The following is a 144,179-nucleotide window of genomic DNA, read 5'->3' as shown; positions in this document are numbered from 1 at the left end:
TAATGTCCACCAAAAATAGCTTTTCTGTACCAAAGGTATTTTATCCCTCCACATCTACATTCAAGGACATTGCTTGCAGTTTAATTGATTCCTCTTTCCGGGGAGAGGGATCTTACTGCTGAGCGTCCTTGACAGCTGTGTCACCTAATCAAAACAATGTCCCCACTAAGCTCCACTATTTTTGCCCTAGGTTGATTATGGCCTGATGTTTATTCAGAAAATCTAACCCTAAGATAACATCATAATCGTCACTTACCTTTGATACGACTTCCACAAATCATGGAATCTTACACTGCCAATGTGAAAGGCCAGTGACGAACAGCCTTCTGAATGTATGTCACCTGCGCCTATACCCCTTAATTAATATCTTGGAGGGTCGTTTCTCCTTACCTCAGTGCACTGTTTACTTATGACACACCTGAGCCACAGTGTCGATTAATAGTCTACGTGTTTTACCATTAATAATGCCTCCCCCTTCACATGCACTCTAATAGCATAGAATTTTAATGGGAACGCCTAGCAGCAGTTCCAGGCTTCCCATTCCTGTTTAACGGACCCCTGCTTCCAAATTTCTCTTACTGTCACTCACAATACATGTGTTCCAGCCTTTGACAATTTGTACACTGTGGTTGGCGACAATGTTTCGCGATGTGTCCCTGCTGTTCGCATCTGAAACAATGAACCGCTGTGGAAAATACATTTTTTCTTTCCGTGTACCCTGTCGCGACGTGTGTTCTCTGTAATTCTGTAGCAATGTTGACTGCATCAGTTAAATTCTTTTGAAATGCTGTTCTAACACAGTGCGATGCTTTGGGAGGCAACCCTCACAATAAAGTATCTAAGGCCCAATTCTCTGCTTCTTGTACAGTATACTTATTGGCTTCATCACTGGCTGACAGTTGGTAAGTGTTACTACTAACTTTTCGTAATGTATCCACAAAGCTTTCTATTGCTTCATTGTGTCTTTGGAACATGGTGTTCAACTGCTCCCTATGAAAACAGCAACTGTTCTGCTTTTTAAACCTTCTGAGCAACCCTTGTTTAAATTCTTCAAAAATTAATGAATTTTTTAACTCCTTGTGATATAGTACGTGCACCCTAGCTTCCCCAATTAACCGTAACATCGTCATTTGCAACATCTGTTCATCTGAGCAGGAAACAAGTTTAGCAGCTGCTAACAAATCAACAAAAATGCTTCTATATCCTCTCTTGACTTGCCAGACAAGTGAGCCACAAAGGTGGCTGTTGAAGAATCTAGTATGAGATGGGTTGCACTAAATGTAGACCTATCCTCGGACAATCGATTCAACAATTCATTAATGTCAGACCTCAATTGGTCTTTCTGATTAAGTAGGCTCTAAATAGCCTCGTGAGTGGACACTCCTTGTGTCTTACTGCCTGTCATTGTAATGCTTTCCTGTTTAACAAATGGTTATTCCCAGAAATATACTTCCTATGATCGCAAGAACATAGAGTCAGCTATAGAACAAGTAACATTGGAAATTTGATAACAATTCCAATCAAAATAACAAGAACATCTCATGCGATCCAAAAAGAAATTTTCTAGTGTCAGATTTCTTTGAAAGAATGAGACCTTTAGATAGTTTGTTTTTTACACCGTGAAAGCTTTACTTGAAAAGGAAAAACATTTGGTACCAATCTGAACTCGCCAATGTAGTGAAATACTGTCCGTTGACTGCAGGTTATTGTCTGCTGTCTGGAGTTGTTCACAGCCCTTCACTTGCGATGGCGTCATGCATTTTTGTACCACAAATTCCCTACCATGTACACCTCAAAATACAGCCAAGGACATTTGACACCAAATGTAGCGAGTCGGAGTTTTGTGATACTAGATACTGACTGTCAGTGGCAGAGGGGAGCAAAGGTCATTATTTTGTCAGGGATGGCGCAAGGGAAAGCGACATTTTTTTGGGCAGTGGAATGGGTTCTTTCCTTGGATCAGTGGGTGATTCGTGAGTGAAACATTGGTAGTTCCACTATCAGTCATTTATTGATACACAATACCCTTTAAATAACAGAGTAATACATTGTGTTTTAAATCGCTCAATTCCTCGTGGCAGCGGTGCAGAGTCGTTGCATGCAGATCACAGTGACTGCTGATGCGGCAACGGCTCGTGTTGCAGCAGAGCGGTCTTCTCCCTGTGAACTCGCTCATTGTGTTATTAACAAGCACCTACAGCGTGCTATGTCCCGGAATCGAACCAGTGATCCTCAGGTTTGACGTCTTCTAGCGGAGGCCATCAACCCCTAGGTTCACAGGTGACCCAGTTGGTGAGGTTGCAGTCCCTTCGTCCTCACCAGCCACCTGGGTAAATACCACATGAACTTCTTTCTGGTAACATCTAGAATGGCAACTTCTGAGTTGACCTATTGGCGTGGTACCGACACCTTCTGTCGAGCAGTGTAGCGGCTAAGTCGTTGCAGCGAAGTATGACATCCTCTGACTATCCATCTAGGCAACGTTTCTTCGTCTCTTCTGGCTCCTCTCAAACGACCCTGTGATGCCTGTTTGTCGGAGACATCTTTTCGGTGTTTTCACCAATGTCGTGAAGTTTCTAGGTCGACGATTGACTCTTCGGTTGTTGATCTACACTTCTCATGTTGAGCAGGGTCATGACCAATGTCGACACACATGCCAGCTTTGTTTGATTTACTTCTATGCTGGTGTGGTCGAGCATTGCCCTGTCGTCCTTCTCATCGCCAGATACGTCACGCACTTGAGTTCAATAAGATGACATTTCCTGGAGCATTGATCGCTGATCTGCGAACTTCTCTGGTCGTTGTTCTCCTTGGAAGGATTACCCATCTGCTCAGTCGTGTTGAAGTGCAGAGTGCTGCTGTGCGAAGTCCGCTGGTCATCGGCCTCTCCCTTGGGCATGGGTGTGCCGCTTCCAAATATTGTGGGTTAATGTGTCAAAGTCTCTAAATTCTTCACTTGATCTATAATAAGTTTTTACGTATTTTTTGCTGGATCCCCGCTTTGAACAACCATAAATAACACATAATTATTATACACCCTACACCACTGACAACTCTACAAAAAAAAATGGTTCAAAAGGCTCTGAGCATTATGGGGCTTAACATCTGAGATCATCAGTCCCCTAGAACTTAGAACTAATTACACATAACTGACATCACACACAGCCATACCCGAGGCAGGATTCGAACCTGCGACCGTAGCGGTCGCGTGGTTCCAGACTGAAGCGCCTAGAACCGCTCGGCCACTTCACCCGGCTGACAACTCTACAAAAAGCTGCTGCATTGCGTTTTCTGTAGTGAGAGGTAATGCCTGAAATTTGGTATTCTCAACACACTCTTGACACTGTGGATCTCGTAATATTGAATTCCCAAATGATTCCCAAAATGGAATGGCCCAGAATCTAGCTCCAACTACCATTCCGCATTCAGAGTCTGTTGATTCCCATCCTGCAGCCATAATGACGTCAGAAACCTTGCCACATGAATCACCTGAGGACAAATGACAGCTCCGCCACTGCATGGCCCTTTTCCTTCTCAGTGTATGTGATGCTGCCACCATCTGTATACACTATGTGATCAAAAGTATCCGGACACCTGGCTGAAAATGACTTACAAGTTCGTGGCGCCCTCCATCGGTAATGCTGGAATTCAATGTGGTGTTAGCCCAACCTTAACCTTGATGACAGCTTCCACTCTCGCAGGCATACGTTCAATCTGGTGCTAGAAGTTTTCTTCGAGAATGGCAACCCATTCTTCATGGAGCGCTGCACTGAGGAGAGGTAGTGATGTCGGTCGGTGAAGTCTGGCACGAATTCGGCATTCCAAAGATCCCAAAGGTGTTCTATAGTATTCAGGTCAGGACTGTGCAAACCAGTCCATTACAGGGATATATTGTCATGTAACAACCCCGCCACAGGCCGTGCATTATGAAAAGATGCTTGATCGTATTGAAAGATGCAATCGCCATCCCCAAATTGCTCTTCAACAGTGGGAAGCAAGATGGTGCTTAAAACATCAATGCAGGCCTGTTCTGTGATAGTGCCACGCAAAACAACAAGGGGAGTAAGCCCCCTTCATGAAAAACACGACCACACCATAACACCACTGCCTCCGAATTTTACTGTTGGCGCTACACCCGCTGGCAGATGACGTTCACTGGGCATCCGCCATACCCACACCCTGCCATTGGATCGCCACATTGTGTACCGTGATTCGTCACTCCACACAACATTTTTCCACTGTTCAGTCGTCCAATGTTTACGCTCCTTACACCAACTGAGGTGTTGTTTGTCATTTACCAGCATGATGTGTGGCTTATGAGCAGCCACTCGACCATGAAATCCAAGTTTCTCACCTCCCGCCTGTCATAGTATTTGCAGTGGCTCCTGATGCAGTTTGGAATTCCTATGTGATGGTCTGGATAGATGTCTGCCTATTACACATTATGAGTCCCTTCAACTGATGGCGGTCTCCGTCAGTCAACAGATGAGGTCGGTCTGTATGCTTTTGTGTCCCTTCACGTTTCCACTTCACTATCACATCAGAAACAGTGGACCTAGGGAAGTTTAGGAGTGTGGAAATCTCACATACAGACGTATGACACAAGTGACACACAATAACCTGACCACATTCGAAGTCCATGAGTTCCACAGAGTGCCCCATTCTGCTCTCTCAAAATGTCTAATGACTACTGAGTTATGTCTAATGACTACTGAGCCGCTGATATGGAGCACTTGGCAGTAGGTGGCAGCACAATGCACCTGATACGAAAAAGGTATGTTTTTGGAGGTGTGCAGATACTTTTGATCACATAGTGTATGTGCATATTGCTATCCCATGACTTTTGCCACTTCCATATATACAAAAATAAGATCAACTACTTCGAATATCCTCTTTCAAATCTTGATGAGAATATAGCCCCTTTATTTTATTACAGTAGAGTCCCATTAATCCGAACAAAATGGGGCCGGACCCTGTTCGGATTACCGATTTGTTCGGATTAGCCGGAATTACGGTGACGAGTTTCTAGAATGAAGCACACCAAGCAGATAATTAGGTACACCATGGTAACAAATGGGAACAAGTGCGGGAACAATGGTTCACTCTCACTTCCTGCCCCTGTTGTGAATTGTTGAAACCTTTGTAGAGTCTGAAGTCGGTGCACTGCCAGTTGGCTCGCAAAGCGCTTGGTTATGTTAGTTATCGATCGCTGGCACGCGTAAGAGTAGTATTGTATTAGTTCAGGTGTAGTGGTGTACGTATTTTCGTCATGAGTAAACGGAGACATACAATGTTAACTCTCAAAGAAAAACTGAATGCTTTGAAGCGGATAGACAATGGTGAGAATGTATCTAAACTGGCAACGGAACTGGCTGTTGGTAAAGCAACCATTTGTGACTGGAAGAAGAACCGAGTGAAGTTTGAACAGTCCTGTGCAATGTCTTCAGGAAAAACACTCGAAATTCGGCAGACTTTGAAACACCCCCAGTGCGATAAAGTGGATGAAGCTCTTTTGCTTTGGTTTATGCAAGAAAGAGAAAGGGAAACTCCTTTGAGTGGAGCACTGGTTCAGGAGAAGGCTGTTTACCTGAACAAATTAATGAATGGTGATGAGTCTTTTACTGCGAGTACAGGTTGGTTGGACAGATTAAAAAAAAATCGTCGTGGAATCCGTCAGCTAACAATTACTGGAGAGAAGCTTTTTTCTGACCATGATGCAGCGAAGGAATACTTGGGTAACTTTGAAAAAAATTATAAGAGAGGGAAAATATTCTCCCCAACAAATTTATAACGCTACGAGACTGGCCTTAATTTTAGAGCACTGCCAACAAAAAGCTTGGCATCAAAAGCAGAAGACCATGCTCCTAGTTTTAAAATGTGCGAAGATCGTGTGACTTTATTAGCGTACAGCAACGCTGCTGGTAATCACAAGCTGCCTTTAATGCTGAGCGGCAAATCTAATAGGCCCAGAGCTTTTAAAAACTGCAACATGAAATCCCAGCCCGTATATTATCGTAACCAGAAAAAAGCATGGATGGATAGTAAGCTGTTCAAAGAATGGTTTCACGGCCAGTTTGTTTCTCTGTTCGACGGTTTTCTAAGGAAAATCATTTGTCTCCCCGTGCAATCCTTTTGATTGATAACGTGCCATCTCACCCCAGCACTGAGGAATTATGTGATGGAGAAATTGTGGCGAAGTTTTTGCTGCCGAATGTTACACCACTTCTACAGCCGGGTGAACTGCAAACATTAAAGCTGATTTATAGAAAACAGTTTTTAAGAATGCTGATCCGAGATGATAGCATTCCTTAAGTGGACAAAATAACGAAGACCAATTTGAAGGATGTTGTTTATTGGGCCACTGAGGCATGGCAGAATATTTCAGAAAATACTCTGTGAAATCGTGGTTAAAACTGTGGGCATGTCTTGAATTTCAGAACAACCTAGTTGAAAATGAAGAGGAAAATTTACTACAAATGATACAGACAATCCGTGAATGTGAAGAAGCTAGTGAAGGAGAAGTAGATGAGAGGATGACAGCGGATGGGGCTGCTGCTTTGCACTTGAATTCCTCTTCTTGAGGATGTTAAGGGGGAGTTTGTTGTCGTTGGACATTTACTCCACTTAGATGGGTTGAAGTTACTGGGACGTTTGGGAATAACTGGGACGGTTGTGCACGTTTAGGTACATATGATTGCCGGTCAGACACAGGCGATAGATCACGTGAATTGACAAGTATGCATCGGCTAGGGGCCTTTACTTGACTGGCCCTGTCGACGCCTGGGACTGTCAGTCAGCGACTGACAGAGCGGATATTAGATGATGATGGTGATGGATGTCGGGCGCAGTGAGGAGGAGAGTCTTCTAAGTCCTCCTGGCGTCTGGGTACCTCTTCTTGTCCTTCTTCTTTTTCTTGTTGTGGTATGTGTCTGCAAATGACACTTTAGGATGTGTCACATCCTCCCAGTTGGCAGCTTCAGCCTCTTCGGCGGTCCTCGCCTCTTGTTGTTGGCTTGCGTTCTCTTCTTCTTCTTCTTGTTTTTCTATTGAGACGAAGAGAGCTTCCCACTGAACAGGCGTGAGAGGAGGGCGGGCGTTGTAGGACCTAAGAGTATCCAAGTGAATGGACACTACCTTCTGCAACTGCGTCTTGGAGAGGGGGCAAGGAGCCTCCTCGATGATGACTTGGGTTGCCATGTTCTTCGCCGCGATGATTGTCTGTGCGGCTGCGTCTTGTGTTCCCACCCTCGTGGCTTCCTGTATTACTACAGGTTCCACGGGGGCGGCAGTCTGCGTGTCAGCATCCTTCTTCTGTGCTGTGTGGGGCTGGCTGGCCAATGCATTACGGAGACTGTGCACCAGCAGCCGAGCCTCGGCTAGTTCGGCTTGGAGTGTTGCCCTCTCTTCCGCCATTGCGGCTTTGAGGGCAGCAATTTCTTCATCGGCGGCGGCGCGGACCCTGGCGCACGCCTCGCTGACTGCGTCTGGTGGTACAGCCACGTCATCGGCCACCATGGATCCGCCAGAGGCGGGGGGTGGCGAGGACGCAACGGTCTCGGCTGTATCCAAGTTCTTGGTGGTCTTGTGTCTCCGTCTAGCTTTGTCGCCGCGACTCCAGTTCTTGATATAGCTGCACCCGCGGTAATTCGCCGCGTGAGGGCCGCCACAATTGGCGCAGCAGCGTGTGGCGTCTTTCTTGGCGCGAATCGTTTGCTTGGGCACAGCGAAGGCACGCCACTGCATTACAGCAGTACTTGGCAACATGGCCAAGTTTTTGGCAGCGATAGCACTGCTCCTTCCGCTCCGCCGTCTTCTTGCGTTCCCCGTCTTCTGATGCGCCGAGCACGAGGCTCAGCAATTGCAGCAGCTTTGCCTCCCTTTCCGCGTCGTCCATACATGCTGGGGAGCTAGCGCTAACATGCAGCGATCAGCTCGCCTCCGCAGCCTGAGCGGGAATGAGGGAGCGGATGGGGCATGTGTGGAGAACCTACTTGCGTCTAGGGGACGCCAAAGAATTGGCTTTGCTGATTGGCCACGTCGTGCCATGACGTCGTCTCCCACACCAGCCAATCCAGATCGTTGCTACTTTCTGAAACGCGCTGTTCTTTAAACGAGGCCATTCGTCTGTCGATACATTGTGTGGCTAACTCATAGTACATCACTGTTGTGTGTCCTAGGCCTATGTTTATAATGGCAGATTCCAACACGTGTTTTGTGTGCGGTAAAGCATTTCAGCTTCAAATAACTTTATACCCGCACATCAGGAAAATGTATGATGTAGAGCCAAATACAGAAGGTAAGAATAAGTGCCCACAAGACGACTGCAGCTATTCCTTCAATACATTAGCTAGTTTGAGAGCACATGTGGAGGAAAAAGCACATGGTTCGAACTGCGGATGAAAAGATTGTATTCCAGTCAATGGACCGTAAGAAACACTGCATAATAACAAGTTTTTACTATTCAATAGTAGGATCGTTTCTGTTAAAACTATAGAATTTCGTTCTTTGTGCATTCAGTAATCTGGTGCAATGTTGTACTGCAAAGTTTCTTTCAGCTCACATGAAAGGATTATTTGTATTAACGGACTAGTCTTAGAAGACATTTAAGTCACAATCATTGTAATCCTCAATGGGTAATTAACAAACCTTATTTTTACTGTCCATAAATTTTGAAGAAACTTTGTTTTTTTTTTCGTATCACTCAATGCATGGAACCCAGATTGGAATGCAGTTTCATGTGTAACAGATTTTTTTTAGCAAAAGGAGCAATTTAGACATACCAGGAGATAGTGAGCAAATTCTGAAGCTGTGGGAAGAAATTGCTGTCACTTGTTAACTCTCGCTCCAAGAAAGAAGGTCAACACTGTGCCAGCAATTAGAAGATGCCAGTTCAACGAACATCTAACAAACAGAACTTCAGTCAAAAAAGTGTCTTTGGTAAACCAACCCTGGCTGAAATGCCAAATGTTGCTAGTGCTTTGGTGCAACCTGACAGTGAAGTGTTGAGTGTACATGTTGGCATTGATCACACATACTCTAAGAATTAAATTTATCTCTACTACAGTTGTGTGTGCATGTTTGGGTATCATGGTTTATAGGCCTACTGGGGAAACTCGCCATGTAAAAAAATGAGTAACGCATCATACTCGGTACCTCAGGGTGATGTGGAAATCCGAGTGTACTTAATAAAGAAAATGTCACTGTTTGTGTGTTTCTTTCGACTCATTTATCCTATTGCATATAGTTAACAAAATGTAACTGAAATATCTACTAAACTGTAACATTAATTGGACTATGTACGTAGTCATTTCAAATGGTTTTGCTATTTTTCACAGGTAAAGTATGAGTATTCACCAGAATCCTACAGTATGAATGTTTTCCAGTTGACAACTGAATGAAGTCAAAAAGCAAAATTTGCTTGGACAAGTTGAAAATTGTTTATTCAGTTCCAGTTATTATTTTTTTATATTAACAGTTCCCGAGAATCTATTTTGCTGACTTTCTTGATCTAATTTTCTGTATTTAACATGTCGGTTATGACATGCTTGGTGATGGATGTTTTGTCACCAGGCATATGGCATCAGGTGTGTGGCTTTTAGTGACAATACTGCAGTCGATGTGTTAACAACTTTTCGGGACCTTGAGCATGAAGTATATGCATCTAGAAGTCTTGCTTAAAAAGTGCAGCCAAAATTCTAATGTCTGTCTGAGGAATTTTCCTTTAATGGAATGTTTTTGCCCAATAATTCAGTTAATGGCTAGTAATTACTTAACGTGGTAAGTGCTATGAGGCCAACACCAGCCACAGCAGAGCTGTCTGCCATGGCTGCTGGCAACTTTGTGACATTGAAGGGATAATATACAAAAGTAGGCTGTGCAAGAAGTTCAAACTAGTTTTCTTTGGTTAAAGCAATTAAAATCAAACTTGTGAAGCATGTTGAAAATCACATACTCCTCACCATAATTTAAATGTTTACATTGATATGGTTCTGACATGTGCATAATATATGGAAATGTTATATTTTCTTGAAACCTTAAGAATCAAACCCGTTGGTTGAATCAACATATGAGTAAACCCATCACAATAGCACTATGTTATGCATCAATTAGCTGTAGTTACAGGATAAGTAAACATGTACAGTAAACTTTTCATACAAATTTTATTATAAAGCTTGCAAAGGTTATAGAAAAGATGGACAACAAGATAAACTTGTGTAGGTATCATTGTAAATACACTTTTACTTCAAGAAAGCTGAATCGGATAATAATAATCTCAAGATGCCTTAAATTGCATGACACATATCACCAATCAGGCATTTCCTGTTGGAGAAATAGTCTGGTTTTTCAGAATTTTTTCATTTGTTCTTGTGAAAAACCTAGTATCAAACAGCTGTTTTTCTACAATCAATCCATTATTACATGCATGTAGTTTTGGTGACCCAATGGCAGCCATCTTAATGCTCTGTATTGTGCAGGTCCCAGCAGTTTTTTATTAGATTCTGTGAATGTCTCCTTCAGTTCCATGTGGATGCCTGTGACATAAAAGTATTTTGATAATGCTGTATGCAAACCACCAGATAAACATGTCTACATAGTTGCTCTGCATTGTGCAGGTCCCAGCAGTTTTTTGTTAGATTCTGTGAATGTCTCCTTCAGTTCCATGTGGATGCCTGTGACATAAAAGTATTTTGATAATTTTATTAAATGCTTTCTTGCTGTGTTGACCTATATCAATGGTGACACAAGAATATTTTTACTGGATCAGGATTTGAACCCGTCACTCCTGCTGTCAAGGCAGTTGCACTGACTACTTCACTACCCAGACACAGTGCCCATCACGACTATGTGGATTACCTCAGCAAGTCTCCCATCTGACCCAAAATTCCATATGTCACTACTACTGCAGTAGTACCCTCACTACAGCAGTCCATCTCACTCGCTGTCTCCATGAGATATTCCTGCAAATGGCTCTGAGTGTGTGAGTGCATCTGAACTGAAGAAAGTTCCCCACTGCCAAGCTAGGCTATGTATAGATAAAATTATATGCATGGTGACTGTTCTTTCGGCTGTCTGAAAGAATGGATACCATGCATATAATTGCAGAAATATAACTAGTTGTCTTATGACTGAGGTGTCCACGTCAGTCTGAAGAAGTCTGTGGAATCTAGTAAAAAACCTGGTGGCACCTGCATAATGCAGACCAACTATGTGATATATTTATCTGGTAGTTTATGTATAGCCTTAAGATTAATGGGATGCCGAAACTAGTTGCATATAGTAAAGAATTTATAAAAAGTAAAACAGCTGTTTGGTACAAGGTTTTTCACAAGAATTTGAAGCCAGCTGCAGTCCTATATCCTACCTCTGATGGATTCACAAAAAGAAGAAAAAATCATTCATTGCCCTAATAATCTCTCCAAAAATATTACCCATTACATGGAATGACCAGATGCTGCATTCAGAACAAGAATTTTGGAGATCTATGCAGGACCAATGCCTGGTAAGTGCTAGATCAAAATATGACCTCTCCCAACACCTCTTCATTTTCTACATCGTTTCCATTTTCTTCTTCTTCACCTAACTCTGAATTACTGTCATGGCTGCTATATAATCCGGATAAAGGCCCTACTCAGCGTTGTAGCTGGTTACTTTTTGTAGAAGAGGGCAAAAGGAAGACAGAAGTCCTTAATGTTGCATTTAAGAACTTGTTCTCACAGGGTGATCATACAGACACACTTGATTTTGCCCATCACACAGACTGGCATGTGATTGAACTTGAACGTGGCATCAGAGCTCACTCCCCAGAATTTACAAGAATTAGGGGACTTGTGGGCACAGATGTGGTGCCAACTCCCTCCAGCGACCTATCAAGGCTTCGCTGATTCTGTGCAAAAACGCATTGTCACTGTTATCCGTGCCGAAGATAGACATACCGGCTATTAGGTAGATGGTCAAAAGGTTCTGGTTAATCAGTGTGTGTAGCTGTACTTAGTCAAGGATAGACTGTAGCCATTCATCGAGTTGATCACTTATTTTCATTTCTTTATGAGAATATAACATCGTTTGAATCTATAAGAACAGGAAACAGTTTGCTAGAGAAATCCCACAAGCAGTATGGTGGGGTCAGTCTGGTCCCAAACTTACCTGCTCTGAACACAACCCCTTGGTTTTACAGTTCAGAGTGCAAAGTATGCACACCTAAAGCACTACAATTTTACAAGCGTTCAATCTAAACATAAACAAAATTCCCTGGCATCCGTATTAACCCACCACACTGGTTATCGGTTAGACAGGCTATGCCAGATGACTTGGCAGACATTTGTAAAAGAAAGAAATGAAGGTAGTTAACTGAGGTGATGGAAAAAAAGAGGCAAGTGAAAGTAAAGAGTAAGTATCATTGAAGTAAAGATGCACTTGAAAATGTCAAAGGAATTAAATTTTGTGAATTAATTGGAAAATATTTCAAAATCTTGCAGCGTACAGAAACAACTAACTTTCAGTTTATTTAAATATTACTATTTGCCTGAATAAACACTTGCATAATATTGTACATACATTTTCAATAAAAAAAGTTTTGGTTGCCAGCAGCTTTTCAAGAAGTATGTATCTTATACAAATTCATCCCACCAAATACAGAAATAAATTGTAAAGTGAAAGAGTTTTGATAGTTTTCTGTAAAGTGATCGGAACAATGGTGTTAACCCATTCTACAGAAATTTTGGAAGTGCTTCTTAGTATTTCAGCAGGTTATATGGTTTAATGTTTTATGTACTTTTAAATTATTCATAATTTAAGTGAACACACTGAAAACAGAAAAAATTCTAATAATTCAATTAAAAATAAATACAAGCTGAAACACTAGCAGGACCATGAAACAAAAAATAAAGATTGAATTTCCATGTACAATGTACCATTATATCTGTATAGGAAGTTACTTTTATTTTTAAAATAAATGCAAAAGGAAATAGTGTGCAAGGATTAAATAATTATGGGTAAATCACCAGAAAATGTTAAGCAAACAACAGTATATGTTTTAGCTACTTTTGATGACTAATTAGTAATGCATTTCAGACATTGCCCATCATCAGATGTCCAGAAACATCACATTAAGCGTGCTTAGATTCATAGGCAAATAAGTTAACATACCAGAGAAAAAAACTTTACTTCAGAGTATCGTGCCAAGTGTTATCTATCATAACTTCGAAGCTCTCAACTCACAGCATTCTGCCACCACATAAGTAGCTGTTATAACATACCACTAACTGACTTGGTTGTAGAAATGCTGAGTTCATTTGTCATATTTTGACAGTTAATTAACAAAAATCAACTGAAAAACCATAAAAACAGTACATCATGCTAAATGATTTTTTATTCCTTTAGAAAAACTAATAATCACAATTGAGAGTGCAAAGATCACATTGGAACAAAAGTACAGTATTAATGCAGGTGGTATGGGCAAGAGACAGAGGGAAGGGAGGCTTCCAAATTAATCTCAGCTTATGTAAATGTGAACCAGCAATCTCTGTTATTAATAAACTTAAAATAGGGAATAGAGGCTTACTGTAAGTCTATTAGGTATTGCGCATACACATAATAAGTTGAAGGTGAAATTTTCTTTATAGTGCATAAACAGGTTATTAAATTATTCCAGCACTTAGATAAGAACACACAATATATTCAATATAATGTTATTCGAGTGGAGAGAAGCCATCTGCCCCTGTCAAACAGTAGTAAGTCACATATTTAGCTTTTTTTTGTTTGTTTTCATAGTTTAAATCTTAGGTTAGAAATGGTAGGATGGATAGGGTGTGTGTTGGACACAATAGGAGCTGGCTGCAGTTCATGATTGGCTGAAGGTGCTTTTAACTATGGTCAGCTGTCTTCAGGCCGCTGCATCCAGCTGTAATGGTGGCGGAGAAACTGGTGCATTGCTTGGAACAGCTCAGTATGTTATACTATGTTATACTAATTAGTAATGCATAACTTCGAAGCTCTCAACTCACAGCATTCTGCCAGGTATCATTTGTTTCACCATAGGCTCTGCTGTTGAGGCACCTTCAAGTGTATCTGATGTGGTGGGTCTGCCCTGACCATAGGGTGAGTGGCAGTCGGTAATACATTTGCATCACTTGAGGCAAAGGGTCAACATTGAGACAGGTCATTGGGACGGGGGAGTGGACTGCACATGGTAAAGTGAGCATTCACGATCAAGGAAAGATGTACGCAGAACACAGATTAAAGGGTCAGTGGAAGGAGGGTTTTGGCATGGAGGTGTACAAAATAAGAGCAGAAGAGAGGAATATCGTTTGATTGTGGAACTTCACTCCAAAAAATACCCTCTATGTTTTGATGGCTATCAATGTCAACACTAATAGCCATCTGCACTGACCACACAGCTATGGAAGCAAAAGATAACTTCCAGGATGTGGCACTTTTACAGTCCTATAAGGACCAGTATATAAGTGCTGCCACTAAGAATTTTTTTGTGCAGAAGTGTTGGCTTCAGGCAGGGACGATTCTAGAAGTCGATCGGGAGGGGGGGGGGGGGGGGGAATGGGGGGCGGGAGGGGGGGTTGGGGGAACGGAATATGGCTTAACAAAAGGAGAGTTGGTGTCCTCTTCCGACAAACTGGTAAAATTTGGTGTTGCTTAAAGTAGTTTTTGATAACTGTTTTGGAGTTCAGGGTAAAAAATGTGTATTATAAATAATAAGACGCATATTTTAGGTTAAGTGATATTTATTGGTTTAGGTAGTAAGCTACTTACCACTCTTATTCATTTGTTAAAATGTGTTTGGAATACATTGCAACCTATATTGCTACATAATTATTTATAAAATGAATCTGTTGGAGTAATATATTCGCTGATTTCTGAAGTCATTTATCCAGTGCAATATGATACTCCATGGGGAGGGGGGAGGGGCTATAACCCCCCCCCCCCCCCCCCCCTTGGCACAACCCCTGGCTTCAGGTGAGTTCTTACTTGGTATTTTTGAACTTGTCTCAGCTTCACATCATAGTGCAGTCAACGAAAGTAAGCCTGTTGTATGAGTTTAACTAACGCTTTCCTTACCTTTTCCTCCCAGGATCACACTTCTCTGCATATCCTCAGCAGTGGGCTGTGCCATTTAGCCTTCTCTTTGGAGTTACTTATCAGATAACCTAGATTGAATTGTGTGTTATTCAAACGAATATTGTTTACCACCTGTTCAAAAGATTCCAAGTACTCAACCCATTTGGGTTGATGACCTTGCGCACATGTCCCAATGAATCTATTGAACTCTCCAAAGATGCGCTCACACGGACCCCCTTCTGAATGAAAAAAATGAGATCATTATCTGTTTACTGTCACATTCACACAAAAATGCATTCCAAGTTCAACAAGTCAAGTCAGATACGCTATTGGATAGCAGCACAGAAAGCCTGCCAACTGCTGGAATGCAATACACCAAATGACAGGAAAGACACTACGTTAATAGTAGCCGTAATGAGTGGGATGCTCTACTATTACATGCAGTAGCAACATACAACTCGAATATCCACAAAAAGACAAGCTTATTGCGAGTTTTCGAATTATGCAAAGCTACTCCAGATCTACCCTCCACTCGAAATTTTGCTAAAATGTTAAAAAGTATCGACTTAACGATTAATACAAAGGTTCTTGAATGACTTGGAGGCACCCATGGCAGAGGCAAAATTCCCTAGTACCATGTCGGGCAATGGGTAGAGTTATCTAATCCTTCCGTGCCAAAAAGCAAATCTTAGAAGTTCATTTCACATTAGCAGGTAGTCAAGACGATGTCTCTGGTTTAAATGTCAAATTACAGATTCTGGTCCAAAACACAGTGGAAGATTTCGTCCATTTCAGGGTGAACAGAAACCTCTGCCTCAATTGCTGCCAGCTCCTTTCAGAGGGAGAAGGGAATTGGTTGGAGGAAAAACGAGGAAGAAAAGTAAAACTAGTTAAGTGAAGCAGAATGTACCTGCAGTTATTCGAACCAATCCCTATTCTCTTGGGATTTGAAAAGGACAGACAAACTAACAGGGAAATTTCTCTTCCCATAGGTCTTGGACCAGACACAACAAGAGATCAGTTCATGTACAACAGGAGATAGCAGTTCCAGCTCCAGTCGTCGAATGCAAGGCAAAGGGGACTGTCAAAACAAGTGGTCTCAACATTGCAGTGTTCCTGACCCTGCTGGGCAGGTACAAATTGGCAGAAGTACTCGAGGAATGTCCTCTGAGTGGTAGGAAGCTATTCACACACCAAATGGACGATGTGATGTCAGAACATCAGTAGACATTACATGTGAACTATACTCTATAGGCAGTAGAAAATGAAATTCAGCGACTTGAAGATACTTTTAAGAAATAGGATTTCATGATGCAAGGCAAGAATGGGATGAACAACACTCAAGGAGAATATCAGCCTTCATATACTTGTAGGGGCAGCTGTGCCAAACCATGGAATTAGTCCCATAGGTTTGACAAAAGAGGGGATGGCTAGAGACAAATGGAAGAATCCTAGACAGTATTTGGCACCACCAATGAGGAATACTTAGAATGGATAAAAATGGAGTTTCAACAAGTACAAGTAGACAGGAAAGGAAACCAGGGGATGATTGAATTGCACACCACACAGCCTCCAAGTCTTGAAAAGGACACAGTGAATTAGACCTGGTTATTACATACCGTGGGTGCCACTCTCATGAGCCATATACAGGAATTGACAGACACAGTAAATCACAACTTCAGCATTATCAAGGACCATCTAGATAAAGTTGACACCCAGCTGACCACGATGACACCCTTGTGCACTCTCACCGAAAATATCACTGACATGACAGTGGAACCACAGAACTACAGCAAACACTTCCCCACCACTCCCATGGCCATCCGATCATGATACTCTTATCACTGGGACCATTTTGGATGGGCTATGTAAAGTTTGAACCAAGTTACCGCCATCATTAGAATTGTTAGCAACAATAGAGGAACAGTCCTTACAAACGTACAACCATATGGTCAGCGTCGCCAAAATGCAAGAAGAGACTGGGTTCGGTTTTCGGGTGCAGATATTTCTAATGTGTAAGGATTTCAGTTAGAGTGTTTCACCACTCACACTTACCCACTAGCATGGGAAACACTGCAGAAATTTGTGCACTTACAGGTAAACGAAACGCTATTGATATCGCCTAATAGAAAGTCACACAACCTACTCACCACCACACAATTACTGCAGTCCCAAATTGGGCAAGTCACAATCTACCATACAAAATAGACACACACACATCCCTGAGTCATTTGAGCACACTCTGTTTCACTCTGAGCAGCTGGTGACCATATGCCCCAGAGAGGTCATTACAAGTGAAACTGAATTCTTGCAAAAGATGGATCACACTGGCTATTGTCAGTACTAGAATGAGTAGTTGTCATTTGCATCTGCTATGAACAAACTGTAGATTAAAACTGAAGAAACTGCAAAAAGGTGGGAATTTAAGGAGATGGGACCAGGATAAACTGAAAGAACCAGAGGTTGTACAGAGTTTCAGGGAGAACATAAGGGAACAATTGACAGGAATGGGGGAAAGAAATACAGTAGAAGAAGAATGGGTAGCTTTGAGGGATGAAGTAGTGAAGGCAGCAGACGATCAAGTAGGTAAAAAGACGAGGGCTAGTAGAAATCCTTGGGTAACAGAAGAAATATTGAATTTAATTGATGAAAGGAGAAAATATAAAAATGCAGTAAATGAAGCAGGCAAAAAGGAATACAAACGTCTCAAAAATGAGATCGACAGGAAGTGCAAAATGGCTAAGCAGGGATGGCTAGAGGACAAATGTAAGGATGTAGAGGCTTATCTCACTAGGGGTAAGATAGATACTGCCTACAGGAAAATTAAAGAGACCTTTGGAGATAAGAGAACCACTTGTATGAACATCAAGAGCTCAGATGGAAACCCAGTTCTAAGCAAAGAAGGGAAAGCAGAAAGGTGGAAGGAGTATATAGAGGGTCTATACAAGGGCGATGCACTTGAGGACAATATTATGGAAATGGAAGAGGATGTAGATGAAGATGAAATCGGAGATACGATACTGCGTGAAGAGTTTGACAGAGCACTGAAAGACCTGAGTCGAAACAAGGCCCCCGGAGTAGACAACATTCCATTGGAACTACTGACGGCCTTGGGAGAGCCAGCCCTGACAAAACTCTACCATCTGGTGAGCAAGATGTATGAAACAGGCGAAATACCCTCAGACTTCAAGAAGAATATAATAATTCCAATCCCAAAGAAAGCAGGTGTTGACAGATGTGAAAATTACCGAACTATCAGTTTAATAAGCCACAGCTGCAAAGTACTAACACGAATTCTTTACAGACGAATGGAAAAACTAGTAGAAGCCGACCTCGGGGAAGATCAGTTTGGATTCCGTAGAAATACTGGAACACGTGAGGCAATACTAACCCTATGACTTATCTTAGAAAATAGATTAAGGAAAGGCAAACCTACGTTTCTAGCATTTGTAGACTTAGAGAAATCTTTTGACAATGTTGACTGGAATACTCTCTTTCAAATTCTAAAGGTGGTGGGGGTAAAATACAGGGAGCGAATGGCTATTTATAATTTGTACAGAAACCAGATGGCAGTTATAAGAGTCGAGGGACATGAAAGGGAAGCAGTGGTTGGGAAGGGAGTAAGACAGGGTTGTAGCCTCTCCCCGATGTTATTCAATCTGTATATTGAGCAAGCAGTAAAGGAAACAAAAGAAAAATTTGGAGTAGGTATTAAAATCCATGGAGAAGAAATAAAAACTTTGAGGTTCGCCGATGACATTGTAATTCTGTCAGAGACAGCAAAGGACTTGGAAGAGCAGTTGAACGGAATGGATGGTGTCTTGAAGGGAGGATATAAGATGAACATCAACAAAAGCAAAATGCGGATAATGGAATGTAGTCAAATTAAGTCGGGTGATGCTGAGGGTATTAGATTAGGAAACGAGACACTTAAAGTAGTAAAGGAGTTTTGCTATTTGGGGAGCAAAATAACTGATGATGGTCGAAGTAGAGAGGATATAAAATGTAGACTGGCAATGGCAAGGAAAGCGTTTCTGAAGAAGAGAAATTTGTTAACATCGAGTATAGATGTAAGTGTCAGGAAGTCATTTCTGAAAGTATTTGTATGGAGTGTAGCCATGTATGGAAGTGAAACATGGACGGTAAATAGTTTGGACAAGAAGAGAATAGAAGCTTTTGAAATGTGGTGCTACAGAAGAATGCTGAAGATTAGATGGGTAGATCACATAACTAATGAGGAAGTATTGAATAGGATTGGGGAGAAGAGAAGTTTGTGGCACAACTTGACCAGAAGAAGGGATCGGTTGGTAGGACATGTTCTGAGGCATCAAGGGATCACCAATTTAGTATTGGAGGGCAGCGTGGAGGGTAAAAATCATAGGGGGAGACCAAGAGATGAATACACTAAGCAGATTCAGAAGGATGTAGGTTGCAGTAGGTACTGGGAGATGAAGAAGCTTGCACAGGATAGAGTAGCATGGAGAGCTGCATCAAACCAGTCTCAGGACTGAAGACCACAACAACAACAACAATGACCAAACTAGTTATTGACAGTACTACAATCGGTAGTTGTCATACGCATCTGCTACAAACAAAATCATTTCGGTGGCACAAGCAAATAGAATTGCAGGGCCAAGGGTTGTTGGTAAATGGTGCACAATGGTGCATTTCAGTACCTTCTTTCCTGGTACCCACCACCTGGTGGCCTAAAGACCAGCTACTCTTTAACCTACCTGGCAGAGCTGCCATTCCAGATCGTGCCCAGTACAGTTGTGTCATGCAATGGCAACCAACCTGTTGCAGTTGATGCCATATTCATGATGCAGCCGACACAGGCATCATCATGATGCAAACAATTGACTGTTGCCTGACTGTTCACAGTCCTGTCAGCCAGAAGCCACTCTCCACCCAACGGTTCCAAGTTCATCGTCCTGGCAATCCTAGTACACAAGCCTGCCTTGCCCAGCTATCGGTCAATGCATCACTGCTCTGCTTTTTATGATTTATGTACATGTCAAGTTCCATAGGATCAAATTGAGGAGCAAATCTCCAAGGTCATAGTATGTGTCAGTACATGAAATTACTACGTAAAAATAATAACAGATAAAAATAAAATGTTTATGAACCCAAAAAAAAGTCAAGCCATAAGTTTAAGTAAACACAAACAATACAACATAAGTATCAGCTTAATTTTTCAAGGAACTCCTTGACAGAATAGGAGTGACCCATGAGGAAACTCTTCAGTTTTGATTTTAAAGTGTGTGGATTACTGCTATGATTTTTGAATTCTTGTGGTAGCTTACTGAAAATGGATGCAGCAGTATACTGCACACCTTTCTGCACAAGAGTTAAGGAAGTGCGATCCAAATGCAGGTTGTATTTCTGCCAAGTATTAACTGAGTGAAAGCTATGTATTCTTGGGAATAAGCTGATATTTTTAATAAGAAATGACAGTAAAGAAAATATATATTGAGAGGCCAATGTCAAAATAAGCAGACTAGTGAACAGCGGTCGACAAGAGGTTCGTGAACTTACATTCAGGTTCAGATTCTTTATTGGTCATTCAGCATTATTACATGCAATAGACTTTGTCAATTCACTTAACCTATTAATTTTACAAAATAAATTTATATATATTTAAGTTGATATTGGGCATTTCTAAAAATTCTTCTAATGAATAGAATGGATTAGCTAACAAGAAGTTATGAACATTGTCTTTAATTTTTCAGGCTTGATTGACCCATTTTTAGACAATTTGTTATATATTTTAATTGCCATATACTCATGACTATTGTTAGTTTTAGCTAATCTATTTTGTGGTAACAGCAGAGAAGTACATATTCTTGTATAGTAGTCATGAATTTCATTTGTTACACTTAAATTAGGTAGTTCAGCAAGTATGTAGTTAACACTGTCAAGGATATATAAATTAATAACTGTTAAAATTCTATATTTAATGAACAATGGTTTACAATGTGTTCTATTATCTACCTTAGCCATTACTCTGATTGCTTTCTTCTGGATCACCATAATTTCATTTATTTTTCTGCTGTTTCCCCAGAGTATTAACCCATACCTTAAAACAGATTGAAAAAAGGCAAAGTACGCTGTCCTTACATACTCAAATGTCACAAAACACATCAGTCTCTTCAACAAATATATAAGTCTTGACAACCTAACCACTATGTGATCAACATGAGAGTTCCATGTTAGACTTTGTCAAGTACAATACCTAAAAACTTTGCCTTTTGTTTTTCTATTTTTGTAGTCTTTGATAGACTGAACCACATATTCTGGCTCTTTCCCTCATTTAATAGCAGACCATTGGCATTAAACCATGATGTTGCATTTTCTTTTGCCAATTTCATATCAATTACAAGGTTATCAAGTACATGGTTTACAGATAGAAAAGTTGTGTCATCTGCACACATATATGTCTTTACATCTATATTTCCTGGTAAGTCATTTGTGTGTACAAGGAAAAGAAGTGGTCCAAATTTAGATCCCTGTGGCACTCCGTGTTGAACCTCGAGTATGTTTGACAGATGACTTCCTGAACTCACCACCTGTTTCCTTTTATTGAGGTATGATTTGATGAGTTTTAAACTTTTATCCCATATTCCATAGTACTCAAGTTTAGAGAGCATAAGTGAGTGGTCAACACAGTCAAAAGATTTGCTCAGATCACATAAGGTTACTTGTGTGTGCACATTGTCCTCAAATGCTGCTAGAATGTCTCTGACTATGGCATGTATAGCTGACTTTCCTTTTCTGTAACCAAACTGCGATGTACTTAACATACCATTTAGTTCTAGGTACTCATACATCTGCTTATATATTATGCCTTCAAAGACATCACTTATTGCCCAAACCGCCCAACAATATCCTTTTAGAATGGGAAGAGTTACCCAAAAATATAATACCATACGACATAAGCCAATGAATATAAGAAAAGTAGACTAATTTTCGTGGCAAATGATCACTTACTTCTTGTACCATTCTAACAGTAAAAAATGGCAGCATTAAGTATTGAACATGATCCCGAACGTGGGCTTTCCACTACAGTTTACTATCTATCTGAACACCAAGAAATTTGAACTGTTCGGTTTCGCTAATCATAAGCCCATTCCGTGAAATTAAAACATCGAGTTTCATTGAATTGTGTATTAGAAACTGTAAAAATTGAGTCTTACTGTGATTTAGCATTAGTTTATTTTCTACAAGCCATGAACTTATGCCATGAACTGCACTATTTGAAACCAAACTAATGTCGCACACAACATCCTTGACTACCAAGCTAGTGTCATCAGCAAACATAAATATTTTAGAGTCATCCGTAAAACTAGAGGGCATATCATTTATATAAATATTTAAGGAACAGGAGTGGCCCCAACACTGATCCTTGGGGCACACCCTACTTGACCGTACCCCACTCAGACCACACAACACAGCCATTCTCAACAGTGTGAATAATAACGTTTGGCTGTTTGTTGCTGAAGCAAGAGGTGAACCAATTGTGAGCTACTCCCCATCTTCCGTAATGGGCCAGGTTCTGGAGCAATATTTTGTGATCAACGCAATCAAACGCCTTAGCTAAATCAAAAAATACGCATAGCATTCGACACCTTTTATTTAACCAAATCAGTACCTCACAGAGAAAAGAGAATATAACACTCTCATTCTTAAATTACTTCTAAAGCCGAACTGTACATTTGTTAGCAAATTGTGTGATATAAAATGATCAATTATCCTTACATACACAGCCTTTTCAATAACTTTAGCAAACACTGATTGCATAGAAATAGGTTCAAAATTGTCCACATTATCCCTTTCTCCCTTTTTATTAAGCGGCTTTACTATTGAGTACTTCAACATTCGGAAAACTGACCATTCATAAAGGAAAAATTACAAATATGGCTAAATACAGGGTTAACATGTACGGCACATTACTTAAATATTCTGCTAAGCACTCAATCATACCCATGAGAGTCCTTAGTCTTCAGTGCTTTAATTATTGACTCAATCTCCCCCTTGTCTATATCACATAGGACTATTTCAGACATCAATCTCGGATAGGCATTTGCCAAGAGAGTTATGATTCCCCGTAGAAAATAATTTTTTATTTAATTCACCAGAAATGCTCAGAAAATGATTGTTAAATACTGTACATATATTTATCAGTAACAAAAATATTTTTACTACAAACTAACTTTATATCGTCAAAGCCGTGCTGCTGACCAGACACTTCCTTCAAACTGACCATATGGTTTTAATTTTATCCTGTGAATTATCTATTCTATTTGCGTACCACATACTCTTTGCCTACCTAATAAATTTTTTAAGCACCTTACAGTACTGTTCGTAGTGGACTACTGTAGCTTGATTGTGAATACTTCTAACATTTTGCAGTTTCACGTTCATCATCCAGACAGTCCTACTAGACAAGCCTACCTTGCCGAGCTATCAGTCAATGCGTCACTGCTTTGCTTTTTATTATTTATTTACACATCCAGTTCTGTAGGACCAAATTGTGGAGCAAATCTCCAAGGTCATGGAACGTGCCTGTACCTGAAATTACAATGTAAAAGTAATAACAGATAAAAATAAAAATTTTATGAACCCAAAAAAATTCTAACTCAGCCAGCAGCTGCAATGTGGAGGTAGCAAAAACTGTATACCATCAACCATGACGAATGCCTGCATTGTCTTATTCATACCAGCATGCTTGGTCCTAGGAACATCACCCAGCACCTGCTAATGACACATTGATTTGTTTGTTTATGATTGTTAATGAAGGGTTTTAGCAACAAACTGGTTGCCCACATCATCTACACATTCACTCACTTCCAGTGGAGAGCTGCGTACCAAAAACCTTCTTATTGGCACCTATTACATTTTGTTTCTTGCTTAATAATGTTCCAGATTTTGTTTGCCTTGCTTTTGGAGTGAGTTATTTATTAATTTTTTTGTTCATAGTGCATTAGTTTGGTTTTTTAACAATAGACTGGAAGATTTTACGATATTTCTGGTAGTGGAATTTCAAAGCATAATTGGGCTTATCTGAATTAGAGATCTCTCTTCCTTGTATAAAATACTTACATCCCAGGAGTTATACATTGTTTAAGAAAGTGTGAAATTTTCCATCTACACTTCATCCCCAGCCTTCTTCAGATAATTTCTCTCTCAAATCTGTGACCAAGTCATTGTTTTTAACACTGAAATACAACACTTCTATGGCCTGGCCATTAATGTTCAGTATATTTAATTGCTAACATTGAACCTTCACAGTCATAGACTACAGGTTTTGCATATAATCACTGCAGGTTTTGAGGACTAAAAACAAACTGTCATTTGCTGTTGTTACATGCTTCAGACCTTGTAGTAAATTTTCTGTAGTAAATCATTCAAAGCTGGACATCAAAAATTATAGGTGTACTCAGTCCACACTGTCTAACATCAAATAAACATCAAAGCACACATAGACAATTAATCTATGATTAATTATGCATAATTTTATTAAAACTATCACCAGCTGCTTGATGGATTTTAACCAACTTTCTGATGGTTGCCTGTAAACAGCACTACAAGCTTGTGTATTTCCTAATCTGCCCAGCATTCAAACAACTGTTAAATGCAATATTCATTAATTTGTAGGTCCTGGGACTTAACACAATTTTTGGTATAAGTAGTCACTGTCAATTTTTCCTTATTGGTTCTACGGTAGTGCAACATTAGATTGTATCCATCAAGATGGATGAGCATAAAAAAATATTTTCTTGTCATATTGGTAATTTTTTAAAATGAAGTCATCTTGCTTTCAGCTGTTAGTGTTTTATTTTACAATTCCAATTTCAGCATTATGTCATTTTCAAGCATCTACAAAACATAATAAAACATAATGAGAAGAATGCAAAGTGGGAATGACAGTACATACAATCAATTTTGTAGTTGCTAACTATTGTATACTTATAAGAGTTTGACATTTAGGTTTAACTTAGGCAGAGATAAAAATGTAATATGCAAATCAAACACATTTAACTCAAATATAAGAGCACACCTTTAGTGTCAACCTACTGTGATGTATACAATTCGCTGCAGTACATGAAATGAAATATTGACTTGTATCACTGACTAGTTGTTCTGTGATGCACATAATATATTGTTATCTCCGCCTAACTTAAACCTATATGTTGAAATCTTGTAAGTATACAATGTCAACAAACTATAAAATTGCTCACATAAGCTGCTGTCATTCACGCTTTACGATGTTCTCATTACAATGTATTATGCCTGAAAATGGTATATTGTCAAAATTGCAACCAAAAAATAAAATGCTAACAGATGAAAGCAAGATGATTCCATTCAAAAAATAAATAATGCTGAGTGTATATCAGGTCATAATTATGAGGGCTCTCAACAGCATGATTATTTACTCTTTGTTCCAACAAACCTCTACAATGTATAAAATGATATTCACACTCACCAGTGGCAACAAATCTCATTCACAGAGGAACATTATAACTCTTATTAATTATGAGCAGCTGAAAGGTCACTGTTTCATAAGGGGAAAAGATGTCCCTCCATCTTTTGCTTCACACTTTTATTTCAACAACTATATTACAACTATTCTAACACTCTCATTTGATTGAAACACACAGATATTTTCAATTAATCGTTGGTTTACAGAAGACAACTACAAATCTCACAGTTGAATAGTGAAATGTTTTGTACATAGTGAATACATTAAGATCTTTTTTTTAATTGATATTCTTGTAAAACAGCAATTTTCATAAAACTGGTTTGGGATAAAACACCACACTATCCATTTATAAAACATAGTTATTTTTATTTTACAGATAAAAACCTAGTTTCATTTTGTATTCAGTAAGACTTTCTTGACTGAAAAACTCAAAATAAACATAGCAATGCTTTTTGCAAATATCTAACTATGGTACTTTTGGTGAGGAAGCTAAAGCTTTCATTCGTATGACATATTACGTAATGACAGATAAAGTCATTTTATAGTGCAATATTTCTTGTCTCGGTAGAACAATAATTTTTGTGTTCCAGGAAAATTATTGATTTCCTGCCTTCATTTGTGCCTTTACTGTATGTTATAGCAAACTGACCATGTTCTGTTTGCAAATCTGGCAGTTCTTGTACAGCCATAAAATACCTATTCTAAGACAACATATTTTTGATTTTATTTATTCTGCATTAATATGCTTCCACAAAATTACCCATTTAATAAAGCACATATGTCAACTATTTAATCATATTTTATACGGATTTTACTCTGGCTGTTTACTGTGACTATACTCTATAATACTCTCTCTGTCTTATAAGAAAATCAGTAAATCTTTTATAAACACGCTTCACTGAAGAAGACTGTGCCCTAATCAGTACAGACTGGTATAAGAATTGTAAGCAATTGTTTACTTCAAACATGAAGTCATAACCAATCAGCATGATACACAGATAAGGATTTGATGGCTTTAACTTGTTACAGAAATCTTTTTCCAAGCTTCTTGAAGAAATGTGACAAAAAAAAGTTGGAGTTTCCAACTAAAGCTACTTCAGCTTCCACTCAGTGTATGCTAATTCTTGCTCATGACTTCAAATTGAACATGAGAAAGACTAATTTTCTACAATCTATTTTCACTGTTTCTTTCATATTCTCAGTCACCATTAAAGTAATATAATTCAGCAAGATACTTATCTGAAATAAACACTTTTTTTTAAATTTGTCAGATGTCATTACATCTTACAGAGAGCAGTTTGCAATTTATATCTCTGCTCTATCACCCTAATTTAAATCTTCATCGTGGTCTTCATCAGCAAACCAAATATTACTGTCCTGAAAAAGTACTTAGAGGTTATTATATAAACTGAGTAACAGGAATTACTAGCAAATAAATTTAACTCTTTCTTTCTGGAATTTAAAAATACAGCCTCAAACAAAACCTGTGACAGTAAAACAAACTAAATACCATCTGGCACTCTTCAGCCAACTCAACCACCAAAGAAAATAATAAAACCTCTTGGATCACCAAAAAGTTATTGTATGATTTTTCAATTAAGTACTGAGATCAAATATGTTATTAGCTGAATATAAGAGTACCCTCTTGATATGATATGGAATAAATCAGTTTTAAAATTATAGTGCACATTCTTAGTGCAAATTATGGCAACAGTTTGATCATTTACATTTTTTTTAAATCAGTGCAATGTATTTTGTACTATTTGCAGTCAATGTTAGTAGGTGTTGTACATGCATGTAAAAAAAATGTAAAGGAAATAGTACTGTATTTGTCTATGACATATATTGTGGCAGACTGCATCATCTGGGATGGAGTAGCAGAGTTTCTGACAGATGACTTCTAGGTCCCAGCTCTTGCCAGTATTTGTAATTTAATATTAAATACTTCCAGAAGTTTCTGGAAGCTTCATGTTAACATGTCAATTGTTGGGTTAATACATTATAAACTCTACTGCCCTCTGTTCAGGAGGTAGTTTAGTTCTGCAAGTCATGTGTGTTGTGTCCATAGAATAACAGTGTTTACTATATTAAGATAACCCTGTTCTTGAATGTGGCACACAACTGTGGTAGCTACATGACACTGAGTGCTACAAAATACTGACACTGGTGTAGCTTCAATCAGGTTACTAAGAAGCTGTTTCACACTCAGCCAAGAGTTCAGTTACAGTCCCTATGTTCCTAAGGTCCATCTGATCATGAGACTATGGATAAAAGATTGCCACAGAGTTCACCACCTTTTAGGCATCCATCAATATTTTTCAGACACATTGAATTCAGTTACAGTCCCTATGTTCCTAAGGTCCATCTGATCATGAGACTATGGATAAAAGATTGCCACAGAGTTCACCACCTTTTAGGCATCCATCAATATTTTTGAGACACATTGAATTCAGTTACAGTCCCTATGTTCCTATGTCCATCTGATCATGAGACAGTGGATAAAAGAATACCATGAAGTTCACTGCCTTTTAGGCATCCATCGATATTTTTGAGAGACATCAACAGTTGAAGAAATTTGAGTCACAAAACAGATCCACAATATTTCTTACAAATATCTACTTTTACTTAGATAACACACACCAGCAGTTTTCAAAGAACCAATTTGTAAAAGGAATGTTAGGTTGGATTAAGACCCTGCCAAAAATTTGTGTCAAATACCTCTCCCAGAGGATATCACCACAAATGAGAGTTCCATTAAGTGAAGCCAGCAGTCAAGGAAACATACAAGAACAGAATAAGTTGGAAGAAGTACAAACAGTCACTGGACAAGATAGCTAAGGTAGTTATGGAAAACCTTTAAGACCTCACATCCATTGCACAACAACTACAAAAAGGAAAAATGTTGTAAATTTTACCTGTGCAGCGAGTATTGACACATGGAGATGGGTGGGCGGTTGAATTAAGATACACACATCATCACTATTGATAAATGTATTACAGAAACACAAGAACACAATATGCAGACAGCATGGCACTACTGTCACACTACATTCTTCTCTTGCAGAGATGTTCTTTGCACTCCACTGGAATAGCACCAAGGAAGCACATACAGAGAAGAAAAGCATATGCTACAAATTTTTGCTTCCGAGAGCTCTGGAAATGGCACTGAGTTTGAATGATGGTCACCGCATTATGTAAACCTAATTACAACACTTCCCCTTGGTAGAAAACTTATCAGTTTATCATTGCAAAAATACATTATTAAACATAAGAACACAAATGAGACAAAATTTGACAGTCAGGTAGTCCAACGTGAAATAATACTTATTTTAATCCTAACATGTCTCTGAACCTCTTTTTTAATATCGCTAAGAACTTCAGTTAAAATGTCTGCAGCATTATCATCAGTTGAATTAAGAAAACCATTCAAGACACTGTGCCTGACCTTACGATAGTGAACTCTAATTGTTTGGTTTTTTCTGATACTTCCTTTTTCTCAATAATCTCAATGGCACCTGTGTTGTCAGCATTGACCTGCAGGGGTAGTCTAACAAATTCAGAACACTTGATCTCATTTAGAGAAATGTACAAACCATTCCACCTTCTTCATGTCTCGAACACTGCAATGTATTCAGCTTCTATTGTGGAGGTGACTACAACGGACTGCCTTTTACTCTTCCAGCTGATTGCTGCTCCAGCTAACAAAATTGTGTACCCTGTTACAGATTTACTGTAAGCTCGGTCATTTGCCCAGTCAGCATCACTGAATGCATTACGATCAGAACAATGGCATTGAAACATAAGCTCAAACCTTTAGTTGGCTGCAAGTAACAATACACCCTTTCTTCCCTGGCCCAATGAAAAACACTTGATTTAGAGCTGAACTGACTCAATTTTCCTGCAATAAAGGCAATATTAGGTCGAGTTCATGTGGATATATACAACAAACAATCCACTACCTTTTGGTACAATTTTTGGTCAAATGGCTTCTCATTCCCATCTTCACCAAAATAGTTGTCACTACATGGTGTAGCTATGCCTTTTCAGTCATACATTTTAAACTCTCTCAGCATCCACTAAATGCATCTAGTTTCATTTCATTTCACCTGCCCTTGAGTCTGCTCAATCCTGAGTACAAAAATAAACAAGTTATCCATTTATTTCATGCCAATATGAGATTTTTGAAAACATTCTTGAATTTTTCTATCCTCTCTTCCTCATTTATTACAACAACATTATCAATATGAATCCCAATGATCAAATAATTAGAGAAGAATATACACAATGATTGTTTTCACATTGTCCCAACCCTAACTTTTTCATCACAGAGCAGAAAAAAATCATTCCAATCCTTACCTGCTTGCTGAAGCCCATACAAACTCTTATTCAATAAACACACTTTATTTCCCACACCAAACAATTTTGGTCACTCCATGAAACCAGTGCCACTTTGTGGGGCTATTAAGATAAGCAGTTTCTACATCAAAGTTTTTGATTTTCCATCCCCTAAGTACTGCAGCTGCTATTAGAATCCTCAAGCTACTTCATCTCATAACGGCTGTAGCTTTCCCATTAATCTATTCCAAATATCTGGCTATAACACACCTTTAAATTGCTTTAAATTTAGTATTCTCATCTTCTCTGTTTCTCTTTGTAGTAAACACCCTCTTACTTCCTATAATATGATCAGCTTTTGATCTGTCAACAAGTTACCATGTATTGTAGTGTTTTAGGCTACTCATCTCCGATTCCATGCCTGTACAACACTTGTCCCTGTGAACTGAGGGTAAAGACTCTTCTACTGATGTTGGATCAGATGGATTCACTTGACACATGGTAGTAAAACATGCAAAGACACACGAAACATTCATTTTCGGCTTCACAAGATGTGAAGACCATCACAACCCTACTTCACTGTTTGCACTAAAAATTTGACTTTCCAACATGGTACTGCACTCCTCACACACATCTCTTAACTCCTCTGCTGGTAACTACACTGCCTTCAGTATTGTATCCATCTCCTTTTCCAACCCTGAATTGGCTCCCATCCCCTCAAACAGCCGTTGACTCAACCGCATCATCTGCCCTTTTCCCAAGCTTGTCAGATGTCGATCTGCTTCTCCAGGCTCTGCAGCCAAACACTGAGCGTTTTCAAATCTTCTTTAATAAGTTCTTTCTGTTTCCAGATTTCATATGGGATTTTTCCACCAAGGGATTTTGTTGGGCATCTATTTCAGATGTAGTGGCCCAACATCAGAGGTTCTCCCCAAAAGTTGTTGGCCAAACCATCTTGGAATAGTAAGACACCTCACAATGAATATAAGAGTCTGATTTGGACGATTTGCTTTACCAATTGGATAAGGAAGAGGAAACTGCTTTTCTGGTGTAGTATGTCCTCCTCCTTGAACAACTGTTCAAATTTGTTGTTGATGTACTCAGTTCCATTGCCCAATTGGAGATTTTGAAATTTTCCCTGTCTCACAGTTTGCATGTTCCTTAAACTCCACAAATGAGTCAAACATATCACCTTCACTACCAAATATCCTGAGTGATCATTCAGGCAAGTAGCATAGTAATGTGCTCCACCTAAGGAAGTCTGTGTAATATAACTCACAACACTACGTACCACTTCTAGAACATTTTCAGTAGTAGTTTGGCTTGGTTAGAAAAACTGTCTTTTCATTTTACCTTCGACACACTTCACAGTTTTCTTTACACTTAGTGCCTCCACATACTTCGGATAAAGCTTCCCTTGTGTCCAAGTCTTTGGCGCTGTAAAATTTATGCCTGTCTGGCTGCTGTATCATTTTGCACTGGTTGATGTGTTTTGTTGTTTTGGGACATAACTGTATTGTTATTCACTTTGTAATATTCGCGGTACACTAAGTAGACATCATTGCCTGATGATCTTCCCATCAATGCTTCCTTCTCACAAAAAGACACATTAACATCACTGTTTTTGAATATAATGCACATTCCCTTTTTGTCCATTTGTTTAACAGAGAACGAGCTCCCATCTAGTTCTTTCACCAGAAGCACTTCTGTTAGTCGGATTGATTTACCCCCACATAACTTTTCTGCTTTCATGACATTTCCCTTGCCACTCACTTTAGTAACTTTCCTATCAGCCTGTAGTATCTCCTGGTGACTAGTCATATGATATTCATATGATATGATGCTCCTGAATCCAGAACTCACATTTCCATCAGCACCTCCTCCAGTTTTGATCACCATCATAGCCACTGTTTCATCATTTTTCTTTGCATTTTCACTTGAGTCTTCACTGTCTGGATAATTTTTAGCATTGTTGAGCCTGCACCCATTTGCCCTGTATGCTGATAACTTGGGACCCTTCTGCTCGCTTGGTGCATCCACTCCTTGTTTTTCATGGAAATGTGGGCACTCCTTGGTAATGTGATTTGCTTCACCACAGGAGAAACATAGTCTGTTTCTGCTGGCTGCATTCTTCTCACCTCCTTGGTTTTCTTTACGATATTTATAGTGTCTCTGGCCAAATTTGTGTTTTTTATGACCTCCACCTTATGCTGTGTATGCTTTGGCTTCTTCTTGGTTCTTAATAGACTTCAAATCTGATTCCAGGTGTTTGTCTTCTAATTCTAGTCTGTTGATGACAAGGTATGTGGCCAGTCTGTTTTCATCTCTTTCTAAACTTCTAATGAGTCCTTCATACTTCTACAGACGGTGTCCTAGAAGCATGAAGCCTGCAACTGTTTTGTCATCAAAGGTACAATCCCCTTGCTTCACAAATCTATTGGCAGCCAGTATCTTCATTACACAGTCGTCCACAGTCATATCATCTTCTTTTTTCATATTTACTAAGTCTGTCATCTTGTGTATAGCATAAAGTAGGCCATTATTGCAATGTATTTTTTTCCAGTTCCTTTGTTAGTTTAAGAGTGTCAATCATCTCTAGGTAATGATCTTCAACCAGCAGTACAATGATGGAAAAGGGCTCCCTCATTTTTCTCCACATCCAACTGGTCATAATGTGCTCCAACTCCAGGTTCTATGGCATTCCATGCCTCACAATGTATCAGTGAACAAACACAAATTAACCACGCTAAATAGTTATTGCTGCACAGGTGATCAATATTCACGGATGGTTCCGTCACTTTGAATTGTTTCCTTCATCATCAGCTAAGGTATTGCATTGCATTTTATTTATTGGTCCTGTTGTCTACAAAGTAGCTTATGCATAAGACATTGGACAATTTAAGTTATACGTATACAGCTGAAGTCATTTCTAGGCATAGGTTCAAATAATACACTTTATACGTATGTATTTATATAACACTTTTCATAAATTTAAATATTCTTCAATGGAGTGAATGCAGTGATGCTGTAAATATGACTTTAGAGATTTTCCAAAAGTACTGACCTCAGTAATAACTTTTATGTTTTCAGGAAGTTTGTTATAAAGCTTAACTTCCAAGTGAAAAGTACCTTTCTGGAACAGAGCTGTACTGATTTGAGTTATATGTAAGTTTCTGTTTTGTCTGCTAAAGTGATCATGTATATCACAGTTTTTTTGCAGTCTGTAGTCCTTACCTTTCACATTTATTTTAAAGAATAAAATGGTTTCCATAATGTATGCACATGGTAAAGGAGGAATACCAGATTTCTTAAACAGAGGTTCACAAGAGGCTCTAGACATGCACCCAAAAAAATTCTGGTGCCCTTTTTTGTAGTTTAAAATTGCTATTAGCTGGTTTAGAGTTTCTCCAGAAAGTGACCCCATATCTAAGATGAGAATGAAAGTAGGCATGATATGCATTCATTATTGTTTTCTCACTACAGCATGATTTTAGTGAGCAAAGAAGGTAACATGTTTTGCTCAGTTCTGTGTTGAGATATTCAATATGCTTATCACATTTTACATTACTCTGCAGCCAAAAGTCCTAAAAATTTGGTTTCGATTCTATTACCAAATAGTTGTCATCTGTAGAGACCGATGGGATAAAAGTGCCCTTGTTAGGAGCATTATCGAATTTTAATGCAATCGCTTTTTTTACTGTTTATTACAACCTGATTATTCTGTGCCCATCTGCTAAGTTGTTTTGTGAGCATGTTTACTGACTGCTGTAACTGTTCATTACTGTCTTCTTTTAGTAGAATTGTGGTGTCAACTACCAATTTGATTGTTTTATGTGCATCAACATTTAAGTTTTGATCATACAGAAGGGTCCCATTACTGATCCTTGTGGTAAACCACATTTAATTTGCTTAGTCAGAGAAGTGTTTGGATACAGTTTTTAGTTCGATATTTGTATGCTTGATTCACACTGTCTGCTTACGATTAGTCAGGAACTGATCTAGTTGCTGGACGGACATCGAATACTATATCTTTCAAGCTTTGATAGCGGAATTTAATGATCCACCACATCAAAAGCTTTAGACATGTCAACAAATACTCCTATTGATTCCTGTTTTTTGTCCATCAGGTTTAGGATGGAATTGATGCACTCATAAATACCAGCTGTTGTTGACCTCTTATTTCTGAATCCATGTTGTTCACTACATAGGATGTTGTTTTTATTTGTAAATTTCATTAGTATGTCATACATAACTTTTTCTGATATGTTTGACTTGCAGTAGGAAATTGTATTGGGTCTGTAGTTATTTACATTATCTTTCTCACCTTTTTTATATACTGGAATACCTTTGATGTTTTCAATACATCAGGGAAAGTGAGCAGTCAAATAAGTGTGTGAGTATTTCAATTAGGTTTGATGCACTTTTCTTTAATATTGTTGCAAGTACACTAAAATGCCTGAAGAGTTGGAACTTTTTAGTCAGTTCATTGCTTTACCTACTTCATCTAATGAAACAGAACTGATGTACATCGATCCTCTTCATGCACTTATTTTATATTCTTTTGCCTGGGTGCTCTTATGTAAGTTTGGTTGTAACACATTTTCAGCAACACCTGTGAAAAAATTGTTAAAAGTGTTGGCTACTTCTAAGGGGTTTGTTACTTTTTTATTTTTTTGTGATAGTGTTATATTTTTGCAAGATTGTGCGTATTCTCCAAATTCTTTTTTAAAACACTCCACAAAGCCCTTCATTTATTAGCTGGATTATAAATGTATTTATCATTATGCATTATTTTTGCTGCTTTTATAACTTTTTTTAATGTTATGGAGTATTTTTTGGGGTTACATATTTCATGAATCAGTCTTTTCTTCTGTAATGAAATCCTTATTCTTCTTGTGATCCAGCTGTTTGTTCTAGGGTTCCTCTGTATGGTTACAGTTTTCAGTGGGAATGCAATTTGCAAGAAATGGGTTACTGTGTCAATGAAGGTGTTGAATTTTTCATTTATATCGTTCATTTTGTACACTTCTGAACATTTTTCTTTCTGTAATAAGCTGCTTAAGTAGTTAACATCATCCTGATTATAACTTCTATGAGGCTCTTAGAGACATGTTGATAATAATACTGCCTTTTACTTTTATGCTTAATATTTGAGCAAAATGATCACTAAAATCTGCATTGAAAATTTTTTGTGTAGATTCTTCTTGACTAGAAACTGATCTAGAGCTGTTTGGGAAGTTTCTGTTACTTGCGTAGCAGCTTTTACTTCAGCCTTTATATTATAGGATGTTGGAAGGTTCAAAAGAGCCTCTCTATTTCCACTATTTGTGAGGAAATCGATATTGAAGTCACCACAGATAATCAACTCACAATCCATTTTATTTACTTTATTTAGCAATGACTCCATTTCGTTTAAGAAAAGTTCAAAATTTCCAAATATCGATCAGTAAACTGTAGCAATAACCAGGTTAAACAGAATAATGTTTGTAGCTGCAATTTCATAATCCTTTTCAACATTTGTTCAAGTTAAGTTAGGCAGCATAATAAAATCTACATTTTCCTTTGCGTAAATTGCCACCCCACCCTGCTTGCTGTTTTTCCTGCAGTAGTACGAAGCCAAAATGAATTTGTTTATTTTCGTATTCTGGATTAATTCTGGGTTAAGCAAGTACTCAGAAATGTGTAACACTGAGATATCTTTAAGTTCATTTGTTAACAGTAGATTAATTTCATCAATCTTATTACACAGGGATTGCACATTACGGTGATAAATTTTTAGATAGGGTGTATTCACAATTTGATAGTTGGGAGTCATATTTACAGCAGCTAAGGTAGAACATCAGATACATCATATTCATCAGCTATTGTACCTCATGTTCTTTTTTCATCAAACTCAAACACGCTCACATGTTGTAATTTTTATGTATGCAGCAAGTATTGGCACATGGATATGGGTGGGATACTGATGATAAATGTATTACAGAAAACACATACAAAAAATATAGACAGAATGGTACTACCGTCATACTACATTCTTCTCACAGAGATGTTTTTCACGCCCCACTCGAACTGCACCAAAGAAGCACATCAAAGAAGAGAAGTGTATGCTAGAAACCCTTGGAACCTAATTACAACAAAAAATATAGGAGGGAGGAGGTAGGCACTGCGTTTATTCCATATACAGGCGCACTCTTGGGGAAAATCTCCAGCATTTTGAAGAAACACTGGGTCTGAACTGTGTTTTGTCCTCCGAATAAAACTCGTGCACTGGTGTGGAGCGCCAAAGATGACCTTGGTTTGAGGAAGGCCGGCGTGTACCAGATTCCGTGTCAATGTGGCAAGTCATATATTGGTCAGATGATGCGTACCGTCGAGGATCGATGCCGTGAACACCAGAGGCACACTCAAAAAATCATGCTATGAAGTATGAACGCACGAGGATTCTGGTACAGACGTCGAGATACTGGGACAGCGTTGTTAGAGAGGCCATCGAAATTCGCACCAATGACGACCTCATAAACCGTAACTGTGGCTATAATCTTAGCAAGGCTTGGGAACCAGCAATTGGGTTAATAAAGAGTAAATCGGGCAAACGTATAGTTGTGACGACCACGGCGGACAGAGCCATCACACCGACATCATCTCAGACGCCGTCGCAATCTTTTCCACCGCGCGACTGTGGCGCAGGGCGCGGACGGCGGAGGGAGTGCGCCGTGGGCGGAGGGTATTTAAATTGGCCGCCGCCGCGACCGAACCCAGTTCCCCCTGAGCAGCCATAGCGTACGGATCTCCGTACCGGCACGTTCACAGGAGCTCAGTCCGTCAGTTCACCTGATGATGGCAACATGTATGATCAACGAAATATTGTGCCCATTGGACACTGTAGACCAGCAGTACACCCATGGATATTTTGATTAAAAAATATAGGAGTTTCTGAGATCTGTGAATATTAAGCCAAATGGACAGGAATCAGAAGTGACGAATGACAAACCAAGACAGCAAGAGAAACCAACGTTTATTCAAGAAAAGATGTATCAGTCTTTGGTACCAATCTCTACTATCTGGCAAACCTATACTGAAAAATGGTACAGGCTTTCTTCTATTTACACCACTATCATTAAAAAACAGCCAAGCTTTGCAGCTATCAGCATGTAGAAGGCACTATTGCCTAGTTTGTGGAAAAGAAAAAAATATTTGGAGACTGACAGATGACAAGATGGTAAGTTTGTTCCACAGACACTGTGGACATGCAGAAATGAGTTCATTAACATCAGGCAACTATAAATAAATATTGTTAGCCTGCAGGACAAAGTGCATCACCATATCACAGACAAGGACACTCGAGATGTGCTGCAGTCATAGTCATTCCATAACACCACAAAGAGGAGAAATTGAATTCAGGAGAACAACACAAGATAAAAATCCTTTATTGGTGAAAATGGTCAAAATAAAAAATCACGTGAATGGCTAATTTGTCTGCAACAAATGTAGAGCTCAGGTGCTTTTCATTTCCAGCAAAAAAAGGACTATGTCCTGAGGTATGAAGGACACTGTGTTGAAATACATATGAAGTCAACTGGTGCATATATTTTACGAAAACCATCAATGGTCAAATCTGTCTTTCTTACAGTATACAGCTGTAATCTTATCCTCAGATGGGCATCAAAAGATTTTAGGAACTTTGGAAGAAAAGAGCTTTGTATTAATTAAGTTATTTGAGCAAGTATGCACAGCAATAATTTGTCTGGTCAATGATTCCAAAATTAATTTTTTGATCAATAATGGTAAAGCTGATGAAGCAACCTTGTGTTGCACAAGCTTGAAATTTGTGTGTGTTTGTGTGTTTTTTATTGTGACTATCTATCAGCGCTTTCTCGTTTGGTAAGTGACAGCATCTTTGTTTTTTTTTATATATATTTTTCCCACATGGAATGTTTCCATATATGATAAATAGGGTGAATCAGAACCCCACTGAATAAATTTCAGAGGTGGTAGTATGACACACACACACAAAAGAAAAAAAAAAGAAAAGAAAAAGGTCAGGTAAACTTGGGCTCTAAAGTGTGTACCTTAAGAGCTATGAGCACTTTTTCAGTAAATGAAATGTGTTACACAGTAGCGAAGATGAAGAGGTGCTCGTAGCTCTAAAGGCATGCATTTTAGAGGCTATATTTACTAGACATTTTTTCTTGTTTTGGTCCATACTACCAACATCTGAAATTTTGTCAGTGGAGCTCTTGTTCATCCTATCTGTCCTATGGGGCATGATTTTTTAATCATCCTCTATGCCTTATAGCATATAGTATTCTTATGAAAGTTAATCAGTGGAATATTTATAGAAAAAAGTATTTAAATGGTGACCAACATGAAAAGCAAGAAATGATAACTTTGGTTTTCAAACAGATTGATGAAATATGTTTTAACTAAATAATAAGTGTTTTGGAGTAATCTACTGCAAGAAAGTGAATGAAAGCTATTTAATTTCACTTAACTGTAAATAACTGCAAAGTACTTTAAAGTGAAAAATCTTATAATTCATCTTGGAATGAAAGTGCAAAATCCAGAGATCTTGTGTATTTAGGTGAGCACTATATTAAATACAATCGCTAGTTATCTAAGCAATGCAGTAATCACTACTCGGGGCAGATTTACTTATAACCCAAGACAGACCACATTCAGTGAAGAGGCAAAAATCATGTGTCTCCCTCTGTCCTCATACAATGTGGATCCCTCTTAGCCTAGATTTTGAGTAACCTAACCCTTCACTCCCAACCCATCTGTCAAACATTTCTCAATCAATTCCTCATTCATCCTAGAAAACAAGACCTATTGTTTCCTATCAACAGTGCTGGAAGTGGGCCTCCAAAAGGAAAGTAGTTGCTGGGCTATTTCACACCATTTTAATGCAAGCACTCTGATCTTGGTCTTCCATTCTTATTGTTCCTTATTGGTTGGTTAGTTAGTTAATTTCATGTTCCAGAGATCATTTCTACAATACCTTGTAATGATGAGGAACAAGTCCTAAATATTGCAATTACCCATCTTTCCCTACTGCTAACACCAATTTTTCTGAAAATTTCGAACATCTTGCATTATTTTATATTGTTGAATGCTTTTTCTAGGTTGACAAACCCTATGAATTTATCTTGGTTTTTCTAAATTTTTATTTCCATTATCAAGTGCAACATCAGAACTGCCTCTCAGTTACCTTTACCTTCCCTAAACCCAAACTGATCATCATCTAACAGGTCCTCAATTTTCTTTTCCATTCTTCTGTACATTATTCTTGTCAGCAACTCGATATATGCGCTGTTAAGCTGATTGTGTGATAGTTCTTGTACAAATCTGCCCTTGCTATGTTCAAAATGATGTGAATAACATTAAAATTTGATGGTACATTTCCAGACTAACAGATTCTACAAACCAACTTGAATTTTAGAAATTCCAAAAGAATGTTACCTAAGCCCTCCACCTTATTTGATCACAAGTCTAGCAGAGTTCTGTCAAACAGTGGATCCACTGTGTCTCGCCTATCAGCACCCATTTCTTCTTCTGTCACATCAGACAGCTCTTCTGCCTCATAAAGGCCTTCAATGTACTCTTTGCTACCAGCTCTCTCCTTCAGTGGGATTCTTCTTGCGTTCTTGATGTTGACACCTTTGTTTTAATTTTACTGATGCTTGTTTCAACTCTCCTGCAGTATGCTGAATACATCTTCCCAATGACTATTTCTTTTTCAATTTCTTCCCATTTTTTCTACAGATGTTTTGTCGTGGCTTCCCTGAAATTTCTATTTATTTCATTCCGAACTGACTCATGTTGTATTCCTTTTTTTCCCTGAACATTTTTGCATATCCTTCTTTCCTCAATCAATTACAGAACTTCTTCTGGTTCTTCACTTACCTTTCTTGCACCTTTTCCCTCTCTGTCCCACTTCTGTGAATGATATTTTCAGAGATGTCCATTCCTCATTAACTGAACTACCTTTTGCAGTATCATTGTTGCAATATCTATAGCCCAAGGCAACTTCAAACACATACAATCATCACTCATTACAACAGTATCCCACTTCTTTGTACACTGATTCTTCCAGACAATTTTCTTAAACGTCAGTCTACACTTCATCACTAAATTGGGGTCTGTGTCTATATCTGCTATTTGGTATGCCTCGCAATCTAACATCTGGTTTCAGAATCCCTGTCTGATCATGGCATAATTCAGCTGGAATCTTCTCATGTCTTCAGTCCTTTTCCAAATATACATCCTCCTCTTGTGATTTATTTATTATTACTAATTGTAATTTATTGCAGAACTCAGTTAGTATTTTAGGTCTCTCATTCCTGCTACTAAGGTCTTATTCACCCATAATTCTGTCTTCTATCCCTTCCCCTACTACAATGTTCCACTCACCCATGATTATTAAATTTTCTTATTCTTTTACACAGCTAACTACACATTTAAGATTCTCATATACTTTCTCTCTCTCTTCATCTTCTGCCTGTAAAGCCGGCTATTACTGTTTGCTGTTAACTCTGATTCTGTCATTGAGTTGTTCATTCTTGCTACATAATAAATCCCACTCCCGTTACACCATTTTTTGCTGTTATTGATACTACTCTATATTCGATCGACCACATATTCTTCCCCTTTTTCCACTTCAGTTCACTGACTTCCACTATATCTAGACTGAGCATTTGTTCTTTCCTTTTCGGATTTTCTAGCTTGCCTGCCACATTCAGACTTCTAACATTCCATGCTCCAACTCATACAGTATTACTATATTGTTGGTTCTTCAATCTTTTGCTCATGTGATCACCTCCCACTTGACAGTCCCCTCTCAGAGATCCAAATGGGGGACAAATCTTTTGGGAATGGAATATCATCAAGAAACTTTGGCAATTACAGGACATATGTCATGGATATGTAATGAAACAGTTCTGAATCTCATTTTGGAGTACATGATAAATGACTTTTAATGAATTACTCGATACACAGCTTCGAATACACTTTTCAATACACGATATTGAATATTGCACTTTCTTATGACCACATTTCACATTTATGAAAAGGATAGATTGCCACTGCCATAAAGAGGGCACACTGAGTTACAGGCAATCACAAAAAAGACTGTTCCCATTGAGCTTACAGCCACAGTCTTTTTCAGAAAAGAAAGGAAAACACAAACACCTTCATACAAACAGGCACACCTAATGCACACATGATCATTATCTCTGTCCGCTCTGGCCAGACTTATCTAATTAACTGGTTACATGAGTTGATGTGTCTTTAGCTGATATTCCCAAAAAAATCAGCAGCAATATACTATAATCTATATTTCTGCAAAAGTAAGATAATTTTCTGTTGAGCTAATGAGCTAGTTACATTATAATAAACACTGTGTGTCCTTAATGCATTCCCATTGCCTTCTGTGTCCTCGTGCCATCGATCATGCTGATTCTTCTGCCTTTCTTGGCTGTACAGAACGGGGGTGACCTTTTATAACAGAAGTCTACAGCTGCCACTGCTCATGATTTTTAATCAAAATATAAGCAGTGACTATGTTCAAACCTGGGCCTCAGTACGTTTCAATCACTAGTCAAATATGCTACCCCTAATCCATGGTAAAAATGAAAAAAAATGAGTTTCTGTTTAAACCTAACTACACCTATTTTAGAAAATAGAATTAAAATACCCACAGGGCGCTGGGTGCTCTCTTTGCCGTCCGTGCCCGCCTGGCACTGCTTGTAATGTGTTGTCTCTTCCCCAGTGCTCCCTCGGACATCCGCGCCCGACTTGGTCGCCATCTGTGGCAGCTCTCTGAGGCCTGTCCTGTGTCGGGCGTTCCGTTCATGGTCCACGCCCGACAGGTGCTACTCCTGAGGTTTTGGCCCCTCCCTAGTGCTCCTGCAGACGTCCGCGCCTGGCTCGTCCACCATCTGTGGTCGTGGCAGCTGTCTGGGGCCGGACCCGCGTTTGGCGTTCTGTTCACGGTCCGCGCCCACCTGGCGCTGCTTGTAAGGTGTTGTCTCTTCTCCGGTGCTCCCTCGGATGTCTGCTCCTGACTTGGTCTCCATCTCTGGCAGCTCTCTGAGGCCCGTCCTTTGTTGGGAGCTCCTTTCGTGGTCTGCACCCGCCTGGTGCTGTTCCTGAGGTGTTGGCACTTCCCTGGTGCTCCGACGGTCGTCCATGCTTGGCTTGTCCATCATCCGCGCTCATGGCAGCTGTCAGAGGCCTGTCTTGCGTCGGCAGCTGGGTTCGCAGTTCATGCCCGCCTGGCACTGCTCCTGCGGTGTTACTACTTCTTGAGGAGTTTCTTGGTTCATTTCGTTGGGCCCTGATAAGCTCCAGAGCCGGACTCCATGCCAAGCTGAGCTGGTAACTGCTGTCTCGGTTTATTAGGTTGTCTGTGATTGTGATCTTGATGAACTCCTTTATGACACTGCCCCAAAATCTTGGCGTCTGTGTCACAATTTTGGTGATGTTGTAGTCCATTGAGTGGCTGAGGTCCAGACAGTGCTCTGCTATGGCAGATTTTGTTGCCTGTCTGAGTCTGGTGGCCTCTGGTGTTCTTTGCACCTGACGTCCACCGTACTGGTTGTCTGGCCAATGGTGACTTTCCACACTGGCACGGGATGTTGTAAATGCCTGGTTTACGTAGCCCCAGGTCGTCCTTCACACTCCCTAGCATTGTCCCAATTTTGGAGGATGGACAGAAGACACTCATTATATCATATTTTGAATGAATTCTGCTGATCTTTGCAGAAATAGGTCCAGCATATGGTAGGTATGCCACCTTCCTCGCCTCCTCTGGCTCCTCTTCTGTACACTGTGATTGGCTGGTAGTACGAAGTGCCCTTTGGATGTCTGTGGAGGAGTATCCATTTCTGCTGAACACCAGCTGTAGATGTTCTATCTCCACAGATATCCAAAGGGCACTTCATACTACCAGCCAATCACAGTGTACAGAAGAGGAGCCAGAGGAGGCGAGGAAGGTGGCATACCTACCATATGCTGGACCTATTTCTGCAAAGATCAGCAGAATTCATTCAAAATATGATATAACGAGTGTCTTCTGTCCATCCTCCAAAATTGGGACAATGCTAGGGAGTGTGAAGGACGACCTGGGGCTACGTAAACCAGGCATTTACAACATCCCGTGCCAGTGTGGAAAGTCATAGATTGGCCAGACAACCAGGACGGTGGACGTCAGGTGCAAAGATCACAGGAGGCACACCAGAAATGGACAGGCAACAAAATCTGCCATAGCGGAGCACTGTCTGGAGCTCGGCCACTCAATGGACTACAACAACACCAAAATTGTGACACAGACGCCAAGATTTTGGGACAGTGTCATAAAGGAGTCCATCGAGATCAACGTCACAGACAACCTAATAAACCGAGACAGCGGTTACCAGCTCAGCTTGGCGTGGAGTCTGGCTCTGGAGCTTATCAGGGCCCAACGAAATGAACCAAGAAACTCCTCAAGAAGTAGTAACACCGCAGGAGCAGCGCCAGGCGGGCATGAACTGCGAACACAACTCCCGATGCAGGACGGGCCTCTGACAGCCGCCACGACTGCAGATGATGGACGAGCCGAGCATGGATGACCAACGGAGCACCAACACCTCAGGAGCAGTGCCAGGCGGGCGCAGACCACAAATGGAGCACCCAACAAAGGACGGGCCTCAGAGAGCTGCCAGAGATGGAGACCAAGTCAGGAGCGGATGTCCAAAGGAGCACCGGGAAAGAGACAACACCTTACAAGCAGCGCCAGGTGGGCGCGGACCGTGAACAGAGGCCCTGACGGGAGACAGGCCTCAGACAGCTGCCACAACTGCAGATGGTGGATGAGGCAGGTGCAGACGTCCATCAGAGCACCAGGGAAGTGCCAACACCTCAGGAGCAGCACCAAGCGGGCGCGGACCACGATCAGAACACCAAACGCTGGTACGGCCCCAGACAGCTGCCATGACCACAGATGGTGGACGAGCTGGGCGTTTAAGTCTGTAGGAGCAGTAGGGAGGGGCCAAAACCTCAGGAGTAGCACCTAGTGGGTGCAGACCACGAACGGAACGCCCAACACAGGACAGGCCTCAGAGAGCTGCCACAAATGGCGACCAAGTCGAGTGTGGACGTCCGAGGGAGCACCAGGGAAGAGACAACACATTACAAGCAGTGCCAGGTGGGCGCAGACAGCAAAGAGAGCACGCAGCGCCCTGTGGGCATAAATACTGGAGAAGATCCTCCAATACGGCAGTCTTAGGTAGCACCCGAAGAAGGTAACGAGTTACGTGGCCGAAATATTGTGCCAGAGCGACACAAACATTCGGCAGTAGACCCGATTATTCCACATGTCAAGATCTCGTCTGGAAAACCTGAAGAGTTACATCAGAATTAAAATACTTTGAAGAAGAAGGAAACAACAACTATGTTTCTCAGTTTCAGTATCTATGTTCTAAATCTCTTTTCACCAAGTCAGCAGCTGTCTGTGAAAATGCAACATGGATTACTGCAAATTTGGTCTCAAGAAATAAATTCTGAAATTACTACATTGACTGCCACTCATTTTGTAACACTCCAAATGAATTTACATCCCAAATAACAGTACGAACTCATTTAATTTCTTAAGGTCTAATCTCTTTCCCTTTGCCTTTCCTTTCAATGCAATGGTAGTGTTGCCTCTCCTTTCCCTCTTAAGTTCTGCATCAATATACCTCCTATGTATCTCTATAGCATCTGTCTCCTTTTTATTATTTTATTGTTATTTATTCATCTTCCTTCTATTTTCATATTTTTTCTGTTTTTTATCTTTTATTTCGTTCCCACAATTTCCACCATCATATCAGTGAGCATCAGTTCATTACAGTCATTCTGGTAATTGATAATCTTGTTTACCCACCTATAGCTTTTGAATACTTTCTTATACTTGAATACATCCTTACCCAGAGTATGGAAGACTTTTCCGTGCCTCTAAAACCTTTACCTTTCTTTTTTATTTCCTCCTCTTTCTATTTTCCTTTTTCAGTGATGAAGAAATGTCTAAAAATTCAGAAACTAGAGATTCAATGAGATTTGTACAAGTCTGTCCTGTTCCACGTCTTCTTATTTCACTATATGTCAGTAGCACTTCTTTTCTGTGTAAAATATTGTGCTAATATAGATTTTTTTTTCAATTTAAGAAGTGCATAATTATATATCAAACTAAAAATAACACTTAAAAGTGCAAACATACCACAAAAAATTCATGGTTTATAAATCAAACAACAATATTACAAATAAACTTACCTCTTCTGATGTATCTGAGGCAGGGCTTTCACTGAGAACATCAATTTTACCGCCAGCTGTTCGTTTGCTATCAGCAGTTGGAGAATTATGCTTGACCGTCCAGGTTTTAGGTGTCATTTTATCTCTGCTGGGAGTCACTCCATCCTCCTTTCCTTCTAACAATGGACTAAAGCAAAAATTGTCATTCTGTGAGCAGTACTCTTGACTTGAACTTGATGAACATTCATCGTCAGATTTAGTTTTTGAATATTCTGGTGGCGATTCATTTTCTTTATTGCTTACTGACTGTCTTTCTTCAATTGTGTGTAGAAAATTCTCTGCCAGCATGAAGTGTCCATGTCCTTTGTTTGTACCATCCTTCTTCCTTTCATCATTTTCAATTTCATTTTCTTCTAAAGTATACTTGTCAGTATTACAATATAGATGAGAATCTGAGATTTTCATTTCTTCAGGTGTTGACTGCTGTTTTTGCAAAAATTCCTTGTAGAAGTTACTAAATTTTGGTATGCTGCTTTCTTGTTCAGTACTATCTGTTTCCATTGGAGACTCATGTGCAAGAGATGTGGAAGCACAAGAAGTATCTGATGTCGCATTTTGGAAATGATGCCTACAACAATATATGTATAATGATTACAAAGAATTGAGAAGTTATATTCCAGACAAGGACTATCCAAACAGCTTTCTATCTAATCTAGTACAATCTCATATAATCATGGCACATGCAACAGTTTGCTTAAAATTAAATGACAATGAAAACTTTGACAAAAACTTGAATTTCAAAGATCACAATGAATTTAGTAACCAAAACTATACTCTACACAACAGCAAATCATAAATTTCCTTCAGCATACTCTAGTGCTCGAAAATTGCATAACTATTATGTCATGAAAGAGTGCCATACAGTACAAGTTCCATCTCAGTACTGTTAATGAGTTGCACAAATAATATGATGCTGGGCAAATTCTTGATGAGCCAAGTTTCACCTTCCTATTGGTACCTCATATCACTTTCATATAGGCAACATTATGTTATTTGGCCTTTCTTCACCACAGCACAATTTTCAGATCCTCTGGAAAATGGCTTCAGCATAAAAGCCAAAACCAGTCATGTACGAAAATAAAGAACATTTTATCAAACTGGAGCAGTTACTCATTAATTCAGTACACAGCTGCAGAGCAGCAGTACTCTCCAAACATGGAGAAACTGATAATTACTGATCTGTCTATTTGATATCTTTATCCTCAATCAATAAAAAATGGAACATGACAGACAGACTACTAAACTGTCTGAATAAATATAGTCTCCTAAATGAAACACAATTCAGTTTCTGAAGTAGTATGATCAGCTATAATAAGTTTACAAGATCGGTACTAGATGCACTAGTCAAGAATGACTGCATCATAGGCAAATTTTTATATTTATCTGAAGCCTTAGACACTGTTGAAATGTTTAATGAAACTTTTTCATTTAGAACCACATGTAACAAAATTATTACAGTAGTAAACTTCAATGGATAGCTCTGGGTATAAAAACTGCTAATTTCAGGAAGAGGTAACTCCTCAATGAATTGAAATAATAAAAAGAGGTATTTTACTGAGTATGTTAGACGTTATAAAGCTATATTTGAAAAAGTTGTGAAGAGAGCCAAACAAATGGACAAACAAGAAGTTCATTTCATAACCTAAAAGTAAGACAAAAACAGTACAGTCCACCATAGTTAGGCATTTGAGTCAGCTGTAATGAAATTTCTAGGATTAAGAAAAGGATAGATTTCCGATGTTGAGTTGCAGACAGGCACAACAAAAAGACTGCTATACATATGTGCTTTCATCTTTCTTCTAAGATAGAAAACACACACACAAGCACAACTCAAACACACATGACTGCTGTCTCTGACCAATGAGGCCGGACTGCCAGCAACTGTGCCTGACAGGAGAAGCAATCAGGGTGGTGTGTTCATGGGGTGAGGATGGGGAGGAATAGCAGGGTAGTGGTGGGGGAGAGCAGAGTTCTACTTGTGGGAGCATGCAGGGACTTGGTGGGAACAGGGGAGGGCTGCTAGGTGCAATCAGGAGGGTTTTTTTGGGAGGGGGGGGGGGGGTGTGGAGGGGAGGGGTGGAGGAGGAGAATTGAAAAGGAGAGAAATAGAGGAGGAGGGAGGGAAAGTGAGACTAGTAGGTGTGTTGGTGGAAAGAAGGCTGTGTAGCGCTGGAGTGGTAGTAGGGAAGGGGGTGAATGACAGGGACTAGCAAAGGTAGAGGCCAGGGGAGTTAGTTACAAGAACATAAAAGGTGGAGGCCAGGAGAGTTAATTAAGAGAACATAAGATATATTGCAGAGAGAGTTCCCTCCTGCACATTTCATAAAAGCAGCTATTGGTAGGAAAGATCCAGATGGTGCAGGCTGTGAAGCAGTCATTGAAGCGAAGCCTGTTGTGCTGTGCAGCATGTTCATGTTCAGTAACTGCGTGGTCCAGTTGTTTCTTGACCAAAGTTTGTAGGCAGCCATTCCAGCTGGCAGACAGCTTGTTGGTTGTCATGTCCCACATAGAACATAGCACAGTGGGTAGCTTAGTCTGTAGCTCACGTGAATGCTTTCACTGGTAGCCCTGCCTTTGATGAGATAGGTGATGTTTGTGACCAGACTCAAGTAGGTGGTGGTGGGAGGCTGTATGGGACAGGTCTTGCATCTAAGTCTATTGCAGGGACAAGAGCAATGAGACAAGAGGCTGGGAATAGGACTGGTGTAGGGACGTCAAGGATATTGCGTAGGTTTGGTGGGTGGTGGAATACCACTGTGGAAGAAGTGAGAAGGATATTGGGTAGGATACTCCTCATTTCAGAGCATGATGACAGGTAGTTGAACACAACTGCAGCTGATTACTGCACCTCCACAGTTGGCATAGCATGGTACCAGGTGGGTACTGATTGCTGTAGATGGATTGTTTGTAGGTGATGCCATCAGAGGAGAAGTAATTGTGGGTGAGGATATTGTTGGTCACAGTGACCAAGAAGGAGGTCGTGGGTTTGGAGTCAGTCAGCTATTGGGAAATGTAATATTCAATAGTGGCAAGGTCGTGGGCATTGGGAATGGCTGTGCAGAGAGAGGTGGCATCAACAGTGATGCAAGGGCAGCTTGTGGTAAAGGAACTGCAGTGAGTCATCAGAGGAAATTGTTGGTGTCATTTATATAGGATGGTATGTTATCATTAATAAGCTTGTGGTGTTGGTCCACAAAAGCAAAAATTCTCACTGTGGAGGTGCAGTAATCAGCCACAATGGTGTGCACTGGGTGATTGGGTTTACGGACTGTTATGGAGTATGTTGAAGGTAGGAGTATAGGGAGTGGTAGGGGTGAAGAAAGGTGTAGCCTCAGGGGAGACATTTTGGACTGTGTATATACATAACAGACATTACACCTGTTCCAGTTTTTCACCTAGCAACAAAATGACACACTTGTTAGATTTAATGAGAAAAGTGTCTCGGGTGGGATTAATAAGGGAAATGCACAGAAAATCAGAGAAATAGAGTATTTTAATGCACGACCTGTGTTTGAACACATAACATTCATCTTCTGCATTAGTGAAAAACATCCATGTTACCATGTACATTCTAAATGATATGACATGTTTATGACAGTACTACATGGTTCAAATACTGCCTACTGAATTTGCATAACAGAATGTGATGGAGTATTTAATTTCTTATTATGTACATGAAAATAATTAGAAATTAAATACTCACTAACACAGATTAATATGCATCATTTGAGTCATGTAGTACTGTTGTAAACATGTCAAATCATTCAGCATGTTAAGTGCAAATACGGAAGAATCACTGCAGAAGACAAATGTTATGTGGACAAAAACAGGTAATATGTTAGGATACTTTATTTCTCTCATTTCTCTAACATTTCTCTCAGTAATCCCACCTGAGACACGTTTCTCATTAAACTGATTATTGTGAATGTAGATGAAATTCTATTGATTAATATATCCCTAACCTAAATGTAACATGATACAATAGTTGTTATATACACTACAGAAACTGTAACAAATGTCACAGTTTTACTGTGAAATACATAATGCACACTAGATTAAGTTCTATAGCTTGTAACTTCTGAAAATTCTCAAAAATATTTGTTTATTCATGTATGACTGCACTGAAATTTCAGGTGGACAATTTTTGAATGAAGAAAATACAGCCAAAATTATGTTGCTTGTTGTTGTTGTGGTCTTCAGTCTGAAGACTGGTTTGATGCATCTCTCAGTGCCAATGTATGCTCTTCATCGCTCTTCATCTCTACATAACTACCACAAGCTAAATCCATTTGAACCTTCTTACTGCATTTAAGCATTGGTCTCCCTCTACAATTTTTACCAGCCACACTTATTTCCTTTATCAAATTGATAATTTCTTTACGCCTCAGGATGTGTTCTGTCAATTGACCCCTTATTTTAGTGAAGTTGTGAGTTGTGATATAAATTTCTCTTTTTTTCTCAATTCAGTTCCATACCTCCTATCATGTTATTCAATCCACCCATCTAATATTCAGCATTCTTCAATACCACCACATTACAAAAGGTTCTGTTTTCTTCTTGTGTGAATTTCATATCACCTTCGTTTCACTTACATACATAGTTGCACTCCAGAAAAATATCGACAGAAAAGACTTCTTAACACTTAAATTAATATTAGATGTGATAAAATTCCTTTTTTCCAGAAATGATTTTCTTGCCACTGTCAGTCTGCATTTTATATCTTCCCTACTTTGGCCATCATCAATCATTTTCCAAAACTTATGTACTATTTTTAGAGTCTAATTTCGTAATCTAACTCCCTGAGCATCACCTGATTTTATTTGACTACATTCCATTACCTTTGTTTTACTTCTATTGATGTTCACCTTATAATTCCTTTTCAAGAAACTATCTACTCTATCTGCCTGCTCTTCCAAGTTCTTAAACAACCCTGATAGAATTACTATGTCATCGGCAAACTGCAAAGTTTTTATTCCTTCTCCCCGAACTTTAATTCCCTTTCCAAATTCCTCCTTGGTTTCTCACACAGCTTACTCAATGCACAGATCAAATAACATAAGGGATAGGCTACAATCATCTCACTCTCAAAACTAGCTTCTCTTTCACATCCTTCAAGTCTTTATAACTGCAGTCTGTTCCCTGTACAAGTTGTAAGTAACCTTTCTGTCTCTGTATACTGACAAATCTGAGTCGCAGAAAGGCACAACAAAAAGACCGTTGGAAAGTTAGCTTTCAGTCTACAAGGCCTTTGTCAAAAATAGACAATGTACAATTGACAACATTCGTGTCGGTGGAAAATATAGCATAGATGCAGAGTTGCAGATAGGCACAGTAAGAAGACTTTTACACTGCCATTGTGGCTTCAGCTGCCAGAGGCTGCAGTCATGTGTGTGTGAGTTGCATTTGCGTGTGCGTGTGTGTGTGTGTGTGCGTGTGTGTGTGTGTGAATTTATGTGTTTGTTATCTATTTTTAACAAAGGCCTTATTGGCCGAAAGTTTATATTGCAACATTCTACTCTAGTTTACTCTTGGTTTTGGCAGTTCACATTGCCACTATAGTAAGGCCAAGTTGGCTCATGTAACAAGGCCAGATCAGTCATTGAACCAGTGGTTGACCCTACAACTACTGAAAAGGCTGCTTCCCCTCTCCAGGTTCCATATGTTAGTCTGGCTTCTTGACAGATACCCCTCCATTGTGGCTGCTCCTACAGTATGGCTGTCAGTATCACTGAAGCACACAAGCCACCCCACCTCACCAAGATCCATTGTTAATGGGGGAGCCAAAATTGTATCGGCCACAAATTGAAATTACAAATGATGCTACAGTACTGAAAGTAATGAATGCATTAATGAATAAATTATATACTTTGAGAGTTACTGCCACTGTAAAGATGCCCATTTATGTGTGCTTCACAATGAATTCAGTTACATACCCATACATTGAATTAAATTTCTTTTGCATTTCCTCCACTATAGGATGATTCCTTGGAGTATGACTACGTCTGTGTACCACATTCTTGTAGTAGTCATAAGGACTGCTCCTGGAAGTGCAGAAATTCTGTCATAAAGTTAATTAAAAAGTAAGTTACAAGATATCACATGCACACACAAAAATAAAAAAAGTTGCTCTTACTCACATAAGACTCTATGGTGTGGCCTAACTCATAGCAGATATAGACTTCAGGGATTTATTCGTGACATAAAGGCATTGCAGAAAGTTCATATTTATATGGGTCCAAACATCCTTTGTTAGGAAGGTATGAAACAAATTCCCAATAGTGGCTCCTAGTTGTGTAATTTACCTCGATTATACATCTACATCCATACTCTGCTAACCCCCGTCACGTGCATGGCAGTGGGTAAGTCCCATTGAACCGGTTATTAGGGTGTCTTCCCATTCCATTCACATATGGAGTGAGGGGAAAAATACTCGTTTGAATACCTCTGTGTTTGCTGTAATTATTCTAGTTATGTCCTCACAATCCCTGTGTGAAAAATGTGTAGGGGTGTGGTGTATTCATAGAGTCATCATTTAAAGTCAGTTCTTGAAACTTTGTTAGTAGACTTTTTCAAGATAGTTTATGTCTGTCTTCAAGAGCCTACCAGTTCAGTTTCTTCAGTGTCTCTATACCACTTTCCCATGGGTCAGACCGATCTGTGACCATTCCTGCTACCCTTATCTGCATACGTTCAGTATCCCATACTAGTCTTATTTGGTACAGACCCCACACACTTGAGCAATATTCTGGAACACACATTGCTTACAAATCACACGAGTGATTTGTAAGCAATTTCCTTTGTATACTGATTGCACTTCCCCAGTATTCTAACAGTAAACCAAAGTCTATGATCTGCTTTACCCACAACTAAACCTGTGTGATTATCCATTTCATATCCTTACAAAGTGTTACAATCAGGCATTTGTATGAGTTGGCTGATTCCAACGGCAACTCATTGATATTGTAGTCATATGAGATTATGTTTTTTCATTTTGTGAAGAGCACAATTTTACATTTCTGAACATTTAAAGCAAGCTGTTGATCTGTGCACCCCATTGACATCTTATCAAGATCTGACTGAATACTTATGCAGCCTCTTTCAGACAGTACTTCATTATAGATAACTGTATCATTTTCAAACAGTCTGAGGTTCCATTAATATTGTCTTCAATGTCATTAATATACAATATGAACAGCAAGGGTCCCAACACACTTCCCTGCAGCACATGAAATTATTTCTACATATTATGATGACTCTCCATCCAAGACAACATACTGTGTTGAAGTGTTACATTCCGTTTAGGCAAACATTTCACACCCCTTGTGTAGTACAAGGAAAGCTGATCATGACAGAATAATATTAAGTAGGGAGTCAGTCACGGAACTTCTACTGTGCACAGGCGTTCATGTGTGTGTGTGTGTGTGTGTTGTGTGTGTGTGTGTGTGTGTGTGTGTATTTGTGCGAGCGCACACACACGCACATGTGCAGACACTAAATGGGAAGCGTGAAATATGAGAAAACGGCGAGAGGTAGTGACAATTAAATGGCTTTACCTGCAGTGGGCAGGGCCGTTTCCGTTTTGGCATCGCGGCTTGGCGGTGGCTTGACCATCAAAGAGCAGCCACACTCTCCAAGAATGAAAACAGAAGACAAGATGGCTTTGTGACAAATTAAATATATAGTAATCTTGATTGTCATGTTGAGCCTTTGAGGCATATCTCATATGTAAATCTGTCTTCTACTCAAATTCTCAAGTAACTCTAATGGTCTGTACACCCATTCAAGGAAATATATGTTTGTGAAAGGAAAATAGTGGACATGCTTTTTCGTGACATGAGTGGAAGTTATCTTCTTTTGCTCCAATGCAGAATGTGAAGAAGTCAAGCATTTCTTCATCTACACATGGGACTTCAGTGGCACTGATTATCAGAACCTCTACTTTAAGAGAATCAACAAGGGCGACTGGATAAAAAAAAAGGGTCACATGTTACATTGGAGTGACAGATCTCATGAAGCGTTCTGACTCAGCTTCAACTACAAGGAGCAAGCCAGCAGCTACATAAAACCATAATCCAACAACAAAAACATTTCATATGGTTATCAGTGAAGAGGACACGAAGTGTTGAAGCAAAAGGAAGGAACTATAGATTTACAAAATCTTGAAATTCAACGAGTGGTAAAGCACAATATTTCCAAGAACAACCAGAATTAAACGGAGAAGAACATTTCGAATCCTGACATCGTCGAGGACGCAGTAGTAGTGGAGCAACGATGCAATGATGCTGCTGTGCGATCAGTGCAGTCCACCAATCACTATGTTCCAGACACTATCTGCACCGGGCGGTGCAAATAATCGCAGTACATGGCCACATACACGCAGTTGCATCGGCTATGTAACAGGAGATGCAGTTCATTGGATAGAGTGAGCTGTTCACAAAACAGAGAAATCCACTTTGAATTTTTTTGTCTAGACAGTGACACATTGTTTCATTGTTATCACATTAACAAAACTGTGCAGTAAAGGAGGGTACATAATAAAGAATATTTGCATTATATGCCAGTCATTACAACAAAAATGGCCACAAAGGCTCCAGAATGGTTTAAAGGTTTATGGCAGCAACTGTCTGATGAAATGAATTCTAATTTTAAGAAATTATCTGACAAAGTAGTTTCAACAAATAAGGAACTGTCTGACTTTAGGAATCAGTTATCTAATATTAAGAAGGAATTACCTGACAAAGTAGATTCTAATATCAAGGTACTATCAGACAAAGTAGATTCTGATATTAAGGCATTATCTGACAGAGTAGATTCTAATATTAAGGAACTATCGGACAAAATAGAGTCTAAAAGTAAAATACTGGTTGTCAAGGAAAAAAAATAGGAAAGAAGAACTAAAATTAGAGATAACAGAACATGTCAAACAGGAAATAGAAACTAAATTAACTAACACTACAAGTACTTTGCCCAGTTGCCTCAAGAGTTGAAGAATCGCCTAATACTAACACCTTTTCTAAGAATGAACTTTATTCCATTAAACAAGCAAATACCAATAGAGAAATGCATTGTTTGCAAGAGTATTTCCAACAAACAACAACGCCTATTAAATGATAATGGCCCACAATTTATTAGCCATAATTTTAAGGAATTCTTGACTTGGGAAGGGGTAAGACAAGTAACTATATCCAAGCATAGTCCACACACTTAACCCTTGTGAATATATTATGAAGGAAGATTGTGTAAAACACACTGTTCTACAAGGCAGACTGCCTGGGTACAATTAGAGCTGGAATTTCAAGTAATCCTTAATGAATTACTCCATGTGTCAAGAGGACTATCTCCTGCAGAAAATATGAATAAAGCCCTTATATGAGATTCCTTGTTAAAATTGTTTACAAGACGAATTCACCAGCAATTAACTTGGAATGGTTGTAAGAGTAGGTACAAGAGAATTTGATTACATAGGCACAAAAAAAGAGACAGAACTGTTAAGGCTATTGTACCAAACTTTCAAATAAATGATTTGGTGTCATTATAGGATTTTCATTACAGCTTCAATTTAAAGAAGGAAATGAGCGAATGTCTTCAGTGTTGCATTGGACCTTTTAAAGTTCAGAATATACTCCACCCAAAGGTAGTATATATAATAAACCCTGATACAGGGCAATATCCAATATACATATGATTAAAAGATTTAAGGCCCCAGGTGAGTTTGCACCCTTTGTGAATTCGGTAGATTGACAACCACTGGTGTCTGGGTTCAATTTTTTTGTATTTCTATCTTAGTTTTCTCGGAGACAGTTTCTATCTTCCTTGACTATTCTATTATCTTTTATTTCTATTATACCTTCTACTACTACTACTTCTTCCAGAAATATTACTAAAATTATGACCCCAACAGCTCTACATGTAGCATCTAGAATTTATTCAATAATAATTGCATCAGTATGTTTATGAAGACAGAAATGGGCTTAGTTAATAAACTTCAATATAAATTAATATTTCAAGGAAGTGACAGATGTTAGTCACACCATACGTTGTAGGGGAGAAGAGCCCAGGTAGGAGATGGAAGGCAAGACAGACTGACAGTGTGCTAATATGCATAGCCAAATAAGAAGCAAGATCTTAATAAGAGAACAAGAAGGTTTGATAACTAGTAATCTTTGTACTATCAAAATCTATTAATTATTAGAAAGTAAAGGATAAGCTGTATGTATCAGCAAGTAGAAGCAAGATACATAATAAGCATGAGAAGTATACGTACGAAGTGATGTTAGATATGTTTTACAAAAAAAAAGGAAAAAGGAAGAAGAAGTTAGAAGATATGAGTTAAGATAGTTAGATAGAGCGCAATCAGTTAATGTCAGCAGAAAGCAATTATGGGAGAAACTTCTCATAGTAAAATAAGGCTAGTTCTGTGTTTACTGATAAAGTTAAGATGGGGCATGCCCAAACAGCGAATGAGGTGTAGAAGAGGAAAAGAGTAGGCAGATCCATAGGAGGAACGGCCTATACCTTAGCCAGGTGAATCCGTGGCAGGAATGACCTGCACCATTTAATGTAGGTAGGAGAGAGGCAAGGTTAGCCAGATCCACAGAAGGGACCCACAGAAGGTGTGGTCTATACCTTGATCAGGTGAATCCATCCTGTACCACATTTAATTTTAGGGAAACAAGGGAATACCCACATTTATAATGGTATAAAGGTTTGACACAGTGACCGCCCTTAAAAGGAGTGTAAGTGCAGTGAATACAGAAGTATGAAGCTGTATAATGACTGGTGGTCACGATGCAAAAGTTTTCTCCAAATTAGTTCTATAATCAAATAGACTTACCTGATAGTAGAGACAACAACAGTTGAAGCAGCCTACATTGAGGGTTTATACATAAGATGATGTGACTTACCAAACGAAAGTGCTGGCAGGTCAATAGACACACAAACAAACACAAACATACACACAAAATTCAAGCTTTCGCAACAAACGGTTGCTTCATCAGGAAAGAGGGAAGGAGAGGGAAAGACGAAAGGATGTGGGTTTTAAGGGAGAGGGTAAGGAGTCATTCCAATCTCGGGAGCGGAAAGACTTGCCTTAGGGGGAAAAAAGGACAGGTATACACTCGCACACACACACATATCCATCCGCACATACACAGACACAAGCAGACATTTGTAAAGGCAAAGAGTTTGGGCAGAGATTTCAGTTGAGGCGGAAGTACAGAGGCAAAGATGTTGTTGAAAGACAGGTGAGGTATGAGCGGCAGCAAATTGAAATTAGAAATTAGCAGAGATTGAGGCCTGGCGGATAACGAGAAGAGAGGATATTCTGAAGGGCAAGTTCCCATCTCCGGAGTTCTGACAGGTTGGTTGTTAGTGGGAAGTATCCAGATAACCTGGATGGTGTAACACTGTGCCAAGATGTGCTGGCCGTGCACTAAATGTTACACTTTCCACCTTCTAATACCATGTCACCCTCACACCATCCCCACAACGACCCCATTAAGTTTTATTTACATTCCCTCTGCAAACATGCCTTCGCCCTAGCCAGATTACACTCCCATATTTTATTTTCTCAGGCTTGTCTGACATTTGGCATTACCCCCAAAGGCCTCACACTTAAAGTTCCCATCTCTGGCTGTAACCCTTCTTTCCATCAGTCCCTATACCAGTTCCAAACTGAACAATCCATTGCCTTCACCCACCTAATCCTTCACCTACACATCAACTCAGCCAATGAACACACCCATCAACTCCTATCCTTAATAAAAGTCCTCAGTCTTTCCTCTCCCACATCCACACCGGCTGTTCAGAGCATCCTCCTACAGGCCAACCGCAAATTAGAACAGCATGCCACCCTCCACCTCAAAAAACTATCCAATCTCCTGATTTCCCACCTCTCACTCACTCACCCTTCACAACCTTTCCAGCAAACCTCAACCTCCTCTCATTGCACACAGACCCAGTCTCTCCCATCTACTCAATCTCCCACTTCCAGCTCCACTCCCCCCAAAACCTCAAAATTCCAATCAACACAATCTGGAACCACAACACCCTAATTCAGTAGTTAACCTTTCCTCCAAACCTCTCTCCCAATCCGAAACCTCTGTCCTATCCAAAGGCCTCACCTTCAGCCCCACTCCCAGATTCAACCAAACAGCCCTTGTCAAAGATTTATTGTCCTACACCCATACTCTCTGCTGGAAATATCACTTTGCCATGAAGAAAAATGATCCTAATCCTACTCCTCATGATCCAACTCCCCAAGACACTATCCAAATTGAACCCTGCCTGGAACAGTTCTGTCCTCCGTCACAGCGGGACCCACCTCCTCTTCCTCAAAATCACCCTCTCCAAACTTTCCTGGAATTTCTGACTTCCAGCCTTGCCTCTCAATCCTTCTTAAAAAACCTTGATCCTACTCCCAACATCACCACTGTTGAAGCCCAGGCTATCCGTGATCTGAAGGCTGACCGATCCATCGTCATTCTTCTGGCGGACAAGGGTTCCACGACCGTGGTACTTGATCGGCGGGAGTATGTGGCTGAAGGACTGCGTCAGCTTTCAGACAACACTACATACAAAGTTTGCCAAGGTAATCCCATTCCTGATGTCCAGGCGGAGCTTCAAGGAATCTTCAGAACCTTAGGCCCCCTACAAAACCTTTCACCTGACTCCATCAACCTCCTGACCCCACCAACACCCCGCACCCCTACCTTCTACCTTCTTCCCAAAATTCACAAACCCAATCATCCCGGCCGTCCCATTGTAACTGGTTACCAAGCCCCCACAGAACGTATCTCTGCCTACGTAGATCAACACCTTCAACCCATTACATGCAGTCTCCCATCCTTCATCAAAGACACCAACCACTTTCTTTAACACCTGGAATCCTTACCCAGTCTGTTACCCCCGGAAACCATCCTTGTAACCATTGATGCCACTTCCTTATACACAAATATTACGCACGTCCAGGGCCTCGCTGCGATGGATCACTTCCTTTCACGCCGATCACCTGCCACCCTACCTAAAACCTCTTTCCTCATTACGTTAGCCAGCTTCATCCTGACCCACAACTTCTTCACTTTCGAAGGCCAGACATACCAACAATTAAAGGGAACAGCCGTGGGTACAAGGGTGGCCCCCTCGTATGCCAACCTATTCATGGGTCGCTTAGAGGAAGCCTTCTTGGTTACCCAGGCCTGCCAACCCAAAGTTTGGTACAGATTTATTGATGACATCTTCATGATCTGGACTCACAGTGAAGAAGAACTCCAGAATTTCCTCTCCAACCTCAACTCCTTTGGTTCCATCAGATTCACTTGGTCCTACTCCAAATCCCATGCCACTTTCCTTGATGTTGACGTTGACCTCCATCTGTCCAATGGCCAGCTTCACACGTCCGTCCACATCAAACCCACCAACAAGCAACAGTACCTCCATTATGACAGCTGCCGCCCATTCCACATCAAACGGTCCCTTCCCTACAGCTGGTCATTCCCACATAGAAAGCTTGACAGTGTAGGCAGGTCAGTTGGTAAATCACGTGGTCCACACATGGCTCTGCCTTTGATCGTGTACACCTTCTGGGTTACAGGACTGGAGTAGGTGGTGGTGGGAGGGTGCATGGGACAGGTTTTACACTGGAGGCAGTTACAAGGGTAGGAGCCAGAGGGTAGGGAAGCTGGCCACTGGACAGATGGAGGTCAACGGAGATTTGCCGCCGCTCATACCTCACCTGTCTTTCAACAACATCTTTGCCTCTGTACTTCTGCCTCAACTGACATCTCTGCCCAAACTCTTTGCCTTTACAAATGTCTGCTTGTGTCTGTGTATGTACGGATGGATATGTGTGTGTGTGCGCGAGTTTATACCTGTCCTTTTTTCCCCCTAAGGTAAGTCTTTCCGCTCCCGGCATTGGAATGACTCCTTACCCTCTCCCTTAAAACCCACATCCTTTCGTCTTTCCCTCTCCTTCTCTCTTTCCTGATGAAGCAACCATTTGTTGCGAAGCTTGAATTTTGTGAGTATGTTTGTGTTTGTTTGTGTGTCTATCGACCTGCCAGCACTTTTGTTTGGTAAGTCACATCATCTTTGTTATATATATTGGTGCCTACATCTTTCCTTTGAGTGGGAAAATATAAAGTGTTATCTACTGTTTACCCATTTACGCAAATGATGGTTTACACTCCTTGTGTAGTACAAAGAATGATGATCGTGACAATAATATTAAACATGGAGCAAGTTCAGGAACATATACTGTGCATGGGTGTTTGTTTTTGTATGTGCAGACATTACACAGGAGGTGTGGAATATGGGAAAGCTACAAGAGGTAATGATAAATAAATGATTTTACCTGCTGTGGACAAGGCCGTTTACATTTTGGTGTCATGGCTTGGCAGTGGCTTGACCGTCAAAGAGCAGTCACACTCTCCAAGAATGCAAACAAAAGACAAGATGGTTTTGTGACAAATGAAATATATTGTAATCTTGACTGTCATGTTGAGCCTTCAAGACGTATCTCCTACATCACATTGTATTCTACTCAAGTTCATGAGTCACTCTAATTATCTGTACACCCATTCCAGGAAAGTAGTAAAAGGAAAGTAGTGGACGTGTGTTTTCGTGATATGAGTACAAGTTATCTTCCTTTGCTCCTATAACAGCTGCAGAATGTGAAGAAGTCAAGCATTTCCTCAGCTACACACTGGATTTCAAAGGCACTGATCAGCAGTACCTCTGCTTTGAGAGAATCAACTACAGCAAAGGGTGACAGACCCCATGAAGTGTTCTGATGTAGATTCATCTACAAGGAGTGAGCCAGCTGCCAAAAAGTCCTCAATCCAGTCACAAATTTCACTTGATACCCCATATGATTGAGTCTTTGAAAATAAGCGTGCATGTGGTACAGAGTCAAATCCTTTTTGGAAATCAAGAAATATTGAATCTGCCTGACTGCCTTGATCCAAAGCTTTCAGTATGTCATGTGAGGAAAGTACAAGTTGAGTTTCACATGATCAAAGTTTTCAGAATCCATGCTGGCTGGCATGAAGGAGGTCATTCTGTTCAATATACCTCATTATGTCCAAGCTCATACTATATTCTAAGATCCTACAACAAATCAATTTCAAAGATATTGGACCTTAATTTTGTGGATCACTTTCACTACCCTTCTTGTGGACAGGTGTGACCTGTGCTTTCTTCCAACTACTGGGCATGGTTTGCTGTTCAAGAGATCTAAGATGGATTATAGTTAGAAAAGGGGCTAACTCAGCTGCAGATTCAGTATAGAATCTGATAGGGTCCTTGAGCTTTGATCAATTTTAATGAGTCCAGCTGTTTCTCAACAACACTGACACTAATACTGATTTCACTCATCTTTCCAGCGGCACAAGGATTAAACATGAAAAATTCTCCTGGGTTTTCCTTTGTAAAGGAACATTTGAAAACAGAGTTAAGCATTTCAGCTTTTGCTTTGTTACCCTCAGTTACATTTTCTGTCTCATTTGCTAGGGACTGGACACTAACTTTGGTACCACTAACAGCCTTTACATACGACCAGAATTTCTTGGGGCTTTGTGGAAGATCATTTGCAGAATTCCACTATGGTAGTCACTGAAGGCATCACACATTGCTCTCTTGACTGCCAAACACATTTCATTCAGCACCACTCCATCTACAGTCCTATACTTTTACACCTATTATGCAGGAGTCCTTGCTTCTTTATAATTTTCTTTACAGTGACTGTATACCATGGAGGGTCCCTCCTATTATGAACTGCTCTACTAGGTACTTATCTAGCCAATACATGGTCAACTATTCTTTCAAACTTTAGTCACAGTTCCTCCACACACTCCTGCTCTGTGCTGAAAGTTTCAAGTTCTTCACTGCGATATGACACTACTGTTTTTTATCTATTTTACTGAACATATATATCTTTCTGCTTGTTTTAGTTGTCCTTTGTACTTTGGTAATCATTGTTGCCACAACCGCACCATGGACACTGATATGGACATCCTCAAAGCGATAAGGTCTATTTGCTGTCATTAGATCCAGTATATTTCCATTGTGAGTGGGGTTTTGAATTACCTGTTCTAGGTAGTTGACAGAGAAGGCATTTAGTAATGTTTCACAGGATGTCTTATCAACCGCACCATGGACACTGATATGGACATCCTCAAAGCGGTAAGGTCTATTTGCTGTCATTAGATCCAGTATATTTCCATTGTGAGTGGGGTTTTGAATTACCTGTTCTAGGTAGTTGACAGAAAAAGCATTTAGTAATGTTTCACAGGATGTCTTATCATGTTCACCACTAACAAAATTGTAATTTTCCCAATTGACTGTCGGATGATTAAAATCTCCACAGATTATTACAGACTGCGGAACTTACATACAAGCAAACTGAGGTATTTGCTAAAGTTTTCAGATACATCAGGAGCTGAGTCTGGTAGGCAACAGAAGAATCCAATTACCATTTTATGCCCACACCTGATACTGAGTCTTGCCCAAACAATCTCACATGCAGTTTCAGTTTCTATCTCGGCTATCTCAGTGCATTTGAGTTTCTTGGCTACTGTGACAAATACACCATCTCTATTTCCCATTGGCCTATCCTTTCAATATACAATTAAATTTTACCCAAAAACCTCACTGCTATCAATTTCAGTCAGCTTTCTGTACCTAGAAGTATGTGAGCTTCAGTACTTTTATGGGGCACTTCAAACTCTGAGACTTTGTTGCTAATGCTTCACCAGTTAACCACAACAATTTTAATACTCTCACCTGTGGGAGGCATTTCTTTCAATCTTACATTGATACGTCTGGGTTTGCTACAACTATCATTATATGGATTGGATGGAGAGTCACCTAATTTAAAAAACCCTTGTGTGCACTCCACACACACACAGTGAGCTACCTGGCTAGCAGCCACTGATGTGTAGTGCATACCCGATCCATTTAGAGGGACAATACAGTTTTCGATCCTATGGTGCAAGTCCAGGAAGTCACAGCTTAGCCTGACACAGAACCTCCAAAGTATCTGGTTCAGTCCTTCCAGTTGACTCAGAAACAAATGTGTGTTTTTATTCACTTTCTTGTTTACAGGTGGTCTTGGCACTTATTTTGTCTTGTCTGATTGTCACCTGTTCTGTTTTAGAGAACTTCCATCACAACAATATCACATCGATGTTACAGTGACATCTCCAATACACTTCATCACAAGGAGGGAATGAACTAACCACTGAATACACAAAAGTATCTTTGGTGACAACTGTTAACTCTTCATTTCTGTTTTGTCTTATGTGAATACAAATACACATTATTTATGAAATAACTGGGCAGTGGAATCAGGGAACAGTGCAACAAGCTGGATGCAGTCTCTGTAGACTCAAATAAATTTGTAAGTGGTAAGTGTCTGGGAAAGGATGGGCTACACTTGAATGGGATAGGTTCGACGACTTTCAACAAAATGATTGTAGACATCCGCAAAATCATTAAAAGCAAGGGAAACTGAAAACTTCCAAAAAGGGTGAGAAAACAAAATTGGTGATCCAAAATGGAAACTGTAAATATAATGGAACAAGTGAGGCTCTTCAAAGCATAAACAAACACAAAAATTCTATCTATATAAACGGTTTAGCAGAAAAATGCCCAAACCTAGGTTACTCTAAAACTGATGAACTGCACATTATACTTTCTGAAATGGCAAACATAAAGGTAGTCTGCTTAAACAAACACTGGCTCACAAAAGAATGCGCAGATGTTCTACATACAATAAGTAATTTCAAACTTGCCAGCAGCTTTTGTAGGAAAAAAAAAAAAATCTTGTGAGGGCTCCTGTATCTTACTGCAGGCCTCCTTAAACTTAAAACTGAAAGAAGACTGTAGTTATCTGAACGAAGAATGTTTTTTTGAAAGCTGTTGTGTAGAGTTGTGTGATTTAAATACTCTGACAATATCAATTTACAGAATTCCTTGGAGATCCACTACTAAACTGTTCTTAGAAAAATTTCAATATCTCTTAAATAAACTTAAAAAAGAAAGTAAGAAAAAGATTGTGATTGCAGGAGACTTCAACTTAAATACATTAACTGAAAGCAGTGACATTGAAAAATTTCGCAATTTAATCCAAAAATCTGGTTTCAAGTTAAACTTTACTACCGTATTTACTCGAATTTAAGCCGCACTTTTTTTCCGGTTTTTGTAATCCAAAAAACTGCCTGCGGCTTAGAATCAAGTGCAAAGCAAGCGGAAGTTCTGAAAAATGTTGGTAGATGCCGCCACACCTAACTTCTGCCGTCGAATATATGTAGCGCTACACAGGCATGCTTTGTAGGCACAAAGATAAATACTGGTGCCAAAACCTCTGCGTCAGTAAATAAATTTAAAATAAAGGGTGGAAGACGAGCTTTTTTTTTCTCCGCCCCGAGTTTCGACCACTGCATTTTCATACATTATCCAACGAAGTAAATACAAATTCCGTATTGTTCATCTTCGAATGTAGCAGAAAATCCGACTGGCACGACTGTTTGGGATGTTTGTCAATATGGCCAACTCTACGTTCTGAATTTTTTCCTACCTGTGAGAAGAGATGGTTGCTAATAGGAACCTGATGAAATGTGAATCACATGCAGTATTCTCTTCAACATAAGAATAATACAAATGTAAACATTTTGTCATGTATTCTTTCGTGTTTGCTGCTATATCATTTAAATCCTGTATGCCTAATAAACTACGAAACTAGATTGAGACAACGGCAAACGCGAAAGAATATACGTATCGTGCCATGTTTATATTCGTATTATTCTTATGCTTAATAGTGATACAGTCAGAAACGAAGCACGGCAACTGACTAGATTTTTAAATCTAAGATGACTCTAATTTCTGTGCAGAATTTTATGTACTAAAGAAGCAGCCGCAAAGATTTTCAAACGAAGAAAATTTTTCGCCTAACTCTCGTTCAGAACATGTTCTATCATACGCAGTCTATTATTTGGTTCTTGATCATTATCAAAGAAAGCAGCAGTGTAAGTAACAGCAAATAGCAGTCTCTTGTCATTGTTTCACTAATGAGACGATTCCTCTCTCTTTTTTTTATAATTGTAAGCGGCGGTAGTGCGCACAAAAGCAAGCCATGCCGCGAGCGGCGACAGGCTGTAAACACGCACTATCAGAATGCGACAAACAGTGCATGACACAGTACAGTAATGCATTTTCAGCTTTGAGTGACGTTAACACCTATAACAAAGAGAACGGCACTTATCAGATGAAAGCAAAATAAGCAATTGATTCAAACCAGACGAAGCACGTGAAAAAGGAAGGGTACCCGTATAAATACAGACGGAGCGCCTGACGCATAGCAATGGCTACCTGGTAAAGCTTAACTGCTAAGCTTACGACTCGAACCAAACTACTCTAACTGTATTGTCATTCATTCGACCTAAATTGTGTATCATATTACAATGGACCAACTTTGTTTCGATTTGGAGGTGCGTCCTAAAATTTTTATCTCCCCTTGAATTTCAAGTCTCAAATTTCAGGTGCGGCTTAGATTCGGGATTTTTTTTTCCCTTTATTTCGAGTCTCATTTTGCAGGTGCGGCTTAGATTCGAGTGCGGCTTAGATTCGAGTAAATACGGTATGTGCACTAGAGAAAACTTCCACTCAGCAACCTGCATAGATAATATTATTACAAATTATCAGTTTGATGATACAAGGAAGTTTTGCCTAGATCTAGGGATATCTAATCACTCAGCTTTGTTTATAGAGCACCCCAAAACAGAGAAACTATAATCTGAATCTTATATATGAAGGAATTTTAGCAAAGAAAATTTAGAATTGTTTTGTGATAAGTTAAGTGTTATAATCTGGCTTTTAGACTACTGTGATTCAAGCAACAAAAATGTTAATAAATTTCCAAATTGTTTTTTGGGTGTATTCAATGAAACATTTCCCCCAAAATCTTATCAAAAGAGAGTCAGGAATAAACAAAATTGGATTACACCAGGCATAAAAAAGACAGCTACACAATGAGCTCAAAGTAAATAGAAACCCTAACTTTGTAACTTACGTTAAGTGCTATAAGACTATATTCAAAAAAGTGATACTGGCAGCAAAAAAACTGGCAAATAGTATATTCATAAACAAACAAAGAAATAAAACAAAGGCAGTCTGGTCTGTTGTGAAATCAGAGTTGGGAGTCAACGTTAAAAGTCAAGAAATTTCTCAAATTAGGTTTCATTGTGATATTATTGTAAATCATGTTCAAATGTCAAACTGCTTCAATGTTTTTTGTCAATATAGCAAAATCTGATGTAGACATGACAGCCCATCAGTACAATATGATTTTCAGGCATAGAGATGACATAGAAAACATTTGCTTTAAAAAATTCAGAAAAATTACTCAGAAAGATGTGAAAGACACAATATTATCATTAAAAAACAAAAATTCAGCTGGATGGGATGGAATACCTTCCATGGCAATCAAGGCAGTATGCCATATTATTTCATACCCACTGACTATTATTGTAAACCAATCCTTTGAACATGGGTCTTTCCCAGATGTCCTAAAATATGCAGAGATTAAGCCATTATTTAAAAAGGGATCACCAGATGATATGGGAAACTACCGGCCTATCTCTCTCCTTCCTCTTTTCTCTAAAATATTTGAAAAACTTCTGACAAAACGATTAGAAAATTTCCTAACAGTAAATGACATTATTTCTAAAAATCAGTTTGGTTTTCAAAGAGAAAAAAGCACCATAAATGCCATCAAATAATTTACAAAAAAATTAGCACATCACTAGACCAGGATACAAAAGTCTCAGGAATATTCTGTGATCTAATGAAAGTGTTTGACTCAGTGAACCACTTATTATTACTTCACAAACTTAAGAGCTATGGGATCGAAGATACTGCATTACAGTGATTCAACTTTTATCTGACAGAAAGAGTTATTTTAACATCAAATTCAAATAACTACCACTCCGAATGGAAAACAATTTCCCAAGAATTGCACAGGGTTCAATACTGGGTCTTTACCAGTTCTTGCTGTATATAAATGATTTACCATTAAATATTGATGCTCGTTCAGCCTTGTTCGCAGACGACACCTCAGTCCTGATAGAAAATTATACAACAGAAAAGAATCCAGATAGTATAGAAAATGTTCTGAGGAAACTGGAATCCTGGTTCCATAAAAATGGACGAAAGCTCAATGTCACTAAGACCCAGATAATGCATTTGTTTTTAAATTATCAGCAATATGTCCTGTACAAATAGCCCATAATAATCAACTGATGACAGAAGTGAGCTATGTGAAATTCTTGGGCCTAAACCTTGATAAAAGTTTGAACCGGAAGACACATATAGACTTCCTGGCAAATAAATTAAATTCCCTAGCTTTTGAAATGTTTATTTTATCTGGTGCCACTTATATGGATACAAGAAAGACAGTCTACCACAGTTATTTTGAATCTGTTATTTGGTATGGGACAATTTTCTGGGGAAACTATAGATGCAGTACAAGGCTACTAATTCATCAGAAGAAAATCATTAGAAACATGTGTGCTACCCACAAAAATGAGTCATGTCACCCATTGTTCAAGAAATTAAAAATACTAACAATTACTTCATTGTACATTTTTGAAATTTTGATTTTTGTATATAATAATCAACATAATCTTGAAAAGTTCCATTTAAGCATAGCTATGGTACTCGTCACAAGGAAAACTTCAAATTTCCTTCGCATCACTTAAAGCTTTATGCTCAGGCACCACTGTGTATGCGGGTAAAAAATATAACTAACTAAAAGGAAGAAACATATTAATAATAGACACTGGTTTGCTGAAAAGTTTACTCCAAAATATTTTAATAGAGAAATGTTACTACACCACTGGAAAATTCATGGAAGACAGTCTGACACTTCGAACGATAAAAATCTATAGCTAATATTGCAGTGTTGTCTGTGTACAACAAAGGAACTTGGTAAACTGTTAATTTATAGTAAATATTGTAGTGTTGTATTTATTGGCATTTTTCTTAAAATAATGTAAAAAGAATTTCTGAAAATCATTATACATTATAACATTATAACATGTCTCCTGTACAACAGATCATATGATCTGTACAATGTATGTAACGAGACTAATAAATCACAATTTACATTTACACATTTTACATATAATCCAGTCAATGAAGGAAAATTAGGGTCATAAATTTTTGTACATTTCTATAAGGAAGTGTCATGAACAATATACTAAAAATTCTGACCAGTGGGGTGCGAGCATTGAGGTGGGGGGGGGGGGGGGGGGGGGGGGCATTAATAGGCCACTTTTTTATATTTATCTTGAATAACTCGAAAACTGCAGTTCTTAGCGAGAATGTTTTCCAGTACAAAATTGACCTGCTCTACATTTCCTGCAAAAAAAGGTATTACTCAATTTTCTCTAGAACTAAGAGTTTCCACATTGTACGGGACACATAATGTCAGATTATTAAAAATACTGTTCTAATGGTGTGAAATTAATGTTTATCTTTAAATGAAGTGGATTAGAAACAAATATGAAATGTGTGTGGCACATCTAAGTGTAGTAGACCCATAATATTATGAAAAGGATAGTTGCTACTCACCATATGGCAGAGATGCTGAGTCACAGCTAGGCACAACAAAAAGATTGTCACAAAATAAGCTTTTGGCCAACAAGGCCTTGGTCAAAAAGTAGGAAGTCAGCACTTCAAAAAGCTATCCATCCTGCTCACTTCCTACTCCCACCTTGGAGTACCATTACCAACCTCCCTCACATCCCCTCATAGCTGACAAACCCTGTCTAGCAGACCTACTACATTTACCCCACCCTCCGAAACTCCCACCCACCACCACACAGAACCCAGAACCCAAACAGACATGAAACGCAGTCATGAACTTTTCATCCAAAAGCCTTAGCCCTGCAGAAACATCAGTCCTTTCCAAAGGCCTCACTTTCTGCCCCATTCCCAAGTTCAGTCACATAGGAAGTGTCAAACACCTTCTCTCATTCTCCTGGTCCCTACAGTGGAAACACTTTTTCGCAACCAACCCTACCAATCAGACTCAACAGTTTTCAGAGATTCTGTCCATATGAGTTACTTGCATCAGTAGTTTTAGAAACCCACATCTACTTTCCATATATAGTGTTAATGCACTTCATGGAAAATAAACATATCCCAAGGCATGTCCAGTGATTCATAAAGCATACTGTGGAAGTTCCATATAACTTTGTGAAACATCCTGTAGTTGCTTCTTATGACTTAGTGGAGTACATTAAAAGAGTGGGAAATAATCTACTCTATCTTTAGTTTGCAGACCTATGAAGAAGCGAAGTATATGAACACAATCCAGCATGCTTCTACTCCACACATCTCACCCCTCCACACTATTACACATCCAGAACATAATTTATTACTTAGTACATCTCTACTGCACTACACGTTTCATATTTGTTTTTAACACACTTTATTTAAAGGCAAACATTACTTCTGTACCAACAGAACAATATCTTTAATATCTGTGATTCTTTCATCTCTTAGAACATGGAACTATTAGCCCTAGACAAAAAATGAACAGGACATTTTTTCTAGGAAATTTAATGTAGTTTAATTTTGTACTATGAAAACTGATAGAGGAAACAGAAGAAGCCTAGTCACAACAAAGTTACGCAGCACTAAAGAAATTTTTCCTACAGCATTACTTGTCACCAGAGCTGCAATCACAAAAAATTTTTACGGATGAAGATATGGGAGACAAGAATCCATCGCAAGTACTCAAAGCTCTATGTAAATTAGCAGGCCATGAACATCTGCCCAGACCATCTTTAGGTGCATTATGGCTTCGTAAACTTCCAGCCAATGTCCACACTGTCATTGTGGCACAAGCTGACTTACTATTGCAAGTTGAAGCAAAGAAGGCAGACACCACTGCAAATAGCTTAAGTGAAGTTCTCTTGTGTGCAAAAATCAGTAACAGCCAAGATTGGGGCCCCGCAACTTGCATAGTTGTGGCAGCTGAAGTCACTGATCCTGGAACACACATAAATATTTCACACCAGCCGCATGCCACAACTGATCCCACCACAGAGCAGCTAGAAGCATAAGTGGCAAAACCTAATGTGCAAGTAAATACACACCAACAACAGCTACAAAGTCACAATTGGAAAAAACAGAAAAACATCATCCCACAAAACTCGCTGGAGCAATGATGCTGACACTATAGGCATTTTTGCAACTTTGCCCGTCAACATACTCAGCCCTGCAAATACCCAGGTTTCAAAGACAGGCATTAAAGTGTGCTACCATCCATCAGCAACAGCACAGGTACCCAGACCAAAGTGTGGTACAAAGGTGTCCAGATCGCTCACTAACTGTTGTTAACCAATCACACCAATTGTTCATGCAGGACCATTCATCAGGTGAAGTGTTTCTCATTGAAACTCGTTCACACATCAGCGTCTATCCAAGAAGGGTTGGTGACACACTGATGCCAATGATGCAACATGTGCTTACTGTGGGCAACAACAACTCCAGAATCCCTATCTATGGTGAAAAGCAATTAAGTGTTACACATGGATTAAAACTTTCACCTGACATGAATTTTTGGGAATGCAGACATATCTGGTCCCACAATTGGAGCAGACGTGGTCCCACAATCGTAGCAGACATTTTATGTAATTATCGACTTATGCCTGATCCATTCAACCACCAGTTGGTGCCAGTATGTACACAAAGGATATTGCTACCACAGTTTCCACATCAGATCAAGTACAGTACGATAAGTCCATGGGTTTCTGCATGAAGACATCCAGGACGCCTACAGTGCCACCATCTAGCACACCTACAGTGCCATCCATGCCGAGGTATACTGATGCGATTCCATACCATCAATGATGTTGGGCACACACACATGTAGCATGCAAGAAGAACCCCGTGAGCCGTAACAATTCGTATACTGCAGGCAATATAATAACATTGTCTGAGGAGTCACTTCTTCATAATCTGCTTCAAGACTCTCCAGCACTCACCAAACTCATCATTGCCACCACATCTGCATGACTCAAGGACAACCTGTCCTATTCTACACGTGGCCTTTGCCTCCAGAGAAGTTATTCATGGTGCAAGTAGACTTCAACTGACTTCTGAAAAATAGGTACTGTGACCAGATCAGATAGTCCATGGATGTCCCGATCCAAATGGTTCATACGAAAGATAATTCATAGAGAATATGTGGATACTATAGGGTGCTCAAAGTATATGGAAACTATAGGGTGCTCAATGTCTACACAATTACAGATGACTATCATGTACACAACTTGAATCATTTCAACAGTACTACTAGAAATACCACAATGTTCAGTGTCAGTATGATGAAAAGGATAGATTGCTACTCACATTATAGCACAGATTAGCACAGATGTTGAGTCGCAGATAGGCACAACAAAAAGACTGTTAAACAAGTAAGCTTTCAACCAAAACACCCTCTATCGAATTAGGCAACATACACACATTCACGCAAATGCAATTTGCACAAATATGATCACTGTCTCTGGCTGCCGAGGCAAGCCAGGGAGAGTGGTCATGTGTATATGAGTTGTGTTTGTGTGAGTGTGTGTGTGTGTGTGTGTGTATGTTGTTTAATTCATTAGAGGCCTTTTGGCTGAAAGCGTACTTGTTTAACAGTCTTTTTGTTGTGCCTGTCTGTGAGTCAACAGCTCCACTGTAAAATATTCAGTGTGACAGATTGTGCCAAGATGTTTTCCCATATTCCCATGGTTCCATATGATATAAAAAAGCAGCGGTGGTCACACCATTTGCCTTGTTTGAGTATAATTTTATGCAATTTGGCCTCTGAAATGCAGCACAATCTTGGTAATGGTTCATGCACAAGGTGCTTCGAGAATTATCATTCGTATTTTGCAATATGGGTGATATTCAAAGTAATCTCTACTTCAGTAGAACAGCATATTGAATACCTGTGACAGCTTTTCTGCCAAATACAATAAAATGACATAATTATTAATGAAACAAACTGTCCACTGGGAAAATGTAGGATTAAATTCCTGGGATACTTGGGCTCCGCAACAGGCCTATCACCACTGCCCAAGCAGGTCAAAGCAGTACAACAGATGCCCCTTACCACAGGTTACAGGGGGGTTCACACATTCCTAGCCATGCCGAATTATTACCAGTGTGACTTGCCTAAACTAGCTGCCATCCAAAAGCCACTCATAGCATTACTCATTGGCAACAATACTACAGGAAATCAAAAAACACTGATGTGTCCAGATGCTGAAGCAACTTTCCATGACCTACAGAAACATCTATTACAGGCAATGTTTCTTGTGTATCCAAGACTGAGTGCCCCTTTGGCACTTATGGTAGATACAGACCAAACAGCAATGGAATCAGCTCTGCAACAAAAAGTAGATGGCAAATGGGAGCTGCTCACATTTTTGTCGAAGAACTCATCTCAACAACAGCAAAAATGGATTGCTACTGATCGTGAGTTGCTAGCTATTTGTTCATCTATCAAGCAGTTTCACCAATCTGAAAAAGGGAGCCACTCTGCAGTTTTTACAGACCACTAGCTGCTAGTAGCTATCTTTCAGTGAGACACAGACCTTGAAGTGTATGATGTATCACTTCACAAAAGTGATAAGTTACTATCTGTATCTGTTACTGACGAATGATGATTGTGCATAGAAATTGAGCTAAGTGTGTAATAAATGTGAATATATATATTGGCTGCAAATTCATTTATATGTGCATGGAATCAGGAGACTGGATGCTGTGTTTCTATACGACAGGGCAACTTTGACAGCTGTTTACCACCATTCATCACTTGCTGGGTCGGCAGTTGTTCCACACAGGTGTGACCCTTCTAGGAGACATGCAGTACTCCTTAGAATGCTGAAGCTCATGGCAATAAAAAGGATGACATCACAAAAATAGCAGAAGAATTTATTCTGCCTCTACCCCAAGAAGTGGAAAGACTGTTCAGTTAAGATAACACATATTAATGTTTATTGACAGAAATAAATTAAAAGAAGTATTTCCTGCTGTAGTAATTCAATTAAAATATAATGTCTTATTTTGTGGGTTTGAGAAATAGTCTGGACTTACCTCTCCAGCCTCAAGATTAAGATTTCAGGCCATGGAGATAAAGTCAACGAGAAGAATAAGCGTGGTACATAAGCATGCCAAAGCAAAAGGGGATCGCAGGGAATTGTAATATGGTTCCTATAACCTAGCACCTTTCACTTTTAATCTAACTACAAATTAGCTGAGGCAGAACACACATCACACTTCACTTCATCATGTCAGTGCAGACAAGTCAAATATAATGCACAGTTCACATCTGATGAATGTCACATAGCAGAAAGACAAACTGATGACAGATTTCCATTCTCAAAATTGTGCCAGTCTGAACTCCATTCAGTGGTAAGAGTTAGAACTGAAGCAACAAAAAGTTCCTTTCTTGCACCACCTTATACAGGAGCAGCAAACAGTGTTGAAGCTCAGGTGTGTGTCAGTCCCGAATGTACAGGAAATAATCTGGTGTGATGTAGCGAAAGGGAAGCAGCGACTCTACATCCCACAACAATTTCATAATGAGGTTTTCAATGCCCTGCCAAACATAAAACACCCGGCAATCCAAGCAACAGGTAAGTTAGTCTCCATCAAAGTCGTAGGTTCTGAAGTGCAAAAAGATTGTCACACATGGACATGTGAATGCCTGACATGCTAGCATAATAAGATTGGCAGATGTCTTCGCGATGATTGCTCATACTGCTCACTTCCTGACACTTACATACATGGTCATCATAGGGCCACTACCACACTTGTGGGACTCCGTAATTTGCTCACGAACATCCATAGTTTTACCAGGTGACCAGAAGTCATCACAATACAAGGCATATCTGATGAGTCAATCATGAAGGCACTAGTGCACTCATGGTTCTCTAGGTTTGGCGTTGTGCAAGACAAACCTATAGATCACAGGAGGCAATTTGAAAGCCAACAATTAATGAACTTTTACTACTTTGCGGCTGCATCAACTCTGCACTACTAGCTACCATCTAGTCAGAAACAGGGTGGTAAGACAGTTTCACAACATGCGCAAAACTGCCCTAACATTCAGTTCATCATCATGGTCTAAAGTGCTGCCCCTAATCCTGCAGTGAAGGAAGACCTACAATGTTCTTCTGCACAACTGGTTTATGGTGCGCAGTTGAGGGTTCCAGGAGAATTAATCAAGCCAGCATCCAGTTGTCACTGAGCTATGTAGACATGCCTGGAAAAAATATTCCATGTGTAGCTCAGGGATGATACAGTGCACCCACCACTTGTTACACTGTACTCTGGATTTTACAGGGTAATCACAAGAAAAAGTCATAATTTCAAAATTGAATGAAAAGGGCGGCAAACAAAAGACAGTCTCAATAGAGCGGCTCAAGCCTGTATACAACAACGAAGGTGCACTCCTTACTCAGTCCATGACATCACATTCCAATGTGGAGGCAGATATTTCTGCAGACAGTTTCGCTGAACCCTCCAGCACCAGAAGAGGATGATGACCCAACAACTGCAAATAGGAGCAACACTTGCCTGCACCAGCTGTTTTCCGAGAATGGGCAAACAAATAAAGTGGTAGTTGCCCCATATAATGGGACTAACGCTTTAAAGAAAACAGAATGGGGAGGGGGCTGATGTGGCGATATCACTAATACACATCACCACACTAAGGAACAAACCCATCGCTGTCTATACAAAAGTATCTTTGCCACATTCAACATGATGCCAGTTGTCTATTCTCATTTCTATTGTGTCTTATGTGAGTACAAACAAATGTTATGAAACGAAAAGCTGAGCAATTATTTTATGTGGGTAAAATATACAATGTATAAGAGATCCCATAATGTTTTCAGTGTCTGAAATAATGGATATATAATACATGTACAACCTAGCAGATGGGAGTGCAGACACAACACATCAATTTTGTGTTAAATATTACTGTAGGAGGTAGTTACCTTGTGCAAGAGCATTTGTACAGCTCCATCAATGCTACTGAGAGACATGCCCACTTGAGAAGAGAGTTGCAAATTGTGGGAGACCATGTAATGTACAAATGCCTGAGCTTGAAGATCAAATTCTTTGTCCTGTGGAGGAAATGCCATAATCTACTACAAGGATAATTATGAGAAAGGAAGGAAATCACATGATGATCTCGAACATTCACCTTCAATGGGATAAAGTATAAAATGAAGCAGACTTTCAACCAAGAATAACTTTCTGTCAACACCTGTTAGGACAGTGTGCTATGTTTCTGTGGCTCTTAGCACATACCTTATTCACTAATGAGGGTGGCTTTTCAAGTGATGAGATCTTCAATTATCATACCAGTCACGTCCTGGCTTATGAAAACCCTCATGAAATGCAACAAGACAGACATCAACAGAGGTTCAGCCTCAACATATGGGGTGGAATCATTGATGATCATCTTAGTGGCCCCCACATATTTCTAAACCATCTTACTGGGCAAACTTATGTAACAGTTTCTCAGACATACGTTGCTTCATTTACTTGAAGATATACTTGTAGATGTCATCCAATGAATGTGATTTATGCGTGATAATCTTCCACCCACTTTATGTGGACAGTTCGTCAGTATCTCGATAACCAATTTCTGAGCAGGTGGAGTGTTCAAGACAAATTGGCCTGTCCAACTGCCATATTTGAATCCAGTGGATTTTTTTCCATTAAGGTAGTTTAAAATCTTCAGTGTATCCAACTCCTGTAGTCAACATTGATGTTCTGGGGAAAAAAAGCAAAATGGATTTAATCAAGTATGAAACACACCAGGAGTTTGTATGATAAAGTATGGAACGCAAGCTCAGTGAATGAATGGAAGCAGGAAGTGATCATTCCAAGCCAATGTTTATAAATGTAAATGTGTTCCATTAATGTTTCATTTTTGTGGCATGGATGACAAATCCTTAGAAAAAGCCATAGTTCTAGAGCATCAAGACAAGAAACACCAGTTACAGTTGCATCTCCAAAAAGAAAGACCCGTCGACTTTCTACCAGGATATGCCACAAGAAACATCATTTTAGGGGAGTCTTGTTACAACTGTCCCATCTCATGGGGATTTGCTGAACCTCAGATGCACATATTATGGGTGTTCACATTTCCAATTAAGTGAAATGTCAGTTCATCACTGAAGACAACACAATCTAGAAAATCTTCATCATCATGCAGCAACATTTTGTTTGCAAAGTTGGCATATAAACCATTGTAGGCTTTAGAGCTTATAACAGCTGCAAACAATAAGTATACAGTTGGAAGCATTTCCTTAAAAGCCTCCAGACAGACAACATTGGAAGTGAATCATTCAACACGTCTTCATCACTCTTCTGCTAAGTGACGAATAGTGCTCACATCGAACATTTGTAGGAAAAATTATAGATTTGCTCTTTCATTTTATGTATTACTTGTAATTGTAAATTGAATGTAACAAATACTACAAAGCCTTAAGACCCAATATTCATTTTGAAACATCCAGTACTTAGACCAAAATAGTACTAATCAACATACTTTGATAATCACTTTTATCGTCATCTGCAATCAATCACTTCATTAAATGAAAACATGGCTTCTCATTAATTTTTTTATCTCTCATATTTTGTACCACAGCAGTCTCATTACTTACCTTTTCTTTGGTGTTATGCTGAAACGTGAGGGAGTGGATGATGGCTGTTGCAGAGCACCGAAGTCTCTGTGAACAACATCCGATACCACCATTTTGAGAGGTAGCCTGCTTCTGGACATTTGACAAAGGTGATGGCTGTGCATCACTGGTGCTGTGGCACCATAATTAGGAGATAGTATCTGAAATATGAATCTTCTTAAAGCCAAAACCATTATTTTTTTAAAAAAAGGCAATTAATTCATAAGAAGATTTAATTAAATAAACTGCAATAAATTCTATATGCATTTCACATTGCCTCTCACTTTCTTTACTTGCAGCCTTGACCATTCAGTCTCCCCACCCTCTTCTCAGTACCAGTGTGTTTCTGTACTGTTGATCAGTATTTATTTCTGTCCATGCATCATAAGATATTCCTGTTAGTTCTCTTGTGGCATAGTTAATTCAAATACATTATTTCCTTGTACAGACACACACACACACACACACACACACACACACACACACACACACACACACATTTACAATGCAGTAAATACTACAGTTAAAAGTACATTTAATGATAAAAATTTACCGGGGTGGCCATTTAATTCCAACAGATAATTTGCCTGACATCTCTGACTATTCTCAGGTTGAAATTTAAAATTACCTTGAATCAATTTCTCTTGTATGTGACATATGGTTCTCCTTCACTAATGCTCACTGAAAACACACAATTTTTTTGAACTATCTTATCACTTATTAGTGACCAGCCCAAGTTCAGCTAGGATTTAAAATAACCTTGATATGAAGCCCTTTTTTATCTATGTTACTAAACTGCTAAAATGGTGCATGGCGCTTGACCCAGTTGCGTCTTGTCTATTTAATGGCTTCCAGCGGCCACAAAAATTAGACTTTCAGTATGTCATATAATTACTGACCAATTTAAAAATTTAAAATTCTGTCTTAATTACCAATTTAAAGGTAAAGCATTAACACAAGAAGACAAGAATTGACATTAGAAACTATGTGTATGTCTTTGCACACGAATTACCCAGACTATATTCATCTTGTATTTGAGAATGAGAGCACTTGGTAACTTCCAAGAAATTTTACACATACTTTCAAACATGTCTGAAACTTTTTTCTCATTGACACCCCCTCCCCCCTCCCATAATAATAATAATAATTTTGCAGGCAATATTCAGATATATCACTGAATGTATCTGCATATTTATATCATTGTGTGACACATATTTCAGGAAATAGGATGTCACATTAAGATGCGTTTTTCTTTCGTCTTCTTCATTAGCATGTGGTTGTTTTGATTTGATTTATTGATCAATTTTTAAGCATTTTCCATGCAACTGATGTCGTCATTTTATGTACATTGTATAGCTGCATATAAGGTCATAATAATTTCCCAAGGATTGCACAGGGTTCAATACTGGGTCTTTACCTGTTCTTGCTGTATATAAATGATTTACCATTAAATATTGATGCTCGTTCAGTCTTGTTCGCAGACGACACCTCAGTCCTGATAGAAAATGATACAACAGAAAAGATTCCAGATAGTATAGAAAATGTTCTGGGGAAACTGGAATCCTGGTTCCATAAAAATGGACAAAAGCTCAATGTCACTAAGACCCAGATAACACAATTTGTTTTTTAACATGTTGAAGGAATATATATGATTTATACTGGACACATTCAGTAATCATTAAATATAAATCCATTACACAAAATGACAAAAGGAGAATCAGTACCATACATGTAACACAATACACATACTGAGAAAAACATAACAGTCTGAAACTAATATACCCGACATAATTAGTTTTTCTACCTTCAAACATACGGGTTTTACATGCTTAAAATCAAAAACAAATTAACTCATTTGTAAATTTATCAGACATCTGAAGCTGTTTTATACTTAGGAATTCAGTTCTTGAAAGAGTACTCTGTGGAGTGGGAATCACTAGCTGTTTTATAAATAACAGGCAAGTGTAATAATTAGAAACAAAGTTAAGGCAGAAAACTGAAATGATTTCTTACAAATATTATTTTCACTCAAAAAACCCAAACTAGACACACAATCTCCGTTATTTTATGTTTCCGACTATATTGAACTTTGGCTTATGGCAATACAGAAGAATAAATTCCCATAATGTAACAATATTCATTAACACTAAAAATAAAAATAAAAATTTAGGACCTAATAATTTGTTCCACCGTCATCCTATAGTGTAAACTTTTTCAACCCCCCATCTCTCTCTCTCTCTCTCTCTCTCTCTCTCTCTCTCTCTCTCTCTCTCACACACACACACACACACACACACACACAAACATACTGTGTTCCACAAATCCCACCACGATCATGAAGAAGAGCCTTCAGGGTTGTGGAACAAGTCAAGTTATGTGTTAATAGGTAGAGGCAACAACTGTAGGGCATTTCTGCGAAGTAGTAAGAACAAATTACTAGTACGCAAATCCATTCACACAAATAATAAGTGGTAGTTCTTATAGATCACTTTTTACATAGACATTAGGATAAAAGCAGCTACTCTGAAAAAAGTCACTGTTGTTCTTCTAACTCCAATCACTGAGGTGAGAGCAATTGCCAGCAACAGCAGTTCATGCTTGCGCACGTTGTTTAGTTTAGTGTTTTTCTAGTGTGTGTTTACCTGGGCTCAGTGGTATTTACTAACATTTTCTTAGTGCTCCACTCTTTTTTTCAGGCATTGATATTGATGTTAATTAACTTAGTAGGCTAATAACTAAAGACGAGATTGTCATGTTGCTAAGAGTACTGTTTAAGAGCAGAGTAGAACCAAATTCTGACAGAAAAAAATGCAGGATGGCAGCAGACCGTATTATTCGTTTCGGACCTCTTGATAAGTATGGAAGTGTGATTACGCATGTCAATCACATCGCGATTATGGGCAGCGTGGGGTTCACGCCTGAGCCTCAGGACATGCGCTAGCAGCCCATGTCGGGTGTTTCAAGTGTCAACTTCGCGTCTTAATATCTCGGGATGTAATGGGAATATTGCGATGCAATCAACGCCATTGTGTATGTGCTTTGTTATGCTATGGATTGCTGAAGAAAAAATATAGGAGGTCAATTTAAAAAACATAAGTTTGTGTTAAAAAACACATATGCTTTCGTTTTAGAATGTTTCCAAAAATGTACATTCATGGGCCCCAGCCCTACATTGATACCGGTGAAAGTCGTTTTCCAATAGCTGTTATTGTTCCAGAGATATTTTGGGTGGACAAGATAGCTGGGACACCCTGTATAGTAATAATGATTTTATTCCAACCCTTTAACAAAAATGTCTATTTATTGCACAAGTACTGGCTTATTTAATGATTACAATTGTTATATAATTTTCTATATGCATTCTTGTACACAATATATATTTTTCTTTAATATTTGCTAACACTGGCAAATTTTGAGCACATTCCATCCACAGTTGACAGAAATGTATGCATAATTTGTACATATTGAGTAATAATGTAATTAGATACCATAAAAGAAGCTGATTCTTCTCACACTGAAACTAACTTTGAACAATATTGTGGAAAGAACAGATTGCTACTCACCATAAATATGACACACTGAGTAGCAGACAGGCACAACAAAAAGACTGTTACACTCTTGGCCACATCCTTCTTCAGAAACGAAAACACAGATACATTCACACACACATAACTGCTATCTCTGGGTGCTGCAGCCAAAATGCCAATGAACCAACATTTGTATGTACGTTTGGCAACTTACTTTCATAATCTGATATTTGAAAATATTTAAAGCTACTAACAAGCATATTGTTCTTGTATCTCAGCCTGACATTTACTGTTTGATCACATTCTTTGTATCTTTCAGGTCTTGAATTTTCTTTAACTCTAATGAGATCATGTAATTTGTAGGAAAAATAGGAAGCAAATGAATGTGAAGTCTAAGCAGGAATTCGAGTGAAGGAGACAAAGATGGATGGAAGATCCCAAGAGACTAGGGAGAAGGTGAAAACTAACTGAAATTTTTCTATTTCAGTGGTTATAGGTACATCTGTAATAAATCAATACCCCTCCTGAACATTATTTGGCATGTCAACACAACTTTCTCACATAAAGTTTTCTTTTCATCACTTTCTGTTGCATCCATACTCTGGTGGCATCTCTTGCATAAGTTTTTGCATGAAATTATGGGAGGGGGGAGGGTTGGAGGTAATGTAACAGATCAAGACCCATGAACTGTAGAACATGGTACATCAGTATTCTAAACAACATAATATGCATGTAAATGTATGAGGGACATTCAATAATTAAAGAGACAAATTAAGGAAGAAATAAACAGTTTGTAGAAGGAGTTTTTTACTTTCATAGCTTTAGGTTGGCTTAACTGGGATGAGCTGAGAATAGTTGATGGATAAAAATTGTTTTACAGTATTGCAGTGCCTATGTTATTCCAAATTATGATGCAGTATCATATTTGTCCGCCAACACCGGGCAAAGAACTTTAAAGTAAAATATCTCTCCTGTACAGGAATATACATAATGGATGTACGAATACAATTCGTAGTCACATGATTGATGACGTATGGAAGTTTGGGTTTGGCTGTGAGTTGTGCTCGGATAGCCAAATGGTAAGGTGACCACTAGTGATAAATGGGAAACATAGGTTCGAGTCCCAGTCCAGCACAAACTTTCACTGATGTAATTTCATTATACAGGTGAGCCATCCTGAACATTATTTGGCCTAAGTCAACATAACTTTGTAACATAAAGTTTTCTTTTCAGCTCTTTCTGTTGCATCCATACTCTGGTAGTATCTCTTGCATAAATTTTGTGCATCAAATTCTGCAAATGTGAGAATGATTCCAAATACATTTCATGCAAAAATTGTTTTGTTTATAACGAGAATGCAAATAATCAGCAGCAAAAGTCATGTTGACTGTCATACTCAGTTGACCCAAGCAAACATTGACAAAACAGGTTGGAAGATACTACCTCATCCTCCCTACAGTCCAGGTTTGGCTTCCTACGAATTTTCATTTGTTTGGTCCACTCAAGGAATTATTATGTGGAAAAAAATTCAACAAGAATGAAGAGGTCAAATAATTTTTATGAGAAAGTGGCTCAAACAACAAGATAAAGACTTCTTTATATCAGGTACAAAAAATATATAGTTCATCATTGGGACAAGTGTATTGATATTGGTGAGGTTATGTTAAGACATACTGAAAGTCTCATTTTGTAAACATACACTCCTCCTCCCCTACCAACATCAATTTCTCTCTTTAATTACTGAAAGTCCCTTGTATGTGATCATGTTTTATTTTCTGCTTGCATTAATTGTTATTCAACATATTATAAGGAAATTTGCTTAAATAGTATGTTTACCCAGTTTTTGCAAAATCAAGTATATTATTGTCTGTCACATAAACGCATGTCATTATTTTAACCTTTCTTACAAACTTAAGTTAAGATAAAATTATGTAAAATGTAAAAAGGAACCAAAACAATTGAAGGCTAGAGAAAGTTCAATTTAATTATGTACAAAATCAACAGTTATTGACATCTCCCGTTCTAAAAAAAATTAGACTTCCAAATAAACTTCATATACATAAAACACTTGCAAATTAAAAATATGGAAAGACTGAACTTTATTACAGAATACTGTGTTGACAATATTTTGAAGATAGTTGTTACACATTCTAGTATGCAAACTTGAACACTTATCACACCATGCACAGCATCATACCATCCTGTTTATCCTTGACATATATATTTTACTTTGCTTGTGTGCCATTAGATGAAGCAATAGACACAAAATGTTTTCCTTCTCTTCGAGTAGAAGTAATCCGCTAGAATATTAAATGTTTCCTGTGCCTTGTTCTCTCCTTTTTGTTAATGACATGCTTTTAATAAATTGATTTCATTTTCATTTTGTGAAAAGAATGCTATATTTTTGTACATTCTTAAAGTTCTTTACTATTTTAGGAGAACAATTCATAATCAGTTCGAAAAATATACACATTTCCCTTTAAATGCTACACTGTATTAATTTTAAAGTTAAAACATATTTTGATATATCCTCAATATACAACCAGACTGGTTTTGTAGTGTATCGTGTATCTACATGCCACCTGTACAAACAGAAATGTAAACAAATTGTAACTTCAGGTATAAGGCTGACATAATATAAAATATGCCTGATATTTTTATAATTGAATTATTGTAATGATGAATTTGGAGGAAGGAGCCATTGCTGGGTTGTTTGGTAGCATGCAGTTATTTTCCCAGACCCCTTTCCTCCCTCCCCCACTAGCTATGATGTTGGGCCAAAAATTTTTCTGCTATTTTTTTTTAATTCTTGTGTGTGTGTGTGTGTGTGTGTGTGTGTGTGTGAGAGAGAGAGAGAGAGAGAGAGAGAGCGTGTGTGCATGTACACTGTGTGTGTGTGTGTGTGTGTGTGTGTGTGTGTGTGTGTGTGTGTGTGTGCAGGAGGGGGGGGGGGGGCACAAGCAATGCTACAATTAACAGTGGTAAGACATTGTAAATCATACTCCTTATGCGTCTCTGGTTACTGGTTCTCTGGACCTTTTGGAGATGGGCACACCTCTTTTTCTGGTAGAGGCACTGTCTTAACAGTCACAAGCTGGAATGCTAGGAGTCATTGTTGGGGTTTTGCATGGAATGGTCGCATACAGTTGAGTCGCACTAAAACGTTATTTGAACAGTTTGCTGATGTCATAAAATATGAATTTGGAAGTTTTCTCACTTGATTAGTGGCTAAATCAGATCGTTGTTCTTAGTCAACAGTATCCAATGGCAGAACATACTTGTTACTGGAACAGTTATTAAGTTCCACAGGACCATCAGCGTGTAAGGAGTATGATTTACCACACCATACATCATAGAAACTAACCCTAACAAGGAGAGTGGGATTCATGAAGATTCTTAGTATCCTTTGTCCACTCGTCAGGAAAATACCTTTTATTTCTTGTTATGAGGAAATACCAATTTACTGGTTGGAATTAGCTTGTACGGTAGAGTCCACCAGAAGATAATGCTAATTGAGACAGTGTAATAAAAACCCTGACAGCTTGTCAACTTTCAATTGTCAAGTGCTACCAGCTGCAGCCAAAAACAGTAGCAGTCCATAGAGCTGTGAAACAATGAGGCGTTGCTATAGAGACATTTATAAAATCACGTTACGTTATTGGTTAAGATAGTCCCATGAAGCTGCCATGACCAGCTCAATGCAATTGTAAGAGATCAACTTATGCCAGCTCAACTATAATATTGATGATGCTAGAGGATGAACATCCTTTCTGAGTATTCTGCTGTGAGAGACATCATCCAGACTAATGAATGTATCAATTCCCTCACAAGAGTATGTATTAAGCTTATCAGTATGTTTTTTCTTCATAGTAAGGTTTCTTATGTTTTATTTACTGAACAATGATAGTTGGTAAAAGGTTTCTACTGTGTCGTATTGGGTGGTAACAATTAACTGGTATAGGATTTTGCACTGTTTTAATTTTCTGATAGTATAATTATGGTTGTGTTTGTATTATTCTTTTTTTTTTTTTACTATGGCTAGTAAATTTAGTAACAGGCTGCATGGGATGGATGAGTAGTCTGTTCATTTTGTAACCAGATTCATATGTTGAGCATAAGTTTGTGAACTGCATAGCTCCGACACAAGGTGCTGGAAGCAATTTTTAGGGCTGCAGAGAGGAAGGCAGACAGTGACCATTTAGTAGTATTGGTGAACATTATGTCACTGGCCCACTGGTCATGTCTCTCCATAAAGAAGGTCATATAGTGGTATTTGGGAAGGTATCCTGTCATTCAGGCTATCTTATATCCATTTTCAGGTACAACATACCTTACGTTTCTTTTCCTTTCTTACTTTATCTGTGGCACTGACACTTTATGCCACTTGCAATTTCCACTTGTCTACAAATAATGTTTTACCTCCATTTTGTCCATATTTTATTAACATTAATGTTGATGCATAAGTTAATAGGTTTTTCCATCATCATCATCATCATCTTGGACAGAGTCCAGCCTCTGGCTGGTCTGCATGGAACATAGGCCTTTCCATCGTCTTCTGTCTTGCCACCATCTCTCCGTCTTCACCTTAGTCCAGTCTTCTCCTTTCTTCTGGATGCATTCCTCTACTCCTTTCAGCCATCTGTCTGTCGCCTTTCATCTCTTTCCTTCCAGTTTTATCTCCTGTATCCTCCTGGGTATCCTCTTCTCCTCCATTCTCTTAACATGCCCATACCATCTTAGCCTTGATTTCTCTATCTCCTACTGTAATGGTTCACCTTCATTAACTCTCTGATCCTCTTATTTCTTAACCTGTCTACCTTTGTCACTCCAATACTGTTTCTCAAGAATTTCATCTCACTAATTTGTACTTTGCTTTTCTCTCTTCCTTCCATAACCCAGGTTTCTGATGGATATGTCAGGATTGAGACATAGTATGACTGGTATATAACCTTTTTACTGATTTGGGATACATGCTTGCTCCATATCAGGCTTCTGACACTCTTCCAATATGCTTCTACTTTTCTTCCACGCTCGTTTATTTCTCTGGCGTTTTTTCCGTCTTCCTGTATCGGGCTTCCTATGTGCTTGAAATTCTCCACTCTCCACAATAGTTCCTCACCAACTGTTATTCCAGTTGTTCCTCTCTCCTTCTTTCTTGTTCTGATAATCATCTCACTCTTACTAATACTAAATTTCATCCCATATTCCTGTACTTTTTGTTCCCATACGTCCAACTGCTCTTGTACCTCCTCCTCCTTATTCCCCCAAATCATCAGATCACCTGCAAACACCATAGCTTTCACCTTCCTTTCACCAATTACTTGAGCTACTGTACTCATTATATCATCCATCACTACAATGAAGAGTAATGGTGAAAGTGCACTTCCCTGCCTCAAGCCATTCTTATGTTCAATCCAAGCTGATCTCTCTCCTACCACTTTGACACAGTTCACACTTCCATGGTACATTTCCCTTATCCTCCAGATAATTTGTTTTTTCTACTCCTCTATTCTGCAGGGCTTTCCACACTTTGTTTCTACGTACACTATCATGTGCTATATGCTTTTTCAATGTCCAGGAAGGACATTAGTAGATCTATTCCATATTCATAGTGCTGTTCCTGCAGTTGTCTTACAGCAAAAATTAGATCCACCGTGGACCTTCCTGTTCTGCTGCCATGTTGCTCTTCTCTCATTCTTCCTTCTAATTTTGCGTGAATTCGTGCTTCCAAAATTTTCTCAAAAATCTTTGCACAATGACTCATCAATGTTATTCCCTGATAGTTCTTGCATTCTTTTCTATTTCCCTTCTTAAAGATCAGGACAATTATTCCCTTCTTCCATTCTTCGGGGATCATCTTCTGTCTCCAGACAATTTTCATTACTCGATATAGCCATTGTAGCTTTGCTTGGGCTTAACCATTCCTTTCTTTTCACATGTTAGCATGAAGACATGAACTCTTGTCACTAGTAATGATACAGGATAGGAATGGTTGATGCTGTTCATGGCCAGTTGATGACAAGGAAGGGGAGATGTATATATGGCCACCCACTGATTCCTGTGATTTTGGCTTAGAGCATGTGTACCCATACACACAATTTTTGAACTTTCCTCTTTGCATGCAAATGCTGCACAAAGGTGGGACGATCACAGTTAATCACATCTGCTAGTTCCTGAGTACACTGATATGTTTCATTGTGGATAATGTGCTCAAACGATCTTCATTCAACCCCGAAGCTCTTTCCGAATGTGAAGTGTCACTAGTGTCAAAATGATCTTCCTTAAAATGAGAAAACCATTTTGTTGCTGTAATCTGTCCAGCAACATTGTCCCCATACATGGCACAAATATTTCTTGCTGCCTCCACTGCTATCACTCCTCTATTGAATTCAAACAGAAGAATATGTCAGAAAATTTCCAATTTCTCCATTTGGAATCCATATTGTGGCATCCACAGCTCCCCTCAACATCTTTAAATGATAAAATTATAATATGTAAACTCAAATAGCAATAGTGAAGTTCAAATAAAAAATGACAATTGATAAATAAGCCAATAGCAATCAAATTACCAACATGCAAAACAAAAACACTGTGAACTTATGCACGAACCTAATATTTAGGTTGTGTTATAATTTTGTACTGTGTACAGAATTTTCCACACAGTAATGTAAACTTCAAAACAAGCAGTTTATTGATCCATGTTTAGTTTTACTTTAACAACTGAATATGGAAAGCTGGAGAGAAGTCCATCTGTGTTACATGTGCTGGGTGTTTATTCTCTGTAGAGGCCTAAAGGCTACCCTCATGAGACGTGTTTGTTGAGATCCCTCGTGTCGCAGCCGCCAAATGCACAACTATGTGTCATAGAAACAAAATCACTCTCCAAGTCTGTTCCCATATCACTGCAAAGTTGGACTATCAGAAATGCAGTGAATTAAATAGCTTTAAACCTAAATATTCACAACTACACTGAGTGTTCTTAAGCACAGAGGAAAGTACATCTATTTTTAATTCTTGTCAGATATTACATTGATGTACAGCCTGCCTCAGGCTATACCTGTTGTAGTAAAAGGAACTTGTGTATCTTGTATATAAGGAATGATGGGTCTGTTAGTATGTTTGGAATACACCTGATGACCTTGATAAAAACTTAAACTAGAAAAATGTACAGGTTCTGCTGCTTTTATAAAAAGAGCAATGATTAATAATTTACATATTTGAATTCATTAGTGTCATATGAGATAATGTTTAGGGCTGGTAGAAACTATTCATTGCACAGAGGAAAGAAATTAGAATGATGAGTGGGCTTCACAAATTCACATCTTGCAGGCATCTGCGAAATCAACTGAGAATATAAACCACACCTTATGAATTTGTTGTCAACAATCTGCAGCTATTTGAGAGAAGAGAGATATTCACAAGTACAGCAGGAAAAATCATCTGCACTTCCCTTTGGTGAATCTAGCTTTGACACCCCCAAAAGATTAAATAACATAGGTATAAAACCCTTTTACAATCTGCTCATGGAAATGAAAAGTACACAGCAGAAGTGTTTTCAAATGCAGAGTCAACTGTTTATCCTTAACAACTCCTGCATCATAGAACAGAAGGTGCTCAATGCATCAATCACTGATGACCTGTTGATTGCCCATGGCTTTATGAGTCAAAAATCTTTCTTTGAAATCTATTTAAATGAGCTGTTTTTAAAAAATACCAGTTTGTTGACAATGATTGTTTCATACGGTATTTGTAGCCGGTAAATCTGACAACGGTCTCCACCTCTTTCATCCCCATATGCATTTCGCCACGTTTAACACTCGCGCCAAGCAGCAGTCTTTCCTCCTGCATGGTGAGGTTACTACTCACGAACTGTAACTTAGTGTGTTGTGAGCGGGGCATCAGGATGAGCAGGCAGAGCGCTCAGGGTTTGCAGTGGGATAAGTAGTGTATGTGTGTGTTGTGTGGGTGGGGGGTGGAGGGAGGGGTGACGAAGGGGGGGGGGGGGGGGGGGACGACAAGCTCTGTCTCCCTGTCTCCACCAGGCAACACAAACCTCCATTTTCAAGCTTCTAGGAGGCAACAACGGGCACAATGGAGGGAACGATCAGTTAAACACTTTGCATTATCAAAACTGAAATCACTGTTTGTATTAACATGCGTACCATTAAAGGTTTCATTTTTCTTTACGTCATATAGCAGAAAACACGAAAAGATTGTACAGTCGGGTTACAGTTGTATTTTCTGTTTATGTTTTGCCGCAGCAAATCTATAGAATTTTGTTTAATTGTACTTTGCTCTCCCCAGCAATTTAACTGTAGCGTACCTCTTCTTTATTTAACTTACATTTCCGGAAAGTAGCGTAAAGTTTAAGTTGTTGTTTCAGAAACTTTGCACTGTTGTTTTTGTTTACATACAGGTGTGTATAGGCCAAATTTGTGGAATCATATTTTCATGTTTATCTGTAATTTAACTGAATTATTCTTAATAAACTGTTATGTTTATCATGAGTGAAAAGTGCTTGACTTGCCATAGAATTGTTGGGGCTTTGGTGTGACGGGTGCTGTAGTTTTTCCATGTGGGTGACTGTAGTGGTGTGGGAATAGAAGAAGTAAATGAGACTCATCAGTGATTTTGTAGGATATGTAGTAGAGATAGGAAGATACTAGAACAGGAGGGGAAAATTGCTGCCCTTCAGGCTGAGTTAGACAAGGCCCGGGGAGAAGGGTAAAGAGAGGTGGGAAGTGGCAACAGGCAAAACGAGGAACAGGCCTTGAACTTTGCCTAACAGCTTCGTGGTGAATGTGGAAAATAGATTTGACCTGTTGCTTCAGTTAGAAGCTGGTGAGCCTCAAGCAGTTGCAGGTGTAGACAGGGCACAACAAACTTTCAGCAGCAACTTGAAAAGTAAGAATGTAGGGAAATCAGTAAAGAGAAAGAAAGTGTTGTTGTTAGGTAGTTCCCATGGAAGAGGTGTTGGCCAACTTTTGCAGGATGAACTAGGATCAGAATACCAGGTCACCAATTTTTTTTTAAACCTAGTGCTGGTCTGGAGCAGGTGACAGAGGATTTAGGATTACTTTGCAAAGATTTCACTATGGAAGATACTGTGGTTATAGTGGGAGGGTCAGGTAATAGTATTGACAGAGATCCTGGGTACAGTATAGAGTGTGATCTGGCAAATATTGCATCAGCATCGAAGCATACTAGTGTTGAGTTTGTATCTGTTCTTGGGCGCCATGACCGACCTCATTTGAACTCTTCTGTCAAGAGAGTCAATTTGGAGTTGGAACAGCTGCTTATATCAGGTACAGGGTCACACATTGGTGTGGTTCCTGTGGATTCTCTCAATAGGTGGGATTATGCTAGGCATGGCCTTCACCTCAACCGGAAAGGGAAGGGTAAACTGGCTGGGGAAATAGCAGGAAAGTTAAAGGTTATAGGGTTCAGAAAAGACCCTTTTTTAGGGACGACAGAAAGAAACAAAGTTTTAAGAGAGGTTAGGATTGAGACAAACCTTCAGTTTGAGAAAGAAACCAAAAAACATAATTCTAGCTTATTACATCAGCATAAGCAGCTATTGGTTAAGAATTTTCAACAATCAGCAGAAATTTCAACTCTACCCAATTTTAACTGAGTCAATGTGAAATGTCAGCTATCTTTATTGCATCAAAATATTCGAGGACTGAGAAATAAAAATAATAAATTAATTATCTGCATAAATGAATCAGGGTCCTCAAACCCAGCTGACATAATCTGCCTCTCTGAACATCAGGTGACCACTGGTATAGAGCTTTTAAGTGTTACAGGATTTAGGTTAGCATCTCACTTTTGTAGAGCAGAAATGGAGAAAGGAGGAGTTGCCACATTCATCAGGAACAGTCATAAATTTAAGAACATAGACATTCATAAATTTTGCCTAGGACAGCGTACGGAAGCATGGGCAACAGAAGTAGAATTTCACAAAAAATCCTTCATAATATTAAGTGTATCTTAAAAGAAAGCTCAAGGAAAGGCAAACCTACGTTTCTAGCATTTGTAGACTTTGAGACAGCTTTTGACAATGTTGACTGGAGTACTCTCTTTCAAATTCTAAAGGTAGCTGGGGTAAAATTCAGGGAGCGAAAAGCTATTTACCATTTGTACAGAAACCAGATGGCAGTTATAAGAGTCGAGAGGCATGAAAGGGAAGCAGTGGTTGGTAAGGAAGTGAGACAGGGTTGTAGCCTCTCCCCGATGCTATTCAATCTGTATATTGAGCAAGCAGTAAAGGAAACAAAAGAAAAATTCGGAGTAGGTATTAAAACCCATGGAGAAGAAATAAAAACTTTGAGGTTTGCTGATGACATCATAATTCTTTCAGACACAGCAAAGGACTTGGAAGAGCAGTTGAACAGAATGGACAGTGTCTTGAATGGATCGGAGGGCAGCGTGGAGAGTAAAAATCATAGAGGGAGACCAAGAGATGAATACACTAAGCAGATTCAAAACGATGTAGGTTGCAGTAAGTACTGGGAGATGAAGAAGCTTGCACAGGATAGGGTAGCATGGAGAGCTGCATCAAACCAGTCTCAGGACTGAAGACCACAACAACTACAACAATATTAAGTGTATATCAAGCACCTGCAGGTAACTTTAATCAGTTCATAAACCTCCTTGAAGCTGTAGTGGCCCATTTAACGACCAAAAACAAAGAAATAGTGGTAGCAGGAGACTTCAATGTAGATTTCCTTAAAGACTCTCCCAATAAGAACTTATTTGAGTTAGTAACACTATCACTCAACTTAATTCCCACTGTAAAGTTTGCCAATAGGGTAGCCACTTGCTCACAGACAGCCATTGATAATATCTTTATAGAAAAGTCCAATGAACAAAATTATACTACAAAACCAATAGCCAATGGCCTCTCAGACCATGACATGCAGTTCCTTCTGTTAAATGTTAATACTGAAGAGGATATAAAATCTGTCAAATCCGAGCTCAAGAGGGTAATCAATAAGCCAAAAATTGATTATTTCAGGACACTCCTCAGAGATAATTCACTGGAGTGACATTTACAGTGCTCATGACATGAATGAAAACACTTTTGCTAATAAAGTGCTTACCTTATTTGAACACTGTTTTCCCCCAAAACTAACCAAGGTTAGAGCAAAGTCTACAAAGAAGCCACAGATTACTCAAGGAATAGAAGTATCTTGTAAAACAAAAAGAAAACTGTATCTGTCAATCCAAAACAGTTCTGATGTTGATGCTATAGCACATTACAAGAAATACTGCAAAATATTAAAGCCTGTAATATGGATATCAAAGCAAATATATTACAAGGAAAAGATAGTCATATCAGATAACAAAATAATGACAATATGGAATGTAGTAAAGGAGACCAGTAGAACCAGATATGAAGAGGGACAAATAGCATTAAGAGTAAATGATACCATTGGTGACAGACGTGTATCTTGTTGCAGAACTTTTTAACAAACATTTTATAACTGTTACTGAAAAGATGGGGTTGTCAGGTTCTGTAGATGCTGCTGTGGAATACCTCAGACCAGACATTTCAAGTAACTTCCATAATATGAATTTGACCCTCGCTATCCCAGCAGAAGTAATGTCCATCATAAAATCTTTAAAATCAAAAGCATCTTGTGGGTACGATGAAATATCAACGAAGTTAATTAAAGAATGTGATTCTGAGTTAAGTAACATATTAAGTTATCTGTGTAATCAGTTGTTTATCGGTGGAATATTTCCTGAATGGTTGAAATATGCTGAAGTTAAGCCACTGTTTAAGAAGGGAGATAAAGAAATAGCATCAAATTTCCATCCAGTTTCACTTTTGCCAGCACTCTCAAAAATTTTAGAAATGGTAATGTACAATCAGCTTTATAATCATCTTATCACAAATAACATACAGTCAAAGTGGCAGTTCGGATTTCTAAAGGATTCTGATATTGCGTAGGCTATCTACACTTACAGTGAAAAAGTACTTAATTCATTAGACAAAAAATTACAGGCAACTGGTATATTTTGTGATCTGTCAAAGGCATTTGACTGTGTAAATCACAATATCATTTTAAGTAAATTAGAATATTATGGACGAGCACACCACGGAACTGCTGAAGTGTCTTAACAAATCTCTATTTGCAATGCAAACTGTGTCAGACATATGCTTACTTTCATTCCATAATGTCATGTGGGATTATTTTTTGCGGTAATTCATCCAGCCAAGCTAAAGTTTTCCGGGCACAAAAACGTGCAATAAGAGTTATATGTGGTGTGAACTCAAAAACATCCCACAGAAGCCTGTTTAGGGAACTAGGGATACTAACTATTGCTTCCCAATATATTTATTCCTTAATGAAATTTGTCATTAAAAATATATCACTTTTTCAAACCAACAGCTCAATTCATGGAATCAATACTAGACATAAGAATAATCTTCACAAGGATTTAAAGTCACTTACTCTTGTACAAAAAGGTGTGCATTATTCAGGAACACACATTTTCAGTAACTTGCCAGCAGCCATAAAAAGCTTAACAACCAATGAAATTCAGTTTAAGAGAAGCCTAAAGGATTTATTGGTGGCCAACTCCTACTCCACTGATTAATGTCTCAGTAGAACCAACTGATTTGTGTGTGTGTGTGTGTGTGTGTGTGTAAGTACACTCTAACTTTTGCACCATTTCAGTGCGGTAATGTGTTCATTGTAAATAAGTATTGTAGTAGTTTTATTATATGTTTATTAGCCTATAAATAAAAAAATATTTTAAATTCAGTGCATTCATGTGATCTTAGTAAATGAGTGTCTGTAAAATGATTCTTTCATATAGTGTTCATTTTAAAAAGTTATGATCATTCCACTTGGGACCTGTGGAAGGTACATTAGCTTATTTGTTTCAGTTTTAAATATGTGTCATGTATTATTGTTTTTCTGACATGGTCTACACCCTGGAGGACCTCCTCACTACAGATCAATTGGAATGAAAGTATATCTAATCTAAACTAATCTTCTGTTTTATGACTAGAGAGTAGCCGAAGTGAAGAAATCCACGAGTCAACTAAATGGAGACTTTTTCCATTTGTTCTGCCACAATATCTTCAAGTGGCATTGCCTCCACTCATCGCGACACTCTGTCAATTGACATACAACTGTAGCAGAAACCACTAGACACAGTAGCAGTCCCATGAAGTCTAAATGAAGATGTTGCAGCCTCCCAAGTGGGACATCAAACTTGCCCACTGGTGTGCTTGTATGACTCCCCACCATGCATCTCTGAAAGTCCATGCACACTTGAGCCCACTGTCAGCAACCATGCTTCATACCAGGCCATACAAAGGATTCAGTCACTGACTGAACCAACGGACATATACCAGGGTGAGCCAAGCCATGCAAATGTTTGAATATAGTCAATCTCCATGGCTTTGGAATAAATTACCACTTGTGGCCCTGCAATATGTCCTACCACAATTTACAATTCATGGCAGGTAGTTGGAAACAACTTAAGACTAGTTGTATCATCTGTTAATAATTGCCATAGTTTGTTACCATTATCCTGAGCTTTCAAGAATTGCATCATGTAAATGGAGTTCAACAAGGCATTAAGGAAGTCCACAATCAAACTTTCAGTTTTACAGTTGTTGAAAACTGTCCAATAAAATCTAGATGTCTGAAATGGTGGGGAGTACAGTTTCTGCTTGGGTTTCTAATTGCATCCACCAGTGAGTGGTGAACCATATAGATCATGTATTCCTGCCTCTCTACATCTGCTTTGAATTACCGAACTCATTCATACACAGCTAACAACTATTGGTCAAAAGCTGACAATTTTTGCTGGGAATCTGACAATTCCTTCGAAAAAATCTAAGGGGGTAATGCTACCCCTGTATAATCTGATGCAGAACTCCACCTATTGCCTTGTCATTTGCATCAGCTGTGAGTGTCAATGGCGCATCTGCTACAGGGTAACTTAAAGTAACGATACTTTCAAGGTTACGCTTAATGTCTGTAAATGCCTGCTGCATTTCCTCCATCCATTTTTAAAACTCTCTTTCCTTCTGTATCCTTACCAGCCAATATATCTGTTAGTGACACTTGTCCCTATGCAGCTAGGGGTAAGTGTTTTCTGCAAAATTTACTGTGCTGAGGAAATTGTGTAATTCATGGAAATTTGTTGGATGTGATATTTTAGGGATAGTTTCTGTCCTCTCTGTTGTTGGTCTCATCCCCTCATTACTAACAGAGTGGCCTAAAAATGCTATCTGTCCCATAAGTAAATTATATTTTTCTAATTATTGTTTAATTAGTAGAACGCCATGTAAGTCTAGTGTACAGGAAATAGAATTTAAATGTTTCTCCTGCTCTTCTGCTGATGGAAAAAAAAAACAGAATGACATCTAAACAGCAGAAATAGGATGCCATACCTCTGTACATCGAATCAATCAAACCAGGGGCAGCCACGATTTCAGCTCACAGGCTGTGCCCAGGCAAGAGTGCCAAAGCATTTGGCCTCACTGCACATTTCCCTCAATGGCATGCCCCACCGTATGAGAGTGAGGAGAGGGAAGAGAGGGAGACTGTGAACATGCCGCATATAAATAGCAGTGCAGCTGCACTGCATACAATTTGGTTTTATATTTCACATTTGTCAACAACATAGAGCACAAACAAAACAAATTTCAATATTACTTAATTATCATTGGAGCGATGAAGACATAATACAGGGTGTATCAAAAAGAATTATCTGATTAAAAAAAATCATAACTATTATGTTATCTGATTTACATGATTGAACAGCATACTGTTGGAAAGAGCAAACTCTAGAGTTTTACATGGTTCCCGCTAGGTATCAGCAGTGTGCGCCCACTTCAGTTCCAGTAAAAATTGTGTCAGGACAACAGAAAGCGTTTTGTGTTCTATGTTTTGTGCAGTGCAGGTCAGTAATAACTGTTCAGCGTGACTTAAATGCCAGGTATGGTGTGGATCCTCCTACAGCACAGACCATCAGACAATGTCATGAACAATTCTGAGAAATAGGTTGTTTCTGTAATGGCAAATCGCCGGGCCATCTCCGAGTGTCTGATGCAGACGTTGAGCACATCTTCCATAGTTTCACAAGGAGTCCCCAGAAATCCATACGCCATGCAGTTTGACAGCTCGACATGCCCCCGATGTCCATCTGGGATGTGTTGCATTGACGTTTACATACAAAATTCAACTACTGGAAGAGAAAGTTGGTGACTGAAATTTCGCAAATAGATCTCGCCGTGACAAAAAACGTCTTTGCTTCAGTGACTTCCATCCCAACTCATGTATCATATCTGCCACACTCTCTCCCCTATTATGTGATAATACAAAACGAGCTGCCCTTTTTTTGCACCCTTTCGATGTCCTCCGTCAATCCCACCTGGTAAGGATCCCACACCGCACAGCAATATTCTAACAGAGGAAGAACGAGTGTAATGTAAGCTGTCTCTTTAGTGGACTTGTTGCACCTTCTAAGTGTCCTGCCAATGAAACTCAACCTTTGGCTCGCCTTCCCCACAATATTATCTATGTGGTCTTTCCAACTGAAGTTGTTCGTAATTTTAACACCCAGGTACTTAGTTGAATAGACAGCCTTGAGAATTGTACTATTTATCGAGTAATCGAATTCCAACGGATTTCTTTTGGAACTCATATGGATCACATCAGACTTTTCATTATTTAGCGTCAACTGCCACCTGCCACACCATACAGCAATCTTTTCTAAATTGCTTTGCAACTGATACTGGTCTTCGGATGACCTTATTAGATCGTAAATTACAGCATCATTGCACAAGAACGATGTTTTCTGAAACCATGCTGATTACATATCAATAGATCGTTCTGTTCAAGGTGATTCATAATGTTTGAATACAGTATATGCTCCAAAACCCTACTGCAAACTGACGTCAATGATATAGGTCTGTAGTTCGATGGATTACTCCTACTACCCTTCTTAAACACAAGCTCATTCTAGGCATGCCCTTTGACTTAACCAACAAACTTTTCTGTAATATATGAAGTCTCCATACTCTTTGTTCACTTCAACTTAAAACTGTTGCAACTGACAATTAAATAATTCTAGCAACCAGAAATTTTACTATTTGTACCACCAATTTCTTCATGTGCTCAATGCCTGCAAATTCAGAACAAAGTTTTTCTTGACGTACAGGAGAATGAATCCCATCTGTTTTTTGTTGTAATTGTTTGCTCTATCACTGTCAACTAAATAAATTCTCTCGACATGGTATTGCGATGTACCCGTCACTTATGCAAACTGACAATTCTCATCCACACTGATAACCTCACTGTTGAGTGGCCGAAAGCTCTCAATTCTTATCCTCCTCTCCCATGATTCCCATTCATTCTAAAGGATTCAATAGATCAATAGGCTGCCTATTTTTGTACAAACAGCTCCTGGATCTGTAAACATCCTTCATACCATGAACAAATAGTGAAGAGTAAACAGTGCTGACACCACAATTCTGCCAATCTCAGAGAGATGTGGTGACCAAAAAATGCAACACTGCAATGCTAAATGAAATGTCACATATTAACAGAATCTTCCATCGGTTCTTGGTAGAACAACATTATAATAAATGAAAAGCACCATTTTGCTTTTGTTCTACAATATATTGTAGAACAAAAGCAAACTGGTGCTTTTCATTTATTGAAATGTCACATAGTTCCGGGTACTTCCAAGAAGGACGGAGCAAAGCTGAGTGACAGGCCCGGCCTTGACCCACGCGTGGCCTGCACATGCTGCATGTATTAAGTCTGGCATTCCATGGCTGGCCCTTGATAAAATATTGCCATGACTGGACAGTGTTTTTAAATCTGTATGGCATTCAAACCAACTCAAACAACATGACTGTTGTATTGTTTATGTCAGGTGGGAACTTAGGGATCTGGTGGTATGCTTTTGTGTTTATCTATTACACTAAAAATTTTTTGTGCCTGCTAAAGCATAGGAGAAGTCAAGCAGATTTGGTATCAGGTGCATAGCTAGTACCACACATGAATTGAGCGCTCTGTAATCCCTGCAGAGGGTGCACAACCCATCATCTTCTGAGACTAAATTGATCAGGGAAGACCATGCAGTGGAGGAAGGTCTAATAATTTCAGAATTTAAAGGGTATTCAACAATTTTCTTAGCCTTTCAAAGACTGGCACAAGTCTGTGCTCTCTAGCGACAACAGGGAAACGTCCTCTGTTTGAATGTGATGTCTTGTGTTATGTAAAACTCTTCTCCCATCGCTCTTAGTCTACATTAGGTAATGTTGTTGTCAGTGGGTAGAAGTGGCTTCTGATATCACTATCTCTAGTAGCCATTGTTTTGGCCATTGATGTGAAGGAGATCATCGCTAGCCCTGCTGAAATGTCTGCTCCTATTGTAGTGGAGTAAGCTGCTGTTGGCGGCTAGGTGGTTAGGGTGCCACAAGAAGCGGCTGTGATGCTGCTAGATGACATGGAATTCAACCCCACCAGGATAACTAGCAGAGTGTTTATAGGAGTCATGAGAACTACTGCCTCTTGTGCTGATGCAGTGATGACTGTTGTGTCTGTTGCGATTGATGGGAACATTGCTGCTAGATGCCTTACCCTACGTCTTGTGACTGTTGTTGGGTAAATTGCTTACGACCATCACGATCATGTATGATGCATTTTAGTATGGATAAGGCTGTATTCAAATCTTGCAATCTTAATTCTCACTCTATAAATCTTGCAATCTTAATTCTCGCTCTATCATTCAAGTCTGCAAGGATTCGTTTTCACAACATAATGATGCAACTTCATGACTAACATTCCATAATTGTGAGCTCTTGCCAACAATGCCACTTTCTGTTTGGTGTCTGGAGTCCATCAAACTCCCCTGCTGTCTTGTTCTGACAGTTTGTCATTGTGCCCAGCATGTTCCATTGTGTGCACTATATTTTTCATACCCACATTGTTAATTTCCATGATATCAAAAATTGTTGACAGTTTATAGTGACTACGAAAGTTCTGCACCTATAATCATAGCTGACAATTCAGCGACACAAAAGTTCCACACAAAACTGTATTTGTCCCACATCAACTGTTATAAGTGCATAGCCGGAATGCTGCACTGGTGTGTCATTAACAGCCCTTAAGGATATTTACCTACGTTTATTGCCTTCACATGAATATTCATAAAGGATGGTGCTAACACTGAGCCTGAGTCAATAAGAAAGTGTCTTTGTGATACCTAATCCCACACAAAAATTCTCGGATCTCTAGGGGGCGAAACATCATCCGTGATTTTAGCCTCATATCCTGATAATATGGAGTCGTGTGCTGTCACTTTGTTCAGTGTGTCTATGTGTGGTGGTTGCATCTGCTGTGAAAAACTGCAGGGTAAGTTGTACTTACATGCAGATGTGCCAAACATTGCATGGAATCAACAGAAGTGTACCGAGTGGCATTCCTCTGTGTGCTGCTGAGTGATGGACATGGTCTGTGCAGTCAATGCCCTGCATTCCAGGTCTCACGCTCATAAAACTTTGTCTGTCGCCGGCACCACTTGTGTAGTAGCCTATATCCAGTGAGCCGGTCCGCCAGTCCAGCTTCATGTGTACTCGGAAGTGGCTGGGAAACATTTGGACCACGTCCATTCTGTTGTATAGGACTTGCTGCGTGCACCACAATGAAATTACACAATACAAATACCTTGGTCTTCTCTCTTCTGAAGCACAAAAATCCTGTCTGACAAATCAAGTTTGCTGTGAATACGATACCCCTGATTGGTGACTAATGCTATTTTAAAGCCAATGGCAACTTATGAATCCAGATCCTATATAAAGCAAGCTCATTCGTGTAGACACTTCACGCATTATCCAGTTAGAGACCATATACTGGATGCTATTTACTACTGGCATAGTTTGCGGCCATTTCCCACTCATGTAAACATATCGCTGCCACAATGGCACACTTCGAGCAGTTCAGTATCAACAACAGCTTCATTTAGTTTGTGTTCGGCACTGCAGTAACATGCCACATAGAGGCATACAACACTTTGATAGAGTCAGGATAGCGGTTTTACTTTCAGCATTTCATACACAGCAAGATCTTGCCAATTGGTTACATGTCACTCAAAGTGGTGTGCCTGAGGTGTGGAGAAAGTACACAGAGATGGGAATGTATATGATAGACTTGATTAACACATTCCACACGAGGATAATACTGACTCCCCAGTGGTGTGCACCAAAGATGTTTTTTGAAGGGATAAGCAGTACCAGTATTGGATGTGATGGCCCGGGAAATCAGCTTTTTAACTAGGCTGATAGGGTAATTATATGCAATGGGGCCTGAGGTGAGAATGGTGGTGTATTGCTGTAAAGAGTCTGCATCCGAACAAATACGTTTGCTTCGGATGCCAAGGTTGTATGGGAGGGAACATTTGACATGAATAGGATGGCAACTGTCAAAATGTAAGTACCGTTGTTTGTTGGTAGGTTCAACGTGGACAGAAGCATGTAGCTGCCCTTCGGTGATGACGAGATCAACATCTAGGCAAGGAATGGGAGTAGAAATAACACCATGTGAAATTTAATTGGGAAAAGGTATTCAGAGATCCCAGGAATTTTAGCAGGTCAGTCCATATAGTACAAGATGTCATCAATGTACCTCAACCAAATCAGGGGCTGAAGACTTATGGATCCCAGGAAAGCACCCTCCAAGCGCCCCATAAAAAGGTTGGTATAGGAAGGAGCCATCCTGGTTCCCATGGCCGTACCCCTGGTCTGTTTGCATGTTTGCCCCTCAAAGGTGAAGTAAAAGAGGCGTTCAAAAAGAAACAAGCCAGAGTCTGGAATGCGCAAACCAGTGACAGGAGGGAAACATCGTGGCATGTGTAACAAGGTGTGGTTCCGACCAGAGCATGAAAGTTCACAGCTCGTTGCTAGAGGGCATGCGTACATGACATGTGACTATACACAGGTAGCAGCAGCATGCATCAATCATCCAACGCTGCCAGTCTGACGTTCTTCTTTGACCAAGATGGCCCCCTTCCACAAATATATGTAGCACTTGGGCAACAAACATTCAGTAACACGTAAACAAACTGCTTCAGTGAAACAAAAGTAAATACTAGCAAAGATAATCATTTACAGACACTAGAAATCTGCACTGTTACCAACATATACAATGTATCATACATACAATTGCTGGAAACAGAAAGTTCACAGTTATTTTTGAAATAATATTGGTTTCTGTAACAGAAATAACGGGGGCATGGCAGCATACATGACCATAACTTTAAAATTGTGTATATATATAGGTCATTTTTCATTTGAAACCCTATAATGTATATATCAATGTAATCAGGAAAGACTATAGAATTTACTAAAGTCATAAAAAATTTCGATTTTTCCACAATTTATAACTACCCTGTATCCTTAACCAGTTCCGCATGTACAGCTGGACGTCGTCATCCAAGGTGAATCGTTTGCCCCTCAGACAGGTCTGGACTGTATGGAGGGTGGCTGAGAACCTCCCATTTGAATTTCTGTAGGAGTGCTGCGACTGTGTTGGCCATATGAGGCTTTGCATTGTCGTGGAGCAGAATAACCCCAAGGGTTAGATTGCCTGTCGTTTTAATTTGATCACTTGGTGAAGGATGGTCAAGGTTTGCAAGTAACATTGGGCATTCACTGTTGCTCTATGCTGCAAGAAGTGATTCCTGCTTAATAAATGTCTTCATGGGGGCACTCAGAATATAAATGAAAGTTTCAACCAATGCATATGGGAAAGATTACCCAAGAATGTTTTTGTAGGACTAAATACTTTAGAAGTTGTTGTACTAGATGCAGTGATATGTTTCAGTGATGGACTGGTAGGAAGGTTGGAAGTCCTGAAATACTTAGGCATTAAATGTGGCTCTAATACGGAAGATCAATTGCTTGCATGTGACAGACAATGGGTGCATGAAGCTGAAACATTGGCTGTTCAAGTTACCAATGAAGCAATAAGTGCTAAAAGAAATGCCAAGAGGAAGCTTGAAGATGAAGAAATGCTGCAGGATGAAGACTATATTTCAGGAATGTTCTGAGGCACAGTTTAATAGGACTCATATCTTCATTCGCAATTTCCCAAAAGTTGTATTTTTAAGAATTCAGGTACAAATATTTCCTAAAGTTTATAAAGCATTGCTCTAAATTCTTCCTGTAACTTTCAATAGTCCATACTTATGTAGTAGACCTACGCTTTATTGCAGAATCAACTAAATTATAGTAAAAAGAACATTTTATTAGGAAAAGAATTATAAAAACTAAAATGTAAGATGTGATATTTTTTATCCTTGTAATATACATAATAGGTGGAATTAAATAGGTCTAGTACCTCAGCCATCATGTCATACATATCTGGTAAAAATTTGGTCTCCTGCAAATGAATAACATAGGGTTAAATGGTACCTGAATTTAAGGAAGCGTTTTGGAAAAAAATTGCATCAATTTTTTGTAATTTTTTTAATAACCCTAAGCAGGTTCAAAAATATTCAAAATACTACTAATTTGTTTAGAAACTGTGCAGCATTACCTGATATCTACAAAAAAATCTGTAAAACACATACATTATAAACAGTGCCTGAAATAAATAGGTGTTGATTTTTACATAACATTGAGCCAGGAAAGTACCCTGTATCCTTAACATCGCAGCCCTGAGAATTTTATGAGACAGCCATTCACCACCTTGTGTCACAGTGGGACAAATGTGTCAACAGCCAGGGTCAATGCTTCTAACAAACAGGTTCTGGTTTCTGTAATTATGCCTCCAACTTGTTTCTTTTTTAACGGCCCTTACAGTTGTTGGTAATTATAAAGTTGATTAAGGTGAGTAGATAGGATGTCATAGGTTTGGAATCAAGTGGGCACTGTCTGAGGAGATGTTCAGCAGCAGACAGACCATGTATAGGGGCGGGGATATTGGTACAGAGGGAGGTGGCATCAATGGTGACAAGCAAGGGGTGTGTGTTGGGAGTGGGACAGGCACAGATTTCAGACGATCTAGGAAATGGTTGGTATCTTTGACGTAGGAGGAGAGTCTTTGTACTATGGGTTGCAGGTGTTGATCAACTAAGGAAGATAGACATTTGGTGGGTGCTTTGAAGCCAGGGACTATAGGATGTCCAGGATGATTTGGGTTTGTCAGCCTTAGGAAGAAGGTAAAAGGTGAAGGTGTGTGGTCTGGGTGGAGTGAGAAGTTCTATGGATTGAGGTGTTAGTCCTTGTGAGGGGCTTGAGGTTTTAAGGAAGGACTGCAGGTCAGTTTGAATCACAGGGATGGGATCTTGATGGCAGACGCTGTATGTATAGGTGTCAGACAGCTGGCGTAGACCTTCACTAACATACTCCTTTTGATCAAGTATTACAGTGGTAGATTCTTTGTCTGCTGGGAGTGTAATGATGGAGTCATCAGCTTTCAGGGAACGTAGAGCTTTTGAGTTCTGCAGAAAACGAGTCACGGTCATGTTGTAGGGACCTGAGGAAGAGTTGTGAGGCAATGCTGGATGTGAGGAATTCATGGAAGGCTTGTAAGGGATGATTGTGAGGTAGTGGTGGTGGATCAAGTTGGGATTGTGGTCTGAGCTGTTCAAGGCAGGGTTCAATGTCAGGTTCGCTGTTGGAAAAGGTTTAGGGATTGGGTTGCAAAGTGATATTTCCAATGAATACTACATGTGAAGGAAAGTAGGTCCTTCACCAAAGCAGCATGATCAAATGCAGGTTTAGGGCGGAAAGTGAGACCCTTAGATAATTCAGGAGGGGAGGGTGCTTTAGATGAGAGGTTAAGGACACTGTACTGCTGTAACTGGTTCTTGTGATTGTGGGCTATTCTTGGTCTGGGAGGCAGTGATGAAGGCTGTGAGACATTAAGAAGGTTCGCCAAGCTTGGTTTGTAGGAAAGAAGTTGTGGTAGATGGAGTGGAGCTGCAGAGGGACAGGAAGGGAAACAACACTGTTCAGGCAGTTCAGGAGAATGTGGGATAGCTGTTTGAGGTGAAGTCTGGCATGTTGATGCAATTTGAAGTTGGCTTGTTGGATGATACCATTCAAGGAAACAGGAGGAGCAGATAACATGCACGATATTGTAAAAGGAGAGAAGTATAGTAGAGTGGAAATCGGCTGATGAGGAATATAGATCACATATTAGCTGGGTAAGAGCGAGAGACTCCTGTATTTGTAACTGTAAAAGAGCCGGGTGTAGACTAGGATTACATCCAGATATAAGGACTTTCAATGTTAGGCCTTTTGGAATAACTCCAAGGGACAAGCAGGTTTCAAGAAACAGAATGTGGTACCTCTGTTTTGATAGCGCAAAAGCATGTTTTCACCAAAAGAACGATTTAATATGAGATGGGACTCATTGTGGCAAGAGAGGGCAGTTTGGAGAGTTAGCAAATGGGGGAGTGGCACAAAAAATTATAATCTGAGGGTGAAAAAGATAGAAGAATGGAAGAAAAGTAAGGAAAAAATTCAGAAAAATCAGAAAAATTCGTACAAAAATTGTTAATAAGCGGTAAAAGTGACGTACGAGATGGCAATAAAAGTCGATCAGAGTGGTTTGCCGAAAAACAAATGCACAAAAATGTGAAAGAATTACTTATAAACAAGATAAGTGGATGATGGGAAAGAAAGTAGCAGTAAAATTTGCAAATAAATCGGCGAAAGATGATTGGGAGAAGGCCATGCATTGTAATGAACTGTAAACTGTTATAAGGAAATTCGTAAATAACAATGGAATTGATACGCAAATAAAAAATGGACCCATCTACAAGCGCTAGAAAAGATGTATGGGCAAAGTGTTGATTCATCTTGTGATACAGATAAAAAAAACGAATGGATTAGCACATAAGGTAGAAAACAGACGACAGTTTGAACAAGACAGATGACAACAAAGACTGACAGGAGGGTTATGTAAGAAGGAATGATGGCCACATGAGCTGATATATCAATGAAAACAATCAATTATTCTCAAAATAATTTAACTGGCTAGATAAAAAAAATCTGCTCACCAAGCGGCAGCAGAACACACACATAAAAGACAGTTGTAATTGGCATGCTTTCGGAGCCAGTGGCTCCTTCTTCAGGCAGAAGGGTTGAAGGGGAAGGAAGAGGGTTAAAGGGAAAGGACTGGAGAGGTCTAGGAAAAAGCGTAGATTTCGGGAAAGTTACCCAGAACGGCGAGTCAGAGCAGAGTTACCACACGCAATGAGAAGGAAAGACTGATTGTTGTGGACTGCATCGGACGAGATTAGAAATCCTGAGAGCTCAAGGGGGGTTGGAACGCCCTATCCCGACAATGTTAAATTTAGCGACTTCGCTTCCCTGTATTTCACGAACCACTGTAGCCATTGACATGAAACTTTTACAGGGCATTAAACTGTATGTTCCGAGTCTACTGAACTACAATAATTGCATTTCAGCCACTGCTTTTGGAAATACAATTTTTTTAATTACATGGTTAAAATTTTGTGTACTTTTTTGTATGTTATCGTAAATAATTTTAATTATACATAACATTATGTTCTTTTAGTTCAGTAGACACAGGATATGTATGTCATTACTCCCTGAAAATTTGAATACTCAACTCGAAGTGGTCTCTGAGATTTAGGGAAAAATGCAACAGAAAATGTAAATTTTCTGGAACGGCTTCTAAAGTTTCAAAAGACTGTAACTCACTTAATATATGGTTAACTTTTTTTTATTTGTAGTCACTCAGAAGCACCCTGAACCATTCTGTATATTATCCTCTTGATCTTTTTCCAAGTTTTTTCTTCTGTTCTTCCTGGACTCCTTAGTGGCCAACTGTGCTGCATACTTCACTTTATCAATGCGAACCTTGTCCATCCGTTCAAGTACTCTGATGCAGTTTGCTCCAGGATTAATTCCCATATGCTACAGCACTTTCACCCAACCAATGGTGCCACCATTAAAAGCAATAACAGCATCACTGACCCCCCGCTTTAGTGTCTTCATTCCAACAAAACCATTTTTTGGTAAGTGAGTCCATATAAGATTATTGAATGACTGATTGGGATTTTGAGTCTGACCATGCAGACCCTTCTTCAGTAATTCAGGATTTGCCAGGTCTCTGTAAATAGGTTTTATGATATCCGTGACTGCTGCTGGGATGGAATGTTTATGGCTGTAAGAACTGTTTGAGTGCTGGGCATTGTGGTAATTGCACCATGAATCAGATCCAGGAGGGTAAAGGTGGTATACTGGTTTTTCATCAGTTGACAATCTGTGGAATAAGGTAGCCCACACTGCATGCTCCATTTTCAACAAATCTCAGAATTATTTCCAATGACCATCCTATAATACTGCTGTAGTTCATCAATGATTTTGTATGTCAGCCTGCCTCTTATGGTTTTACAATCAGAAAGTTTCTTGTCTCTCAAACTTTGTTTCAACTTCCTCAACCTCGTGCCCATCCTCTTCTGGACATGACCAACACTGTTTACTTTTATACACAGCTATAGGCAGCCTTCTATATAAAAAATTACCGATTTTATTAGATCTTGAAGTAATGCACGTAAAATTTTTAACATTTTCAACCAGTGCAAATTATGTTTTAAAAAATAAAATAAAATACTTCCCATGTGAGTTTATAAGTGATGTCTCTGCCCAAACTCTTTGCCTTTACATATGTCTGCTTGTGTCTGTATATGTGCCGATGGATATGCGTGTGTGTGTGTGTGTGTGTGTGTGTGTGTGTGCGAGTGTATACCTGTCCCTTTTTCCCCCTAAGGTAAGTCTTTCCGCTCCCGGGATTGGAATGACTCCTTACCCTCCCCCTTAAAACCCACATCCTTTCGTCTTTCCCTCTCCTTCCTTCTTTCCTGATGAAGCAACCGTGGGTTGCAAAAGCTTGATATTTGTGTGTGTGTTTTTGTGTTTTTTATTGTCTCCTATCAACATACCAACGCTTTCGTTTGGTAATTTTAGAAAATGGCTTCTCTGAAAACTATCTGGAACAGATAGTTAGGAATCCCACTCATGATGGAAATATATTGGATCTAATGGCAACAAATAGACCTGGCCTCTTTGAGGATGTGCCCATCAAAACAGGTATCAGTGACCATGAAGTGATTGTGGCAACAATAGTTACCAAAAGTACAAAGGACAACTAAAACAAGTAGAAAGATATATATGTTCGGTAAACTAGATAAAAAATCAGTAGTGTCATATCTCAGGAGCATGTAGAGGAACTATGGCCTAAGTTTGAAAGAATAGTTGATCAAACAATTTGTAGATATGGACCCAGTGGAACAGTTAATAATGAAAGAGAATCTGCTTGGTACATACAGTCATTGTAAATAAACTTCTAAGGAAACAGAGATTACTGCATATTAGGTGTAAAATGAAGCATGTTGGGCTGTCAAGACAGCAATGCATGATGCCCTCAATCACTACTGTAGCTGAATATTGTCAAGTGATCTTTCACACAACACAAAGAAATTCTGGTCATATGTAGCAGCAAACAAGACAGGAACGGAAACTGAGGGTAGCAAAGCAAAAGCTGAAAGTCTAACTCAATTTTCAAATGTTCCTTTACAAAAGAAAACCCAGGAGAATTGCCCAAATTTAATTCCTATACCACTGAAAAGATGAATGAAATATGTATTAGTGTCAGTGGTGTTGAGAAACAGCTGAAATCATTAAAATTGAACACAGCTCCAGGGCCCAACGGAATCCCTGTCAGATTCTATACGGAATTTGCCCCTCTTCTAACTATAATTTGTTCTAGTTCCCTTGAACAAAGAACAACCTTGCCTAGTTCTTGGAAAAAGTCACAAGGCACAGGAATGGTAGTAGAAATGATCCACAAAACTACTGTCCAATATTCTGGACACTGACTTATTATAGAATCTTACAACATATTCTGAGCTCAAGCATAATGAGGTATCTTGAACAGGATGACCTCCTCAGTGCCAACCAGCATGGCTTCCAAAAGCTCACATTTTTCTCACCTGACATACTGAAAGCTTTGGATCAAGGCAATCAGGCCGATGCAGTTATTTCTTGATTTCCGAAAAGCATTTGACACAGTACCACACCTACACTTATTGTCAAAAGTACAATTGTAAGGGGTATCAAGAGAAATTTGTGGCTGATCTGAGGACTTTTGGTAGGGAGAACACAGCATGTTGTCTCGGATGGACAGTCATCATCAGATGGAGAATTAACTTTGAGTGTGTCCCAAGGAAGTGTGTTGGGATCCTTGCTGTTCTTGTTGTATATTAACGACCTTGCAGACAATATTAACAATAAAATCAGGCTTTTTGCAGATGATGCAGTTATCTATAATGAAGTACTATCTGAAAGAAACTGCATAAATATTCAGTCAGATCTTGATAAGATTTCAAAGTGGTGCAGAGATTGGTAACTCATTCTGAATGTTCAGAAATGTAAAATTGTGCACTTCACAAAACGAAAAAACGTAGTATCCTATGACTATAACATCAACGAGTCTTTGCTGGAATCAGTCAAGTCATACAAATACCTGTATGTAACACGTTTTAGCAGTATGAAATGGAATGATCACATAGGTTCAGTCATTGGCAAAAGCAGGTGGTTAACTTTGATTTATTGGTAGAATACTGGGGAAGTGCAATCAGTTTACAAACAAGATTGTTTACAAATCAGTTGTACAACCGATTCTAAAATATTGGTCAAGTATGTGGGAATGTATATTGAGGAGGGCAGCATGAATGGCCACAGCCTTGTTTAATCCATGGGAGAGTTCACAGAGATACTGGAGGAACTGAACTGGAAGACTCTTGAAGACAGATGTAAGCCATCCTGAGAAAGTCTATTAGACAAAGTTTCAAGAACCAGCTTTAAATTATGACACTAGGAATATGCTACAATCCTGTATGTGTTATATATATTAACTAACGCCTTAAATTATCTTAGATAATCACTTGATAAATAAATTTACTGAAGTTCTTTCAATTACAATTGGCGTGACTCTGTGGTTTGCTCCACAAATTTCTGAACACTGACCGAAAAATAATCCAGGTCGGTTTATTGTGAATGTTCCTTGATTTAGTCGGCCTGGTGTGGCATCAGTTTTAACCCCTAGAGCAGATAATGCTCAGGAGTGAAGGACGAATCATGAGAATAAGATTAGAATAATTACTGCATGCACAGAGGCATTCAAACAATCATTCTTCCCATGCTCCATTCATGAATGCAACAGGAAGAAGCCCCAGTAACTGGTACAGTGGGATGTGCCCTCTGCACAGTGTAGATGTAAATGCAGATGCACAAATAGGGCTTGACAATGGCATACTTCAGTCTCTATGGAAAAATGCCTTGAGTTAGTGATGCATTACATATTTCAGATATGACTGGGCTTATTATAGCGGAACAAATGTTTAGTATTCTACTGAAAATACCATCAAAACCATATGACCTTTTATTTTTGAGAGAATATGTAATTTTATTAATTCCATAAGGAGAAGTTGGTGATAAACTGACTGAATTTTTTGAGAGTTGCTTTTCCTATATACTGTTGCATTTTTTCTCTTGAACTGTTTGTCCCTATACTTTCAACTGTATTTAAAAAGTGACAGTTAAATATATTTCCTACATGTGACTCTATTTATAATTCTTCCATATAACGTGCAGCGGTGAGAGAAAAATATAGAGTGGTCGCAATTTTTATTACACAATATCTAAAATCTTCCAAAATAGATGTAAGTTCATACTCCTCTGAATTAGAATTCAGTTGTATGAGATTGGTGTATAAGACTGACCCAACAGAATATCATAACTGTCAGCTAGTACAGATCTCAAAATGGTAATAGGCCTGTTGGGTAACACAAGGGATTAAAAAATCAGTGACCACCCTTAGAAACCTAAGCAAACATGCTAAAATAAATACAACAATAAAACCATACTATAGGAAGTATAGAAGGGTCTATAGGAAAGTTTTACAGGCACCAAAAAGGCTAAGCAATGATTCATACATTAATAATGGAAGCAATAAATCAAAATCGATTTGGAAGGTTATAAACAATAGCATAGGAAAATGTAAAACCAAGGCCCATAATTTCAAAATTAAAAGTGAGGATAAAGTGATAGAAGATGCTCAACAGTAGCCAATATATTCAATGAACATTTTGTGAACATGGCACCGAACCTAATTAGAAGTCTGTGCAATTCACACAACAAAAACATAAAAGTACCAACTTGGGAAAAGACAATGTTTCTGTACCCAGTAACAGAATGTGAAGTTACAAATGCTATTAATAAACTAAAAGATAAAATGTCTTGTGCTATTGATGGAATTCCAGACAAGGTAATCAAACAAATAGATACTCACCTAACTGACATTTTTAATACTTCTTTCAGGACAGGGGTGTTCCCATCAAAACTAAAACTCTCCATAATAAAACCACTTCACAAAAAGGATAGTACAGCTGACATAAAAAATTATAGGCCAGTGTCATTATTGTCAGGTTTCTCTAAAGTAATTGAAAGAGTAATGTATGAAAGGCTAGCTGACTTCCTGAATAAAAATAAAATACTGACTAATGCTCAAAATGGGTTTAGAAAGAACAGATCCACAGAAATGGCAGTCTTCCAAGTCATGGAAATGGTTCTAAATGCCTTGGACAAGAATGAATTAAGATGTGGAATATTCTTAGATTTATCTAAAGCATTTGATTTAATCAGCCACAACTTATTGCTTATGAAACTAGAATGTTATGGGGTCCTGGGACTTGCCTTCAAATGGTTCAAGTCTTATCTCTCTGATAGACAACAGAAAGTACAAATACGTCATGAAGGCAAAGAGTATCTTTCGGATTTCAAAAAAACTAGCTATGGAGTGCCCCAGGGTTCCATGCTAGGCCCTCTGTTGTTCTTGGTATACCTAAACGATTTGCCAAACCATCTGACAGTTGCAAAAACGGTGATGTTCGCTGATGACATAAGCATTTTTATAAAAGGATACATTGAGGATGATATACAGTAGAGTGTCTCTAGGACAATAAATGAGACAGGAAAATGGTTTAGTGATAATGCTTTGATCATAAATAAGGATAAAACAGTATTGATGAATTTCAATAATATTAAAAGTAAAGCTAGAAGAAGAGTAAAAGCTGAGTTCGGGAACTATGTTATTGCACAAGCTCCATACACAAAATTCCTTGGTATATTGATGGATGAGTACTTGAGATGGGAAAAGCATCTAGAAGTTTTGAGTAAAAAATTAAGTTAATGCTGCTATGTGCTAAGAATGCTTCAGGAATGCTGCATCACTGAATCATTGCTGTGTGTGCCTATTATGCTTACATGAACAGTTTGCTTAGATATGGTGTGATTTTCTGGGGAAATACAGGTACGGCAAAACAAGCTTTCAAATTTTAAAAAAGGGCTATTAGAATAATGAAAGGGGTTCCCTGCAGAGTTTCATGCAGGGAAATATTTAAAGAATTTAAAATAATGACTCTTCCTAGCTTATACATCTATGAATGTGTATGCCTTCTGAAAACTCACCAGGAATTTTTCAACATTAAATAATCAGGTTCATAACCATGAAACAAGGAACAGGGATGATTTTCACAGAGACACCCACAAAGGAGCACTCTACCACAAAAGTGTAAACTACCAGACCAAAATACTTTTTAGTGCATTTCCTTCTACAATAAAGAAAATTAAAGAATTTCATAAATTCAAGGTAGATCTTCAATAATTTTTACTAACACATAGTTTTTATAGCATTGAAGAATATCTGAATATGGAAAAGTAATATTATTTATATATTGATATAAAATATTTGTATTTATTATCCAAGTTTTTGAAACAAACAAATTAAAAACTATATTGTAATTGAAACTTCCTGGCAGATTAAAACTGTGTGCCCGACCGAGACTCGAACTCGGGACCTTTGCCTTTCGCGGGCAAGTGCTCTACCATCTGAGCTACCGAAGCACGACTCACGCCCGGTACTCACAGCTTTACTTCTGCCAGTATCTCGTCTCCTACCTTCCAAACTTTACAGAAGCTCTCCTGCGAACCTTGCAGAACTAGCACTCCTGAAAGAAAGGATATTGCGGAGACATGGCTTAGCCTGGGGTATGTTTCCAGAATGAGATTTTCACTCTGCAGTGGAGTGTGCGCTGATATGAAACTTCCTGGCAGATTAAAACTGTGTGCCCGACCGAGACTCGAACTCGGGACCTTTGCCTTTCGATTGTAATTGACTACATCCATACAATGTATATTGTTAATGGATGAATATAGAGATTGATTTATTTATTTATATTAATTTCTTTATTGAGAAATTTGAACAAACAATGAGAAAATTTTTTTAAATCAAAACAAATGTTGCAATATGTGGTGATTTCAACATAGCGTTATCAGGGTCAAATGAACCTAAGTCAAAAACAATATGAACCCACTCATATCATTAAATTTGTGTTGTACTACTAACAATAGGCCTACATGTGGGAATACCTGTTTGGACAATATTATACTCTATTTCTCAAGAGACTTACACACTGTTAGCATAGTAGATGAATGTTTGTGGATCATGATTCACTACTTCACACATTCCACTATGCATAGTCAGATATTGATTATGTGGGTGCAAATAAGATGCCAAGCATGACATGGGTTAGAGGTTATTCACAGACTGTCTTGGAAATGCAAACGGGGACTTTCTTTATGAATATAATGTATACAAATCAGCTGTTAAAACTCTCTTTAATAATTTCTTTAAGACATATACTGATGTGTGGTACTCTACCTCATCACTGGAAGGAAACAGTACTAAACCAAACAGAAAAGATAAAAAGCTTAAATGGTACACTGATGACCTTGCTGGTATCAGGGAAAAGATGCTTTCACTTTAAAAAATGTATAAAAATAATTGCAAATGTGGCACAGAGCAGTGTACCATTTCTTACAAAGCTTGCCTGCAATGTAAAAGACATTAAAAGTAGGAATTAAACTTCTTGCAAATTAATTTGCCGATAAAAATTATGTATCAGGAGCTCTGCACAAATGTAAGGCTGCCAGGGGCATTATAAGACAAGAATTCACTTCTACCGAAAAACAAGATGTTCTGCTACAGCCAGAAGAGCTCAATAAATACTTTAATGCTACAGTAAATGAATTATGATGTGAAATAAACCAGTCAAACACATCAACAACTGATATACTCACTGATCAGCTTTCTACATGTCATGAAATCCATTGGAATCTTGTCACACCCACAGATATAGTAAATGCTGTTTCAAAATCTTCTATCTTGAAAAGCATTGACTGCTAATGTCTATCTAACTACACAATAAAAAGGACCATACACTTTATTTGCAAACTGCTTGGATTTATTATGAATAAATGCCTATAATTTGGAGTTTTCCCTGACCAGCTCAAAATTATGGAACTTACATGTACCTCTATACAAAAAGAGGGGAATGCATCTCCTTGAGTACTACAGCTTAGTAACTACTTAACCTTTTCTGTAGTGAGCATGGTTTTGACAAGGAAAAAAATACCATTCTTGTAGTCCTTGAAACAGTACATCATAGCTGTGCAGGGTAGCGTGTGGTCTGAGGCATCTTGTAATGGTTCCCATGGCTCTCCCCGTCGGAGATTTGAGTCATCCCTCAGGCATATATGTGTGTGTGTGTGTGTGTGTGTGTGTGTGTGTGTGTGTGTGTGTGTGTGTGTGTTGTCCTTATTATAAGTTAGTTTAAGTTAGATTAAGTAGTGTGTAAGCCTAGGAACCGATGACCTATGCAGTTTGGTCCCATAGTCCTTACCACGGCATAAACTGCATTTGAAGATAAGAATACAGTCTCTCTTGAGATATCCAATTTGACTGTATCCCTGTGTCCCCTTTGACATCTTACTAATGAAAATAGTTATACTAGATCTTCAAGTTGTTAGAATTTTGTTAACCATTATTTAAAAAAATCTTATCAGTTTTTCCAACTGATGTGCTACCAGTTTGACCACATGCCATTGGGTACGACCTGAGGGAGTGGGGGATTTGAGAGATGATTAGATTATATGAATCTTTTTTTCTGTAGATCAACAGTGAGAAGATCACCAAGGATCTTCTGCAACACACCGTCAGGTGGCTTGCGGAGTATGGATGTAGATGGATGTAGAACATGTTGTAAAATGATAATACTTAATACATATTTACACAAAAAACTATAGATGCTAACATTCCTTCTGCAGATTCCACGAGAAATGACCGTCATGGATGTGGAATAAGTCAAACATCTTGAACATATGCACTTCAAGGTGATTTGCAGAATATGGATGTAGATGTAGAATACTTTCATAATTTGGCTTGACTTAAATCCTGAGTGGAAGAAACGAATCAACTACAATACAAGAGAATTTCTTCCCGAACTGGAAAGTCACTGTAGTAACATTCCTGCTCTTCATTCTCCTTCAGCACAAATGCAAAGATGGGGAAAACATAGATGAAGCTCCCTATGCAAATGCTCCATGAAAACAAAACATCCAGAAAAGTGCAGAAATGTTTTTCTTTGATTTTAGTCAACATTCAGAATTTCTATGTTTTAAATGTAAGAACGAATACATCTAAAATTACTTAAACACTTAGTTTTCTTGTTTTCAATTCAATAATGGTTTTTTTATGTCAGTTCATTAAAAGAAATGAAATTTCTGCCAATATATCCTGCATAAATTACTGAAGTTATTTATGACCCCAGTGGTACTTACTGTCAAAACAAACAAGTCCTTGTAATAAGGGAGTTACGGTAATCGAGTGTGTGAACTCAGCGTCAATATTTTCGTGTATTAATTACCTCCCACAATTTGATGAATACCCAAGAACTTTAAGTTACATGTTGGTACCATTAATTACAATTTAAATATTCAGTATTTATATCAATGGACTGCAACTGATCTCGTCTTTGTGATGGGTTAATTAATGTCTCTCTCTCTGTGTGTGTGTGTGTGTCCACAGTGTTATTTATATCAATGGACTGCAACTTATCTCGTCTTTGTGATGTGTTAATTAATGTCTCTCTCTCTCTCTCTCTCTCTCTGTGTGTGTGTGTGTGTGTGTGTGTGTGTGTGTGTGTTGTGTCCACAGTGCTGTCGTCCGTCAGAGGATAATACGTCTGGCACACTTTTGATAATTCATGTCAAATACCCTCTCCAGTCTGCTTGGAAAGGAAAATTTTGGCAATTTTAATTTCTGTTTCAACACAAAGTGGAAAGGGTGTCTGAAACAAGAGTACGAAACTATGTGGCAGACGCATTGTAGACGTTTGACGGTTGGTCAGTTGCGGTACTTGACAGCATTCAATTCAATATCGTCTTCAAATTAATTGTAAAAACATGAGATAAAATTAAAATAAAATAAGAAATTCAGCTTTAAGTAAACTGAGTATCATTGTAAAAAATTCCTATCTATATTAGCGTTACTGAGTGTATGGAGTATCTAGCCAACTCTCTCTCTCTCTCTCTCTCTTCCAAGCATTCAAACACTGACGCCAAATTAAACTCGTGGCATAAATCGTACTGAATACTGTTCCATTTAATTCAAAACTGACTTAATACTGTTCAAAACTGATTGTACTACATTGTGACGTACTTTTCTTTTTTTTCGCGCATCTGCTCATAAGTTCTTCGGGAAGTTGTTACAAAGAAAACTTAAGCAAGGACTGGAAGGTTGGGTCTTCCATTATAAATTATTCATACTTAGAAACACTACTGCAAGTTTCAACATTATGTTAACCTAGCTTTGTTCATAAAAAGAACGACAGGGACAGACGATGATTTCCAAACGTAAATATAGGTCGTCAATAAGCTATATCCCACAAATACCCTAAGGGTATGGTATTAAGTGTATAAGAGAATTATAAACTTGCGTCAGTATCTCGTTATAAATTCAATCATGGCAACCATGAGTGTTACTATATGATGTTCGATTTCAGTATCGAGTGCTTAAAAAAATTTCGTTTCTGACTTACCTCGCTTCTTCCTCCAGAAACACTCCTCGTTGCTTTCCCACTTACGATATGTTTACTGTTCAAATAATTACGATACTTAGAATCAGAGTCATTTGGCCACATCGTGCTTTCTTTCTTTTCTGTTCCAGGGCAACAAAGCTCCCTCGTTAGGCAGTTTGAAATGCGCGGCATTCACAGTTTTTATTGTGTCAAGTCAGGATCACAGATATAACAGTTTTATCACAGTCTAACATAACAGTCGCGATACTTCGCCTCGATTTTGTTGCCTACAGTGCCAGCAGCGCCCCAAGCGGCTGGTAGGTTGAACTGTGAGTTCGGCGCGATCGTGGAAGCAAATAGTGATTGATTATTTTGATTTATACAATGGTTTTTACCATCGGGAGCGTTTGTAGCGCAGTAAATTGCAGCAACAACAGGAAGAAGACACCACAGCTGTCTCTTTTTAGGTTTCCTAATGATCCTGAGAGGTATATATCATCATGTTACTAAACTGTATCGTCAGGGTTCACTTGCAAACTATATGTGTATAAATGATGAATGTATCGTTTTAGGAGCAGAAAATGGCTTGTTAATAGCAGACGAGAAGACCTTATGAAGGAAGACCCAGTTTACCTGTATAATAATATTAGGTTTTGTCCGCTACATTTCGAAGAAAACCAGTTCATGAACGCAGACAATAACAAACTCGTGTGGAATGCAGTACCCACACTGTTTGACATCCTAAATAAGCCACTTCAACTGACGATGAAGAGGAAACTGCCACAAAGATTCGACAGTCAATCTAAAGCTGTAAAACAGTCGTATGACACAGAAGCAGCCAGTTCAGCTCTCCATGTATTAGTGCCAGATTCGTGCGAATCGTCACCACAACGTGCTTTGACGATAAAGTGGTTAGATTAAGTGCAGCTGTTCATCTCTTACAAAAGCGTGTGAAGTGTCAGAATGTGCAGATCGAGTGAAACTATTACGGGGCAAGGAAAGTGCCTACAGACAGATTGTTTGAAAATTATTCAAATATTTGGTTTTTCGTGAAATGTAATGTAATCAGCTCATTATAATGTTTTCAGCATATTTCTGCCACTATTTGGCAGTTGCTTTACTCACTTTGAGTAATATAAAGATTAAGGTCGTACTTGTGGCAACAGGTAACAATGACACACACAGTAGGCCTACAGAACGATAAACGAGCGGTCGATCGCTTTTGCATGTAGAGGTACATGTCTGTGCTTCTTACATGTGAATCTGTGTGTTTATATTCTTTTGATATCAACGTGGTAAGCTGCAATTCTATCAAATGTCACAAGTGTTTCTTCACGAATGTGTTGTAGCTTGCCACTCTATTCATGGTTTTTGTCCATACTTGCGCTTGTTTTAGAATCATTAATAGAAACATATATGCCTTCCGATACTAAACAAACTCTTGGAGGCAAGAAAAAACTCGAATAATTCGTAAATTACGTAGGAAATGGATGTAAACAAACATTATGCTTACAACGCGTCTGACGTTCACCTTACCTGCCGCTTGGAGCGCTAGTGTCGCTCCATCTGTCAAGCGGCAACAACTTTTACAGCAGTGAGTGTCGCGACTGTTATGTTAGACTGTGGTTTTATTAAATTTTTTGGCCTTTTCTATATTAACAATTCAGCCACCATCCAAAACCAAGTTCTATCAAGATTAATTAAAATAAGTCAATCTATGTTACGCACAAGTTACGTTAATATCGACTGGATGCTAGACTTGAGCAACAGCATTAAATTAATATTTTAATGAATCTGTGTCACACATGTATATCATTACCTTTAATGGTGTTTCTTTTAATGTCATATCTGCACCTTTCATGTATACTGCTGGATCGGCAGCAAGCTGGAGGTACTCGTAGGCTAATAGACACTCAGTTTTCTTATCATATAGCAGTGCTACATGGTTTCGGTCTGCCTTACTGTCCAGACGCTGCTGATAGATGGACGAGACACCAACTTCTAACGAAGTGCGCCCAAAGAACATGGTAAAAATTGTGAATTACAGCAGCACTGGACCTAATTACAAAGATAAAGCAGTGTTTGAAGATAGAGAAAGTGTGGCACTCTATGTTCCCAGCAAGACATTTGACTGCATCCCGCACAAAATGCTGCTTAAAAAACTTATGGTAACTACAGTGGCAATAACACTGAACTATGGAAATAATGGAGTAGAATGGAATCGATTTTTGAGCAAGCAAGACTTTCCCCCATAAATGGACTGAGATGCGAAACTTCCTTGTGATTGTAGGGCCCTCACTCTATCTGAGCTTTAATGTTGATGCGCTTGTTCAGATTTATGAATAATAAAGTAGTAACTGTGAGTTTCAATGACGCTAATCGTTCTTGGCTCCAATTGCCTTCGCTAGTTAGATACAGTGGTGACCATGACTTCATAGATTCTTTATAACTTTTAGGTTTTTAACATTGGGCTAATATGGAACATTTGCTTACAATAGCACATTTATATCATCAGCAAGACGATGGGTTCCCTTCTAAAAAGGAAAAATCAAACAGCGAACTTCACACCACCATTATTTCATCAACACAACAAGACTCATATCGGAGAGGAAATGTGGCAGTGACTGCCGGCCGCGGTGGCCGTGCGGTTCTGGCGCTACAGTCCGGAACCGCGAGGCTGCTACGGTCGCAGGTTCGAATCCTGCCTCGGGCATGGGTGTGTGTGATGTCCTTAGGTTAGTTAGGTTTAAGTAGTTCTAAGTTCTAGAGGACTTATGACCTAAGATGTTGAGTCCCATAGTGCTCAGAGCCATTTGAACCATTTTTTTGTGGCAGTGACTATTTATTTCATGGGTCATAGAGCTGATGGCGGACCAATAGGTGAACAAATCAATGGACAGCAACAGTATTATAGTGTGCATGCAACCATATATCACGATGCCATGTATAGTGAACAATACAGACACACACAGGTGGGTCAGTTTTATAATCAGCCAGCATTATTGCGAGAGAGAATAGCGCCAGATTCTATCACGGTGGATTCTAGAGTGCCGGTTCATAATTTGACATTTCCGCCCACTTCCCATTGTACTCTGCAATCGTTGCAGCAACGTGATGTTGTAACACATATACCGATGAGAAATAGGTTTATATTATGTAACTGTGTATCTGCAGTTATGGAGTGTGTATTCTTTGTTATTTAAAGTCCTAGATTTGTGACAGGAAAAAAGCAAAAAGATTTGTTAAAATAATACATTATTATAATATGTGTATTTGCATAAAAAGAAAATGTTTATTGAAAGCTGGTTCATGCTTAGGGCACTCGTGCTTGTAATATATTAAAGATGTAGGGATGTCCCTCCACAATAGAAGTGGCATGACGCAATGTAAAAGACGGGTTTGGCGGTCGAATTGAGCGGCTCATTGGTGTGAATGGTACGCAGTATGCGGCTAACCATAGCACGGGACACTTCGACAATACTAAGAGAGGCAGTTGGAAGCTTTACAATGGATTTGCCTCGGATGTGGTTCTGGCTATTATTTGGTATTCTCAGAATCCGACGCCAAGAAGAGATTTTATAGAGCATTCGAACTTTAAGAGCTGTGAGTACAGTTAGCTGCCATGTTGCTTGCCACCTATCTTCGCCAGTGCACTAACTTCATACATTCAGCAATGTAATGGGCATGGACTATTTAATTTTCTATCCTGATCACGAACCTATGCATGGTCCTCACCTAAGTGCTACTAAAGCTGAGTACCCTGATTTAGATGAACAATCTTGCATTTAAGTGTTTTAAAGTGATTTTTGCTTAATGTAAAAGGAGTAATAAAAGTTAAGTTAAAACCACAAAAGTTAAGTTAAATAGGATTTTCCTAAAGTATCCTTAGTTTATTACAAAGTATAGTTCTGCAGGAATACAGTGCAAGATTGTGTAAATATTATTGTCCAAAATACCTTCTTCACAGATGATAACGAATGGTACGTTTTTTGAAGTTAATTAGCCCAGTGTTGTGTTTTATTGTCTTACAAAGTAAATTATGAACCACTCCAAGTGAAGTGAATGATTATCTTTTTGAATTAGTCTTTTTGTTACTGTAATAATCAGAGAGAGTTGGCTAGAGAAACTATACTTTTTTATGGGTCCCCAAAATATTCCCAACTTACTAGGAAAAAATTGAACTATTACTGTTGTTAAGGTTCAAAATGGTTCAAATGGCTCTGAGCACTATGGGACTTACCAGCTGAGGTCATCAGTCCCCTAGAACTTAGAACTACTTAAACCTAACTAACCTAAGGACATCACACACATCCATGCCCGAGGCAGCATTCAAACCTGCGACCGTAGCGGTCTCGCGGTTCCAGACTGACGCACCTAGAACCGCTCAGCCACTCCGGCCGGCTGTTGTTAAGGAAAACTGATGTTTGTAGAGGAGCTTAAACAGTGTATTTAAGATATTATTCATCTTTATTGATTTCTTTGTATGTCAGTAAGATAAAAGCCTCTCATGCCCAAATTTAGTTCTTCACTTCATGCAGTAACATTTCAGTATTTGATTAAGTAATGCTCTTGGGTGTAGCTGTAATTAGTATGAACTTGGTGCAAAATTACTTCTTATAATTTATTGATGTGTGCGTTATTGGTAACTGTTGCTACACACAGTGGGAAAGCTTAACGAAAGTAACTTCAGTAACCAATATTCCATTTTCTTAAACGTATATTTCCGATTTAATATGCCAAATTGGGTTAGCGACCGTTCATTTTTTTCATTCACTTATGATTTTATCACTTTCACTTACTCCCAATGTTAAAGTCCATTTGGTTTTTTTCTGTTAATTTCACCAAATTCAAAATTGTTGACCGACTCCATTGTCCATTAGACACAGGCATGGTCAATTTTTAAAATCCTCCCAAAGGGTAACATTAGCTTGTTTCATGGCAAGTTAGTGTTATAGTGTGTGCTCCAATGACTCAAACACTTCAGTATTAACTGCACAGTACTGTGAAGTGTGCACTGGATGTTCTAGCATGCCAGCAACATTCGTTGTACGAATCTGACAATGCAATGCCTCTCCAGCGAGGGGTTAGTACTGAAAAGTGGCCAGTGAGAATCATTATAATGTTACCAGCATTCCAGTCCAGCCACACACAGACTTCGTTTCAAATAACTGAATTCCTTTTACGAAGTTATGGATTATTGGATGACAGACATAATTTTGTAGCAGTGCTGAGCAATTTAGCCAAACATTCTAATATCATGTGTGATATTATTGCCTCTCCCCCTACTTCAAACAAGTTTGATATGATAAAAAAGTCATCAATGTCACCTGTTGTAAACATCTGAACAAAATATATGTGAGGACTTGTATGAAGAGTACATTGAAAACACAATACCTTGGCAACTATGGTGACACACATTCGGATCCAATATATTTTCAGATGACACCTTCTGCAGAATATGGCTGCTCAATGTTCCACTGTAGGTACAAGTTATGCTTATTTCAAGGGCATATGTAACTGCTGTTGTTGTTGTGGTCTTCAGTCCTGAGACTGGTTTGATGCAGCTCTCCATGCTAATCTATCCTGTGCAAGCTCCTTCATCTCCCAGTACCTACTGCAACCTACATCCTTCTGAATCTGCTTAGTGTATTCATCTCTTGGTCTCCCTCTACGATTTTTACCCTCCACGCCGCCCTCCAATGCTAAATTTGTGATCCCTTGATGCCTCAGGACATGTCCTACCAACCGATCCCTTCTTCTAGTCAAGTTGTGCCACAAACTTCTCTTCTCCCCAATCCCATTCAATACCTCCTCATTAGTTACATGATCTACCCACCTAATCTTCAACATTCTTCTGTAGCACCACATTTCGAAAGCTTCTATTCTCTTCTTGTCCAAACTATTTATTGTCCATGTTTCACTTCTATACATGGCTACACTTCATACAAATACTTTCAGAAACGACTTCCTGACAATTAAATCTATACTCGATGTTAACAAATTCCTCTTCTTCAGAAACGCTTTCCTTGCCACTGCCAGTCTACATTTTATATCTTCTCTACTTCGACCATCATCAGTTATTTTGCTTCCCAAATAGCAAAACTCCTTTACTACTTTAAGTGTCTCATTTCCTAATCTAATTCCCTCAGCATCACCCGACTTAATTCGACTACATTCCATTATCCTCGTTTCTCTTTTGTTAATGTTCATCTTATATCCTCCTTTCAAGACACTGTCCATCCCATTCAACTGCTCTTCCAAGTCCTTTGCTGTCTCTGACAGAATTACAATGTCATCGGCGAACCTCAAAGCTTTTATTTCTTCTCCATGGATTTTAATGCCTACTCCAAACTTTTCTTTTGTTTCCTTTACTGCTTGCTCAATATACAGATTGAATAACATCAGGGAGAGGCTACAACCCCATCTCACTCCCTTCCCAACCACTGCTTCCCTTTCATGCCCCTCGACTCTTATAACTGCCATCTGGTTTCTGTACAAATTGTAAATAGCCTTTCGCTCCCTGTATTTTACCCCTGCCACCTTTAGAATTTGAAAGAGGGTATTCCAGTCAACATTGTCAAAAGCTTTCTCTAAGTCTACAAATGCTAGAAACGTAGGTTTGCCTTTCCTTAATCTTTCTTCTAAGATAAGTCGTAAGGTAAGTATTGCCTCATGTGTTCCAACATTTCTATGGAATCCAAACTGATCTTCCCCGAGGTCGGATTCTACCAGTTTTTCCATTCGTCTGTAAATAATTCGCGTTAGTATTTTGCAGCTGTGACTTATTAAACTGATAGTTTGGTTATTTTCACATCTGTCAACACCTGCTTTCTTTGGGATTGGAATTATTATATGTAACTGTAGACATCAAGTTACACTTGGCTGACAGATTCTGCTCAGTATTATGATTGCATAGGAAGTACATTCACACATGGGAGATATTACTATAGTGGCCGGCACGAAAATAGGGCTTCCAGGTCATCTCGCCGTCTTAAAGCATTACCAGTTTTTTTTATAGTGACAATTTCAAATCTTTGTAAAAACTGAAAAAATATTGGGCAACTCTATTTTTAATCTATAATATGATGGAGTACTTTCCAAAAGAAAATTCTCACTAGCTGCTAGGAAAAAAATGAAAACTAACGTTACAAGAAATTTTGGAGGAAATTAATTTTTTACTTAAACCTGTGGTAGTAATAGAATCACTAATGTAATTGGACTGAAAAAAATATATGAACATCCTCAAAGTTTATAGATGCATATGCTGAGTCTTTTATTTCGGAAACAAAAAAGTATTTTGAGATAAAAAATAAATATTATAAGAGGTGTGAAACTGTGCCGACTGCGGAGCGATAAATGTAGTCAGTGATGAATTTTCGTTCTGTAGGACTGCGAAGAAACTTCCCTCGAGAAAGTTGTTAAGAAAACTACAAAATTATTTTTTGTAACATTTCAGACTTCATTATAGTGTCGTATCAGGTACAGAGGGAAATTTCTTTAGCGATATTGCGTGAGCACAGCGCAAGAGACGTTGTAGGCCATCGCCAAGAGTTTTGTTAGGATGCCTCGCTTTAATATGACCGAGAATATTCCCTAATTCCCGAAAATATTTTACTGGCTGCTAATACATACCCTTCATCATTGCATCCATCACTCAAAACGCCAATATATGCTACGCAAAAGTAATTGTTGTTATTTTGAAGCCAATATTTTCTCTTGAGTCGAGCAAAATATTTGTTCCAAAGGTTTCGTAAAAACCCAAGTTTTATCTAAATTTGCTGTAAGCCTATTATTCTCAGCACGCAATAGGTGCTTGGTACACCAAAACCTCGTTCTTACTACAGCATTTCCCTGTCTTGTGTTACAAATGTCGTCCATCATTACAGTTTATGAATTAAAAACCAAGTGGGCAGGGAAAACAGTGCACTGAAGTGACTGACCAGAATAGTCAATTTTATCGCCGATATTACCCTGTATTTCTCTAGCAATCGGATACTATCCTCTGTCATACTAAAGTAATAGAATTCTACATTCTAACTTTTTGTAAAAGTCATAAAATATCATAGATTTATACGCTATTCTCGGAGAATCAGAATAGGTACTGGGACTATTCTGACGTTACTGCACTGTTTATATGCACAGTCGATACAGAAGCACCACAACGTTTTGTCATTTTATGAACTGCATTATCCTTACTAGGAAACAGCCAGTAAATCCTTCTACGAAAAAAGGAGTTAAATTTCAATGTACAAGTAAACCGAATCCAGTAAGATTATATCCGAATGTAAAGACAATAGATACAGGTTTTTAGGAAAAACTGTTGTTAATTAATGCAGAGTTGTCAATATTATTTTAATTGACAGTTACTGGCGAGTAAACTAATCGCCAGCACTTGTGATAAATTTATCAGAAATCTACTGTAAGGGAAAAACATTTGCAGTATGTCCTCTATAACTCAAATGAATAGACAAACATTTAAATCAAATGCTTCAAATGGCTCCAAGCACTATGGGACTTAACATCTGAGGTCATCAGTCCCCTAGACTTGTTGTTGTTGTTGTGTTGTGGTCTTCAGTCCTGAGACTGGTTTGATGCAGCTCTCCATGCTACTCTATCCTGTGCAAGCTTCTTCATCTCCCAATACATACTGCAGCCTATATCCTTCTGAATCTGCGTAGTGTATTCATCTCTTGGTCTCCCTCTGCGATTTTTACCCTCCACGCTGCCCTCCAATACTAAACTAGTGATCCCTCGATGTCTCAGAACATGTCCTACCAACCGATCCCTTCTTCTAGTCAGGTTGTGCCACAAGCTCCACTTCTCCCCAATTCTATTCAATACCTCCTCATTAGTTATGTGATCTACCCATCTAATCTTCAGCATTCTTCTGTACCACCACATTTCGAAAGCTTCTATTCTCTTCTTGTCTAAACTATTTCTTGTCCATGTTTCACTTCCATACATGGCTACACTCCATACAAATACTTTCAGAAACGACTTCCTGACATTTAAATCTATACCCGATATTAACAATTGTTTCTTCTTCAGAAATGCTTTCCTTGTCATTGCCAGTCTACATTTTATATCCTCTCTACTTCGACCATCATCAGTTATTTTGCTCCCCAAATAGCAAAACTCCTTTACTACTTTAAGTGTCTCATTTCCTAATCTAATTCCCTCAGCATCACCTGACTTAATTCGACTACATTCCATTATCCTCGTTTTGCTGTTGTTGATGTTCATTATCTTATACCCTCCTTTCAAGACACTGTCCATTTCGTTCAACTCCTCTTCCAAGTCCTGTGCTGTCTCTGACAGAATTACAATGTCATCGGCAAACCCCAAGTTTTTATTTCTTCTCTATGGATTTTAATACCTACTCCAAATTTTTCTTTTGTTTCCTTTACTGCTTGCTCAATATACAGATTGAATAACATCGGGGAGAGGCTACAACCCTGTCTCACTCCCTTCCCAACCCCTGCTTCCCTTTCAAGCCCCTCGACCCTTATAACTGCCATCTGGTTTCTGTACAAATTGTAAATAGCCATTCGCTCCCTGTATTTTACCCCTGCCACCTTTAGAATTTGAAAGAGAGTATTCTAATCAACATTGTCAAAAGCTTTCTCTAAGTCTACAAATGCCAGAAATGTGGGTTTGCCTTTCCTTAGTCGTTCTTCTAAGATAAGTCGTAGGGTCAGTATTGCTTCATGTGTTCCAACATTTCTACGGAATCCAAACTGATCTTCCCCGAGGTCGGCTTCTATCAGTTTTTCCATTCGTCTGTAAAGAATTCCCATTAGTATTTTGCAGCTGTTACTTATTAAACTGATAGTTCGGAAATTTTAACATCTGTTAGCACTTGCTTTCTTTGGGATTGGAATTATTATATTCTTCTTGAAGTCTGAGGGTATTTCGTCTGTCTCATATATCTTGCTCACCAGATGGTAGAGTTTTGTCAGGACTGGCTCTCCCAAGGTTGTCAGACTTAGAACTACTTAAACCTAACTAACCTAAGGACCTCACACACATCCATGTCCGAGGCAGGATTCGAACCTGCGACAGTAGCAGCAGTGCCGCTCCGGACTGAAGCACCTAGAACCGCTCGGCCACAGCGGCCGGCAAATATTCAAATCAAGTTAGCTTTTTACATAGACGGCACTTGCCTAAACTGAAGGATCTTCTGGCTCCATGTCTTCAGCTTCACTGTCGCTTGTTTCAGGCAGGTGTATCATCACAGATTCCAGAATGGTGTCTCTTAAACCATGGTTCAGAAATCAGTTTCTTGCAATGATTCTGCATGTTTTACACTCCTCTCCCAGTCTTGCTGAGTAACACTGTCAAGAGCTTCGTGTGTTAGTTTCTCGACATCAGCAAGTTTGAAAGTAGTATTTCTTTTCGCTACTTCTCGCTTTACTTGGGTTCATATCAATTCAGTGGGATTATACTAGCAGTAATTCGTAAGTCTTTTTGGCACCTACTTTTTTTTCCTTAGGCAGGAGTTCAGCCTTCGTTTCATCAACTGAAAATGAAACATTCTTTTTGTTTAACCACTCCATAATATCTGCCAATTTGAACGAGGCAGCTTTTCTGTCTGAATGGAGTGGTAGCTGGCGTTATACATCACGATAATTGACCCCTCTCCCAGCGCAGACAACAGTCGAATAAACCAATTCTTAAAAACATCTCTATTCATTTGTGAATGGTAATCGGATTGGCAAGAACTTTGCCAAATCAGCTTGGGCGCTGATTAATTTGTCACCACTACCAGAAGGCACTTTCAAATCGCCGTTTCCTTTGGAGTTGTGCCATATATATTTATTGGTGCTGTTCTGTGAAACCCAAGTTTCATCCAAGTACACTATAGGCCTGGTGTCTTCAGCACGCAAGAAGTGCATAGTACTCGAAAACTTCGCTCTTGCTGCTGCAATGTCTCTGTGCTCCATTAAGAATTTCCGTCCGTCATTACACTTCTTGAATCGGAAACTAAGGGAGTGGAGAAGACGAAGAACGGAGGCCTCTGAGCCCGAGTAATTAATTTTTTCACGGAGCTCAGCCTTTATTTTTTTAGCTGTTGGATACTCTCCTCTGTCATAACATCCAAGTACAGTTCTATGCACGAGCTGTTTGTTAAAATTGTCAAAGTCGGCTGATTTCCGTTCACGTTCGTATCCCTTTCTTGGAGAATCGGAACATTCATTCATGCTTGGAGATTCTGCCAATGACACAGATTTGCTAATACAGCCTACAGCTGACTGGGAGACACCACACGCTTTAGCAGTAAATTCATAAAATTGCGCAAAATTAAAGTTATTTCTCGCTTCTTCATTGTCGGCCAGATCAGTAAAAAAACTTGAGTATTTAGCCACGTACTACTTATTACAATCTTCAGAAAGAGACACGAAGTAGTTAGGCTATAATATTTTATTTTTTTATTGCAACGAAAAGCTCATATTAACATTGAATCAATAAAAACAGAACTATTATATATAATCAAAGAATAAACAATCTGTCCCTTGTGCGCGCCGCCACAGAATAATGCTATCCTTCACTGTGCGTATACGGATGTTCTGCTGGCGACTCCCACACAGCCCCCCTCCGATAGATCGGAGCTCCGGGAATGTAGGGGTATTTATATTTCACCCGACGCCCAGCTCTTGTGTGTACTGAAGGCATTGGTTGACCTTCTTCAGCTTCTGCTGCCGGTAGTGACGGTACCGCTTCCTCTTCTGGTGGTGAGGTGGTGTCATCCTGGTCCAGTGGTTTGGAAGGTGGCGCTTGGTGCCTGACCTCTGTGTCCTCTTCAGTCGGTAACATATGTGCAGGTTTGAAGCTCGTGGTCGTGCGGTAGCGTTCTCGCTTCCCTCGCCCGGGTTCCCGGGTTCGATTCCCGGCGGAGTCAGGGATTTTCTCTGCCTCGTGATGACTGGGTGTTGTGTGATGTCCATGATCATAGATGCTCAGAGCCATTTTTTTTGCAGGTTTGAGCTGTTCCAATGATACCACTTGACTCTTTCCATTTATATCTATCTGCATGGTATGTTCATCCTGTGAGAGCACTCTGTAAGGTCCAGAATATGGAGGCTGCAGCGGTGACTTGACAGTGTCTGTCAGTAGCATCACATGTGTACATGAGCGTAGATGTTTGTGCACGAACGTATTTACCGCTCCATGTCTCGAGACATGAGATGGGCGAAGTCTGGCCATATGCTCGCATACCATTTGCAATGTAAACGGCAATTCGGTCTGTCGTTCCCCTTCTTTATCGGTGAAGAATTCTGCAGGCAGTCGTAAGGGTTCACCATAAACCATTTCTGCGGTGGATGCCCCTAAATCCGTTTTCAATGCTGTGCGTAGGCCTGACAAAACTAGTGGTAACGCTGACGACCAAGATTGTGCATGGCACATTAATGCAGCTTTTAATGATCTATGCCAGCGTTCCACCATCCCATTGCTAGCTATGTGGTACACTGTGGTGCGGTGATGTTGGAACCCGCAGAGGTTGGCCAATTCTGAGAACAATGTCGCCTCAAACTGACGCCCCTGGTCTGTGGTGACATGTAAAGGGCAGCCGAAACGTGCGATCCAAGATGAAAGAAATACGCGTGTCACCGTTTCTGCTGAAATATCCGATAACGGAATCGCCTCTGCCCATCTGGTGAAGCGGTCCATCGCAGTGAGGAAATAACGGTACCCTTCCGACGGCAAAAGCGGTCCCACGATGTCCAGGTGCACATGTGTGAAACGTTGTGTTCAAAAATGGTTCAAATGGCTCTGAGCACTATGGGACTCAACTGCTGTGGTCATAAGTCCCCTAGAACTTAGAACTACTTAAACCTAACTAACCTAAGGACATCACATACATCCATGCCCGAGGCAGGATTCGAACCTGCGACCGTAGCGGTCGTGCGGTTCCAGACTGTAGCGCCTTTAACCGCTCGGCCACTCCGGCCGGCTAAACGTTGTGTGGTAAATGGGAAGTTTCCTACTGCTTTGTGCACGTGTCGTCCCACCTTGGCCCTCTGACAGTCCAGGCACGTTTTTGCCCAATTACAGCAGTCTCTATTTATACCGGGCTACACGAATCTGTCTGTCATTAGTTTGACGCTGGTGTTTATTCCTGGATGAGCCAGTCCATGGACGCTATCAAATAATTGTCGTCGCAGTCTCTCAGGTACGAACGGTCTCAGTTTTCCTTGCAATACGTCACACCAAACTCAGAAGTGTTCACCTGTAGGTTGTATTTGTTGCAAGCGTAGCCCGGACATACTATCACAAGAGAATTTAGCAAGTTGCTGGTCTGTTTCCTGTGCTGCAGCTATTTTCTTGTAGTCAATAGTCTGAGAGATTCTTTCCAACCTAGACAGGAAATCAGCCACGGCGTTCTCAGCTCCTTTTATGTGCTGCAGGTCTGTCGTAAACTGGGCGATAAACTCGTGTTGTCTAAATTGTCGTGGTGAGGAACCGTCCTTTTTCTTACTGAAGGCGAAGGCAATTTGGCTCGTGGTCTGTGAAAACAGTGAATGGTTTGCCCTCTACTTGCTGTCAGAAATGTCTGATGGCTTCATAAATTGCCAGTAGCTCCCTATCATAGGCACTCCATTTTACTTGTGATGATGTAAGGATTGCGGGAGAAGAAACCTAGGGGATGTCAATTGTTTCCCACCTTCTGGTGTAGAGCTGCACCTATTGCCTGCTGGCTCACATCCACAACAATTGCTAGTCGAGCTTGAGGAACCGGATGTGCCAACATTATTGCCTGACGTAGATAGGTTTTGATCTTGTCGAATGCCATCTGCATCTCTGATGTCCACTGTAAAGGTCGTTTGCCTACTGCATCCTTGCGGACTAGTGCTGACGTCAAAGGTGCTGCCGCATTAGGCAGATGTTGTCTGTAGAAGTTAACTGCTCCAAGAAACCGGTGTAGTTGGCAGTAGTCGATGGGGCGACTCTTCGATAAGGTCGAGTTTGTCTTGCAGTGGCTGGCTCTCAGCACTATGGGACTTAACATCTGCGGTCATCAATCCCCTAGACTTCGAACTACTTAAACCTAACTAACCTAAGGACATCTCACACATCCATGCCCGAGGCAGGATTCGAACCTGCGACCATAGCGGTCACGCGGTTCCAGACTGAAGCGCCTAGAACTACACGGCCACACCGGACGGCCTGTCTTGCAGTGGGCTGATACCGGTTGCTGTCATTGAGTAGCACCTGACGTCGTCGAAGTAAACACTTTGATTCATTGACCGAAATGCTATATGCCTCAATACGTTGATAAACAGTCCTTAGATGTAGTTAGTGCAATTCCTCAGACAACGAAAAAACCAAGATGTCGTCGAGGTACGCGAAGCACTATCCTAAACCTTTGAGGACTTCGTCAATGAAACGCTGCCAAATTTTGTGCCGCATTTTTTAACCCGAACGGCATACGGAGGTATTCGAATAAACCGAATGGTGTCGTGACAGCCGTCTTCGGTATATCAGCAGGTGCGACCGGTATCTGGTGATACGCTTTTTTGTAATCAATGACACTAAAAATAATCGCGCCTGCAAGTGCGTGCGTAAAATCTCTGATATGTGGTATCGGATAACGATCGGGGATGGTACGAGTATTTAGTGCCCTGTAATCTCCGTATGGTCTCCAAGTCCCATCTTTCTTCTTTACGAGGTGAAGGGGCGATGACCACAGACTGTCGGATCTACGGACGATTCCCGAGTGTAATAATTCTTCGAACTCTGCCTTCGCTGCAGCAAAATGATCCGGAGCTGACCAGCGTGGGCGTTGAGACACTGGTTGACCGGGTATAGTCCTGATGTGATGTACCGTATTGTGCTTTATTGTCTGCCCACCAGGCATGGATTCGCAGTTTGCTACTTGTCTGCAATCAGACATGGACATAGGGCTTCGTCCTAGGGTGCCTCTAATGCACTGTGTCCCCCGTCGAATGCTCACTGAGCTAATAGATACCTCAAGTGCATAATGAAACAAGAAATCTGCACCCAATATTGCGTCTGAAACATCGACAACTACGAAAGTCCATGGTAAACTTTCATGGAACCCGAGGTCTACCTCTATCTGACGTTTTCCATAAGTCGCTACCGACGTCTGGTTTGCTGCTGTGAGTTTCGACTGAGATGGAGGGAGCTTCACATCACAGTTTCTAACAGGCAATGCACTAACGTCCGAACCTGAGTCGACTAGATATGCACGGCCGGACTTAACGTCTGTAACAAACAGCCGATGGGACAGTGAAGGTACTCACCCATAGCTGCCCCTCGTCGATGTCACCTAGTAACAGTAGGCGCTGGTGCTCGAACTCGCGACCGGCGGCGCCTAACGCTGGCCGCTGTCGGCATTTGGGTGATTGCAGGGTAATGCACAGCGCGTCGCCTCGCTTCCGAATCGTCGATGGTACCAGCAGATACGCTACTTAGACACAATGTCATCTTCCTTGCTCTTTTTGTTTGAGCCTGCCTTGCTTCCGAGCAACGTCGATATCTGCTGCTTCAATCCGTCAACTTGTTTTCGTAGGTCATCCAGTTGTTGAGAAACGGTTCAAATGGCTCTGAGCACTATGGGACTCAACATCTTAGGTCATAAGTCCCCTTGAACTTAGAACTACTTAAACCTAACTAACCTAAGGACATCACACACACCCATGCCCGAGGCAGGATTCGAAACTGCGACCGTAGCAGTCCCGCGGTTCTGGACTGCAGCGCCAGAACCGCTAGACCACCGCGGCCGGCGTTGAGAAACGTCCGGCTGTTGGCGTCGTTGTATCGCCGCCGTTTCCTGTGAGTCTGTACTGTTGTGTGTGAACATCACCGTCGACGTATGCACTGCGTCTAACGAGGTGTAGACCTTGTCGGCTAATGATATCAACGACGAGATATCTTGGGCGTCTGAAAGCGCCACAGCCGTTCTAACTGCCTCTGGCAGCTGCACACGCCATACATGTTGCAGTGTCGTATCTGGCAACTCGGTGTCGTTGACTAAGTCGCAGGTGCCGCCAAAATTCCGAAGGTAACTTATCTCCTCTCTTTTCACCGTGCAATACTTGCTGGATACGTTGTTCCACCGGCCGACGTAGTCGCTCAATGAGTAACTGCTTAAAACGCGCGTCCGCAGCTCGTGGTCGTGCGGTAGCGTTCTCGCTTCCCGCGCCCGGGTTCCCGGGTTCGATTCCCGGCGGGGTCAGGGATTTTCTCTGCCTCGTGATGACTGGGTGTTGTCTGATGTCCTTAGGTTAGTTAGGTTTAAGTAGTTCTAAGTTCTAGGGGACTGATGACCATAGATGTTAAGTCCCATAGTGCTCAGAGCCATTTGAGCCATTTTTGAGCTTAAAACGCGTATACTTTTGCGTGGCGGGCGGCTGAAGTATTATATCTGCGCTGATAGTTGCTGTTTGATTGTCAAGCGCACTAACGCCGATCATAAATTTTGTCTCTTCGTTTACAATGCTATGATGCTGAAAAGTCAGATCAAGCATTGCAAGCCACAGTTCAGGTTCATCAGGTATGAACTGCGGTGGGCGTAATTTCATCTTGCTACTGCTCTCTGTCGAAAGGCCGTTACTTGATGGCGCAGAAAAAATCAACACAGTGTTTTCTTGTTCTTCAATGTCGCGTTGTAATTCCTCAATGTTCTTTAGCAAAACGTCGCGCCAATCCGTAACACTCTGTGTGCCGCGCGGACTCGCCGATCTCCTGATAGACGAAATTGAACTGGGCTGCATTTGTTCGTCTACAACGAAATTGTTTATACGGGGTCACCACTTTAGCCACGTACTACTTATTACAATCTTCAGAAAGACTCACGAAGTAATTAGGCTATAATATTTTATTTTTTTATTGCAACGAAAAGCTCATATTAACCTTGAATCAATAACAACAGAACTATTATATATAATCAAAGAATAAACAATCTGTCCCTTGTGCGCACCGCCACAGAATAATGCTATCCTTCACTGTGCGTCTACGGAAGTTCTGCTGGCGACTCCCACAAGTACATTCGATATGATTATTTTCGATTGTTTACGAATGTCTTTCCGCCCTTTACGCACACTGACTGGAAGAGTACTACAAGTAGGTCGTTGCTCGTGCATTGTTGTTCACCACCGAACACACGCCAAAGCACCTTTCTAAAGACAATAAGACACTGAGATCAGTCGGGAACACTCGATATAGCATGGTGCAACTGAGCTTTCAGCTGCCCTTACCTACCACACTGCTAATGGTATCTACATGGCAACAAAGCAGAGAGGCAGGCAAATCACAACCCGCTGCACCTGCTAGCGTCAGGCAGCGGCCGTGACCTTGAGGACTCTTATTTTCGTGCCGGCCACTCTAACACTACTTAGGGAGCCATGTTTCCACAGCAGTAGAGTAGTAGTTCTGGGGAAGTACGAATATTTAGGAACTCGCAAGATGCTAATATTTTGCGGCGTGAGGGATCATGGGATGCACAGAAACGACACGGAACTCTGATTAAGGACCTTTCTGTCTCAATATTATGTAAAAATCAACACCTATTTTTTTCAGGCACTGTTTATAATGTATATGGTTTACAGAATTTTGTTGATATCAGGTAACACAGCACACTTTCTAAACAAATTAGAAGTATTTTGAACCTGCTTAGGGTTATTAAAAAAATTACAAAAAATTGATGCAATTTTTTTCCCCAAAAATACTTCCTTAAATTCAGGTACCATTTAACCCAATGTTAAACATTTGAAGGAGACCAAATTTTTACCAGATATGCATGACATGATGGCTGAGGTACTAGACTTATTTAATTCCACCTATTATGTATATTACAAGGATAAAAAAATATCACACCTTACATTTTAATTTTTATAATTTTTTTTCCTATAAAAAGGTTATTTTTTCTATAATTTAGTTGATTCTGCAATAAAGCTTAGGTCTATTACGTAAGAATGGACTATTGAAAGTTACAGGAAAAAAATTAGAGCAATGCTTTATAAACTTTAGGAAATATTTGTACCTGAATTCTTAAAAATAAAACTTGCAGTAAATTGCGAATGAAGATATGAGTCCTATTAAACTGTGCCTCAGAACATTCCTGAAATATAGTCTTCATCCTGCAGCATTTCTTCATCTTCAAGCTTCCTCTTGGCATTTCTTTTAGCACTTATTGCTTCATTGGTAACTTGAACAGCCAATGTTTCAGCTTCATGCACCCATTGACTGTCACATGCAAGCAATTGATCTTCCGTATTAGGGCCACATTTAATGCCTCAGTATTTCAGGATTTCCAACCTTCCTACCAGTCCATCACTGAAACATATCACTGCATCTAGTACACAAACTTGTAATATATTTAGTCCTACAAAAACATTCTTGGGTAAACTTTCCCATATGCAATGGTTGAAACCTTCATTTGTGTTCTAAGTGCCCCCATGATGAAATTTACTAAGCAAAACAAAGTCACTAAGGTCTCTAAAAATTGGTTTTATTTCATTCATAACAGGCTCAGGAAGAGAATGTTTATGATAGTATATTTGATCACTTTCTTTTGCTTTTTGGTAAACACACCAAGAATCTGCTCCTTTAGGACAAAGTATGTGAGCAGGGTGGTCATCTGTGGACAACTTATGAAAGTAAGTGGCCCATACAGCTTTCTCATTTCTGTAACATCATTCAGAGGTACAGTTCGTCTAATGACCAGTCCATAATAACTCTGAAGAAGGTCTATTTCAGTTTCTGTCAATCTGCCTCGGCCAGACAGAGATTTTCCATCAGATAGCAACTTTCCTTTCATTTCCCTTTGTAGCATCCTGAATCTAGCACCCATCCGCTTTTGTACATGTCCGCAACACTCCAGTTTTGTTACCAAGGTATCACCATAAACATTGAACTCATTCATTTTGTTGAAAGCTTTAGAGTCCCCATCGCCTTGGTACTTCGCATATCTAGCGTTATAAACAGACACTGACCTCAGAAATATTTGTAGAGCTTCATAACACTCCATACATTCACTGTAACCATCATAATTCTTACTGTTAGAGCACTGATGTTCAGTATGTCCTTCAGTGTTACCATGGCAGGTGTAGCAGTACTTAGATAAGCACTCAACATCAACAACTTTTCCATTCTCCAGAGAAGTAGCGCTTACAACACCATTCAAGGAACAGTGTCCTCGACATTTCCATGTCCCATGAAGTTCAGCAGCAATGTTCCTGGTTCCACTAATATTTACAGTTTCTTCTACTGCACGTTTCATAGGTGCTTTAGACACAACCGTCAAGGCACCTAAAAGTATTTTTATGTACTTGCTGGACCTACTGGGAGGAAGAGGAAGTACCATCAAACCACAAAACGTTTGAGCAGCCTTTATACCTTTTCCTATTGCATGCACTGCATACATTAACTTCAAATTCACATCATATGAATTATGCACAATGTTCGAAGTCATTTTCTAGGTAGATTTATTGCAGTATCTACACAGAACAATTAATTTTGACGCTAAACCCTTCCTGCTACTTTGTTGTTCAGTTATTTCGAGACAGCCTACACCATCACAGTGTTTATATTTCGCCACTTCCTTTATCAAAGAAGATTAGATGCCCACATCACCAACAACAAATCCAGTACAAACAGCGTCATTGTTAACACAAAAATTTGAATCACTAGGAGGTGTGCCATGTGAGAGTTTCTTCCCTGAAGAACTGGTACGTAGATTACTTTCAACAGTGTGGCTTGCTTTGTTTTTGAAATGGATAACATGAAATTTCCTTTTATTGCATTTTTTGACGCATGGCATAGCTCGTATTTATTGCACACTGAAGGATATGCTCTTCCACAAATATATGTACCTCTTGGGCAACAAACATTCAGTAACACGTGAACAAACTGCTTCAGCGAAACAAAAGTAAATACCAGGAAATATAATTATTTATAGACACTATAAACTCGCACTGTTACCAACATATACAACGTATCATGCATATAATCGCTGGAAACAGAAAGTTCACAGTTCTTTTCGAAATAATACTGGTTTCTGTAACAGAAATAAAGAGGGTGTGGCGGCATGCATGACAGTAACTTTAAAATTGTGTATATATAGGTAATTTTTCATTTGAAACCCTATAATGTATATATCAATGTGATCAGGAAAGACCTCAAAATTTAATAAAGTCATAAAAAATTTCGACCATTTATAAGTACCCTGTGTCCATACCCAACTTTTAACAGAAGCAGCTGACTCCTCCCGATGGAAGATCATTGGCCCAAGGTTCTTGGATACACGAAGAGTGCTTATCAACACCATGTGTAACGCGGGCTCATTAGCAAAGGGCATACTTTATCTTGGCTTCAAGAGAAATTCTGAGCAACAACGCAAATGTATTTCTCCTTGCAGTTTGGCATAGCAGCAACAACATACTATCAGTGCGTTGGACGACAAGACTCAAAAGGAGTGCACTCTACAAGGCGTAAAGGAGCAGAATAACATTTCGTTTTTCCAGCTTAAGGTTCCAAGGATTTGTGTGCAAGATAGGATGTTTGATCGCAGCTTGCTGGTAGACTCTGGTTCCACAGTAAGCACCATACCATGGGATCAGTGCCACTCAAGCTGCAAATCACTAAGGATCTTGCTACATGCCGTTAACTACAAACGATTGCATGATTGCGGAACATATCATCTCACAATAGACTATGAACTGCAGTGCACTTTCAACTGAATTTTTGTGATAGCAGATATATCTGTGCCAATTATAGGAGCATATTTTCTTTGCCACCATCAGTTTCACTGGACTTAGCAAAGGGAAGGATTAATTGTTCTATTATGTGACATTCAGAGAAGATGCACATGCACAATATAGGCACAACAGTACAGGGAGACAAAAGGAAAAGGTTGACAAAATTCTAGTCGATAACGAAGGGGAGATCATCAAGACTCACGCCAAATTACAGTAGGTGGCACAGCAGAAAGCGTTACAGCGTCAATAAAATTCAGAGTTATAGGAAGCAATAAGGCACTAGGCTGGAAGAGATAAAATACACAGGTCAGTGGAATGCAAGCCATCAAGAATGTACCTGGTTATGTCGGCAAAAGGATGTATGTGGTCAATACAAAACGTGGGTAAAAATCGTCTGGAGATGTTTGTTGTTCAAGGAACAAAGCATTACCTTCATACATTGCAAGGTCGCCCTGTCTACGCCAAGGCAAGGAGACGTCAGGTGCTAAAAAGTTGTAACAGGACTTTTCCACTTAGGCAAGATTCGTCCTTCTTCTTGTAAATAGGCATCGCCGATTGATTTAATATCTAAGAAGGACAGTTTTTACAGATTGTTTGGAGATTATAGATCACTTAACTCCTGTATGATACAAGACAGATATTCTTTTCCCAACTTAGAGGACTTTTCACACACTCTGGCAGTTTTAAATACATTTAGAGTGATAGATTGTAAAAGCATCAACCATCACATTCCAATGGCGCTTCCGAAACAGTGAATTCGTACAAAAGCCTTATGAGTGAAAGAAAAAATTCAGCTCATACATGGCAGTGTTGTATCAACTCAATAGCAGAGTTTCTGTTCTGTTTTTGTTACTTGGATGTTATACTGCTTTATTCAAAAGCAGCACAATGGCATGAAGCACATTTAAAAATTATCTTTGCACTCTGTCTTATGTCTTCCTTGGTTGCTGTGTGGATACAGGAACAAGGAACAGATGCTGTTCATGGACATTGAATTCAGATATTAATGTATTCTACATATAATATCAAATAGTAAAAAGAATACATAACTTAGTTGCTTTTCTTGCAGCATCAGTTGCTAACAGTAGATTTGAAAGTGTATATATAATGAAAGTACTACTGTTAGCAACTGATATATATACACTCCTCGAAATGGAAAAAAGAACACATTGACACCGGTGTGTCAGACCCACCATACTTGCTCCGGACACTGCGAGAGGGCTGTACAAGCAATGATCACACGCACGGCACAGCGGACACACCAGGAACCGCGGTGTTGGCCGTCGAATGGCGCTAGCTGCGCAGCATTTGTGCACCGCCGCCGTCAGTGTCAGCCAGTTTGCCGTGGCATACGGAGCTCCATCGCAGTCTTTAACACTGGTAGCATGCCGCGACAGCGTGGACGTGAACCGTATGTGCAGTTGACGGACTTTGAGCGAGGGCGTATAGTGGGCATGCGGGAGGCCGGGTGGACGTACCACCGAATTGCTCAACACGTGGGGCGTGAGGTCTCCACAGTACATCGATGTTGTCGCCAGTGGTCGGCGGAAGGTGCACGTGCCCGTCGACCTGGGACCGGACCGCAGCGACGCACGGATGCACGCCAATACTGTAGGATCCTACGCAGTGCCGTAGGGGACCGCACCGCCACTTCCCAGCAAATTAGGGACACTGTTGCTCCTGGGGTATCGGCGAGGACCATTCGCAACCGTCTCCATGAAGCTGGGCTACGGTCCCGCACACCGTTAGGCCGTCTTCCGCTCACGCCCCAACATCGTGCAGCCCGCCTCCAGTGGTGTCGCGACAGGCGTGAATGGAGGGACGAATGGAGACGTGTCGTCTTCAGCGATGAGAGTCGCTTCTGCCTTGGTGCCAATGATGGTCGTATGCGTGTTTGGCGCCGTGCAGGTGAGCGCCACAATCAGGACTGCATACGACCGAGGCACACAGGGCCAACACCCGGCATCATGGTGTGGGGAGCGATCTCCTACACTGGCCGTACACCACTGGTGATCGTCGAGGGGACACTGAATAGTGCACGGTACATCCAAACCGTCATCGAACCCATCGTTCTACCATTCCTAGACCGGCAAGGGAACTTGCTGTTCCAACAGGACAATGCACGTCCGCATGTATCCCGTGCCACCCAACGTGCTCTAGAAGGTGTAAGTCAACTACCCTGGCCAGCAAGATCTCTGGATCTGTCCCCCATTGAGCATGTTTGGGACTGGATGAAGCGTCGTCTCACGCGGTCTGCACGTCCAGCACGAACGCTGGTCCAACTGAGGCGCCAGGTGGAAATGGCATGGCAAGCCGTTCCTCAGGACTACATCCAGCATCTCTACGATCGTCTGCATGGGAGAATAGCAGCCTGCATTGCTGCGAAAGGTGGATATACACTGTACTAGTGCCGACATTGTGCATGCTCTGTTGCCTGTGTCTATGTGCCTGTGGTTCTGTCAGTGTGATCATGTGATGTATCTGACCCCAGGAATGTGTCAATAAAGTTTCCCCTTCTTGGGACAATGAATTCACGGTGTTCTTATTTCAATTTCCAGGAGTGTATATATATATATATATATATATATATATATATATATGTGTGTGTGTGTGTGTGTGTGTGTGTGTGTGTGTGTGTGTCTGGGAACACTTCCAATTATTTATTGCACAAAAACCAAACATTGTACAGATATCATATATATGTCATTTTGAAGAGAAACCCTGAAAGTTTTTTTTCATGTATTCTGCCACAGCACAGTTTGGTAATTTGCCGATAGTCAGTGCTAGTCGAAAACATGGCGAGTTCAGGTGCGGAGCGAGCTGTTTCATGTAATGGCCTCCCCAATCACCAGATCTCACTCTGTGTGTGACTTTTTTCAGTGGGGACACATTAAAGATCTGGTGTATGCACCACCTCTACCACGTGATGTATAGCAGAGCTCGAGGAGAGAGTACGGGAAGTGACTGCCACAGTTGACGATGCCATGATGGGTTGGGAATGACAAGAATTCGATTATCATATTGACATCTGCCGGGTCGCTCATGGTTCACATATCGAATGTTTGTAAAAAAAACTTTCAGAGTTTCCCTTCAAAATGCAATGTGTATGACATCTGCACAATGTTTAGATCTTGTGCAATAAATAATTGGAAGTGCTCCCCGACTTTATGCGGTATCCCAAAAAATGTATACACTCTTTGAAACTGAACATCTCTGTAATGAAACGGGTTAGAAATACAATTTTAGTGGTGTTAGCTGCCTCGTGCTCCGACTTAAGGTGGTAAATGTTCAAACTGGTGTCCGTCCACTGCAATACACCGTCGATGGCAACGGCTGAGCGACATGCCAACTTCACTATTTCCAACGGAATAGCATCACAAGCTTGCTCAATTTGCTGTCTATGTGGTCTCGCTGTGTGGTCTTGCTGTGTATGTGGTCTCGCAGCATAAACTGTGTTATTGAGAGTACCCCACGGAAAGAGGTCTAGAGGAGTTAAATATAGAGATCGAGTGGGATATTCCACACTCCTTCTTCGTCCTATCCATCTGGCAGGGAATGTACGATTGAGAAATGCCCTCACCTCCAGGTGAAAGTAAGATGACGCTCCAGCCTACTGAAAGTAATATTCGTTTCCAAACACAACGTTAAGACCAGGAGTTATCATTTCCAATATTTTCAAGTATGAGTAGCCTGTGATAGTGTTGTCAAAGAAGTACATCCTGATTAACCCTCTAAAGGACAGACCACACCAGACTGTTACTCCTGGTAGATTAACATGCCTTTACTCGGTTACGTACGGATTCTCCCTGGCCCAGTACACTAAATTATGGTGGTTAATTGTTCCATCAAGTTTCAACGTCGCTTCATCTGACCAAAGAATTCGCCCTTAGAAACGTTGCTCTTCTTCACATCTGTTAATGAACCACTCCCAAAATTCGCTCTGCCTATCAGTATCATTCTCGTTAAGAGCATGGAGAAGTCTTGGAATGTAAGGCTTAAACTTCTGAGACCGCAAAATTCTATGAACACTGCTTCAGCAGATCTCAGTCTCACGAGAACATTGCCTCACAGATCTCTTTGGTGATCGTGTGTATGCCTGGATTACTGCATCAACACTCTCATTGTCTGTTGAACTTCTCTTTCGTCCACTGTGTCCCTTCTTCATATCATGCACCGTTCTTCCGACCTCAAACTTATCTCTGATTATTGTAATTGTTACTCTTGTCGGTGGTAGTGTTCCAAATTCAACTCTCCAACGTCAACATACTGCACTCACATTCTCTGTTTTACAGTAACACTTCAGCACCCATTTCCGTTGTTCAAAAGATAACGCAATGTTTGCTGACAATCCTGAAACAAAAGCAAACACTCTTATATTTTTCACCGCCTTCTAAATTATTACCAATAAAAACTGTATTCCTGTCTCCTTTAATTAAAGAGATATTCTGTTTCAAAGACATCCTGTATATGTACACATATCAAAGAAAGTTTTGCATTATCCCCGTTTCCCAGAATTCCTGAAGACAGACGTTGACTGTGGATATTGTATCACAGATAGTCCCTTTGACTGTTCCGAGATGCCACTAAACCCGCCCAAAGATGTGAACAACCATGCATGAGTAGCGCCTATTAGACTGGGCTGGGGGTTGTCCGACAGCCGATCAGTTCTAGTTATTCCACAAGGAAGGAAATACATGGATCGTGTTGTCTGTAGTTCAACCATACCTAAGCGGTCAATACCGCGGTTCGATGGCGTCTGCATTGTTACTTTGTGCCAGGAAGGGCTCTCAACAAGGGAAATGTCCAGGGGTCTCGGAGGAAACCAAAGCGATGTTGTTCGGACATGGAGGAGATACAGAGAGACAGGAACTGTCGATGACATGACTCGTTCAGGCCGCCCAAGAGCTTCTACTGCAGTGGACGACCGCCGCCTATGGATTATGGCTCGGAAAAACCCTGACAGCAACGCCACCATGTTGAATAATTCTTTTCGTGCAGCCACAGGACATTGTGTTACGACTCAAACAGTGCGCAATAGGCTGCATGATGCGCAACTTAACTCCTGACATCCATGGATAGGTCCATCTTTGCAACCACGACACCATGCAGTGCAGTACAAGTGTTCCCCACAACGTGCCATATGGACAGCTCAGGATTTACATCACGTTCTTTTCACCAATGAGTGTCGCATATGCCTTCAACCAGAAAATCGTCGGAGACGTGTTTGGAAGTAACCCGGTCATGCTGACCGCCATAGACACACTGTCCAGCGAGTGCAGCAAGGTGGAGGTTCCCTGCTGTTTTGGGGTGGCATTATGTGGGGCCGACGTACGCCGCTTGTGGTCATGGAAGGCTGTACAATACGTGAATGCCATCCCCCAATCGATAGTGCAACCATATCGGCAGCATATTGGCGAGGCATACGTCTTAATGGACGACAATTCGCGCCCCCATCGTGCACATCTTGTGAATGACTTCCTTCAGGATAACGATATCGCTCGATTAGAATGGCCAGTATGTTCTCCAGACATGAACCCTATCGAACATGACAGGAATAGATTGGAAAGAGCTGTTTATGGATGACGTGACCCCTCAATCACTCAGGGATCTACGCCGAATCGCCGTTGAGGAGTGGGACAATCTGGACCAAAAGTGTCTTCATGAACTTGTGGATAGTATGCCACGACGAATACAGGCATGCATCAATGCAATAGCGTACTGGGTATTAGAGGTACCAGTGTGTACAACAATCTGGAACACCACTCTGAAGGTCTCGCTGTATAGTGGTATAACATGCAATGTATGGTTTTCATGAGCAATAAAAAGGACAGAAATGATGTTTATGTTGAGCTCCATTGCAATTTTCTGTACAGATTCCAGAATTCTCGGAACCGAGGTGATGCAAAACTTTTTATATATATATAAATCTGTCAGTCTTCAATACAACATCTGTTCAGAAGATGTTGAGCCCTGGACGCTATGAACCTATGAACGTCTGTAATTGCTATTCAACTGGCAAACGCACAAAATGGGGTCAGTGCATGAATATTTGAATATTGTTCCTTTGTTTATCTTTGTCAAGATAATTAAAAACAGGAAGATCCTTTGGACCTTACCTGTTCGAGAATTTTTTGAAATAACACGGATGCAGGTGCACTTCTGTAAGGTAGGCGTTGATATTCAAACAAGCCAATATGAGTATTCACAACAAAAATGTGTTCTCTCCATCCAATGGTAATTGCCATATGATTCTTTAAGATCAATTGTTGAGAAGAACTGTCCTCCTGCTGGGCGATCCAAAACTTACTCTTCATGGGGGTGGTAGAAACTAATGCTTGTCTGCGAATCACCGTGCATTTAAAATCTGCACAAAAACGAATTTTCCCATTTGGCTTACAAAAAAATGTTCAAATGTGTGTGAAATCTTATGGGACTTAACTGCTAAGGTCGTCAGTCCCTAAGCTTAGACACTACTTAACCTAAATTATCCTAAGGACAAACACACACACCCATGCCCAAGGGAGGACTTGAACCTCCGCCGGGACCCGTCGCACAGCCCAGGACTGCAGCTCCTTATACCGCTCGGCCAATCCCGCGCGGCCATTTGGGTTAGAAATGAAGACTAAGGGTGACGCCCACTGACTTGCTGAAATAGGTTTTAGGACACCAGTGGATTCCAGTTTCTGAATTTCTGTAGCCACGTCGACATGTAGTGCGTATGGCACAGAGCATCCATGGAAAAATTTGAGCTGCACATTAGCTCTCTACATAATGTGAGAGTGAAAATCTTTTGCACATCCTAGAGTACCGTCAAGCAGGTGTTGATACTCGACACAGAGTTGTTGAATTGCGGCAGGGAAATTTTTGTGTCAATGGCATGCATGTTGTTCTGTAGTCTAAAAATGGTTCAAATGGCTCTGAGCACTATGGGACTTAACATCTATGGTCATCAGTCCCCTAGAACGTAGAACTACTTAAACCTAACTAACCTAAGGACATCACACAACACCCAGTTTCTGTAGTCTATGTCTAATCCGAAGGAATCAAACACATCCATGGGACTCTTGCTTGAGCGAACTATAATGGAAGGTACTCCCTAAGTCGTGTTTTTGTATTTTGCAGTTAACTGAAACGTTTCAAGCACTGAAATACGGCCGGCCGTGTTGGCTGAGCGGTTCTAGGCGCTTCAGTCCGGAACCGCGCGACTGCTACGGTCGCAGGTTCAAATCCTGCCTTGAGCATGGATGTGTGCGATGTCTTAGGTTAGTTAGGTTTAAGTAGTTCTAAGTTCTAGGGTTCTAGGGGACTGATGACCTCAGATGTTAAATCCCATAGTGCTCAGAGCCATTTTAACCACTGAAATACTGTAACCGTTGTAGGCAGTGGGATGCAGACTTGATTTTTGCGAAGGTCGTTGGTCAATTATTTCATATGTATGTAGGTTAAACAACGTGACAGAAGCTCCGGTATCTGTCTGAAAAGGCATTACTGGTTACAAATTTTCAATGTAATCCACAGTCTGTGATGTGTTCGCTGAATACACTTGTCCATTTCGTGTTGTGAGAAACTGTTCTCTATTTCCACCAGCGCACTGGGGCGCATTGGTGAATTTCAAAACTGGGAGAGCTTCATGAAGTGTGTGGTATTCGCATAAACATGTGTGTGAGTGTTTTCTGCGTCTTTGCTTGTCTGATGTTTGAGCAGGAGAAGAGGCAGAATCTGAACATGAAATGACATTGTTTTCCACCTGTTCCTGTTTTGCTTTATTCCAAGGTGAAACAGAGGAGGGCTTTCTAGTTTTCTGCAGGCAAACCGGTTTTGTATGTCCCGTGCGATGAAAAAATTGCATTCAGCTTGTCTGAGGAATCAATTCTTCTGATCATGGGTGACCTAGCATTTCACGCACGACTTCGTTGTGTGCGGAGCTGGGCCAGTGGAATCAGCGTTGCGCCAGCGCGGCAAACGCTGTTATGTATTGTCTGGCCTTGTTTATGCGGTGCTGACATTCGAGTGCTGTGGCTGGGGCACGAATTGTTTCTGGGACACGGGTTAATTTTCGCAAGTGAAACGATAATTGGAGACAGAAATCTCTCTCTGTTACCTCTTGAACTTTGTGTGCATCGATAACTTTAAGCACTTCACTGAGGCTAGAATTTCGGCCCTCTGTCTCGGATCTGGTATTCTCAGTGATAGTATCGCGAAACATTTCATCCCAATAAGTTGCACAATGGACACAATTGAATTTACAGGCTTTAGTCAAGCCCTGCAATTCCGCAATCCATTTTTCATAGAATTGATTACTACGATGTTGTGTGCGGGGAAAATACATACCACGCAGCAGTAATGTGAATTTGACTATCACAAAATTCGTCTAATCTTGCAATGATGATCTCCTAGGGCTGGATTTGGGCTCACTCTGGGGAAACAGTTTCACTGGGAGGAAATATGTGCACACTCCGGCACATGAAAAGAAAAATGGACGACGTGATTCACATGTGATTTTGTAGGCGTCGAAGTGTTGGTGCAGGTACATATGTATATTCTTTCCATGTTTGCCTCGTCTCATCAAACTGTCGGAATGGTGGAGGCGGCAGGTGAATTCCTTCTTTAGTTTCTGGCGCCTTGTGCAGCTTGCGCTTATACGAGGCAAGAACAGCCATTGTGTTATTTGTTGACACTCAGACTAAACAAGAGGTGATAGCTCAGCACTCTGGTGTTGCTCTCCCTGGTTTGCCAGGATTCCTTCAATATCTCAACTTAAATATTTCAGCTTACGTATTTCAACTTAATAGCATACACGCATACACGCATAAAGGAGTCAATGGAGAGAAAAAAATTGACCTACGCTGGTGTCCGAAGCTCGTTGTTCCACTCCCTTTTGCTCGTCGCCAGTCTGTTATGTGTTTCATGCACACTGTGCGGTTCTGCAGTGGAGACAGTGGCGGGGAACAGATGCTGTTCATGAATGTAGAAT

General features: G+C 39.7%; 1 protein-coding gene across 1 annotated transcript; it reads right to left on the bottom strand.

Annotated features, from left to right (window-relative positions):
• Positions 1–26,878: 26,878 nt before the first annotated feature.
• Positions 26,879–116,511, bottom strand: LOC126095673 (uncharacterized). Its single transcript, XM_049910431.1, has 5 exons — positions 116,305–116,511; positions 75,946–76,124; positions 51,145–51,252; positions 45,173–45,779; positions 26,879–26,929 (listed from the first exon to the last, which is right to left on the bottom strand). Exons 1-5 carry the CDS (start codon positions 116,509–116,511, stop codon positions 26,879–26,881), a joined length of 1,152 nt encoding a protein of 383 aa, XP_049766388.1.
• Positions 116,512–144,179: the final 27,668 nt, after the last annotated feature.

This window comes from Schistocerca cancellata, chromosome 8 (genome assembly GCF_023864275.1).
Source record: "Schistocerca cancellata isolate TAMUIC-IGC-003103 chromosome 8, iqSchCanc2.1, whole genome shotgun sequence".
Taxonomy (NCBI): Eukaryota; Metazoa; Arthropoda; class Insecta; order Orthoptera; family Acrididae; genus Schistocerca; species Schistocerca cancellata.
The sequence above is the reverse complement of the archived record's forward strand: the minus strand, read 5'-3'. Positions and strand labels throughout refer to the sequence as shown.

What these genes read in the sequence shown, in the direction of transcription:
- LOC126095673 (XM_049910431.1), bottom strand. Translation starts at nt 116,511, where the DNA reads ATGTTCTTTGGGCGCACTTCGTTAGAAGTTGGTGTCTCGTCCATCTAT. An exon ending in TAAAAGAAACACCATTAAAG is followed by an intron (nt 76,125 to 116,304) that starts GTAATGATATAC and finishes TTCATATTTCAG; the next exon opens with ATACTATCTCCTAATTATGG. An exon ending in AAATTTAATTCAATGTATGG is followed by an intron (nt 45,780 to 51,144) that starts GTATGTAACTGA and finishes ATATTGTTGTAG; the next exon opens with GCATCATTTCCAAAATGCGA.